This window comes from Chelonus insularis, unplaced genomic scaffold (genome assembly GCF_013357705.1).
Source record: "Chelonus insularis isolate UGA/USDA-ARS -01 unplaced genomic scaffold, ASM1335770v1 contig_77_pilon, whole genome shotgun sequence".
NCBI classification, from domain to species: Eukaryota; Metazoa; Arthropoda; class Insecta; order Hymenoptera; family Braconidae; genus Chelonus; species Chelonus insularis.
Window position 1 is genome coordinate 112,054 of NW_023276746.1, and position 141,459 is coordinate 253,512.

Consider the following 141,459-nt stretch of genomic DNA (forward strand, 5'->3'; position numbering starts at 1 on the left):
TGTATTAACTATTAGAATTTTTTTATAAAATATTCATTTTAATAACCCAAGATTAATATCTAAAATCTCTATCATTTCCCTTTTTACAACATATTAATTTTACTTCATATTATTATTATCTATTTATAATTCACTATTAAATTGTTTTTTGATTTTTCTTTAATGTATAAACAACAATATTTTTTTATAAAAAATATTTCAAATACCAATAGAAAAATTTATCCTTACATTTGTATTTGGCGCACTTTTCTCCCGCGTGAATTTCCACCATTGCCGTCAATAGTGACGCCGCCATTGTATCATATTTTGCACAGTGTGTTGTCGTCGTAAATAAGTGTGGTGAGTGTGATGATTATATGCTAAACGAAAACAAGTGATAAATAAGAGCGAAGGATAAATAAATAATAATCGTAAAAATAGATAAAGTTATTAGTAATGGAGTGAAAAATAGTAAGTGAATAACAGCTGACATATTCGCGGGAACAAAGTGGGTCAAAATGGCGTGAGAACCAACCAATCCCTTTTTGTGTTGAAAGTTTTAAGGTTAACTTGTTTACATGATAATGAAGTGGTTTCATTATTAAGTTTAATATTTTATTGATAAATAATTGTCATTAAAATACAGTGAATTATTTATTAAGTAAGAAAGTGTAAAAATTATGAGATTGCAATGCCTCCAGGCGGTAACAGTCGATACCGTGGTCCAAAACTTCCGCGAATGTCCGAACGCCAACAACTCGCACTTTTACTTCGATTGTATCCACAATCGCTAAGTCCAACGAGTAAGTCATTACATGAGTAGTAGAAACGATTAAAAATTGATAAACTTTCATTATTAAAATCTAATTAACGCTTATCATGCTCCATTTATCATAATTAATTGTAAGATCAATTTACTGCGCAGGAAAAAACATTCCACGCGCATGCGATCTAGACGCCATTTTAAGCGGGAAATATGAATTTTTGAAATTCTTGAAAACAATTGGATTACAACTTGTTAATTTGTTAATTACACTGGAAATACACATATTTATAAAGTAAAAATCATTAATTGAATGAAAAATAGCATGTTAAGTAAATAAAAATGAAAAAAATGTTTTTAACTGATAAAAATGTGAAAAATTAAATATAAATAATAGTGAATGAGTCCAATGAAAGTTTATGAATGTTTATAGTCAATTCTTTTCCAACGATCATTTAATTATAATTAAGTAAATTTAAGTTTGTGTTGAACTTGAAATATTGATATAAATTTTCTTTAGATGATACATCAAATACTCAACCATCAACGTCACAATCACAAAGAGGATCAAAAGGACGATTGAATAACAAAAATGGCGACATAAACCGTAAGGATGATATTAAAACGCGATCAACACTTGGAAATGGATTAGAATCTCGAGATTCTGGTAATTCGTTTATTATTTTTCACTAATAAGAAACCATTTAAATAATTCATTTCTCGCCGAATTATTCGTTTAATAATCTTAGAATAAATAAAAGTAAATATAAGCATGTCTAAACACTGGATTAAGTAGCATTGTGTCCAAATATATAAAACAAAAAACAAAAAAATACAATGAAAAGTAATACCAAATGCCAAATAAAAAATACCATAAAAGTTATACCAATTACCAAATAAACAATACCAAATTTACGAACAATAAGTTTCGAAGAAAAATATTGTGAAAATATTTTTTGCGTCATAACTACTTTTTCGTCATACCCGCACGGAAAGTTCACTTTTCCATTGGAGAGGGGTTGAACTTTCCACGCAGGTATGACGAAAAATCATATTCAGCCCTAGAGAAGACAATTAGACTAGCTTAAACCACGTGTTTACTACCCTCGCCTTTGGCTCGAGTTGTAATTTTACACGTGGTTTGAGCTAGACTACTTTCGCTTCCTAGGTGTGAAATGTACTATTCTTTCCTAGGTGTGAAATGTACTAATTTTGAACGATGATGAAAACAAAAAAAAATCCAAAAATCACTTTAACAATTGTCAAAGCAATGCACTACTTTATTTTATTGATCAATAATTTACTCTAAAATATAGTTCAGCTCCAGCATGTTAAAAAAACCCCATTTGAATATCCGTTATTTAATTATAAAGTGAAAATGAAACAATAAAACAAAGAATAAATAAACATCCAGTGTACTAAACATGATAAAAAAGAAATTTTTAAGACTAATTACTCCAAAAAAAATTACTCCAAAAAAGTCTCTACAGTACAGTGTAATAGATGAGAGGAACAAAAAAAGTATTCCTTTGATACAATTTAATAATCCAAAAAACAAAGAAAAAGACACTAAAATTATAAATAAAATTTTAAAATCAAAAAAATTGTTCGTGATTGGTTATCCAACTCAAGGCGGGATAAATGTCGTAATAAACTGTAGATGGCATGACAATCGTCGAGTTGTAGCGACTCCTGGTGTCATTTCTACACCTCTGTTGGTGAAGCCGTGTCTGAGAAATCCTAAATTCCGAGAGGAAAATTGGGGATCTGCAAAGTTGGATAACCTGGTCGACAAACTGTGCGTCAGCGTCACTTTGCTGTGTAAAACGATAGTGATTGTATTTGTGTGCAATATAAAACGTTTAATCAGCAATTATAAATATAAACACCATAATTATATTTAAATAAATCAGTCGAATAATAATATCAAATAATTAATGACATTTTAAAACCAAATGTCACTTATTGGTTCTCCTCAAGTGGTTCAGAGAGATTATTTACACAGAATAATTATTATCATTTAAAAACAATTACTACCGTGTAAGTAAATAAATGAATTGTTATCTAAATTAATAGTTGATTGAAATTAATCTTGAGAAGAAAGATGGTGGATGGCTACAATAAATCATCAGTTTAAAGTGATTATGATGGAAAGAAATGTTGTAAATTACAATAGAGTTATTTTATTTATTTATTATTATCAAAATAAATTACTCTCGTGCATTTTTGTAATAATTTTTAACATTTTTAGGATCAAATTCCGAGCAAATAACTAATTCTGATAGCTCATACTCTGAAGGCAACTCGAGTACGGTGTTGTCTACTGAGCAAGATCAATCAGGGAAAAATCAACAGCATAACCAGAAAGACAACCAAAATCAACAACAACGGTCGACCGGAAGTGCGGCGGCCTTAACACCGACCGCTGCTGAGGATAGTGGAGCTCTCTGTGAAATGCGGAGAACACCACCGCAAAACAAAGGTAATTATTATGAATATTTGTTATATCTTGAAATATTAATTATTTCATTTTTACTCATCAACAGACATTTTCTTAAGCTTTCTAATCAGTTTTTCTTTTCTACTAAACCTCGGCCAACACATTTAAACAACAATCAATGACGTTCATAGTATTTTTATTATTTCTCAGAAAGAAGAACACTTGATCAATTATCGCATTTTTATTATCAAATAAATGCTAAAAGTTTAGTTGTTAATCTTATTCAGAATTTATGATCTTAATGAGAAGTTTTTTATATTTGATACTGACTGAAGTATAATAACAATCTTGAATTTTAGATTATTATTAACTTTCCAGTGAGAAATTACAGTAATAGGTCTAATTCTTCTAATTTTGACATATCTTCACGTTTTAAGCTCTCTAGAATCGAATGATATGGTTTTTAAGAGGATGTCCGTGTGTGCATATGTCTGTACGTATTTTCGTTATCAATTTTCGTCTCGCGTATCTCGAGAACAAATGATGATGATGATGATGATGGGACCAGTTTTATTCAATGTGTAATTAGGTAACTTAGACCTGATTAAATTCTGAACAAAACTAGTCAAGCCATTTTTGATGAAAAATATACATAAAAAAAAGAGAATAACTATCTAATTTCCTTTCATGTTCTAAGTTTAATATATTTTGTTACTTTCTACTGAAAAGTTAGTCAAATAGAACTCTTGGAACACACCCAGATCATTTTTTTTTCTAAACATACAATGATGATTATTAGTAACCCAAAAAGGTTCTGCTATTTTGATGTCAATGAGCAACTTTAAATGGATATCATCGTGATAAAGATGGTTAAATAAAAATTCTATTGATTAGAGTACTTCAAAAATGACTCAATAATATTAAATCATTTTAAAACATTCACCTTTTAAAGATTTTAAAACATAGTGTTCCTCATGAAGTTCAAACTCATTATTTCTTTTTTTATTTAAACTTTAAATAAATGTTCATAAACTCTTCAGTAAACCCACACTGTATATGTTAACATACTTATATGCAGTAATATAACATGAAAATGACATAAATTTTCATGTTTCTTATTTACCGACTGCAAATCCAAGTGTTTAACAACTAGACATTTAAAGTGTTTACAGTGTTAAGCATCATAAACGACGAATGGCATTTTTGTAGACGACTTTTAAACGCTTCTTGCCGTTTACCAAAGTGCTGTAATTTGTTTATGACGTTCAACATTGTGAAAAGTGATGATTAGTTATAATTTAACTGAGAAAAATATGATTTAATACAAACAAAAAGTGGTCCATAATCCTGATTGTCTCTTCTACTGTTTTAAACAAATAAACAATGTGATTGACTGATTGCTAGTACCAATCCAATTACTTAATCAATTTATCAAGTATTTTAAAAATGACTCAATAATATTGAATCATTCCAAGAATCTGAGAAATATCATTCTAGTAATTTCAATGTTTTTAATTATCATTCAGTTCCAGTGCGTCATATTATTGTCTGCAGAAAATCCAATTTTTCGAAAATATTTTAAACATTTTATTCTTGTAATTCTCATGAATGATTATTGAGCATCAGTCATAGCAATTCTAATTACTCCAAAAAACTTCAATCAAATTCTCATCAACTCTACAGTATTTTTAGTTGCATTTATTATTTTTCAATGCAGATTCATTTATTTATTTATTTATTTATTCATTTAATACAAAAAAAAACTCAACAACAAGCCATTGACAAGGTTGCATAATCCAATATTTAAAAAAAAAAAGAAAAGGCCTATGTGCAGAACTTATACATACAAGAGTGTCAAAAATAACCAATTAAGATACATCATTTTTCTTACTTACAACTGTCCTTTTTAACAACGCTTTGTTGATAGCTTTCTTACGATTAAATTCATATCCAATAATCGAAACTTTTCATCATGATTTTACATCATATTTACTTCAGACATACTCTTAAAAATTTATATAAGGTAAAAATACCAAATACCGACCATCTAAGGTTTTTGAAATTCAATTTGATTATATTAAGGAAATGAGAGTAGAAAATTAAAATTAACCGATACTTTTAATTTCAAAAAATGTCAATGAATCGTTATGCATTATTGTTGATAACTTTTATTGATGAGAAATATTAAAAAATATATTTTTAAGTAAGTCCTTCTATGGAGAAAAGTGCAACATTGATGCAGGAAACTGTAAATCTATTTAAATATTCTTACAATTCAATAATTGCATCACAACTATCCAAAATTATTTATAAATTTAACAAGATGTTTTTATTCATAACTACATTTACAAAAATTTAATTGACAATTTACAAAAATGTTATTTAATTATTTTGTAATATTATTCCTGTCTATTGGAGTATTTCTATTCTCAATGAAATATTATCCTTAAAATGAAACTTTTTCCCAAACTAATTTTGTTAAGTAAGTTTCAAATTATTTAGCATCACATTATCATTGTTTACAACATTATCTCAAAAATTAAATTTTTTATGAACTATTTCACTAATTAAACATTAAAATCCTCTTTAAATATATTTTAAAATTTATTTTAGAGGTTTCTCTTCAGCTTTATTGATGTTTAAACTGAGTATTTTAAATGGCCAAATTATTTGATTTTACGTAAAAAATGAGTCTACATGATAATTTGATAATTTTTAATCAAGAATAGTATTATTGAGTAATTTAATATCACAAAAATCTACTGTAATATTTACTTTAAAAGATTAAATAACAAATTTCTATTAAACATATTTTTTTCTATCAATATATAAAATTCTCTAGAAAGCTATCCTACAGAGTAATAACACAACCTCGTTATCATATCGTAGATAAAATTAAATTCATAAGCAATCAAGACTTAATTCCAATCTACTTTCTTTATTCTTCATTTATTATTCAACATCCTACAGTTTAAAGTAATTTTATTTCTAAATTCTCTTATTAAAAGACAATTAAATTATCTAATAATACTATTCATTATATATTTTATTAATCAAAAGAAGTCTAATGTCAGACATTGTTGATTATCAAGAGTTAAAAAGGCTCCAAAAATAACATCTTTTTAGAGCAAAAAAAAAAAAAAATAAAAGTATGTGATAAAATGCAAAAACGTCATCCCTAAGCTAAAAAAAATCCAAATTTCTTGGAAATAATTTTCTAAATTAATCCAACAGTCTTTCATATAATCTAAAATTAACCCAGAAGTCGTCTCTAAATTTATCATAATACTATTATTAGTCTCATCATCTGCAACTTAATTAAGCAATGCTGTCGATGGCGTTTTATGAGCGTAAAACAACGAAGTTAAACTTATAAAATAAAATACAAGTTGAGAAAACAGACATGAGTGACAAAGAGAAACACTTGGTAAAGAAGGCGAGACAAAGATAAACACTTTAATAGGGGACAGAAACAGGACGAAAGTTGTGAGAGTGGGAGAAGTTGAGGAAGAAGCAATACAGAATTGTTTCACATCGTATCAGTCAACTCTAAGTGATCATATAAGCAACAAATTATTACTATTTTCACTCTTTAAAAATTTCTGCTCTTTTTTTTTAATTCGATTTTGAAAAATTTTTTTTTTGTTTAAAATAATCTTGATTTTTTTGTTTGTTAGTTTTTTTTCTGTTTTGATTATCTTTTATCCTTTTTTTTCTGAGTTATTACATCCCCCTTCTCCTCTTCAGTACAGTCTAAGAGTGCTAAGACACGCACCTGTGTAAGTATTCACTCGTTCTTGAGCCAGTTCGTCTCTTAAACACAGCCAATAACGTTTGATTGAGAAACCCACCTCCATTTCATTGTTTTACTGTAATTATTTTCTCTTTTAGTTTCATTTTTTAAATAAAAAAAAAATTTTTTTTTAAATATTTATTCAATGTAATTATATTTTATAAATAATATTTAGTAATTATTAACTAATTAAATATCAATTTATTTGATGTTTCATTTTTTAAATAATGAAATTTTATTTTGACACTTATCTATGTCTTACAAAGATGTTTAATTTTGAAGAAAAATAAAATATGTTCAAAATATTATCTATGTTTACACAAACTTATACAATTTGATTCAATTATTCCACATTTTTATCAATTTAATCAAACATTGTATTCTTTTTTTTCTATGATACCAATTTACTGAGCACTTAACTTTCCATGTATAACTTAAATTAATTAATTATTATTCAATGTAATAATATTTAAATTTTACAATTTATTATTTTAATATATTTGTATACTATTTTTATTGTTGAAATAATTTTTTATTTAAAACATTTTATTTTCATTAATGAGAATGTAAATTTTTTTCTCCTTCGATTATTCTACTTTTCATGAATGCAAGTAACATATCTACTTACAGTTCCTTCTCTTCGTGGCCTTCTCAATCTACCGGGTGACCTTTTATAATATACAACAAACCAAAGTACTTGTTTTTAAATTTTATTCATATTATTTTCATGATTTTCTGACAAATTAAATCTTTTTCCTTTTAATTTATTTCGTTTATTTTCATTACTTTGTTAAATAAAAGTCATTTGTATCTAGTTAATAACTTTTGCATGAAAATTAAAAAATAAATGACCAGCTTTTCTTACAATTTGCTGTCAAAATCCATTATCTGCCATTGCAATTAATTTTAATTGTAATTTTTCCTTTAAATTTATTATTTAATTAAATTATTATAATTTTAAATTGACTTTTTAATTTGAGAAATAATTTTAATTTGTACAAACAAAATGATTTGATAAGACCATAAATTAACAATTTGAATGGCAAAATTTAAGACGAATTTCTAGATAAATGACATTAGAAATGTCATTAAATACAAGTACTAAAAATAGTCTTGATCACATGAATATAATTTATCAAGCAACGTCATCAATCTTGCGTTCTAATAGGCAATAAACCTATAACCTGATTAATAATTCATAGCTGATAACATTGTGATATTTCAATCGAAAATTAACTTAGTTTTAAGATATTTTATGATTCTTAGATAACAGAAAATTTATGACACTTAAATCTTTTAGCTAAATAAAATCATTGTCAAATTGAAATTAAATTGAAATTAATATTTACAGTGGACAGATCGGCAACCGGACAATCCGGAAGCTCGCCACGAGTGACACTTCGTTTGAACCAAGTTCGAGGAGCAAGGGATGAAAAAAAAAGTGCAAACGCTCGTCAGGGTGTAAGTGGATCAACACAAGGACAGATGGATACTACGAAATCATCGTCTTCCACGACATCATCATCACCTGCAACTTCAACAGCAAGTTCAGGGGGTTCAACGACACCCGGTAATACATCAGCACCTGATAGTACTGATGTCTATGAATTTAAAACCTCCAAAGAAGCAACACCAGTTCGGGGATCATCACCAAATCCTAGTGGAGATAAAGACAAAGATGTTGGTAAAACTGGACAAGCACAAGGTTCTAATAATTCTCCTGGCAATTCAAATCCATCTTCTAGTAACACTAGTGATTCTGGTGCTAATACTAATGCTTCTATTGCTACTGGTGCTACTGAAAATCAAACTACCGGGTCTCCAGCTCCAAAAAGAACTCATGAAAATGATACTAATGATGAACAGGATGATGAAAATAGAAGGAAAAAAAGGAAAGAAGTGGAACCAAAAGATGGAACTAAAAATTCTAACTCTGGACGAGCTAGTACTGGACGGGCTTCTGGAGGCACCGAAAAGGTAATTCGAGTAAGAGAAAGTTGGAAAATTTTTTTTGTTAAATTTTTTTTTCTTCTTTAGTAAATAATTAGTTTGATCCTTTGTTACATAAATTACAATTGTTGAACGTCTTTATGGTTTTTGTTTGATTGTTTTGTTGTTGTTGAATATTTAAATCAGAGTTTTAGTCATGTTGATGGAATAATAATTACGTTTCTGTCTTTAATGTATTTTAAAGGAATTAGTTAACAGAAATAATATGTTATTTTAATAATTTATTGGATATTTAGTAACAAAATTAAGTGCAAAAGTTGATAATATTTTTTTTGGTCAAAGTTTTATGATTTTAATTCATAGATTTTATTGTTCTCATCATACAGCAAAAAATAAAAATTGCATGATAAACAAGAATCTACAAGTAAAATCCAAGTAGTTTTGGCATTTGTCCACTGCATGATCTCAATTATTGTTTCTAGTCGTCAGACAAGGTCGGCTCAAGCGTAACTGCATCATTTGTTGAACAGTGTGCTAAATCAGGAAAGCAGAATGCCAATGTGACAACTGGGAAAAGCAGTCAGACCTCAAGTACAACTAATGCAGACCGGAAAAGTCCAAGTACACCAACAGCAAGCAGTCCAAAGCCATCAAATAATACTACTGGTAATAATTCTAAGACAGCTACACCAGCGCCAACTGAATCAGATGGTGAAGATGAACGTCCAAAATCATCAGAATCAGGATCAGGTCCCAAAGTTCCGCCATTGAAGATAGTTATTCCACAAAGTACAGCTTCAGAGCAGGAACAAGGTACGAGGAATGGCAAAAATCCATCAGCAAGAGGCCATCAATTACCTTATGTTGTTCCTAGTTCTAATAGTAATGATGCTAGTGATAAAGATAGTGGACAAACTGCCAATGGTGGAACTACAAGTCCAACAGAGGCTGGAAGTAGTAGCAAGACTGAAGACAAAAAAGAGTTCAGTACTACTAATACTGAAGAAAGGTCTACTCATCATCAAAGGGTTTTGAGAAGTTCTCACAGGTAATTCAAATTTTTATATTATTCAAAAAACTTTCGTGAAATATTCAGACTATTAATAATTAAATACTTACATGCTAACTCCAAATATGTGATTAAATTATTATTAATTAATACCAAGTCTTAATTGTTATTAAATAACTAATTTATGGATTAATTTCATATATTGATAAAAAGTTTTTCTGTTAAATAATTTATTTAGTATTTTTTATTGAGCTTTTAACAATTAATTGATTTATTTTAGGAGTGGGAATGGTGGTAATGGTTCAGCAGCATCAAAAGATTCATCATCAAATCAATCAAATAATGGTAACTTCTCCAATTCATCTCCATTGCCATCAACATCAACAGATCGTTCAAATAATCCATCACCACAACAACGTCATAATTCACCAACACCTGAAACAACTAGTACAGAGTCAAGCAAACCAACAACAACAGAATCAACGACCACAAATTCATCATCAAAGTCATCGAGTGGTAATGAAAAGTCTGAGAAAAATAACGAAAAAGCAGAAAAAAATTCAAAGGATTCTGATAATTCGGAAAATTCATCAACAACATCTACTCCTAGTACAAATGTCACTACAACTGCTCCAACTGTTGAATTACATCCGAGAAAGAGGAAAATTAAATCAAATAAAGAATCCCAAGCAGCTGCTGCTACTGCTACCACTAATGACATTAATGAATCCAATAATGCAGGACCAGAAGTTCATCCTCATGATCAACCGATAACTAATTGTTGTCAGTTATTTTTGAACATTAGAAAGCAAATAGAAAGAAGAAGAAAAGGATTATTTCCTGTACAACCAAAACCACCTCAAGGTTTTAAAGATTACTTGATGAATCGATGTACATATGTTTTAGCAAGTAACACTAGCAATGAACCCACAGTCAATTTTCCTGTTACTCTTCCTAGTTCAATGAAGGATCTTTACATTGAACAGGAAAAAGAAAGATATAAATTAAGGATGCAACATGTTGTTGAAAAGGAAAAACTTGTTCTTTCGGTTGAACAAGAAATTCTCAGGGTTCATGGCAGAGCTGCTAGGGCATTGGCTAATCAATCTTTACCATTTTCTGTTTGTACCATTCTCAAGGATGAAGAAGTGTATAATGTTATTACTCCGGAACAGGAAGAAAAAGATAGAAACGCAAGGTCCAGATATAATGGACGGTTATTTTTAAGCTGGTTGCAGGATGTTGATGACAAATGGGAAAAAATAAAGGTAAATAATAAATATTTTGATAAACAAATAGGGATTTTTTTTTAAATTTAGAATAACATCTGATAGTGGCATTGCAAATTTAATCCTAACTGTCTATTCTTCAAAAGTATTTTTTTTTAGACTTATAATAACTCAGCTCAAAACAATGATTTATATATTAATTATGGAATCAATTGATTTAAATGTGCACTATTTTGTGTAAAATCATATGATGAATTTTAATTAAATATTAAAAAAGCTTAATTATTAAAATTAGGAATGAAGTTCGTTTTTAAAATATCGCAGAATTTAATTATTCGGATAATTATTTCATTACCAGTATTAGATACGTTTATTAAAGTGATAATAAGAATTGTAGAACATGTGATTTTTACTTATTGTATTCAACAATTTTTTCTGTACCACTTAAAGTTTAAAGCTTAAAATTTAGTTTAAAGTTTAATGCTTAAAGTTTAATTTAAAGTTTGGAGCTCAAAGTTTAGGTTTAAGCTTTATCGCGTAGAAACCTTCACTTATTAAATAAGCTATTTTCTATATCGAAAATATTATAAGATTTCTAATTTTTTTAAATGACTGATCATAAATCATTTTCAGGAATCAATGCTATTGAGGCATCACAATGAAGCAGAATCTTTACATGCTGTTCAAAAAATGAATTGGGAATGGAAGTTGAAAGAAGAAGGATTATGTGAATTTAAAGCTACTCCACAGATTGAAGACATTCATGTGCCTATAGTTCATGTCTCAGATGATTTCGATCTTCTTCCAGCCTAAAATTATTAAACAATTATTTTTTTTTTACCTTAAAAAAAGTAATTTTTTTTTATTCAGTTGACATAAGTCAATTATTCATTACAAATTTTGCAAATACTATACATCTAGAGTATAGTAATAATGTAATTTTAATACTTAAAAATAATAATTAATTATTTTGCCATTTTTGCATTAAGTTAAGAATCAAATTATCGATAATCATTGATAAAATAATTTATTTTAATTCATAAATACATTTATTTAATTTTTTTCTTAATTTCCATGACTGTAATTTATTTATTGTGATTTATTTTTTTTTTAAATCATTTTTGTCGTAATATTTTATCATCATTTACTTCAATTTTTTATAATATTTCAACGGATATTAATGATAGAGTAAAAACAAATGAATTTACAAAAAAAAAAATTTAGTAATTTATTTTGTTAATAAAAATAATAATTAGTATCAATTATGTAATGACAAAATAATTGTTAATCTCCAATTGTAAATATTTTTCAAGATTTATAGATCAAATAAGAATTTACAATAGTTAATAAAAACTGTAATAATGTGATTTATTAGCCGTTAAGTTGATGAAGAATAAATGATAATGAAAAAAAAAACAAATTATTTATTAAATTATAATTTAATCGAACTATCATCTAACATATTGGAACATACTGCATAAAAATCTAATCTACAACAACGTTTTATTTAATATCCACAATGAAAAATAAACATTGTTGATATAAATAAAATATTTTAACAAATTATTAGAATGTCCAGTCAATATTGACTTCATTTTCGAATAAAATTGTTATTCTTCCGCTTAAAGGTATTTTAAATAGTTCATCTTTTCATTTATTTATTATTAGTTTTTTTGTTATGAAAAAAACGGCTCGACTGAATTTGTTCAAATTTCTTTCAGATTTTCTTTATAATAATATCTTTCGAATAAATTTTAGTTGAAGTTGATATCTCAATCCGTTCTTGAGATCTCGAAAACGAAAAAAATGCTGACATCCGTACAGACATACGTACGTACACACACAAATAATTTTAAAACTTGGTCAGTATGCTTGCAAATATCTTGAAACGTGGAGATATGTTGAAAATTCAAATTTCACCAATCGACTCGATTACAATAACTTTCTAATGGGAAGTTAATAATATAATAATTACCATCATCATTAACAAATGTTTCTATCCATTAGTCCTTCAACAATCCAGACTTTTAATGCTTGTAATTATTTATTGTATTCGTAATAATCATTATTGATAAACCAATAGGAATTTGCATGATTGATAATTTTTCAAATTAAGGTAAACACACGAATAGACGACAGTTGAGTTGAAAAGATAAACAAAAAATCATGATAAATATTTGCTAAAAAGATTTATTTTTCTTTTCAATCAACCAGATCTTGCTTTTAAAAATAAACAATATTTTACTACATCATATTTTTTATAGTTTTATTAAATTAAAAATTTTTCCATTTTTTTGGATCATAGCTATCCATTACTTTAACCACCCTATTTTTCTTTGGTCGTAAAATGCATTGCTAAAAGCTTATTTAAAGAAGTATTTATCTAATTAACATGAAAACCAGCTATTCTAAGATTTTTATTATCAACTCTAGTCAATTATATTAATAAAATAATAATGACAATAACACAATATAGCTATTAATTATTTTATTGACTTATTTACATATCCTTCTTGACCTCATTGTTAGAAGGTGCATTGATAGACTGATGGATTGGTTTTTCATTCAACATAAAATCCATCGGTTTATCATAACCAAGTATACGACTGTAGTGATTTAAATCTTTGAAATCATTGTAATCAAAAAATATTGGCTTCTTTTTGACGAAACAAGTCGTCATCAACTGCATATTACCTGGTTTTGTTATATCATCTGGTGTAAATTCAATCTATAAAATGAGTTTATAAATAAATTATTTACATTTCAATGGCAAAATGAGCATAAAAAAGAGAATCTTACCTGTCTTATGGTAGCAAATAAGGTATATGTTGTTGCAACGTACACATCTCGTCGTTTGTCATAATATAAATCAAGTGCATATCGATTAGTTATTAGATGTAGAAATAAAGGTGTAATGAAAGCAAAGCCTCCAAAAATGATTATTCCTGTCATCAAAGCTGGAATACTTCCAGTTTCTATAATTTTTGGAAAAATCCATGGTTGAATGGCAAGACTTATTGCAGATGTACTTATTGAAAATATCTTGACATATTTAATACTTTTGGACAATTTGCCATGATAAATAAGTTCAGCATTCAGTGTCACATCTTCTTTTTTGCTGTAAGATCGAGACTGAATGGATGATAAAGCCTGTAAATGAAATTAAATAATTATTCTATATAATTCAAGGAATTTTAACATTATTATTGTTTAGTAATATTGTATTGAATACTGATATTTATTACTTATAAATAATTGTTACTAACCTTTAAATTCCTTTCACAAGAAAATATCTTGGAATAGCATTTTATGTCAGAAAATACTCGATGACAACATCTCTGAGCAATTGTTTGGGTTCTTATCAAGAGGTACATACTAATGAAATAACTGATTATATCGTAAATTTGTTAAATAATTTAATTAAAAAAAGAAAACATCCACATGAGTGGTCACTAGATGATCATAACCTACTGAGAGGTTAACAATAAGATCTAAAGTATGATTTAAATTAAAGTAAGCTTTTTAAAAATAAATTTAACACGAAATTATGATTAATATTGATTTATTAATTAAAAGAAGAATTGTTTGTTTATTTTCACTGTTTTTGGAGTTTCGTGGTAGCTTGTGATAAACAATCGGCTTTCATTAACAAACTGATGTTAGCGCCATATTATGATCGATCTTAGAACGATTTAATCTGCCGGCAAAGCTTGAATGAGATTAATTAACATCATTTACATAGTAAAGAGTTTTATTTACTCTGTATATTACTACTTATTTTAAATAAAGTACCATTTTAGGTAATTTTATACTTTCGCAGTCCCCTCGTTTTTTGGCTCTAGAAAATCGAAAAATCATCCGATTTCAATGATTTTTTTTTTAAATCTTTGTTTTTACGGCGGATTTATAAAAAAAAATATGGAAAATATCTCACCTAGAAATTTCATATAGTTTTATGACTTCAAATGTGATCATAAACGCACTTCTTTGGGTGACGGCTGTTATTATCCCTTTTTATAATATCTGCGGTCAAAATATCCTAAGAAAATATCCTCCGTTAAAAATATCTTTTTATATAATATTCCCTAATAATACATTTTTATTTAAAAAAAAAACTATTTCTGAGAATCTTCAGAAATTTTAAATATGCTAGAATAATAAAATTTTTTTTATAGAATTGATAATAAAATAAATTGTGATACAAAATTAATATATTTTACTCCTGTAGTAAATAAATAAGTGGTGAATTAGAACTGTGAAAGTAATGGTGGTTGTGAGAAGGGGTTAAAGCTTAAAACCGAATGTTTTCATCTAATAAGAATGTATTTCGAAAGGGAATATTATATAAGAGGATATTGTTAATGAGAGATATTTTTTTTGAGGATATTTTGACCGCGGATATTACAGAAAAGGATGTAAACAGAGGTAATCCTTCTTTAAATATAATCGTTCATAACTTTTTTGCAAACCATTAAATGAAGTTCATACATTTTTTTTGTTAATCTACCTGAAACCTCTTGAAAAAAAAAATCATTAAAAAATGTCTATTCATTATTTTTTTATCTCACTTAAAGATTTGATATAGTTTTATGAATTCAACTGTTATCATAAACGCTGTACAAAATCGAAAAATCATCCGATTTCCAGGAATTTTTTTTTAAAATCTTTGTTTTTACGGCGAATTTATATAAAAAAACTATATGTGTCTACACACAAAAAATGAAATTTTTTTTTATTATTGCAATTTTTAAAACAAATAAAACTACACATTTCAGTATCTTTATTTATTTTCAATTTTTCACATGAAATTAGAGAGAATTGTGATCGAGGAGGGAGGGGGAGGGTTAATTATTTTTATTGTTATTATTTTTTATCATAAAATAAAACAACAAATGTTGCATAAAAAATCATTTTTTTATTATTATTTTAATATCACATCTATTTTCATTTTTTTTTATTAAAATTAAACTTATATATAACAATAATAGTAATTTATAATACAATTAAAACTGTTATGGAAGATATTTACAATTTAATATTAATAATTGATGTTTATTTTTACACTAATTTATCAATATTTCTACTAAATCCTACAAACAAAATGAGGTTTCATGGTTGAGTATTAAAAATAGAGAGCCAATAGCTAAAATATTTTGTTACAAAAATTAAATAAAACAAAATTCAAATTTTTAATTGCACACTTGTAATAAACAATTAATTTATCCTACTTTGTTTTCAACCTTTAATTACATCATTAGTTTGATAAAATGGAACTCGTTAACAATTTATAAAAATAATTAACTATAAAATACATTTTAAAAAACAATGTATTTAAACGAGTCAAGTTTTCATCACATCTTCTATGTAATCTAGAACCTGCCTATTTCTTAGAATATCCATATGGTCAACGCTGCCATAAGTTTTATAATAAATCTTTTGTTTTTGTTTAGTCTGCCAATGGAGACATCCTTCGAGGCTCCTTAAATTGACTGTTCCATCGCCATCTCCAAGGATGAACTGTGGGTCACTGTTCATTGCCACTCCGGGTTTGTAATATAATCTAAAAAAAATAATTAAATTAATTAACAACGTTGTATTCCCAATGACTGGTTGATATTTTATTTAAATCTATTCGTTTATTGTCAAATAAGTAAGTACACAATGTTACAGAGCATTTGTTGTATGAGCGATTTAGAAGATCTGAGTATAGTTCAGTAAGGGTGCAATATCTTAGCATAGTACTGATGAATTTTGAAAATAATAATAAATAAAAGACTTGAATTGACAACGAACTATGTAATAAATAGGAGAAAAAGAACAACGATCGAATTTTTCGATATTATGCTAAAAAAGCGTTTTAAGATCGATTAGGAAGAATTCTATAATACCAACAAATTGGCATGGTAACTCGAGCAGGCAAAAATTGTTTATAACAAAAAAACACAATGACGTGTACATTTTTTTTATGTCTGCGAATGGTTTTTTCGGAATTCTTGGGTAATTTTACTTTAAAAAACCCAGGTTCAAAAAGGGAGATTAGATTTGCTAATTAAATTGCACCCTTACTGAACTATAGTTCAGATGATAGATTCTAAATAAATCAAAGGATATTGAAGAAAGGATCTTTATTTAACCTTTAGGCTGTAGGAGTGGTCGATATATGGACCAGCAGTCAGGTCAGGTCAGGTAAAAGAAGTGTTTTATGTGAGTGAAAGTTGGAGAAATTGGAATGAGTCCAAGACGCATATTTTAGAAATCAGGGTTGATATAAAAAAGGGTCTTCTGTGAAGGACTTGTACTGAAATTTCCCTGTAGCTTAAGGGGCTAACAAGAAGGTCCAAGGGAGAGGTTAAAATCTAGCTTGTAGGGTTGAAGTTAGTGTTTTCATGTAAGCGAAAGTTGGAGAAATTGGGATGAGTCCAAGGTTCGTATTTCAGAAATCAGGGTTGATTTGAAAAAAGGGTCTTCTGTGAAGGATTTGGAATGCATGTAAAAACTGGGGTTTCTCTGTAGAGAAATCTTGACTTTCTAAAATTGTAAAACTAATGTTTCTTTAAGAATATAAGTAGATAGGTAAGGTACATAACAACAGAGATTGAAGGCCTTGTTTATACCTTATAATTTAGTAACCATAATGTTAACCCGAGATTAAATTTAAAGTTCAGTTTCAACTTCAAAATCTTCAATTCCTTTGATGTTCCAATTGCCACCTATAGTTTAATTCCATTTTGGAAACCATCAACTTTATTGAAGATTTTGATGTCTTAAACTGATCTAAGAATCTTATTTTGGTCATCAATGTCATCATAAATTTTTATAACATTGCTTGTATAGAATTAATACATTTTGGAGGTTCAAAATAAATTTTGTAAGATCTGTTTTTAATCTCAACTTTGGTAAAGCGGATGAAACAACAAAATTAAAGTCGAAAATGGGCTTAGATTATATGTATGATGACACTGTAAATTTTGGTGTTTTATTTTAAAACATTATAAGTGTTTTAATATGACTTCACCCATTTGATTAACATTGTCTCGATTTTAAAGCACTCAAAAACGTTTTATTTACCCGGTTATTACAATATTTCTTTTGTACTTCAGAAGAATTATTATTGATCATATTTAATTATTCATTAATCTTTGATTAATTAATTATAAAATATTAAAGAAAAACTAATCATCAGTTAGTGCTTCGATTATTTTTTATCATGTATAATCTCGTTTTTCTAGCAATATATCGTTTATTACAAAATTTTCTACGTTTTTTTTTACAGATGGCAGTTTTAAGACATCATAAATAATGTTATATGATAAAAAATATTTTTTTTAATATTCATCAAATTTTTGTAAAAATTTTGCAAGCAGCCCAAAAAAAAAATGTGTAAAGTTTATATGCTTCCTATATTCTTTATATACAAACATTTTTAGTACTGTAACTCAAGCTTTTATGTTAATTGTCTATTACACAGTCGTTGAAATTGTAATTATTACGAGCATATTCAACGGGATTGTCAACAAGTTTTTGCACATGAGGTGCAAATTTGTAGTGGTCTTATTTGTTTGCTGTTAATTTTTGATGAATTCAACGATATCTGCTGATATCTAAACTTTCGATAATGAATAGTTAAAAAATTTGGTAAAGTTACGACTTTATGATGAAACGACATTAAAAAAGATTGGATTATATTATTATTGTATGAGTAAATGTCTATAGAAGAATGTCCGTTTTTATAAATTAGCGAAAATTTACCTATTAAACCGAGAAACGGACATTCTTCACTGGATTAACCCGAAGGAAAACACTAAAACTCTTTTCAAAAGAGCGAACACTATTCATTATCGAGAGTTTAGATAGCAACAGATATCGTTGAATTCATCGAAAATTAACAGTAAACAAATGACACCACTACAAATTTGTACCTCACATGCAAAAACTTGTTGACTAATCGTCAGACAAAGATAAACTTGATGCTCCAGCTTTCTTAATATTAGATGGACTATTCTGTAATGACATTCGCTTTTTCAAATTGCTTGTGTGATATTCTGTAACTCGGATAGAATTTGATCGTATAGGATGTCGTTCAGTTTTTGGAAAACAATTTCTAATTTGAGTTTTGTGAATGTTTTGAGTTGATCTAAATCAATGCTTATAAGCGTTGATCCTATAGGGGATGCGATTTTTTTCATCCTACACCGACTCTTTATTACACTTTTCTTAATAATTAAAAATGAAAAAAAAGTGGCTACCGGTCATTCCAGAGTTACAGAAATTTGCACTCACTTACTGAGCCGTCGAACAAAATTCTTCGATTCGTCGTCAACAATTGTGCTACAAATTTGCAGTAAATTTAAGTGAATTGTAAATTTTGGTGAAAAGTTACTAGCAAGATGTCAGATGTTAAAATCTCATTGGAATATCACATCACTATTAAAAAACAAATAATTAAAATCGTCTTAAGCCATTGTTCGAGATTCTGGTAATGGAAATTGATTCGTGTACATTGGTTTCTATAGGAATCACCATTAAACAATACAACATTAAACCACTGAGCAGACTCAAAACAAAACATTGTGTAATGAAGAACGAACATTTAAAACATTATTTCATAAGTTCGGCTTTATAGGTCGGTAGTTTTCAGTACAACGTAGCGTAACATTGTAGCCGATACTATAAGAATAATATAAAATTCTGAAAGAGTAAGACAGACTGTCCTAACATTTATTTATAACAGTGTAACTACTCGCTTAGTAGTTAGACTTCTTTAATCTTCTATAAACGTCTGTGTTTGCTAGTTGAAATCATTATATTGCATTTAACAGTCTACTGTAGTTTCAAAATAACTCAATGAAAAATTTGCATAAAACAGAAATTAATAAGCACAAAATTTAAAAAAAAAATAATTCAATTCGATTGCAGTATATAAAAACAGTGTGGTGAAGTATATGAGATTCTACATTCTAAATATCCAGCATACAATAAGAAAGGTCAGGTTAGTATCTAAAACTTTATAATTATCATTGTAGCAAAGATTTTTTTCATCATACCGACATAAACAGCTCACTCTTTCATTTAACAAAGGTCGAACTTTCCGCACCGATATGTTGAAAGATTATATCTACCCCTAGAAAAGACAATCAGACTATCTTATTCTACGTGTTTACCACCTCCATCTTCGGCTCAGGAGGTGACTTTATCTGTGATTTAAACTAGTCTAATTTTCTTGCTTAGCATAAGTAAAAAATGTACTATTTTAATCAAAAAAAGATATTAAAATATTCAATATGACATTATCTTTTTTAGTTGCCGAGCATCCTAATTTCAGATATGGCAACCATTAACCATATTGATAATTGCTGAAGCATGTCTATGCACTTAGCTTGCAAAAATCAAAATCTAGAACTTGTTAAAATTTTGCTGAAAAACGGCGAAAATCCGAATGCTGTCGACGATGAAATGTTCACTCCTCTTCATCGAGCTTGCACATCGAAAAGTGACGTAACCGTAACAATAATAGAACTACTACTGCAACACAACGCAAATATTGAAGCGGCTGAGAATGAATGTTGTTGGACTCCACTTTTTACAGCTTGTCGCGAAGGTAATGATGTAGCGGTTAAATGTCTTTTGGAAAATCATGCTTACCCCAATACTATGGATTTGCTGGTTTATACACCTCTTTAATCGACAGCCTTTGTTAACCGGAATGGCCGTTGTATAAGTTTTGTACAATTATTGTTACAATATCATGCCAATATTGAAGCTAGAGGTTCGATTAGCCGAACTCCGTTTTTGATGGCTTGTTATAATTGTAATTACATAGCAGCTAAATACTTATTAGATAATCATGCTGATCCTTTTGCTGTTGATAATAATCGTTCTACATCTCTTCACTTAGTTTCTACGGCAATTACCTTTGACGTTCAACGGAAAATATGACTGTTTTGCTTATAGAACTATTACTACAACACCATGCGAATATTAAAGCTGTGGACAATATGAATAAAACTCCACTCATGATAGCGTGCACGAGTGCCAATCACGATGCAGTAAAATGTCTTTTAGATCATCATGCCAATGTCGAAGCTGTCAATGAACTAGGAACAACTCCACTTATGTTGGCTTGTTGGGAATCCAATTATGACACAATAAAATGTCTATTGGATCATCATGCTAATATCGAAGCTGTAGATGAACTAGGAACAACTCTACTTATTGCAGCTTGTAGAAATAGAAATAATGATGCAATAAAATGTTTATTGGATCATCATGCCAATATCGAAGCTGTAGATCGAGAGGGTAAGACTCCACTCATGATAGCTTGCAATAATGACAATCACGTTGCAATAAAATATCTTTCGAAACATCGTGCAAATATTGAAACTGTGGATTCAACAGTTTGGACTCCATTTATGGTAGCTTGTAATAATGATAATCATAATGCGATTCAACCACTTCTAGACGTTGAAGAATATCGAAAATTCAAAATTTTGCATTACTACGCTTCTAACTGTTCAAGAACACCTTTGCACTTAGCTTGCAAAAATCAAAATCTAGAACTTGTTAAAATTTTGCTGAAAAACGGCGAAAATCCGAATGCTGTCGACGATGAAATGTTCACTCCTCTTCATCGAGCTTGCACATCAAAAAGTGACGTAACCGTAACAATAATAGAACTACTACTGCAACACAACGCAAATATTGAAGCGGCTGAGAATGAATGTTGTTGGACTCCACTTTTTACAGCTTGTCGCGAAGGTAATGATGTAGCGGTTAAATGTCTTTTGGAAAATCATGCTAACCCCAATACTATGGATTTGCTGGGTTATACACCTCTTCACTGGATTTTTTTCTGTAGTAGTGATGAGATAGCTTGAAGTATAGCACAATTCTTGCTACAAAATCATGCAAATATTGAAGCTAGAAGTTATAACGGTCGAACTCCGTTTTTGATGGCTTGTTATAATTGTAATTACGTAACAGCTGAATAGCATGGATTGCAAATTAAAAAAAGAAAGTCAGTCTTGTATAAGAGAATATAGGATTTGTTAAAATAAGGGATAAACTAATAAAACAATAAAACTTTATTTCTGTTATTAGCAGAAGATAAATAGGTCAGGAGTCCTAAGGTATAACTTATGACCTACATATTTTCATGAAAAAAATTGAATACAACGAAAATTATGTTATTGCGGAACCGTAATTTAAATAAGCATCTATAGAGAAATATATATAATAAAATAAATGTCAAAGGCAATAATTGTGACACAGTAAAGATTTTGGGACATATTGTTAAAAATTAAAACGAGGAATATATATGTATAAAAGAAAACAAATCCAAAGGTAGATACTCAAATATTTTACAATACATCATATACAAAAACAATAAGAAATAAACATAAAGATGCAGTTATACGGCAGTATAGGAGAAAGTAAAAGCAATTTAAGGACATATTTTATATCACTTGGAGAATAATTGATATTTCTAAAACCTTCGTGCTTCTCTTAAACCTATGTAACTATATAAATAAATAAAAAAATAAATGGCCTACGCACCTAAAAAAAATAGATTTTTACTGGAGAAATCACTTTTTTAAACTACACATACATGCTGATATGTATATGCTGATCGATAGAAAATTGAATTCTCTACTGATTGAGCTATATTTATCTTTAATTTTTTTGGAATGGAAAAAATTATTTATTTTTTGCGAATTTCTCGGAATTTTTAATTGTAAGTGAACCTGTCCGTTAATTTTTTATATTACACTTACTTTTTACTTTTAATGAATGTTATTTTCAAATCGTTACATTAGCTGCTATTCTAGCAGTTGAATAGTCAGTTAATCAATTGGGCAGTTAGTCGGTAAAATATATATCAATGAAAAATGTTAATAATTGTGAAACAGCTTAAGGCATTTGTTTGAGATTCTAGTAATTGAAATTAATTTGTGTACATTGGCTTTTATAGGAATCACCATCAAAGTTACTCCAAAGTCACGTTTCCTTCAAAATTACTTAGACCCTAACGAAACATGTGTTTTTTCGAGGACAAAACGTTCCTTGCAATCTTTCTTCAACATCTGCAAACCACTCATAATATTATTCTAAGTATACTCAGTTAGAATAAGTCCCTGTCAATAATGATTCCCAGCTAGTCGAACAGAGAGAAGAACACTCCAGGTGTTCGCCAGGCAGACTTCTTCGCGCAAGTTTACCTATTAAGTACATTTACCAATTAAGTGGTAATACAGATTTTATAAAATATCACGTGATCTCCATAAGAGCCTGTGTAAAAAAATTAATTTCAAATTAATAGTTCTCAAAAACTAGCGGCACAATTGTGCTGAAATTTTTATAAAATTTTTTATTTTAAAAAATGAATCGAATATCGAAATTTCAAAAAATTCGACCGTGAAAAAATTAACACTCGTACATCCTTAAGCTTCTCTAAAAGTCTGTGTTTGCAAGTTGAAACCATTGTTCTATATTGCATTAAACAGTCTACTGTAGTTTTAAACTAACGCAATGAAAAACAGAAATTAATAAGCATAAAATTTTTGTATAAAATAATTCAATTTAATTGCAGTATAATAAAAACAGTGTGGTGAAGCATACGAAATTCTACATTACGACTGTCCAGTATCAGCTCAGGAGGCGGCTTTATACGTGATTTAAGGCGCCTCGAGCGGAAATATATAGATATATAAAAGTATATGGACCTTCGCGCACTAGTTTTAGGCAAATAAATAGATAAAATAGGAAAATATCACAGATATTTGACAGAATATGACAGATTGTTTTTTATATTTCTAACTCTTACTCGTTTACATATAGCCGACCAAAATCTGTCAAAAAGCTTTAGATTTTTAATTTCGGATATTTTACTGATTCTTCAACTAATCGTCTTCATCTCGTTTCATTCCATAAATTGTTGTTATCTAATGTTAATCTTTTCCTATAGATATTTCTTTATTATATCTATTTGCCTAAAACTAGTGCGCAAAGGTCCATATACTTTTATATATTTTCGCTCGAGGCGCCTTGATTACTTTACGTAGCGTTCCAACTAATAGTTCCAATTTTTATAATATTAAATGATTATATGATTTAAATAATGACAATATAAAATATTTAAATGAAAAGTAAACGTTGTAAAGTTCAGTTCATATTGTTTACGGTTAAAATGAATGTTTTAGTGACATTTTTTTTGTACATTTTCGCCCTAAACCAAGTAATATTTATCTTGATTTTAAAATACTTTTTCTATTTTTGAATTTAACTTTATGATTTCTTATATTTTATTAAATGAATCGAATATAATAGTCTATATTTAAGGGACTCATTATGTTGTGGTAGATTAAAAAAATATAGTTATTAAGAACATATTTATTCTTATAAATCCCGAGTGAAAATGATTAATTTTTACGTAGGCCCAAAGGAGACCTGATTCAAGCCCAAATCATTTTTCGGGCTCACAGAAAATATTTTTGGGCTTGAATTGGGCGTGTTTCAGGCCTAGAAAATAATTTTTAGGCTTAAATTGGGCTCTTTCGAAATTAAGGCCTGCCTTGGGCTCTTTTTAAGCACTGAAAATTTCTCTAAAACAAGATTAGGCTTCAATCGGGCCTGTATTAGGCTTATTTGTCATTTTGGGCTTCTTTTGGGCCTATTTATTTTCACTCGGGGAAGAATAAGAATTTTATTCATCTTTGAGAATTTAACTCATTTTTTTTCATTGAAGAAACTATTGTTTTCAATTTTATAATGATTTTTTTTTATACAAGGGAAATGCTTACAATCTTACGGTGCACATAGTTTTCAAGGTAATTCCTATCTTCCTGTATCAGTCAATCTATTAAAAAATGAAAATGATGGTGAGGACACCGGTTTCAGTACTGAGAATGAACAATACGAAATTATTTTTAATCGGGACATTGATGAAGATAATGATATGCCGGTATATATACGTATCCCTGATGGATTCATGTCAACTGTTAAATGAGAGTTATAATTACTTAGGGTTTACTTTGAGTTATTTTAGCGTTACTTTATCTTAAAATGACTTTAAATCAACTGTAAATCAACCGTTAGAATGTACGATTTGATTATTGGTCAACTTAACGTCATATCAACTTCTAATGAACGCATTAAGTTAAGAGTTGTTTTTTTTGCAACTGTTGCTTCATATTTTTTAAAGAAAAGAAAGGCTGCATTCGGGTTAACAGTTGATTGAACGTTGCATGTTAGTTAAATAACCGTCTTTTTATCGCACATTGTGACTGTTATTTTAAAGTTAACAATTAGTTACCTCAAATCCACCGAGATAGATTTAAAATATTTTTAGTATAATTATTTGTATAATTCTTCGTATTTTTTTGATTGTTATGTTATAAGATAATTGTAGCATAAATAAATATTTATTATTTTTTATGCAAAAATTTTTGAATAAATTATAAGATCAATTTTTAGTCAGTTAATCGAAATTCCAAGTATGTTGATTTCGAATGAGATACTTTTTTTAAATTTGATATTGTACGGAATATCGTAGTAAGTTTTTTATTTATTCATTATAGTGGAAGATAGTAGAAACTGATCTCCTGAAATAATCATGAAGTTAAGACTTACGAAGTCTCATTTTATATGCGGAATTTAAATGAAAACAAAATTTATTAGGGTCAACGTACCAGTGAATAAACATGATCAGTATATCTATATGTTGGCAATATTTAAATATACTAAACACGTCGTTTATTTACTGATACGTTGACTCTCCTATTACATAATCCAGTCGATACAGGAAATTTATTTTATTTATGAGAAATTTTTTCCTAATACTGATAATGTTTGATTTTCCAACAGAAAAAGATTTCTTATAGTACACAGAAAAGGTGTGTTTTCCAGTGGACGTGTGTGTGTGTGTGGAATTATTTTTTGTCTTGATTAACTCGAAAACAAAGAATAATATCCACATGGGACCAATTGCATTCAATGCATAATTACGCAACTTAGAACTGATTAGATTTTGGATGGACGACCTCTTAACAGTAAACCTACGTCTCTAAAAGATACTAAATTATGTCAAGCAAACCATAACACAATAGAAAGAACTGCAGCAGCGATAACAGCACGAGTTCTGGGTATTGAAAATGATCCACCATGTCCAATAAAGAAAGTAAGATCGTTATTGATAACTGATATATATATATATATATATATATATATCTTTATCGCCTCCGCATTTTGGAGTAAAATTATTTTATTTTTTTCAGAAAAATGAATCTACTTTTTTCGAAAAAAGTAGGTATCATAAACTTTAAATTGTGTGCTGTCCGTTTAAAAAAAAAAAAAAATTACCCTGCAAGTACAGTGTACCAAGTTACAAAAATTTGGTTAGGTGAGGTTAAACATGGAAAAATCTAATTGCCTCCGTTTCGGAGGCAACTACGTCGCCAAATAAGTTCAGAGCGTCATTTCAATAGGTTGATACGGAGGCAACAGAGGCATATAGGCGTATTTATCAGTATATATATGCGTACATGAATTGAAAACATTATCCTTAAAAAATTACTTAAAACATGACGGTAAAATTCACCTCTGCATTCTTATTTCAATTTCTACACATGTGAAGTCTTTTAACTTCTATTTAAATCGAACTATATATCTACATATGCAATCCGGTCCAATTAATTGAAAAAGTTTTATTATTTTATTATTTAGTACTGTTTAAATACTATTAGAAATTGATATCTATACTATTATATAAATTTCCGGTGTCTGCTGTCTGTCCGCACTAATCTCCGAAACGGTTCATCCGATTGCGACCAAATTTTGCACGCATGCAGAGGGTGATGTCAGAAAGGTTATAGACTAGTTTAATTATAAAAAACTGTCATTTCATTAAAAATATATGTCACACCGATAACGAAGAATAATTGATCAAATGATATGAGACTCCAAATTTGTTACTGACAAATTATTTATCTAGACTCTGCACTGTATATCTCGGTTTTCCAAAATGCATTATTTTAATGCGGATAAGTGTGTTAAATATGATGTCACCCATTTGATTAACATTGTAGTCAATTTTTACACACTTAGATCTGCGTTAAAAGTGGTTTAAGCTAGTCTACTTTTCCTCCCTAGGTGTGAAATGTACTATTTCTACATATTAATAATCATTATTATTAAAGTAGTACTACCGGTTTTAGAACTCACGTTTAGAATTTAATAAAACTTGGCATATTAGTACATTATAACATCATAATTGATCAGTTACATTTTTAAAGGCCTGCAGAAAACTGGAAAAAAAAATTTTACAATCAAAATTCTTAAGTATTCTTGTAGTACAGTCATGACACCACTATCATAGAAATCTGAACATCCAGTTTTATGAAACAAAATAAAGCCTGTCATTTCCCATAAGTATCAATGGTGAAGGCAAAAATTTTTAAGGATTCATTTTTTTTTCAGTTCTCTGTAGGCCTTCAAAAATTTAACTAATCAATAATAATGTCATTATATTCTAGTATGCCAAGTTTCATTAAATTCTAAACGTGAGTTTTAAAACCGGTAGTACTATCTTTAATAAACTAAGTGAAAAATTTTTTCTTACTGTTACAAATTTAATAATGACTTATTAATTTTCAATATAAATATCAAATTATAATTACTTACTTGTCTATAGTGCTGACATTGACTCCATGCAAACAATGAATCTCAACACCAGGCGCTGTAAAATCATTTTGAAACTTTTCATTATTCTTCCGGAATTCCCATCCATTTGGCACATTAACATCTCTAGATAGAAATAAAACTAATTTTTATTAAGAAATGTTTAAGATTGAAAAATGAATAATAATCAACTTACATAAAAAATTGATGTAAATCCAATAAAGTATAATTTTTATGCGGTGTTTCGACTAGAATTTCACTCTCTTTCCAGAAAAGACTTGATGGAGTCAACCACCCTAGACTAGGACTTGTGATCTGTTGATCTTTTAAAATACTTTCTCTTAATGCATAAGTACCTAAATTGTCACCAACTGCAAATACTTTTAGTGCTTTAACTGATCCACCCCATACAGCTGCCAAAGTTATTAAACGTTTGATGTACTGATTTTTCCATGATTGACTTTGTCTTTGAAGGAACAATAGACTCATGGGACCACCCATACTATGGGCTATCAAGGTTATTGGTTGTTTGTTGTTCATGATGTAGGTTTCTTCAACGAGATTTTTCAGTTTAACAAAAAATTCTCCATTTTCATCTACAAAAATTCAATATTTAACAATTAGCATCTTAATAATTAATATTTTTTGAGGTAATTATCATTCATATCCTTGATTTAGAAATAAAAAACAAAATTATCATTAATATGATCGTGAAATCCTCGTGATATAATTTTTGCTTTTCTAATAATCGGGCTTAACTCTGACAATAATTTTGTAAAAGTCTGAATTTATTGATGATTAATTTTAGGCCGTAAGAGGGACGGCGGAGGTTGTACAGAAATTTGTGCCTAACCTGTGCATTACAGGATCTACGCGCAAGATCTAGCGTAGAGAGTAAGAGAGTAGAGACTAGAGACCTGCATTTAGTCTCTAGCACTTAATCTATAAATGGATTTCTGAATTTATTGATGATTTTTTATGATTTATGAATTTATATAATTTCAAGTACCATTGACAATATTTTCAAGCAAGTACAGTGTCAAAACAATAATCCACTTACAAGAGTAAATAATTGAAATTTATGGGATCATATTTTATGTGTTTGTTTCAGAAAAATATCAAATGAAGCTGGAATATTAGATTAGTTTTTTACTAACTAATGTCAATTGATTAGCTATAAGTAAAACAGTGAGTTTTTTAGCAAAACTTATAGTCCAGTCAAACTTGACTGAAGAAGAAATATTCCTTAGGCATGCGAAATTTGACTAGGGATAGTATTAAGGGGGTTGCGAACCCAATGTCAGGGTGAAAAGGGGGTAAGATTGCTCCAAAAGCCACTTTTTTAACGTGTTAGCATCTATAATAGTTTACATTAAAAACGTTAAAAAAAAATAATAATAATTTATACAAATCCACTTAAATTGTGCTGGAAATTACTACATACTACGTATAGTACACACTATTTACTGATACTAGTTCTCATTTATTATTCTAGAAAATTATAACACAATAATCACATAGTGTTTTAAAAATCTGTACAAGTGTACTGCCATTTTTTAACGTTTTAGCATCTATAATAGTTTATGCTAAAAAAGGGGTATTCCCCCTTTTCACCTTGACGTTGGGTTCGCAACCCCCTTAAAACTATCCCTAGTCCAATTTCGCATGCTTAGGAATATTTCAGTCAAGTTTGATCAAGGTTGAAAAATTGCCATTTCAGGTCTACTAAAAAAGAATAGTTATTAAAAATTGCTTGTTATAAAGAGTTTCGGTTTGTATAAAAATTTCCAATGATAATCATTGCTATTAATACACTGCAAAAAATAATTAAAAGTATTAAAAGTCGAGATTGATGATAAGTAAACTAATAAAAATGTGATCATGTGAGTATGTTTGTAATCCTGTCTTTTAGTAATCAATTTTTCATCTGATTTATGTTGGGTTAAAACAATTCTATCATCAGAGTAAACTTCCGGTTAAATGCGTGATTAATTTTTGAATTACCTGGAGCTTTTCTGAAATCATAAGGTGCCCCTCTAAGGGAAAAATTCCTAACATATCCCAAATCATTAACCAACATATTTCCAATGTCTTTGAAGTAAGATCCTGGTGATGCTTTACTGGGATCTAAATACTCCACAGGGAATGAATCACCCCAACCTGGTATTCTTATTTCAACACCTGGTGTATTACTTGTAGTTCGTGTTTTATTGTCGTACACTAATTTCATGTTATCAATCTGAAAATTAAAATATTATTATTATTTGTTCCACTCATTTAAATAGATATTTCTTTAGTTATATTGTGATATTTATTTTAATTTAATGAATAGAAATGAATTTATTAAAGATAGTATGGATGACTAGAAGACATTTGCATAAGCTTTACATAATCCCAACCAGGAGAGTAACAAAATTTGTCTGAATAATGAAACAAATGTCTTCTAAGGAACAAAGAATTGTTTTTAATTAGAGTAAGTTTTCGTAAATAATTTTTAATTAGTTTCTTTCATATTTTCTTGAAGCGAGTGACTATTTTTCAATACCAACAAGCTAAAATCGTAACAATTATTTATTTATTTTGAAAGATTAAATTTTATGTATAAAAATTTTGTTAGCTTTTATTTTGTTTAACAACAAATTAAGATGATGAAATTGTGCTTAAAAAATAAACAAGTTCTGCTCGATTGATTCATAGTTACCCTCAGGTTACCCCCAAAAAAGTGACAAAAGCATTGTGAGGTTATTTTTTCTCAAAACTTCTAGGAATTGTACAATAAATAACATTCAGACAAAAGGTTGTGAAAGAAAAGATACAGAATGAAAGGTAAAGTTTGACATTTTGATAAATTTTCTTCCATTTTTTAAAGCAGATGTCAATGTGGATGTATTTTTAGACTTAAAAACAATAAAACTTACGAAACAGTCAATGATGATAGGCACCAACAGCTCCAGATTCAACCAAATATTGAAAAAATCCGATGTTTTTTCACAAAGGTAATGTGGAACAGTAGTTTTATTAAGTTTAGCTTCAACTTGGCTTCCACCATCTCCTGGAACTGTTTAAAATTCATCAGCTTATGATCTGAATAAGGTTATATAAAATATCCATCAATCAACAACAACATAATTGAGTAATGAAGCTAGCAATTATCATCATAAAAAGACTTATAATTACACAGAAACATAAAACACAAAGCTAACAATAAAAAAGTATAAAAAAAATGACTTACTAAAAATCACTGGTGATCGATTCCAATTTTTATCTCTCCAAGACTTCGACCTCGTTCTTCCAATAACACAAAAAATTATAATAATCAAAATCAGTCTGACTTTCATTGCTTCAAAAGTAACTTTTATAGATAACAAATCACAACTTAATTAAATAACTGCTCTTTTATTCACACTTATGATTCAATTTCAGCACATAATATAAAAATAATCATACATAAATACTACGTTTCAATAAATAACTTATCTATAAATAATCTTCTTTTCAAATCGTCAATAATTACGCAAATTAAATCAATTGTTTTTATAAATATTATTTAAAATAACTATCAGACAATTGTGTCGTCTCACTAGTTTGTTACTGATGTTTTTATTTAGTTAGAATAATATGAGGGATATGAAACGTTGTGAGTAACAAATCTAGCGATCGTCACGCCACTGTTGGTGACGTTATAATCTAACAACAACAATAAATGATAAATAGAAAAAATGTGTTCATTTATTGAATAATTGTATGAAATAAAAGAATCATTGATGTCCATGAACACCAGAGCAGTTGTAAGACATAATTTTAAATATTAATTTCATAATTGTTAATTAAAAATTAATGAATAAAAAAATAAAAAAGATAATTGTAAATGAAGAACCTCAACTAAACAATTACCATCGTACAAATATTATTTATTTACATAAGTTGCATTATTTATTTAAAGAATAATTCAATATCAAAATACCTTTACTGTGGCTGTGGAGGATAATATGGAGGACGTGGTGGTGGAGGAGGAGTTGGTGGTGGTGGTGCAGGAGTACCTGAAGGGAAATAAGCATTTGTGGGATATCCATATGGTGGAAAGGGTGGACCAGGTGCAGGATGAGGTGGAGTAGGTCTGATAGGTGGAGGTGTTGGTCCCAAACGCATTGGTGGTACCATATGATTCATGGCGTTTACTGGTGGAGGAGGAACAGATATATTAGCTGGTGGAAATACGGGAGGATAAGGAGCAGCGGTTGGAAAATTAGTAGAATATGGAGGATAATGAGGTGGAGGTATTTCTAAAGGCTTCGCACCTTCCACTGGTGGATCCACAGGTGGACAACCATTTGACGGACCTGGTGTTACGTCGAGTTTAGGTATTTTTGATGGTTTTGATGCTAAAAAGATGAACGGCATATTTAATTTGTGAGGTTCCCCATCAGTATTGATGGAAGAAAATATTCCTGTCCTACCATTTGGAGTAGTAGGAGTTGATTCCGATGGTGGAGCTGGTGGAAGTGGAGGTGGTGGCGGTGGAGCAACACTATCTCGATTAGGGGTATTGGTAGCCATTATTGGAGGTGAATCTGGAGGCTTTGAGTTGTCTGATTGTGATGAATATAAATCCAACACTTGATGACAAATGTCTAGATGAAGAGAAGTTTAATATTATTGACTTGGAATAATACTTGATAATTTTTTAACCCTTTAAGAATTCCTACTGTTACTTAACGTATATTGCATCAATTTTAATGAACTAAATTACCCTAGCACAGAGCTGGATAAACTTAGGCTGTGTACAATAACTAGAAAAAGTGTCAAAATGTCTTATTGGGGTACAAAGTATATCTTGGGAACACATTGTGCTCAGCATAAAGCTACCCAGCACTGTTCTAGTGCAATGATGGGCAACCTTTGACTTTCCAAGAGCAACTGATCAGTATGGTTATCATTTATTTGATGAGCAAAACAAGCTAAGATTGTTCACTTCTCATTTATCCTAGAATTATAAAAAAAGCTGTTAAGCAAACGTTGATGATACCTTCTAGGAGATCCATCGTTAAGTCTTCCACAAACATATCCCACCACCTCAAGTGCTTAGGTTGTCTTCCAATCCAGTCTACAACCTCGAATTTACTCAGTTTACTTGCTAAATACATTAGAGCTATTGCTATTATTTCTGGCTCCCATTGTAATGATAGTGTTGTACATAAACTAATACAGAAATATTAAATTTATAGATACTTTTCTAATTATAAATGTAAATAGGACGTTGTATTATCAAATTACCTGTCATTGACAAATGTCCAAGCCATTTGAACCATTTTTTGTAACTTCCCTTTATCTCCCTTCAAACATTTGGCATATTTTATCAAATAACTATAAGGATGTTCTACTTGGAGATCAAATTTAATTGTTTGAAGTAAAATCCTTTCTAAAGTCATCACTTCTTCCTGAAAATAATCAATCATAAATCAATAAAATTCTTGAAAAATTGTTGATAACAAATGAATTTTTGATAAGAAACCTTTGGATCTTCTCCGAAAGTCATAAACTTTTGTTTAGTCAATAATGTTTTGGCAGTATTAATTATATCCCTGCATTTTTTAGGAGTTTCTTCAACTTTACCAGCTAAACATAAACAGCAACAAGCTGTAACCTAAAAATATATTGATTTTTTGAATTAAATTACTCAAAGAAAAAAAAGGTTATTGAAAAAACGAGCACTAGTGGGGTTATGTACAGTTATTTACTTACATATCTAGGAAATTGTTTAAATGAATGAAACATATAAAATCTATGAAAATACACAACTCCAGTTGCCATTGTATTATATCCCAAGTCCATTTTAGATCCTGTGTCAATAATAAATCTAGCACCTTCTTTTCGATAGCGACATTCAGTCTCATAATCAATTCCATCTTGAATAGACGGAGTATTTTTTAATTCTTCTTTCTCAAAGTACCAGCACGGCATTTTTTTATGATTAATATGAAATAGCAATGATTTATTTTACTTAAAAATTTATTCATAAATGCGCCAAACAGTCACAATATTTATTTAAATTAATTAATAATTAACACTAGCTCACTGATAAAACTTAACCATACTGCAAAGTCGTGCTTTCTTTTATCATGACGTGTGGTAAACATGACATCCATCCACAAATAAATGTCGCTTCAGACTAATTCTACAGCCATACAAGTTCTCACTCAAAATAATTGATAATCAACTTATATTATAATCTTCATACTCATTGAACATTTTATTTTTACCTATTCTTTAAGAATAAATGAAATTTTAATTGTTTACTTTAATTAATTTTATTCAACTTCAAATATTCGATTCTTCATCAATATTTAAAATATTGGAGATGGTAAATTATCTTGCGTCGATAAGGCAGAAAGTAACTTCAACTAGTGTTGATTTTTTTGATAGGTAGCAGTAACAGAACTGCCACAACTACTTGTCAATCATTTCGGAGTATCTTGATAATATCAACTTGTAGTCATTAGTAGACTATAGTGTTTTTTTTAATTTATTGAGACTAAGAAATGAAAAAATATATTTATAACTGATAATAGAAGTTTCCAAATTCTATTGTTGTTAAATTATGTGTAACGTGGATAGTAATTAGTGATAGATAACCTATTTTTATACCAGTACATATTATTATCTTTATAAAAAATAATTTAACACTTTTTTGCATCATTTTCTGCTCATCATTATAACTATTAAATACATTATCAAGGCAATAATAATTGTAGATAAACTGAATCATATCTTATAAACTAACAACGCAAATAATTGTGATAATCATCACCGGACGACATCATCGAGTCTTCTTATCATTAAAAAATATCTAAAATATTTTGGACAATGGCATTATTTAAACAAGTGAAAGAATGAAAGAACAATAACTATTGCAATGATAAAACAATAATGAATGTTATAATTATGTAAAATTAACGATAACAATAGATAAATTGTTCAAGTGTTTTAAAGGACTACATGTTAATCCATTATGTTATTGCAATGTCTATATCTTTAACAATGGTAATAATTGAAATTATACAAATTAAATTGAATTTTTATTATAGAAATGACTCATAATACTTGTTTACAGGACTGGACACTAAAAATAATCTATAACGAGATGAAATAAACAGTTCATATAACCTAAATTTAATAATAATATCAAGAAATATCTTTAATTAGTGTAATATAGAATAAAAACTTAATGAGTAACAAAATGGCCAATATTTGTAGAAAATGGAGAATATGGATACTGCCAGTGTTGACAGGGTTGTACACATTATTAATATGTATACTTGTGCCGATATTGCTAAGAAATTCAATGAAAAATGGCTTTAACAAAGAAGACCAAGGAGCATTGATTGGTGGTGCTTTTGTGCTATTGTCATTACCAATAGCTTTTTATGAAATAATACAACATATGATTCATTATACACAACCGAGATTACAAAAATATATCATTAGAATATTGTGGATGGTACCAATTTATGCTGTTAATGCTTGGCTTGGATTAATTTATCCAGAACAAAGTATTTACGTTGATAGTTTACGTGAGTGTTATGAGGCTTACGTTATTTATAATTTTATGATGTACCTGTTGGCCTACCTCAATACTATTGAACATCAACTTGAAAACCGTCATGAATTACCCGTACAGCAGCAGGTTAAACACATGTTTCCTTTGTGTTGTTTGCCCACTTGGCGAATGGGACGTGAATTTGTTCATAAGTGTAAACATGGAATTCTCCAGTATACTGTTGTTAGACCTTTATCAACACTTATTTCATTGTAAGTTGATTAATTAACTATAATTGAAAGTAAATTAGAAGTAAAAAATAATTCATTAAGTCATTTATGTTGCAGCATTTGTGCGTTGAATGATGTTTATGGTGAAGGCGAGTTTCGTGGAAATGTTGCATTTCCTTATATGATTGCGTTAAATAATCTGTCGCAATTCATAGCCATGTACTGCTTAGTATTGTTCTACCGAGCCAATTCTGAAGCCTTAAAGCCAATGAAACCAATTGGAAAGTTTCTATGTATCAAGGCTGTTGTGTTCTTTTCGTTTTTGTAAGTATTTTTGCTTGCCAATCTTGTACTTATAAATGTATCTTACTGAAAAAACATTTATTACAAACTAAATTTTAATGTATGCATTGGGTTGGTAAGAAAACCAGTGAAACACTTGAAACTATTTCTAATTTTTATATTTATTAGTCTACAAACTTTAATTTAAACTACAATTACCATGTTTGTCAATGACTTCTGTCCACCTTGAAGACAAAGGTATCATATTAACTTAATACTAGACTTTCTAAATTGTTTCGCTATTTTTTAAATTATTATTGGAAGTTACAGAAAAATGATGTTTATGTTTTAAAGAAAATAGAGAGTGCGTAACAACAGATAAGAATACTTATATTTTATAGAAAAGAATAGCTTCTCCTTTTGGAGCAACCCAGAAAGGTTTACAAAGTTGAACTGGACGATACATCAAAGCGGCTAACTGACTGTCTTGACCACTTAAAACCTCATATACACACACACAGTATTTTGTTTATCAATCTTCCATTCACACTGTTACATTTCAAATTTGTACGTCATTGGAGTATGAAAACTTGAATTTCAACCCTATTTTTTTGTCAATCTAATTAATGAATTAATTAACTTATTTTCCATACAATAAATTAATCTTTATTTTATTTCAGCCAAGGAGTTATAATAACGATACTTGCATATTTTGGCATCATATCTAGTATTTTTGATGCCAATAACACCGATGATGTCCGGCATATAGCTTCGAAACTTCAAGATTTCTTGATCTGCATTGAAATGTTCTTAGCAGCGATAGCTCATCACTACAGTTTTAGTTACAAATCATACGTAAATCTATCTCAAACTCAAGCTTGGTGGGATGCATTTAGGTTCGAGCATCAAACAATACTCCAAAAATAACATTATCATTTTATAACTGGAATATAAAATTGAAATGTTAACATTTTTTTTTCAGAGCGATGTGGGACGTATCAGATGTTCATAATGACATTAAAGAACATTTAGGTGTTGTTGGATCGTCATTGAGTCGTAGGATACGTGGACGAAATAATTATGATCATAGTCATTACGAGCATGATACTTGGGCAAGTGCGACAGAAAGAACATCACTTTTGCCAGATCAAATTCAATATACGGCAACCATTATTAAAGGTTCATCGTCATTACCAACGTCAAGTCAAGCTACTTGTCTTTCCTCTTCCACATCATCGTCAGGATATAATAATAATAGTGATTCTGGTACTCGAGGTGATCATTTATATCAACGTCAGCCATCAACAGAGTCTACGATCAACGAAAATACCATAGATACTTATTACAGTACAGAGAGTAAAAGTAATTACGTCAATACGTAATGAAGTCATATTTTTTATATCATTAAATGCTAAGGAAATTTTAATTTTTATTTCAATGAATATACCAAATATTTTTTGTGTACATAAGTACTAAATTTTAATGAAATATCCAAGAATAATTGAGAAGTAATAAAATATTTAGGAAAAAACAGTCGAAGAATTAAGGCTTTATATTGATCATGAATAGGAGTGAAATATTAATATTTGTGATATTTATTGTAAGAATTTTCATAGTTTTATATCATTCAGTATACGAAAAAAAAACAAACAAATGTAATTATTCAGGATTGTAGTAATTAATCATGTGTGTTGTTATATATTATAATATTATTAAATAAATTAAACTAATATAAAATGATAAATTTGTCATTTGATAATAATTATATTTTAATTTATTATCTTTTGAGACCGTAGGGTTGAGAATTCGAGTTTTATGATTGGAAAGAACTCTATTTTTTTAATAATTAAGATAATACTTGTTTATTAATTAATTAATAAACAATATTTAATAAATAAATTTATTTCGAATTCAAATCTTCAACAAATTTTACTGCATACTAGGGTTTTTTAATGATTAATTTTCGAAAAATTTGAATTAATATGAAGTTTTTAGTTAACAATCTAATTATTTACTTCTAAATTAATTCGAAAAAATGTTAAGGTAGTTTACTTGTTACGGGCCGTATCAAAAAAAAAAGACCCAGGACCCTTCGAAATAAATTAATTTTTTTTATGAAGTATACACACTAGCTTTCTGCATCTTCGTTAATTTGTCTTCTATCATTCCAAAAAACAAAAAAAGATTCAAAAAAGAAGGTTAATGCGTATTTTTTATGAGAGTTTAAACTAAAATTATTAATAATAACTTATTCTTTTAGGAATGTTACGATAAAACTTAATTTTGTGTTGACAGAATATTTGTTATAAATGCATTTACATTACATAATTTTTTTACGAAAATTGAAAGAACCGTTTTTAAATGAAAATAAAAAACCTAATCTTGTAGATTGACTACGTCATTGGTTTAAATGGAGAGAAGAGTGAACTTTGATTTCAAATAACTCGAGTTCTAAAAGGTGAATTGATTTTTTTATTAAAATAAACGTTTTATTTTCTAATAATCGTTAATTCTAATGTAGTAAAAGAAAATCCTAAGAAAACATTAATTTCGAGTGAACTACCTTAAATGTAAAAATTTTGAATTGAAATTTTAGCGGGTAAAGTAGAACTCGTGTCCGTAAGATGGTAGGCTAAGGCAAATCCGAGAATTTTGTCAATTAAGGAACTAGTAAGAGACATCCGGTTTATAATGGCGTCCATCACTAAGCACTGTTGTCATATTTAGTTGTACAGTGTTTCAATATTTCTATTTGTTTACAATCATCATTAAATAAGCATTATTAAATTATAATTAATAAAATTTAATAATAATAAAATTGGCAATAAAGATTAAAATAATTATGAAATGGATAAAAAAACAAGTGTTAAAATAACTTGAAGATTTTATTCAGTGTTAAAGAAAGAGTAGCTTGGCAACAATATACAAGTACATACAAACAATGACCTTGGCAGTGCGCTGTCATTGACAATACCGCTACCCCACAGTTGTTTTTAATTTGGCGGTGATTTTAAATTTAATATAAAATTTCAGTTAGTGCAATTATGAAATTAATTAATATCATTTAAATGATCAAATAATCACTTATGTATATATGTGTACATTATTAGATATTCACATATATTATAAATATATGTCATAATTAAGATAACCAATTAATTAAAAATAATCCAAAGTGTCGTGAATTTTATTATTTTTGATTTAAAAACATTAGAAAAATTAACAATGATGGAAATAACGACTGATGAAGATGCTCAAGCAGCAGTACTCCTTGAAAGCATTAATGATGATGATCATCATCAATATATCACTATCCAACGGACTGATAATAGTGATTCTTTGAGTAAAGTACCTCTTTTGACATTAAGTGGGGAATTAATATCAGAAGGAATGGTTGTAGACATGATAAATGCTGCTAATGTGGCTTCTGAGTTCAATTCTGCTAATCAATATTATGAAACTGATGATCTACTGCCTCATGAATTGACAGAGGTGAGTTTACAATCCAACTTAAAAAATAAACAAACACTTGAAGAACAAATTAGAAAAAAAAATCTTTAAATTTTGAGTTGAATAAAGATGATAAACAAGTCCTTAATACTCGAGATTAATTCCTAGTTTATAAAATGCTTTGATGCTTTTTTTACACAAACTTGTGGACTATTCGGGAAAAAAAGAACAAAAGTTGTCTGTTGTTGGGCCTAGAGTAAAACACATGATAATGTTTTAAGGTTGGACAATAAACAGGCAATGTGTTGGCCATGTGTTGAGCAGGACAAGTATGCTTTGACTGTATGTGAAGAATTCGATGAAAAAAGTCTAATGAAATACCTCCCAGTTAGGCCAGAAGAACCTGAATGGTCCATCCTGGTGTTGGAGATTTTAATTCTATGATTGATTGAAAAAATTTATATTATTTTTTTTTACAAAGACTATAGCAATATTACTTCAATAAACAAATTCATTTATTTCAAATTTAAATCCTTAACAATTGACAATAAGTACTTAGGTTTTGTTTTGTCAGATAGATAGGAAAGGAAGCCAAGAAGTCTCTTGTTTTAAGTTGACATTAACAAAGAATAATCAAACTCAAGATTTGATTGATTGAAAATGAATCATGAATGAAAATGACAATTTTTATTTTTACTCTCAAATGCATGCATGATAAGATAAGGCTTGAAATGATGATTGCTAGACTTGAGAAAATCTTTCTTTATTGAAGTCAGTTAAGACTAGTTGTCATTTTAGTCCTGACTCTAATTTTAACTTCAAAGTTCCAAAAACCGTTTCCTAAATTTGTTTTACTTATTTTCTCCAGGACGACCGCAAACTAGCAGCTGCTTTGGTAGCAGTCCAATTTCAACAACAGCAAAAGCATCATCACCATCACCATCACCATCATCATCACCACCACCATCAACAGTTGGGGCATAATAACACAGGCCAACAACAACCTCACAATGGAGATCCAACTCTATCAGATGTCAGTCAATTGACATCATTATCTCCAGTTAATACTTACTCTATTCAAGCAATTCCTGAATCAGAACCATCACCGCAGCCAGTAGGGACAACACCTCAGCCTCCATCGTCACCACCTAGACACTCATATTCTTCGAATTTACAGCCGTCGTATGTTAAGAGAATTAGTCATAACGTTAAGCAGGAGTTTATTGATGTAAAAAGTGAATATAATATCGATGTCTCTGCTGATGATGATAGTGGTGAAGATATTATTAGTACACCAACATCAACAATAACAACGGCAACGACAATATCAACGTCAACTCCTACTGCTCAAGGACCTAAACGATCATTACCACATAAGAAACGCATTGCTAGGAAATTAAAACAACAGAATAATAACAATAATAATAAGAAAAATATTATTAAAAAAGATGTTGGAAAAAATAATCAGGATGTTATCATGTTGGATAATGGTAATGAGATTCTTCATCGACAGGTGTTTAAATGTGAATTATGTTGTGATGAATTTGATGGACAGTTGAAGTTTTTTGAACATCTAAAGGTGAGATTTAGATGATATTTTAGAATTGGAAAATGTAGTAAAAAAATATTTTTAACTTTTTTAGAATCACTATGAGCCAGTTAAACAGGAAACGAGAACAGCACAGACAACTTGTGATACAAACATCACTATTTCAATGTCACAAACAGTTCAGAATCTGGATAATGTTATCGAAGAGTTTAGTGAGCCTGAAGATTTAATGGAAGGAATTCGTGGTGTTGGTAATGAACTAAACTTTTTTTATTATTTGTTTTTTTCAGATAGTATAGATGTTTAATAGAATGCTATTAATTTTCATTTAACAGTTGAAGAAACTGGAGCACATATTGATGATGATACAGAAACGAATACTTTAACAACAAGTGTTCATAATGACACCAATTTATGGTCTATATCAACAGCTCCAACAACATCAACAACAACTACCACAACTATAGGATCATCAATAACAACAACTTCGACAACGAATAGTTCTGCTAATAATCTTTCGAATAATTTTATTAAAACTACTATTGTGTCACCAGGAGAAGCAAAAGGTAGTTTAATCAATTCCATCAGTCAAAATTCTAATGGAACATTATCATCATTGAGAGTTATCAATGAGCAAAGTTTACCACCAAATAAGTTTGATGTTGATTGTAGTAATAATGGAAAGAAAAAGAAAACTCCTAAGGTTCGGAAAACACCAAGTAAGTTTCGGATATTTTATTTTAAAAATGAGCTTTTAATTTATAAGTTTTAATTAATGTTTCATTAATTGGACTTGATGAATTATTTCTAGATGATGAAATAACTTGTCCACAATGTGATAGATCATTTCATCATAAAAATAGCCTTGTTTATCACATGAGATCTCATAGTGGTGAACGACCACATCAGTGTGAAATTTGTGGAAAGAGTTTCTTTGCTGCAAGTGCATTAAAGGTGAGTTTAACAATTGATAGACTTTAAAGTAACGTCCAAATCATAGAAAAATTTTAGCCATTGTTTTAGAATTTAAAAAAAAATTAACAAATGTTCTCATTTCATTAAAAAGCTTTAATTAAAGTTTGATATTTCAATTGTTTATGTAACTTAGAGGAGAAGAATAATCTTAAAAATACCTTAGGCCCTTAAAAATAAAATTAATATTCATTAAATATATACACTAATGCTCTGTATATTGATTAAGTAACTTTTTATCGCTTTGAATGACACGAAAAAAAATTAAAAAATATACTTTGTGTCTCTTTTATTACAGAGTTTCGAGTAAAATTATGATTATTAATTTATTTTAAATACATTACAATTTTAGAATACATTTAGAAAAAATTTAGAAGAAATATTTCTAAATTTATAAAAGATAAATTGTTTGGTAATTATTTAGTTTAGGTTGCATACGCCCAATTTTCTTAAAATTTTAGTATGTTATACAGTTTTTTATGCTGAAAAAGAATATATATATATGTTGCGCGCGGAAAACATTACTTCACACAGTTTTTAAGGTTTAAAAATTGGGAAATGTACACTATCTTGAATAGTTAGTATTTTGTAAATACTTGATGTTGGAAAGGATTGAAGGTGGAGTGGGGGGAGGGCTGTTAAAAATTTTAGACCAGCTTTTTAACACCCCCCTCCCCTCCTGCTATGTTTAAATATAAACAATTTTATATTTAAAATATAATAAAATAAGTGAAATAATTTAATGTAATTTATTTTAGGTCCATAAACGTCTTCATAGTGGTGACAAGCCATACAAATGCGAAGACTGTGGTCGACATTTTCGACAATGGGGTGATCTCAAGTACCATTCAATGAGTATTCATTCCGAACAACGACAATTTCAATGTGAATATTGTGGTAAAGATTTTGCTCGTAAATATTCATTAATAGTTCACCGACGTATACATACTGGAGAGAAAAATTATCGTTGTGAGTATTGTAATAAAACATTTCGGGCAAGTAGTTATCTTCAAAATCATCGTCGTATCCATACCGGTGAAAAGCCGCACCCGTGTACAGTATGTGGAAAACCATTCCGAGTTCGTAGTGACATGAAGCGACATATGCACACTCATACAAGAGCTGGAGGAGGTGGTGTCAATGGAGGTGCAGCTAATAATCGTGGAAATGGTGCTAATACAGGCAACAATGGTGGAACAAATCGAGGACCAATTGATGATCGCATAACCAACTGTAAGATGATGATAAACAATGATGATAATGGTAGTAATAGTCAGGACAAGCGACAGGTTCATTCAAGATCTTTGATTCAAGATTTAGTTCAGGAGCTCAAATTAGAATCACCAAATAGTGTCGTAGAAATCGTACCACCTGATGATGATCCTGAAGCTATTTTACCTCATGAAGGTGTTTGTTCTCAGAGAATAGAATATAGCAATGTCATCACCATCACTAATTCTAATAATCAAGATGTTGTTGTTGCTACTGGTGTAGATCGTGATCCGTTGGAGTCTGTTGACAGGACATCTGATTCTTTGTAAGTATGTAATAAAAATATCAGAGAAACAAAGAAAAAGTAGAATTATTCCCCTACTAATTTTAATATTTTTTTATGATTGCAAAAGAATGTTTTAAAGCTCATAAGGTATTTACCAACCCGGATGTAAAACCACTTTTGGCATGAAAAGCATTTCTACATGCACAAAAATTAAGACTGAAAGCATGAAAAGAGTAAAAATGTTTATAAATAAATATGTAAGGTATAGCCATGAATTTTTAATCACAAATTTATGATGCTCAGATCAAAATCAGTGTTATAGTCCAGTCAATATGCTTTTCAAAATGAAAGTCCGTTGAACATTAACCGATTTTGTTCATTAGGTTGTTTTTAGTAATGGCAGACATCAGTATGAATTTGTGACCACATGGCAAAATGTGCTTTTTTGTTTATAAAAAAATAGCTTTTTTGGTATTAAATATCTTGAAAAAAACGCATTAGAGATCGAGACATAATGCGTATAATTTTTGAGATCTTCACGCGAAAAACAATGAGACCAGTCTCAACTCTCTACGACTAACGGTTCTTGAAATATTTAATTGTTTATGTCAAAAGTACCACTGTTTTTTAAACAATTGATCGTAACTCATCAACAAATGAACTTTTTGAAGTTTTTTTTTTTTTATCGGAAGCTATATTTATGCCAAATATGTAAACCAACTTGGCATTGATTTATTGTCATTACCTTTCAAGATAAAAAAAAAATATGCAAATTTGATAGAGTTTGCCATAATGCAAGTGCGTTTTTTTCAAGATATTTAATCCCAAAAAAGCTATTTTTTGCGAAGTTTAAGAGGCCGGAGCCGGAATCTGGTGCGGGGGACCACGGGTGGAGGAATCCTACACCCTGGGCCAGGACGCTTCCGTGTTCCAGGCAGAGGTGTACGCAATCCTGTTATGCGCTATGCATATCACCAGAAGAGATTGCACTGGGCAGCATATCTATATCTGCAGTGACAGCTATGCTGCCTTAACGGCTCTTTCGCAAGTGGCTACCTGTTCAAAACTCGTGGACCACTGCAGAAGGGTACTAAAACAAGCGGCATGCCGCAACAAACTGAAGCTGCTAAAGGTACCAAGTCACTGCGGTATACGCGGCAACACCGAAGCTGACAGGCTGGCCCGTATTGGCGCCAGCGGCGGAGGTGACAGGGGCCCAGTGGAGATAAACGCTCCCGGGGAACTTGTGAAGGCGCTGGGGGACAAGTGGCTGCACAAAAGATTCACCAGCTACTGGGCGGAGACCTCGGGGATGAGGCACACCAGAGCGTTCATCAGGAAACCCACAACTCAAGTGAGTAGGGACCTGATCGAACTGGATAAAAGAAGGCTAAGAGTGGCCGTGGGCACCGTCACAGGGCACTGGCTAACTCGACGCCATATGAAGATGCTGGGACGCGGAGAGGAATCCGCGTGCCGGTGGTGTGGTAAGGAAGAAGAGACGCCTCTCCACATGATAAGGGAATGCTCGGGGCTAAGGGAACCCAGGCAGCGCCTGTTAGGGAACCTTGGGACCGACGCACCCATTCTCGAGACGGTCGGGACGGACAGGCTTCTGCAATTTTGCTACGAGGCCGGGCTGTACCAACCCACCTAAGACCGCCTTTACCATAAGTTTGGACCCAGTACAATGGCCCCGTGGCTAAGTGCAGGGGCGGCGGGGCAGACTAAAGGGGAAAAAAAAAAGAAAAGCTATTTTTTTATAAACAAAAAAGCACATTTTGCTATGTGGTCACAAATTCATACTGATGTCTGCCATCACTAAAAACAACCTAATGAACAAAATCGGTTAATGTTCAGCGGACTTTCAAATTGGGCTATTTTTTAAAGCATATTGACTGGATTATTAAGAAAAATACTGTTTAAAATCATCTTCATTAATTAAAATTATAATAAGAATAATTTCCTACTTTTTCTATTGTTATATTATTTTTAAATAAAGACATTGGTTTTTTCATATTCTTCAAAAACTAATGGAAATTTTTCTGAATTACAGGCAGTATTTTTTTATGTAAATTACGCAAATTGGTATCACAATACAAGAGACACTCATGTACGATAAGATAAAGAAGAGTAACAAGATTGAGTGTGCCAAGAGAGACTAAAAATATTATTTCATCATTTTTGGTATATAAATACATTTATATACATATATTTGGGTGACAACGAAATACATAGTCACAGAGGCAATCATTTTTTAAACGAATAATAAATGCATAATTCATTATAAATTGAATAATTATTATTATTCGTTTTATTTAAATTAAAATTAAAAATTTCACCTGCCGTGAGTTACATAGTTATAAAATTATTTTATGTAAAAAAAAAATAACTATTCATTCACAAAGTTGGCAGGCACAATAATTCATTTAGTTTTTTTTTTATCATTTACATTATATGTGTAAATATTTATTGCAATTAAGTAATACTCGCATTATCAGAAGACATTGATGAAGAAATTGTAAGTGCTACTAATGATAAATTTGCATTTTTTTATAAAAAAAAAACAACAAAAATAATTAATAGAGAAAGATATACAAAAAATCACAAATAATTGCATTATTTTAATCATTTAATCTAAAAATTCATAAATTTATTAATTTTTTTAGCTTTCTGTTGCATCATCTTGTGATGTTGGCTTTGTAGGTGATGATGGTGGTGAACGATCCGGAGAATTAGAATCATTTTTCATAAATAATTCAAGTAAAACTGAAAACTCACCCGACTCCATTGCATTATTTAAATCTTCCTTTGCCATTTCACTGGTCAATCTTAAACAAAATATTTATATATTCTTTTATCAAAGCTAAGCAGCATTTTCGTTTTTCTTTTAGGAAATTATATAAAATTTAAATAAATATTAATATTTGTGATTATTTTCTAGAAAAAAATATTAACTCTGACATAAACTCAAGATGACTTGAATTCATTCAAACATACTAATATTTGTAATCACAGAGAAAATGTTTATCATCATCTTTACCTCTGATGAGAGCCTTTAGCACGTTTCCAATCGACATACAACTCAGTAATAATTGTCTGGATCTCTTGAAGGGCCTTAGGATTTTTATCATACTTTCTCTTAAGATCTTCTTCATCTTTCAACAACTTCTGGAAATGAGTTCCCAAGGTTTCTTCTGGATTATCAATCATGTCCCAATCATGTAAAGCATTTATTATCTGGACGTTTTCTTGCAACTCGTGAGCATTTTTTAATTGAGGAAATATTTTTTCTAGCATTTTTTTCATTGCTCCATCATCAACAGCTAGAAAATTATCAGAGAATTATTCATAGAAGAAATGCTTTCAACTTGAAATGATCAGAATATTCGGTACATTTACAGAAATGGAGCTCCAGCTTATTTACCCATGGAAGGTTCGCTAACATACAATGATAATAGAGTAAAGGGAGTGATGTTAAGATGAGTGCAAGTACGAAAAATAGAGAAATGTTTACGGATTTAAGATAACTTAAGTGGCAGAGAACCTACGAGGCAGCTGGAAAGTTTGGTTCAATCTCCAATCCCAGCAGTGAATTTTTTCGTCTGTGTAAGTCGCAAAGTCGTCTGATAGTTGTTATCGTTGGAGCCTTAATTTTAAATATTTATCTTTTCAAGAAAATTATAATCAGACTTAATAGAGCCTAAATAATTCTTAAATTGCTTTAAATTTACTTTAATACAGATATAATGTTATTTGACTTATTTTCTTATTGGTTTTGTGACAATCGTTTCAGCTATATTAGGTCACATCAATCTTTCAGACCCTATGGTTTTCTTCTAATATCCAGGTATTTTTAATAAAAGTCAAATAGTTTTGTGTGAAAAAAATGCTCAATTAAATACTTGATAACTTGAAAATAGTCTGATAATTTACAAGTCATCAAATCTATTCCATGTTTTATTCAAATGTCATTCAAGTACTTACTGCAGAACACATCAAGCTTGATTTTCCGTTTGGTAGCTTCCTTAGTCATCAAGTCTCGCAAGATCAGTATTGTTGATACATTTTCACTTGAGAAAACAGCAGTTCCTTTTCTAATGAAAATCAACAACAGACTAGTTATTTAAAACTATCAAAGTCTATAAGGGAGACTGGGACCGGTTGTGACACTGGTAGGTTGTTACAGCAGCAACGTTTGCTATTACATCGTTGCCCTCTGTAACAACCTACCCTTGTCACAGCTGGCCCCAGTCTCCTTGAATAAAAAGCACTATCTCACTTATATTGACATCTAAGGGTTGATCCAATACGCGTTGATACATAATTTAACTTAACTTCGTTGTCATTTAAAGTGGGTCTCTCTGATAGCTCTGGTAGAGCAAGCGATAACCAAGCGTGGATCTAAAAATCAAACGAATAAAGTTTTAAAAATGTATGTGCTACAATTAAGGTTGAAATATTGTAAGAAGAAATAAAGAAGCGGAATAAATTTATTTTAAATAATTAATGCGAGTCTCACTCTTAAAAGAAGCAAATGGAGATTTAGAATTAGATTGAATAATTAACAACAGCTAATTAAAATTTGACTGAAGACAATTTAAGATTCAATTTTAAATTTGATAATGAAGAGTTGGATGTTTTGAAATAATGTAATGCTATGAATAATACCTCAGCAACAGTAAAGTTCCCTACGAGTTTCAGTTCATTGTAGGGACCAGAGGAAGAGAAATATTTCTTCATATCCTCTTCATCGTCTTCATGTACTCTAATATGAAGTGATAGTGCTAAGATAGGAATTTTAACTACTCTGCAACATTTGGGTTGAATCTAAAACCAACAATAGTTCATTAATTGATTTATTCTTAAATTTTTTTATAAAAAATCTAACATTTATTGAACCTTGTGCTTAAGTTTTAGTTAGAAAATTCATCATTAACATACCTGACATGTGACATATATTTGAAGCAGACCAGAGTGTCCCTCAATAGTTTTGATCTTTGTCTCGAGTTGATTGGTATTGACTTGACATCTGTACGTAGCTAGTACATAATTCCCATCTTTAGCAGGATTGACCTCTGAGAAACTTAAAACGGCATTGTTATTGTCATCTATCAACTCGACTGGAGTGTTCGATTGAATCAATATAAAATCAATTGGAGAGTCCAATTCAATTGATAGCAAGTAAGTCGCAGTGTCTCGATTTAGTGTCATTCTGTTGAAGAAATAAAAAAAACATTTAGACTAATGATGGTGAATTTCTTTGATAAATGTTATGTGTTGTCAAATAAGAATCAATAATAGAAGACAGAAATGATATATATGTTTTAATTATTTCTTTCAACTGTTATAATTAGAATGTCGGCTGCATGGAACTTTAAAGTTTCGATGCCAATAAAGTTTATTATTATTATAATTAGAATGCAATTCGCAAGAATGGTAGTAATGTCAAGTGTTTACAATTATTCTCTTTTCTCTATCATCTCTGATAAAACAATCTAATAGAATCCGTCAGAATACTATTGAAATCCATAAACATTTTATGAGAATTAATAAGTTCTATCGGAAAGTAGCGCGGTTCTCATAAAAAAATTATAAGAACGGACCAGAACTTACAGGTGGAACAAAAATTTGAAACTATGATACAAGAATGATAGAGAATGGATAGGACAATCCTATACATCCTACCGAGAACGAATAGGAAAATAATATTTTTTAATTTATCGTCAATTTCAATGAAAATCATTAAGAAGCATCGTATGAGATACTATAAGAACAAATAGGAAAATAATATATTTCAATTTTACGATTCAGTCTTACCAGAATGAACGAGAAGCGGTGTATAAGTCTCTATAAGAATATATGGGACAATGTGATCTTTCAATATTGCAACTTTGATGCTAAGATGTTATAATTATTAATTAATTATAGTAAAAGTGAGCAACCTTTGAATTTTTCGAAATAACTTAGCACTAGTCCACATGTTTTTATCTACTCGCGGAGAAAAATGATCAAAGGTTGCCAATCCTTTGTTATTGGACCATAACCTGTGATTGACGCATAATATTGACGGTGATAGAAAAGGATCTGCACTCATAAGGAAACCTCCATATTCACTTTGTTCTTGATACTTCTGTTCTAGTTCACGGATCTCAGCCTCTAGTCGACGTATCGTCTCTGGTTCATTGGAAGCAACACCAGCTTCTAGAGCTCCTGGAGGTTTGGTGGTTAATCCGAATATTTTTCCAGAATACGTCGTGACTAGAACTTCTTTGTACTCTGGAGTACCAATGACACCACCGCCAACTGAAGTAATGCTTTCTCCAGCAACCTATTGAAAAGTTTACTCATTAACTAACCATAAAATCTTGGAGATTTATTTAATTTAATATCGGGAATGGATCCATACATATTTAAATCTCAGTAAAGGGGTCAGGATTTCATCAAGCCCAGAGAAATTAAAGACTTCAACAGATCCGTCAAGTCTCCCAACAATAATATCAACTCCTGAACCATCTAGATCATAGGTATCAAGACAAGTGATTTCTGATCCATAAGTGTTCAACAACCAGATGTTTCGGACGGTTTTGCTGCCGGGAAGAAGTAAAAGGCCAACTTTTCCATCTTGAGTACCAAGCAATACTCGATCGTACAACTCACGGTCATGTTCTTTGAAAGAAGAAAACACTGTCGGTATACTAGAGAGCCTCAAAACTGTTGGACTTTTTCTACTGGTCAAGATGCGAATCTAAAAATTCAAATACATTTTATTTTTTAAACAAGAGAAATCCAAATAATTGGTTAATTTTAATACATACTGCACGATCTCCACAGGCTAAAATTGCAGTTACTGAACCCGCACTGTCCCCACTAGGCAAAAGAATGACGTCATTTAAGGTTTCTCCAACGAGCAGAGAGTCTGCGTCTTTGCAGTTCTGGTAACGATGGTAAACATCACGAGCACACACTGCTAAGTCTCCTCCTAAAACGAACCTTATAGTCCAATCGTTATAGAAAATAGTAAAATTAAAATAAATATATTTAATTTCTTTTATTAGAGAGATTGAAGCCAAAGAAGACAACACAAAGATCTTAAACTCAAAATTTAGTAGAATCTATAAGACGACTCAGACACCAGTGGTGGTTGGTTAAAGGAGACATGGTCTCGATTAAGATTATTTTTCCAGTAAAATATTGGCGATTTCGGCTTCATTCACGAGATATTCATTAAAATATGTGGATTCAGCGGAATAATTGATTTTTAAATCAAAAGAAAAATATGACGAGGCTGGTTTTTTTGGCTTGGAATTAATCGATTAAATTCAGCGCATTTTTTTCTACAAAATGAGCCCAGTCTTGACTTGTGCCACGAAATTTTTTATTAACCCTGTTTTCTGCTGTACATTGACTGGACTGATGTAATTGTTGCACGATAGGGGGCAAGAATGGATAGAGATCATCGTTGTGTAGGCTATGTGGGAATAATTATGAGAGTTTGGAGCACATTTTTGTGTGTAGAGAAGCAAGAAAACTAGTCAGCTCACGTGTGAATGTAGAAATTGATAAGTGGATTGATGGATCAAACGAACCAGATGTGTACTGGCTCCAAGCGCAGGAACTCAATGGTCCACCTAATAAATACATTTGCACACTAGTTAGGAATTTTGAAAGAGCAACCAAAGATTTTTAATTATGTTGCAAAATAGTTTCAAGTCAGTGTGATGATTGAATGAATAAGTAATTATAAGTGTATGGGATAGTTGGCAATGGTATAATGTGTAAGTTACACAGTGTATTATTTGTTTCTGGATGTGTACACAGATATGGTAAAATAAAATTTGCAATGGTTTGACAAGGACTAATTATTTACGAATAACTTTGAAAATAAATTAGATGATAGATCTAACTATTGATCGTATTGTTTTTTAACAAAACAAAAGATGAATTATTTCCCTACATAGTAATCGTTGATAAATATTTAAGTTGAGTTTTAGTTTCCTATTTTAAACTCATTTTTAAATCTGATCTGATAAGAAAAATTAATCTAATCAAACTTGATGAGTTCTAGGGAACTTTTTTTGTAGTGAATTGCAGAAAAATTGTGCAGATTTAATCAGATTTGAGCAATTGTAAATTTCCTAGCTTCCAAACTTTTGTTCTGAAAAAGCTGGACTTCACTACATTTTAATCAAATTTAAGAAAGATGATTTTCCTTAAGAGTAGTCACATCAAATATTCTAAGCATCTTTAGGAAAATAATTCTTACATGGCAGAAATAGTGTCCATAAGGTTGGTATCGAATTCCAAAAAAGGTTTCCCTTTTTTAGTGTATCCTTTTACAGAATTGTTATATGCCACGAATATTCTGTCCTTTGGTACATCATTGGAGTTACTGGTACCACCACCCAGAACTATTTTTTCTATTTTATAACTTGGAAGTGATTTAAACACCAACTGGAGTTCATTTTTCTTCATGCCTGAACAGAAAAGAGATCAGTTTTAAATTGAAATTACTATAATTTGTCTCAATTGACTTTTTTTACAAGAAGATATTAAGTTATAAAACTTACTAAAAATATAAATAATTCCATCATTGTCACCAACAGCGAATTTCTGGGTCGCTTTTGGGTCACTCGATGGTAATATTTTCATCGTTCCTCGAGAAGTTACACCAACAGTTGTGTAATCAACACGATTAAGAACCAAGGTCATGTTAAAGATACCAATAAAAATTTTATTTGGTAGAGAATAAGTATTTTTATTTTAATATCAACAAATGTTAAATACTGTACAGTGTTTTGATGATAGACTAGAGCAATCGATTTAACCATGGTAACAATAAGATGCAACACTGAACGGTTGGTAGATGGGAATTTTTAACAGTAAGTAAGTTTATTATTTCAGAAGATAAAAATATCTCTTTATGAGTTTTACTTCTTGCAATGAATATCAGCATCAAATAGACATGTGGAGCTTAATGACCAAGTTTGTAAGCAAGATGAAATTTTTTTTTAACAAATTTTAGACCTATAAAAAATTGTATTCATCATGAAATTATCTTTATTCTCAAATGATCAAAGAAACTAGTATTAGAAAAGAATTATTAACTTTGTAAAATCAATATTTAAAATGACATTTTTTTTAATCAAATAAATTTTTGTTTATTCTAAAGAATTAAAACAATTAGAATGCATTCTAATTGTTTTAACATGCTGTTATATTACCATATGTCAGTAACAGATGAGATTAGATTTTATTCCAGAATTGTACAATACTCTTTTTACAAGACTATCTATACGGAGATAATTTTTCACTGCTCGGAAGTAAAAACAATGAGAAATACACGATTCGACGTTTAGAAGTAAAAATGTGTGTATCCAGAAGTGAATTTCACTTATACTAAGTCAAAATTTACTTTTATGTACACACATTTTACTTCTAAATGTCGAATCATGTACTTTTCATACTGTAAATCCCAGTTTTCCAAGATGCATTATTTTAATGCGGATAAGTGTGTTAAATATGATGTCACCCATTTGATTGACATTGTAGTCACTTTTTACACACTTAGATGTGCGTTAAAAGTGACTACAATGTTAATCAAATGGGTGACGTTATATTTAACACACTTTTCCGCATTAAAATAATACATTTTAGAAAACGGAGATTTACAGTGCATTGTTTTTACTTCTGAGCAGTGAAAAAATTCTTTTCGTATATGTACACTCCTTGCCCACCGAAACATCCATTTTCTTACAAAAATATATACTCTTCCGTCCAACCTATTCCAACATACAGCTTAATTTTACTCTTATCATCAATATTGCATTACAATCCTTTGGTTGCTTTCTCAAAACATTTCGTATATTAATCTGATTGGCGGGCCCTTCAACGTTTCTGCTAGAAGCCAATATACGTCTGGCTCATTTTTACCTTATACTTCAGTAATAATTTTTCGAAAAAACATTAGGGTAGCTTCTTCCTCCTCCACTTCTCATTATTTGTAGACTTGATGCCTGTGGTATGAAAAAGACACGCAAAAAATGTTGATGAATGCTATAAATATTTAATTCATTTAAATTATTTATTTTTAATTGAAATATTTTTTTTTTTAATGAGATTTTACATACCGAAGCCAGACGATGTTAAATAACAACTCGTGAATAAAAAATACGATCCAATTGGAAGAGGCAGACCGGATAAAGCATCAGCTAATACCAAGTGTATTGTCCTTCCGTATATGTAAATAGATACTTGACGGGACAGGATGTGTGTACAGTGTGCGTGACAAAACTATTAAATACCTAATTATTCTCTTTATATCTCCAACCAATGTTATTTTATTACACATCGATTTTTTACGACCCAATGACTGACGTTAATATCAGAGTATAACATTTGCTCAGAACTTTGGTAAAAATTAAATATAATTGTTTATAATGTTTTGCGTGTTTACAGATATTCATTAAAGTCTTTTGATGCGTATAAATAAAGTAAAAGAAATGAAAGATGTAGGGGTTAAGTGTAGGAGCCACGCTATCTAAGGCACATCTGTTTCACTCATAAACATTTAGCCTCACCAACATCACAAGTAACTGAGAATCCCAGGCAAAAGAGTAAGTTGAGAAATCTTGATGAATATTGTGGATAATTTCGCCTACCAACTAATTTCTGCGGATCATGACGTCATCGCTGATGTGAACTGCCCTGAACCAACTTAACGATAATGAATCGTTCGTTATTAGCACAATTTATCACACATGGTCTAATAAAAATATCTTCTTTTTTTTCATTTCATTTTTAACTCCTTCATATCTAATAAAAGATTATTTAGTTTTAATAATACTGATATTTATTGGTTTTAATGAAAGAAAAAAAAATAATTCTGAGTTATAAATTAATTTCAATTGTTAAGAAAAAAGGTCATTTACCAGTAAACTTGATAGTATTTCTATCTTCATAATTGTATTAAGTTTCAGTAAGGCTAAATATAGAAATATATCTTTCTATACAAAACATAAAAGATGGTATGTACAGTGTGACTATGATGTGGGCAGTTTAGTTTATTTTGTCCAAGTTTAAATTTCTAATTCTTCTTGGCATGAGTTAAAACAGAATTTCTGCTACTGATTTAAAAATAAAATATCAATTCCTAGAGATAATTTTCAATAAATTATGACAAAAAAAATTAATGAATTATAGTTTGAAATAAATAATAGTAACAAAGAAAAAAAATACCTGGAAAAAATGTACTCCATTGTTTCTCAGTTATGAGTCATTTCTTCATTATTTTACTGCTCCAAATGCCACTTGTTATCTATTGCTGTCTTCATTATTATAACATCTGGTTTTCTTTTATCATGATAAATAACAATTATTTACTTGTAAGGCTATTTTCAGGAATTATTATGTTCACTGTATCCTGCATAGTGATAATCAATCAAATATCGGTATGCTCGACATCATGAATTATGACTACAAACCAAACGTCGTTAGTAGTCCAATCAATGTGCATTTTAAATATGAAATTTCGTGGTACAAGTTAAGACTAGGCTCAATTTGTAGAAAAAAATGCGCTGAATTTAATGGACTGATTCCCAGCCAAAAAAAACCAGCTGCGTCATATTTTGTTTTAAATTTAAAAATCAATTATTCCGCTGATCCACATATTTTGATTAATCTCCCGTGTATTGTAATATTGAACAAATAGGATAATGGGAAAGGATCAATTTAATATTATTATAACAAAAAGCATATATTTGAAAGATAATTTCATTGGACCTTCTAGTAGACACAAATCCGGTAGACGACTAACTTAAAAACTAAGGAGCCAATAGAAAGAAGTGCATAACACAAAGAATTTCCTATGTCTTATCTAAGCAAAAACATTTGGCAAACCTCGCCAACACCATAAATGTTTAACAAACCAAATATGTATATAAACTCCTATATCCTATTTATCTTCATAAACACTTAAATTTATTATAGACTAATGTCTATCTTATAATAAATAAAATATAAATTAATTTATTTTGTATATACCAACATCGTGAATGAAGCTATAGTTCAATCAGTGAACAGATTCAAAATGACTTATTTTCCAGTGATGTTATAACTTACTTGATATACAATTGAATTTTTTACTTATTTATTTTAATTATTGCTCCAATTAATTAATTATCTATTGTCATCCTTATTTTGAAAAACAACGTCTAAACTATTCCAAATTACCATGGTTCACCTCTAAAACTGTTTTCTAAAATCATAATAGTAGTGTTTTAAGGGTTAAAATGCCTAAAATAACTTATCATTGATTGTCGTGTTTCTTTCAGCTCTAAAATCACAGTAAATATCCAATACTCTTTTCTCAAGAATAACCAACATAGTTCTGATCACGAATTAGAACATATTTACATCTAAATTAACACTAAAATTCCAGTTGCAAAATCATCAGTGGGAGGTTGGGTGGAACATCTCCAGGCAAATGTTTGATAGCTGTTGAATATAGCTATATGTATCACACAAATGTATATACACACTGAGAGAGTAAGAGAGATGGTGTGGATGGACGTACATAAATGTATGAAACATATAACACATGTATATATAATAAATATCAATGTATGTGGTGTCTGAGATGCTTTCAACTGGTGATGCGTAATGGCATTGGTGGTGGTGGTGAAGAGGGTACGATAGAGAATAATCGCCAGAGTGGAAAAAAGACGAAAGCACGCAGACTGTGGGGTGTAAAATTGGGAGAGAGAAAGAGAGAGAGACAGCAAGAAAGTAGTGTGAGAAACAGCCGCTCAACTCTGGGTAACATCGTACTCAGTTAGTAGGCTCGGTCAGCAGCGGCAGGTTCATCTCTTTTAATAAGCTCATGCTCTTTCTCTTATTTATGTTGAAGTAAATTTGGATTTAAGAAACCGGCGAGTGCAGTGTGAACATCCCAGAAGGAATAAATACATTTAATTATTAGTGAGTATATTATTTAATTGTGAATGTTAATACACAAGAGTGTTTGATGTTTACACATTTATGTTAAAGTGTGAAAAAAGAAAAATTAAATAAGTCTAGTGATAATTATAATGCTTTGAGTGAGAGTGTGTTACGTAGGATTTAATTGGTATGACCGGATAGCAGGGTCAAACTCTTAAATACACTTTTAGATGCTGTACTAGACGCCATACTGTTATACAGTGCCGTGTGTTGTGTGGCATGGAGCCATCACTAACTGAATTCTGTTAGTAGCTTATTGCTGCTTTTAAATAATTCGAGGACATTGCACTTTATCCCTTTTTTGCATCCTTTTTTTATTTTATTATTTACATCAAAATAACAGCCATTTTGTTTCATGACATTTCAAATGCTCTGCTTAATAATCTTGGAGTGCTTGTGGTTAGCCTTTATCTTTGGATTCTTTAAATGAATATTCATTATTAAATGATAATTGTTATGTATGACAGTAGTATATATGGTTAATATACAAATCAATGTTATGTAATATGATAAGTCCTGCTATTTATCACACAACCTACGCTGGACACTTAAATGTTATTGTACTTTGCTGGATAATGCTAATTTATTTCTGCTTGACTTGATGTTGTAAGTAACCAAGTGCCCTGTTTAATAATGACTTTATAATTATTAAGTTTTTTTTTCTTGTCTTTAGAGATTTCTTTTTCAATTTCAATTATCAGTTTTTATTGACTATCTCAATGTATTTGTCAACAGAGATGAATAATAATTTTAATTTAAAATACCGGTTGAAAAATTTAGGTAAGTTATGATATAGTTTTTATTTAATTATATTTTTAAATTGAATTTAAACAATCGTTAAATAGTATTTAGGTTGAATAATTTAATTACCATGGAATAAGATGAAATGATGAATAAATAGGATTATAAATGCTAGTGAGAGCATTTAAATTATCAAATGTATAGCACACACATTTAGGTGTTATCTGTAATAGTACTGCAAAATGATAATATCTGGTGACTACAACCATAATAAATAATTAATGGACTGATATAAATGCTAATTTCAATTGATGTTTGATATTCTTTAAAGGAAATGTAACTTTTTGTGTCAGAAAAAACAATGATGATTTTATTGGAAAAATTATCTTAAGGTAAAGTTATTTTTCAGAAAAATTTAAACAAAATATTCAAAGATAATGAAGATTTTATTAATTCCTTTTATTTCATTCCAAGAAATATCTTATCTAGTGATTTTACCAGTGACTTCAGGGTGGAACCCATGGCAAATTGTGGATTTTATTCATCGAAATATAACTCAACACAATCACAAAACAAATATTTATCAAGATATTTTATAATTCTCATCTCGTTGACTTTTATTTTATGTAACTTAGATAAAAATAATATCTCTAAATTCACCACATTGAGGAATAGAAAGCATCCGTAGGCAGCAGAGTGTCTCGTCATCGTTATATTTATATCATCACATTGAAATACCATATGGTTTTTGCGCCAGATATATACTCTATAGCATTGTACCAACCATTCTATGCTATCCACTTGTGATGCGATAATGAAACATCATTATTTCAATAACGCAATTGGGTTATATTGATATATTTATAAATATTTACTTACCAATTTGTGCTCAGAACTTTTGTTAAGTTGCTTAGAACAAAAGTGTTCTATTTATCAAAAAGATTTTTGCCTTTGTCATATTTTAAAAATTAGTGATCTTTTCAACTAAATAAATATTAGCATCCTGTAATAATTATTATTTCAAAAGGCTGATAGACAAATTACTCAATATTTTTTTTAATAAAAAAAAAAAATAATAACAATTATTACCCAGCTGAAATAGGTGTGTCAATGAGTATAATTATAGGTTACTTAAAAGAATGATTGCATGATTTATCAATCTGAATGATCTTTGATTGTCTTTTGTTTGGCAATGAGTAAGAGTAACTATAATTAAACTTGTAAGAAATGCTATATATGTTATATGTGTAGATTCTATATCTGTATAATATTTATTTATCATGTGATTGACTCGTTTAAATATTCCATTCATCATTCATGCCGTTCGCTCATGCATAATAATCGTAACAATCGTCATTTTCAGCTCTGATAGGCTTGTCGACTCTATCATCAATAAAGAAAATACAAAAAAAAAGATCTCTTTTTTTTATATTGATGATAGAATACAGTTTTAATTTTAATGATTTTTTTTTGTGTTTTAGATAAAACAGCATGAAACAGAGATAGACTGTGGAAGCTACAAGCTGATCCAAAAATGGATAACAAGTCAAGACAGCAGTTCAAGTTGACGACTTTCTTACTGCTGTTACTACCTTTGGTGGTCTTGGGAAGTTTACAACATGAGGACGATGACTTGGTGTTTGATGACATGGATGAGGAGGATACTACAGCACAACAGCCTTTAATTCATCCCAGTCCTATTAGTCATAAAGCTTTGGAGTTAAATAAAACACCGGTCGATAATGTGGGCAATTATGAGAAACAGGATCATCATTTGAATAAAGTTGAACGATTGTGGAGTCTTCCTGATGTTACTACCACTACCGGGCATGTTTTTAAACTTAAGATTCCTAAACAAGCTTTTGGTGGAAGTATTACACACTATGAAGTAAGTTTTCACTGTGAAAATGGATTGTTTATGAAAGAATTTTTTATTTAAAATAATTATTCCGTAAAAGATTTTGATGATTTTTTTTTTTGGCTGAATTTTTATTGTATAGCAAAAAATGAATGTTTTTTCTTATAATCTAAAAAAATCGTGATATATTTTATCGATAAATACTCTAAAACGGAATTTACAATTTCTCTTAAAATAAATTCAGATGATTGATGAATGCATAGAGAATAATTTAACCGTTAACTTAAAAAAATCTTGGAATTTTATTTTTCCGAAAATTATAGGCTAGCCATGATCATATGAGTGGTAAATATGTATTCGTATGCAATAAATATTAATGCGTTAAGATTCGCTCATGCAACAAATTGTTTTCAATTTAAAAAGCAAATGAATAATAATTAAACACAAAAATATTTATAAACTTTTTGTTTCTCATTATAACTAAAAGTTGAGAATTAAAATAATTTTTTATTGCCATCACATATTCATTACAATATTCATTAATTCTACTTACCCAAGACTAGAAAACTACCCTAAAATCAATATCTAAATACTCACAAATAATATCTGAATAAAAAAAAAAAATAGAGCCCAATTTAAATCATAGTCTCAAGCTTGAAAAAAATTCAAATAGTTGTTTCGATTGTCATATGTCGACTTCCTACTACAAAATATTAATTACAGTTCAGTTGATGTTTTAATTTTTAGTTTAATATAGGACAGGATACTTATTTTTTAACACATTGATTTAATAATAATAAGCAAATGAATTATTTGACAATCTTTATCATTTAAAATTGAGGATAACCATAAATGGTTTGTGTCATAGGTACGTGGAAGAAACAATAAACCATTACCACGATGGCTGTCGTTTGATGAAGCAACCTTTACACTAATGGGAGTTCCAGCTAAAGAGGACATAGGCCCACATTATGTAAGCGTCAAAGCCTACGGGATGGCTAACAATGATGCTGCTGATGACGTGTTCACCATCCAAGTGATAGAGAAATATCAAACTGACAAACACAAAGATGAAAAGGTATACAATAAATGTTCATATTTAACTTAACAATAATAATAAATAATTAAAATTTATGTTCTTCTATTTTATTAGATTTCGTGTGATCTAACTAAACAAACACTCATGACCTTGGTCCTAGATGTGAGATTTGATGATCTCAAACCTGATAAAAAAGTCAAAGCATTAGAGAAACTTGCTAATCATCTAGGATTTCATGTGGTTGGTATTTACATTCTTGATTATGCAATTGATAGAGGTAGAATATTCATTGAAAACTTTGTTTAGAGTGCATTGTCAATGAGTGGTAGTAGTCTGAATGACAAAGAAGACAATAAAATTGACAATTTTACGATAATATCTACTGGGCCTGGATCCAATGTTAAACATCGACGTCGGAAGGATAAGCATTCAACTTTTATACAATGGCAGGTGTGTATTTTTATCAATTATATAATCTTTTTTAAAAAAAAGTTTATTCAAAAACAACTAGACGTATTTTTAACAATTTCAACTTTAACTTTTAAGGCGCCTTGAGCGGAAAAATATATGGACTTTTGCGCACTAGTTTTAGGCAAATAAGTAGATAAAATAATAAAATATCGATAGGAAAATATTCGTGCAACAACAATCTATGAAATGAAACGAGATGAGGACGATTGGTTAAAGAATAAGCAAAATATCCGAAATTAAAAGTCAAAAGCGATTTGACAGATTGTTTTTCATATTTCTAACTCTCACTCGTTTACATGTGGCCGACCAAAATCTGTCAAATCGCTTTTGACTTTTAATTTCGGATATTTTGCTTATTCTTCAACCAATCGTCCTCATCTCGTTTCAGTTCATCGATTGTTGTTGCACGAATATTTTCCTATCGATATTTTATTATTTTATCTACTTATTTGCCTAAAACTAGTGCGCAAAAGTCCATATATTTTTATATATCTATATTTTTCCGCTCGAGGCCCCTTAACTGTATTTTATAGAATGTATTCATTTGGGGGAGTCAAGTTAAGTAATTTTTAAATAAAAATAACGAGTAATGCATTAATCAGAAATCTAAATCTCTAAATCATCAAATTTTAATTAATCAATACACTTTGATAATAGACTTAGGGGATGTAATAGGTTGAAAATTAACCAATTTTGTTCAACGATCTCTTAAACTGTGTGCAAAGAGATGCTTAAAAGTGTTTTATAATTAAAAAATCAATATCTTAAGAACTATTTATCATATAGAACTTCAAACAAGGCTCATTTTATGTTTCAAGTAATTCTTTTCAGCGTGAAAGACCAGAAAATAATAGAGATATTTTAGTGGATTATATTTTGTGATGCTGATAAAGAGTCGGAAATCAAACATTGAGTAGAATGTGTAAAGAATAGAAATTATACATTGATTAATAATGACAATCAATTTATTGAGATAATTATAATAAAAATAACAATGAATTAATAATGATAATGTGAGCCAATGTTTGATAATGCACACCATTAAGTCGTCTAAAAGTTAATTACTGAATAAAGCAGTCTGTAGACATTTTAATGGTTATAGGAATCTTCAAGAGTCATCTTAAAATTAATCTTAATAACAAAAGTCTATGCATAATTAAATTTTATTTAAGTTGTCTACAAATTATAAGCCATCATCTAGTCTTAGTTCACATTGTACAAAAGTGTTATTAGCTAAATACTTTAGAACAATAGCCAATGATTCATTTCTCTTAACATTTAATAAATAATCATCAATTATTTTAGGTCGGCTGCGAAGGTCACTTATGGAAGCATCAGGCAGATTTATTAAAGATCATAAAGAAACAAACAAAAGATAAGACGTTGACCAAAACACTTCACTCACCAGTTGCTTATTGGCAAGTAACAACAGCTACAAATTTAAAATCAGTAGAAGTTGGAAAAGTGTCCAAAATAAAGCATATCAAGAAGAAAGTGAAAACTGAGTCACCGCGGGATGATGATTTGGTACGAAGTCGTAGAGAAATTGGTTCTGGAGACTACGGTACAAACAATGATAATGATAATGACGATTATGATGAGAATTATGAGGAATACGATGATGCGTATGATGATAATGAACGAGGAGTCATTGAAGGTGAAGATGATGGTGATGATAATAATGAATCATTCACAGAAATACCACCTAGTAAATTCTTACCGTCAGTGGATCACTTTAGACCAAAAATAGGCGATGAAGAACCAGAACCACCAGTAGAACATCCCCATAGACATCATCATGGTCAAGGAAGTTCCGATTGGAAAGTACGTATATTTATTTTTAGATAGATTAGGGTGAGATATTATTTTTTTAATATTGAAAGACTTTTCCTTAAGGATGTATCACACTTTTATAGAGTTCATCTTTAAAGCTTGAATTTGAGATATATAATAAAGTAAATAATATTTTATTGATTTTTATACCGTTTCTGATATATTCTATGAAACAATTGAACTTAATAGTCTCATTAAACTACGTGTTATTTGTACCGGAAGTATGTGAAATTGGAAGCAAATGACAAAATTTGCTATGTTTCATCCATTTGTATGGAAAAAAATATACTTCTAGAAAATTTGAACGTTTTTCTATTTACTTATGCAAAAAATAGGTGATAATGGGTTTATTTTTCTAAAATTAGATAAAAACTTTGGCAAAATGGAATAATGGATGGTCCGACATGTTGAATGCGATGCTAACAGTAGTCATATGAAAACTTTTATTCATAATAAATGATTATAAATCAATACAATTTGAATTATTACTAATTAATCGTTAGTTAAATTTAAAAAAATGTAGGTACACATAATTTGAAAAAAAAACCTATCTAAAACTTTTTTAGAAATACTGCTCGATTTGACTAGATATACATCCTTAAATTGATTTTTATTTGAAACTTTTTTTATATATTCAATATTACTTAAGAGACACTCCAACAGAACTAAATTTTACATTACTATATATTACCAATAACTATGTAATTATTTTAGCCTGTGGAGCATATAAATGAGGATGAAATCATTCCTGGTATTGAGAATAGACATGAAACAAACATAGTTACAACATCGGAGATGTCTACAACAGCACAAGAGGTAAGATTTTTTGATTTCATTTTACATCTACAGATCAAAAGCTTACCTCAGCCAGCAACTATTTCATTTATATATGTAATTAGCTTATATACCTTGTCATCGCTAGCTATTAGAGATGCTTGAGGGTTTTTAATGTTAAGAAATCAGTTAAAAATGGTAGATTGTAGGATTTGAGGTCAATATAGCTTAAAAAACAATGAAAATAATATTCAAAAACTCAATTAAAATAGAAAATTATCAAAAAAATATTTAATTTAAACAAAAGAAATTGCTCTTTCTTGTCAAAAATAATTTAAATTTTTACACTCATAATATATAATTTGTTATTAACAATTATCTCGGCATACATCGCATATACTAACAATTTCGCAGACAACTTTGCAAACAACACCTACAACAACTGAAACACCATTACCATCACCAAGTATATCGTCAACTTCAACTACTCAACCGGTATATTCTACATTGAATACAACAACGATTGAATTCGAAACATCATCTATGGGTGTTGTGTCACCAGAAACGCCAACGATAACTTTAAAAACGAGCATAACAACAGAAACTACTACTAATGAAGCAAGTATAACTCAATCATCATCACCATCACCAGGAATCAGCTCTAAAAGTGAGCTTGACTCTGATAATGTTGAAGAATCAAATAGAATCGACGATTTCAATACGCCAATCACCCCGATTGTTATAACAACAACAACAATACCATTGGATATTGATACTATTAGTCCTATTACATTTTTACCTACAACGTTGTTTAACCCTCCCACGAGCACAGCAACGACAAGTGACATTGTGGAGACGAGCACGATATTCACAACTGTTAATAATACTACTGATCAGGTAATGCTTTGCTTACAGCTTAATATTCCATTTAATTGATTATTTATTAGTATTTTGTATATATCAATCAGGCATTGTAAAATATTACATTTTGAGCTCTCATTCCATTTGCTTCTGTAATTAATGCCATATTTAGTGTTTAGAATTTATAAACAGGCGGGAAGTAAAAAATCATTTCAGATCAAAGAAATAAAAAGAATTTTTTTTTAAATGGTTTTAATCTGAGTAAAAATGTATGAATTTTGTGTAATAAAGTGGATGAAAGAAATTCCTATGTGGGAGTGCACCTCCACTTCAGCCAATTAAACACATATAGACTACTCCACAACTAGCTCAGGACGATTTTCGGAGAAAAATATATTCTGTCAAGACTAGGACTCGAACCTGGACCTTCCAGTTACGCGCTGGCTGCTCTACCAGTTAAGCTATCTTGCCAGTCAATGTAATTCGCTTTAAATCGTGTCTGTATTCGTCATATGTGGCTCCTCCCTTGATCTGGGCCGTCCCTCATACGGCCTAAATAAATTTAATCACTATTTTAGTGTATCCCAGCACAAAAAATTCATTTTTGAAGGTGTCTCCTGAACGGAACTCTACCAAAAATTTGGATATCTATTGATAGATTGTTTGAAATATCAACTTATCTCCAGTATCGTAGTTTTGTGGTAATTTTTTTAGATTATCATAAAAATATGGAGAAAGTGAAAAAAATTTGTGCGTTGTTTTTATAGATTAAGACAACGATATTCAATACAGCTAGCGCTGTGTAGGCGCTAAAGGGGCAGTGTAGCGGGCTCGAATTGATCGCTAATATTTTAAAAATAATTTATAGAAACGTTTAAAATACTTAATATCAAAATTAACTTTAAAATGAGTCTTGCTCGGAAAAGGGGTAATAGTTAAAAAAGAACTAGTATAGTTCTAATTGGAACTTGTTACAAGTTTGTACGTTTTTACTCAGTAATTTTTGATGAAACCCAAGCACTTTTGTACATATTTTCCGTCAGACATCAAAAAAGTTTTGAAACAATAGCACATTTTAAGATTATATTATTCACATAACATAACTAGAGCATGTGCATTGTCTAGTTGAACATGTACATGTTCCTTTGATAATTAAATAGAAAATTAATTGAATTTTTATACTGCAGGTGACACAAAGCTCTTCAATGCTTACAACAGATCAGATGAGTAAAACGACAACAATAATACCTCATTTTGATAGTAAATCATCCACAGCATCTGAGTCTGAACCAGTTTTGAATTTCACTTCTATCACAACGTCTCCTGCAAGCTCAGTGACACCACCGGTAATGACAACAATAGCTACTGAAACAATACCAAGTTCTACACTGAGTACTGTTGTTAGTGAAAGTAGTACTGGTACTACTTCTGTTGTTATTACCAGTACTGTTAGCACTACTACAACCACAGAAACACCAGAATTTCCAACAGAAAAAATTGAATATGAACCAGCACATAATTATCCACCTCAACAAGAGCAAAGATTACCAAAAGTTCCAATTACTGCCGGAAAACCACTCAGTTATATTATTCCACCTAACACATTCATCGATCATGAAGATGGAGACACCAGGAATCTTAGACTTGCTTTATATTTCGAAGGTAGTCTGTTGAAGGAAACTCATTGGCTTCAGTTTAATAATCAGACTCAAGAGGTTTATGGGCTGTAAGTAATCACATTTAATCATTTAATGAATATTGATTGTTCAATAATAAAAAAAAGTTTTCTGAAAATAAATTTACAACTTGTAAATGAAGCAAGAAAATACTGTTATTTGTATTAATAAAAGTTATATTTTTTTACAGTCCTCTTGAAAAAGATGTTTCTGTATGGGGCTATGAACTAGTAGCTTCAGATCGTCAAGGTCTTCGTGCTTCTGATCGTTTAGATGTTTATGTACAACAGCATCGATCAAGTCGATCAGTAAATCATGAGTTCAATTTATATTTGAAAATTGAAAACAAGCGAATGACTTTCCCTGTTGATGTTGATTGGGAATTGAAGGTAATTTATCATTTGATTTATTATTTAAAGTAAAAAATATTGTTAAAACCTTATGCACTTAAGGTAGTTTGGCATTCACAGATTGGTAGTCAAAACAGTAAGGATTTTTTTATTTTTTCAAAATCTATCAAACAACTTTGTACATAGTTTGCGTATATTATTTGTAATAATAATTTATAAGTTGAGTGCAATAGTTATTAATGAAAAATAAGCGATAAACTTTAATTTATTTAAATTGTTTTGATTAGCATTGCTGCCATTTTTCCTAGCAAATATGGTGGAGAAACGAAGACAGATACCGAGTTACAATGTTTAAACATAAATTTCAAAAAAAACTGTGTGGTGAATCATGTTGAAATTTAACTTAAATGCATTTCAAATACTATTCTTTATGTTAAGATGTTTTTTACTGTGGGTCAACTGTGCCAATTTTTTATAAATCATTAATTTCCGGTAAAATTAAACAAGGACAGTCACAAGAGCTCATATATTTTTGCATAACTTTAAGTAATTATATCTCCTAAACAAAATGGTAGAAAATCTCTTTTTTTTCTCTCAAGTCATGGAGGTATGGTCTTTCAGAAAAAATTTAAAAAAAGGGTAATTAACTGCGAGTTTTGTTAATGCCAAATAACCTTAATACGGCTGAATGTTATGCTGAATGCTATAAGCTCTTCAAAACATAGACTTGGTATTCTGTTATGTTGCTAATAAATTCTCCCTACTCTTTCATCCTGATTGGACTTAAAAATAAAAATGATTGGCTTAGAATTTTAATTTTAAAAACATGATTCCCTTGAAAATCTACTGAGATATTCACTATATTTCTAAAATTTTTTCAGATCATCAAAAGTTTAGCAGAGCTATATGATGACCGTGATACAAATCAGATAACAGTGAGATCAATAAATCTATTAGGCAACGATCAAGCGGTTTTTACTTGGACTAACGATAGTATTCCAAGAACTAGTAAGTGTCCAAAAGATGAAATAAACAAGCTGTACCATATTTTAGTAGCTAATAAGGAGGGTGATCCCAGTGCCATGTTGGAAAATATTTTACCTCCAGAGATACATGTAAAGAAAGTTACACTAACTGGTTTACGTCTATGTGATAATTTAAATAATCATCATCATGGACCTGTAGTAGTAGTACCATCGCCATCATCAATACCGTTACCAGAGAGAGGTGGAGAAAGTACACAAGAGCCTAAAGTTAATAACTCTCCGATGCCTAGAAATCAAGTTGATCACATCAGTGCCGTTGTTGGCCAATTACTTATATTCCGGGTACCCAAGGATACATTTTATGATCCTGAAGATGGCTCAACTACGTATTTAAAATTATCTTTGTTAACTAGTGATAGGAATCCAATACCGCCGAGTGATTGGCTTCAATTTGATACTAAGAATCAAGAGTTCTATGGAGTTCCAATGAAGGTAGGTCGTAAAGAGTATCAGTTAATTGCTACTGATAAAGATGGAGCCAGTGCCAATGACAATCTTGTGGTTGTGGTAGAACCAGCATCGACAGTTAAACCAAGTGCTGAGTTTACCATTAAGCTTGGTGTCAATTATAAATTGTTCTCACAATCAGCGATGCTGAAGAAAAACTTTATTTTAAAATTACGTGAATTATTTGGTGATAAAGATACTAATGCCATTTCTATTACCAGCATTGTGCCAGCTCCTGGTAGTAATAATACAATTGTTACCTGGAGAAATACAACTCTTCCGACGGCTTATTGTCCCAATGACGAAATTACCCGTCTGAGTGAAGTTCTTTTTGTCAAACCTGACAATAAAGAGCTCACTAACAGAATTGAAAGAATTATGGGTACCGAGTTCCCAGTGGATCAATTGACCTTAACCCCAATGGAAATTTGTCTTGGAGAATTTACACGCGTACATTCGCATGACAGTGGAAGAGGAATGTTACCACCAATATTATCAGGAGCTGATCGTGATGATGATGATCTAAGAACTTTAGGAACGTCTCAAGATGATTATCTGATAACCTTTGTGCTTCCTGCTATTATCATTTCAGCTATGTTAGTCTTAGCTGGAATAATAGCTTGTGTGTTATACAAAAGAAAACGCAGCGGAAAAATGAGCGTCAGTGGTGAACGTGATGATGAGCGGCAAACATTCAAGAGCAAAGGAATACCAGTTATTTTCCAAGATGAACTGGAAGAGAAACCTGATCCTGGTAATAAATCACCCGTAATTTTGAAAGAAGAGAAACCACCCCTACCACCACCTGAATATCACCAAGAGAAAGTTGATGATGGATCTGATCAGCCTATGCTTCCAAAAGAATCGAATTCTGAAGAACCATATCAACCACCACCTCCGTTTGCTAGAACATCTGATAATACTCGTCAAAATCGTCCTAAACCAACACCTACGTACAGAAAGCCACCACCGTATGTACCACCCTAACAAAATATGTCATACATGATGCAGCGTAATTTTAAAATATCATAGTTGTTCATCGAAAATTACTACTACTGCTACTACTACTATTATTATTGAAGGAATCAATAAGTTTAAGATTCTACAGATAAAGATTGGTAATCATGTTTCAGTAAAAATTGAAAAATCAAGGCTCTAATATCAATACTGTTGCGATCGTGTTGCAACTACAATCAAACTTAGTCTTCAAGTTTGCATTAAGCGGCCATGTTTTGGCATTAAAGTCGATATTAATATACCAGACTTTATCTTTAGGAACTTTATTAATAAATGAGACTAATTAAATATCGAGTTTAAAAATAGGTTTCAGTGATAAATAACCAAAAGATTCATTGGAGTAAATGACTGAAAGTCGGAATTGTATATTAATGATTTTTTCATTAGGAACTACAGGTTAATACCTTTTTTAATTTTTCTATTTAATTTTTTTTACAGAAATGTGGATTTTATAATGTGATTTTATAATATCCTAAGAAAAATATTAAATTGTTTATTTTTTTTTTAATTTGTATGGATGGTAATCAGTGCATTCAGCGAAAGTTAATGATCCCAAGCAATACATCTATTATTTTTACCAACTGTTTTCTTTCTTAATGCCATGATAACGTTAAATACTTAATAATAGTGAACAATAAATAATTTTACAGAAATATTTGTAGTGATAATCAAAAATAAAATGTATATTTTAACACAATTTATTTTTAATGTATAGATTAGGTAGTTGCTGACTGCACTAGATGTTTGCGAATAATTTTAAAGACTTTTTAAGACTCAAATAATTGAATTTACATTTATAAACTGAAAAATGTTAAGTCGTATGAAAAAAAAGTGATTGATTTTAATTTTCAACGAATCTCACAATGATAATGTATAAATTGTAATACTAAATTGAATTTAAGTAACACTGGTGACATACATAATTATACGCAGCAGTGCCATTTATTAAGCAATAAGTGTAATATTTATGCCTAAAATAACTAGCTGATTGAATAATTATATAATTAAAAATAGTGCAGATGATAAAACAGAAAAAAATAATAATAATTATTACATGGTCGTAGAATCACACGATAATTAAATTTATTTTGAAATGAAATTAAAGATTTGTTGACTAACTAGAATACTCATTTTGCATCATCACTGCCAGAGACTATCACAGACTATCAAAAGAATACTAAGCATGAAATTTATACGTACTTTTTTATGATTATAATTATTTTACGATTAAATTAGAGAGAAAAAAAAATTAATTTGTCAGCACTTTAGTGATTAAATGCACAAATTAATTGTACTTAATACTCGGAATTTGTACTAATAATTTTGACTGTGAATATAAAAATTGATGTTTAATCAATATAAACATGCTTCCATAAAATAACGAAGAATGGATTAACTAAAAGTGATTATGAGATACTACAAAAGAGCGTAGATATGAATTAATGGAGGAATAAAGTAGATTGATTAATTAATAATAAAATGTAATAAAGATAACGTTTGTCAATTGATTTACGCAGAGTAATTTGATACTTGTTTGATAATTATATTCAATATATAGCTGAATATAGTGACTAATACACAACATATTAATATAATAATTAAAATATTATAAGGAACATGTATGATGAATGTCCAATAAACCGAAGGAGTAATATAATGAGTAATGGAAGAAAATTTGATAAATAAACGGCTTTAAATTTTGATTGAATGTCTTTATGTGTTTATCAGTCATCACATGGTTTTACAGTTATAATTATTTAATGGGAAATTATTTATTATTCTAACTTATAAATAAATGCAGTAACTCTCTCTCTCTCTCTCTCTTCTGTTGCTCAGTTGAGACTATTGTCGAACTGAGAAAAGAGTTCCTCAGTTGCTTCAATGCTTTCGGGCTCCCCACCACTGATTTTCTACCCCTTCTACCATGTTTTTTACTACTGCGCAAGCGTACAAGAACACATGAAGAGCATCTGAGGAACACTCTTCTCAGTCCGACTATAATTCGATCTGTATCGTTACATACCTATTTAAGGCTGGGCTTTACTTCGGTTTCCCCCAAAAAAATCCCAAGGAATCGGGAAATAACTTATTTATCAGCCAATTTGCAATTATATCCACTGATTTTAATATCAAAATGAAGCCTATTTCATGTAGGATGCCGCTGGTAAACATTTTATTTTATTAATTTATATTTCAATAAAATTCAATTAGAAAGAAAATTGTCATTGAATTATTACAAGATTTTTTATGTTTCATGGCCGTCAAGAGAAAATATTTAATTATTATTTTTTTACAAATTTTTCACCGCAAAAAGTTATTTGCTAACCTCCTTGCCACCTTCTATATTATAAATAAAATCATTTTTGATAACAAAACGCAGTAATTAGGATGGATTTCGTTACATCATTTTCAGGTGCTTTTTGCTACAGTTAATAGGGCAGAAATTTGAAGTATAGTCGAACTGGACAAAGAGGTACCAAAGAATATAGACCTTTGGAGGTACTATGGAACTTAGACGTAACCCCGACTGCCCCACCTCTAGCGCATGCGCATAAGCACTCAATGTATTACTACGCGCGTTATTAATTTTATTTTGATTTATAGTGCAATAAAAATTCTTTATATATTGTAAATAAGTTAAAATTATATTCATAGATTATTCAACTTTTATTTTGAATAACAATCAGTGGTCTACGTCGATCAAGAGAGCAAACACCTGATCCACGTCCATTACCATCATCAGGAATTCCAGCAGAATTACGTGGCAATTGATTGCGTTGTGTTGGATAACACCTCGGTTGAACTTTTTTCCTAAAACCATTGAAACTCTGATGATCGAAGAGTGATGATTCTCTGTATGAGGATGACTCCAAAAGATCTTTGGAGCTTTAACGGAAAGATCTAGCTCTACTTAATTCACTTGGTCAATTCCAGGTATTGGAGTTCATTGGAGAATGTAAGTATTCAGAGAATTCATGAGATTTTTCTGCTTCTGATGATGATCCTGATGAGTCATAGACTTCTGGCAGAGTCCAACGACAGCTCCATTGTTTCGCAGTTGATGTAGTATCAGAAGAATCTGACTGAGAGTCTGTCGGATTATTTATTTAATTTTTGCTTATTAATGTTTATCATAGTCGCAAAGAATAGGATGTATTTTGTATTAGTTCTCAGTTGCATATCATACATATATCTCCGTATGTGATGAACATTGTAAATTCATCTATAAAATGATTATTATTGAAGAAATAAATGAAAACGTATTATAAACAATGAAAAATATCAATATTAGCCATAAAGAATCTTACACCTCATCAGGAACAGAATCTTTAAACAGTGTTTTTCGCACAGAGCGTTTCAGGTGTAATGCAAGGTCATCAACAGCTTCATTATCAGGTTCATCATTATCTTCACCTTCCGTTTCATAATCTTCATATGCAGCATCTTGCAATATGTGATTTTTCATTGCTTTAACCCTTCCTGGGACTTGACTGACATCTCGCTCATAATCTTCGAAAATTTTCTTCTCGCAGCAGTTTTTCCATATCTCCGGTGTTATCTGTGCTAATGCTTCTGACCACATATCCAGCGCAGCATCCGAGGTGTACTTATTGGTGAGACCAATATGTTTATCGAAGTATGTCTTCGTAATACCCCATACCATCTCAATTGGGTTATAAAAGTAATGGTACGGTGGTAAGCGAAGTATCATGTGGGAGGTATTTTTTTCGCCCGATTGTCGAGCACGTATTTCTTTGGCAACCGACGAATCTTGCATAGCTCATACAATTTTTCATTTGTTGCTCTTGGACTAAACAAAATATTGTGGTCAGTGAACCACGATTGCAGCTGGGCTTTAGTCCAAGCTGTTGTAGGCTGCTTTTCAATCTGAAAAATGCCATTTAAATGAAGTGACATTGATATATATGTTTATGTAGCTTATATTACAACAATAAATAAAGCACACATTGATAAAAAAATTCAAATGCAATTAAAAAAGAGGAAAATTTAAGTTTATTGAATGCATGATTTTATCGCAAAACATCAACACGCAATATTTAATATTTCAAATCTAAATGGGCTTGCATAAACAATGTATGAAAGCAATAAAATAAAAGTGTACTGTAACGAAAAGCATTCGTGCAGTAAAAAATATCTTTATACCTATGTTTAAGTGATGTTTAATTCCGAAAACTTTAGAATCAGCGATCTCGTTATTGGAAAAATTACTAAAATAATTAACAAATCAATTGGTTGGTGTAATCTATGTATATACTCGAATCAGTATAAAAGAAGTTTACCTGTACTGAGTGATAGGATGCGTTGTCCATGATGATTACAGAATTATTGGGTAAATTCAGAATAAGTTTATTCTTAAACCAATTTTCGATTGTTAATGCATCAATATCACCATAATAGTGGTCGCCAGCTTTGGGTTTCTTCTTCGTATTCAGGATTAGTGATGCTTCTGGTACAAATCCTTCCTTGCCTCCTGCATGACAAATGGCAAACCGTTCTCCATAGTTGGAATGTTTAATTGAGCAACAACGAATGTCGTTGTTTTGCCAATCTCTACATTTTCCAATACCCTTTCGATGCACTCATGTTTCGTCCTGCCAAACGACGTATCGTGTATTGTTGTAAGTTTGAAGAAACCGGATCCTTTTTAATGTGATGTGAGGCTGTCCAATCAAATACCGATCACTTCGGCGTATTTTGTAATAAAATCCAAGGTCACTCATGACCTTTCTACACGTTTCCCGTTGGCCGGCACACTGGATATCTCTTTTCCTGTATAAAAGAAGATCATTAGATTTCTTTATAATTTCAAAACCAGAATTATTATTATCAATGAAGTCAAGCTTATTTCAATGACGAATGAAGCATCGGCATTAATGAGAACAAATTGAAATAAGTAAATTTTCAAAAGAAAAAATGACTTCCTGGAAAAAAATAAAATAGATCTACATTGATCTACTTAGATCTATTTTTCGGCACAATTAGATCCACTTTGTTCTGTGTACATCTGTTTCGTTCACTTCAGATCTTCTGTAATCTCTGTAGATTCTAAGAATTTTTTTTATTGCCGAGATCAATGGTGATCTCCATAGACATACATATATAGTGATACCACTAGATTTACATAAATTTACGAAGATCAAATTTTCTTCAGTTTTTTAGATATGAGTTTTAGAAATTAGATCAAATAAGATCTAAAAAATGGCAAAAATGTGGATTTGTGTAGATCTATTTTATTTTTCTCCAGGTTCTAAAAAAATGGAAAGTTTCGAAGCAAGGAAAAAATTAAAATGCTTTAGTCATTCAAAGAAACCATAAACGGCAAGAAAATGAAAAGAATTTTATCATCCACCTTAATTCTTCTAGAAGAGATTGAAGAGTAATAGAGCGACCTGAACAAAGTAAACAAGATCAAAAAATAATAGCAAAATGTAAAAAATCCAATCATCCAATAGAAAAAAAAATTCTACATCAAATCGCATACGTTCTTTATAGAGATCATATACTGTAGTACGGATCGCTTTTTTGGTTTCTGCATAGATATATCTTTTTAATTTTTCTCATGGTCTTTTTTTTCCTGCAGTATCAAAGTCAGCTCCACTAAGGCCCTATTCCACGATTTCCCGAACCTTTCTAGGACAGATGTTCAGAACATTGGCTACTCGCTCTCTGGAATGTAAAATTTTATTATTATATTTTTATGTCCTGTTAAAATGTTAAATCATGGGTTAAATGACGACCTATTCAGGATCTAGGCTAGACTAAATTAAGACTTCCTAGGCGAATAGAAGACAGTTGAGTGATAAAAACACTAGTTATAAGGCAATCAATTTTGTAAGAGGAAGTATTGTAAAACAAAAAAATGCAATTGGCATGTAATTGAAGGAAATGAGTTCATTATTATTATTAATAAATAATAATTTAACATTCACTCTAAAAATTTATTGAGACACTACTTCAGTCCGTTGCTTTACAGAAACCTACCTTAAGTCTTAAGACAAGTTAAGAAATTCACAGATTTGTATAAAACAAAGGGCTGACTGAATGTTTCAGTTGGGTAATGTTTAACAAGAATAAGAAATAATTGAACTCACTGCACTCGACTCACAGATATTATTGGTCCACCATTCTCTTTTTCATCCAAAAAATATTGATGAAGCAAAAACACATCTCTCTAAACGGCTATCAATCACTCCTTCTAGTGAATCAAAGAGTGACAACGATAACTTTGTAACAGTAAGATCCAACAAGCGACGGAAGAACAAGAATGGATTCTCTCAATCTTTGCCATCATCACCTTAACTTTTTGCGTCTGTCTTATCATTCAAGCCACCCAAGGAATTGCCGGCATTTGGAGTAAGCGTGAAAGCAAGAAGCACCACAATTTTCTCTAATCCTTTTAACAACCCGGAAAAATAGCATCCTATTAGTCTCGGTAAACAAGTTTTTAAAACTCTCAATTTTTTTAACATAGCAAAAGATATCCTATTATCCAACTACCTAGCGAAAACCCTAAATTTAACCTTTAATAAACGCAGCTCGGCCAATTATCTTGTCAACCACTTATCTTTTATTGAATAAAGTCTCGAACCCTTTATCTTCAACTACAGGGTCTATAGGGAGGGAGTAATCAGTAACGTTTCCACTGAAGTCTTCGATGATGAGATGACACCTGGTCTTTCCTTTTCACTCCTGATAAAAAAATCAAGCGATGCGCGAGACAATAAATTGAACTTTTTCCTTCCTTGGCGAACTGTACACCTTATCTTGAAAGTTCGATACTTTATCGCGATCGTCAAGTGTTTTAATAAATTCCTCATTTTTGGCTACTCTACCACCCACTGCCCTGGTAAATTCAGATTCACAAAACACTACACCAATCTTGTCTACATTGGCCCCACACCCTTAGTTTACCAATTCCCTTACCTTATTCCCTCTACTAACGTCTCTATAGACTTGGAAATTGGGAGCAAATTGCGGGATACCAGCCCTAGCTTTATTTCGACCCGATTCAACTACCTTGTACGCACGTCCTATCCCAGCTATAACCACTTTTATACCAACACTCACTTGAGTATTCTGTTGACTCTTGCCAGCCCAACTCTAAAGCAGTAATCTCTTCTCCTCTTCATGATTCAAAATTTTACAAACCCCTCACCGACTCGAGAACGCTTACCACCGTTGATCGGTTAGAACCCGGGCTCATATCAATTCCTAGATTTTTGAACAGCTCCTTTCCCTTAGCTGGGAAGACTCATTCTGTTTCTTCTTGTATCTTAAACAATACCTAGAAATTCCACTGACGTCCTCGCCTTCAGAACAAATTTTTCTAAATTCACTTCCTAACCCAAATCCTGAAAAAACGTCACCGCATATTCTACCTGTTCCTCCATGACTGTTGCATTCCGGTAAGCAAAAACCCTTCCCTTGTAAGTGAAAGAGAGGCACCCTTCATGTCTTTCTTTTATCGGGACGTAATAAAAGGGTCGAGAAAGATCCAATATTTTCATAAAATCGTTTTGCTGCTAAAACGTCGGCACCTTGCTTTGATTCACCAACCGAGAGGTTTTGGAATTTAAGTAGCCATTAAGTCGATAAAGATTAAAGATCTGCTGCACCTTTCAGTTCTAATTTAGAATTAAAAACAACTAGTTTCAGCAATAGTTTCAGGCCCTTGACAACTTTATTAAATAACTCTGTCTGTGCTGCGGAAACCCTGATTTTATTAGCCAAAGCTGGCAAACTGATGATGAACGCACTGCAGAAGCCTGATTCCAACATTGTCAGTTCAATATCCACTGGACCCCTCACTAGCTGTTTCTTTGTCAGTTAAGACTCCTTCCACTCCGTCCAACCTTCAGGCCAATTTTTCTAGGCTAGCAGCTTTAGCTTTTCCAGTACTTCATTCTGCTTCTTACCCTCTACTAATTGAGCCTCCATGTTTTCATCAATATTTTTACCCTTTAGGAAATGACCTATCAACACGGAGGCAGATTAAAGTCCGTCACACCCTATTTCAAATTGCTACTGTCTGCGTTTATTACATAAAAGTTTTCCTAGAATCATTATTTACGCCTTATTGCATTGATTCTTGTGCCTGAGAGTCCTTGGATTCGCACATTAACATTTTCTAATCTTTAACTTTCCATTAGGAAGTTTAACTTTCCATTATGTCAGTTTTTTCCGTTTTCGATATCTCAAGAACGGATTGAGATATCAACTTCAACTAAAATTTATTCAAAAGATATTATTATAGAGAAGATCTTAAAGGAATTTGAACGAATTCGGTTGAGCGGTTTTTTTTTATAACGAAAAAACTAAAAATAAATAAATAAGAAGATTAACTATCTAAAATACCTTTAAGCGAAAGAATAACAATTTTATTCGAAAATAAAGTCAGTATTAACTAGACATTATTGTTCACAACTAAATATAACTTTTATCAAACATGCATTGTTTATAAAAATATGAATTTGTTATAAAACAATTAAAAATTTTATTTTTCGATTAACTAATGCATATATCACACTGATTTGAATGTTTTCACCGAAATGATATTATTAATGATGGGTTATGACTCTTAACAAGTTTATATTATATAAACTATGATTTTATAAGTATAGATTTATTTCAACTAACGTTTCACTCATTTCATAATTATTTACAATGGTAGGCACATCCGATGTCACAAGAGTCTATTTAATAATCATAATCGGGAAATGGTATTAACTTTTTTTCTAATAGAATGCGAACTATATGATTTCTCATTATCGATACATCATATCGTTCATGTGATTCTGGTAATTCATTATAACATAGCAATGTAGCAAAATATATTGCAAATGCTCCACAATCTATACCATTATCTTGCTGCTGGACTTTATGGCACATGTAATTTATCTCAAATTTATATAAGCCATTCAAATATTGAATTTGTTGTACGTCTAAACAATTTCTATTTAAACTATCATATATGTGGACATTTTCATTACCATCATATTTTGTGCATATCCAATGAACTATTTGATTTAAACCAAGTTCACCACCATATAAAATTTGAATATTTGTGTACGATCTAGGTATTGGTTGTATATTATCGGAGAATGCACCAATATAACCTACATCTTGTGCTAAGTTGAACTTTCCTTGCAATTCTAACTCTTTATTCATGATTTATTGGTTTATATTATATAATTACTACCAGTTTAGTTATTCTGGTGGATAAAAATAACTTGGCGCCCTAGGTAAAGTAGTATTAGTCTCCCAGGGATGGATCCAATCAGGATTCCCACCTGAAGAAAGGTGCGTTATGGAGTATACCCTTTAGGGGCAGAAAATAACGTTACAATGTATTTCGTTTATAATTAACTCCAACGTTAGGGACTTGAGCTTGATTATCCGCAGGAAGGTTTTTTACAATTCAAAAAATATTTTTAGCACGCATAGATAGATAGATTATATTAAAATCCGGGTCTAAGAGTGAATAGAAGTTTTTTTCTTAATTGCGGCCGTTACCTTGATTGACAACCAGATAAGGGTGAGGAGGATTCGAAAGTGTTGAGACTGGCGACAGCGTCAGAGGGTGTGCCGCTGCTGTTTCCTCGACACGAATTATAGATTGATCATGATACACATCATCATCATCGGTCGAATCAACTATTGGGACGATGACGTCTGCTGTTTGTTCTACAATTTTAAAAATGTTTTTGTGAGATGTATTAATATCAGGATCTAAAAGTAAATTTTTTTTTTATATCGTTGAATTGAGAAAAGAGTGGCGTTTTTTATTTACATTGATTTTGCATGAATGAGTTCATATTCAGTTTCAAAAAAGGTTTTAGTATTTGATTTATTAAAAAGATAAGTAAGTATTACAAAAAGAGCCTGCAACATGGAAAAAAAAGAAAATATATTACATTGCAGGAAAAAAGTGATAAAAAGATTTAACTTAATACACAAAAAGAAATAATACCTTTTCCTAATTTTCAATAATTGCTGTTAGATATTTAACAGCCTTTATAATACTTTTCATAAATTAAAAATAATAATTTTCTTCCTAACACTGCCGACTCAGACTCTGACTTGGACTGTACTTGTAATAAATCAGATGTCGCTTTTTTCAGTTCGACTATATGGTTGGACCAGAGAAAGAGTCGTCTTCGGATTTTTTCGGGTGAAGTACCCCCACCATGACTAAAATAATTAGCGCATGCGCCGAGCTGGATCTTGTATTACTACGCCGCGCGGTAAATATAAAAAAGCACATGTTTGATTTATCAAATAGCTTTTTTATTATTAATGTATATTTATAATAAGAATATAGGGTTAATCAGATAACTTGAATAAAAACCACAAATTATTAAGAGAAATTTTACCGATGATTATTTTAATTGTTAAAATCTAAATATATTTATAATATTGTAGTGAGATAATTATAATCATCATAATCGCAACGGTCAAAATAATAATCAATACAATATTAATAATAATATTTTCTCTTCTTCTACAATCAATATTTAATACAACTAATTACAATAAATGATAATAAATTTTTAATATCTAGACTGTTTATTTTTTTCTTTATTTTGTTAATTTCATGTCGGTAACAGCGATACATTCAAGCACTCCAAAAACTCTCAATTTTTTTCGATTAAATTCCTTAATTAATTTAAAATGCCAATTAGCCTTCATGTCAACATCCCAAATGTAAATATTTATCAATTATTACCATTTTCTGCATTGATATAAAAACGTATTTTCTCAAATTCCTATTACTTATTTAATTGAATATAAATTTTGTAATATAACAAATCATTGACTATTATTAATGTATAACATCATTCAATAACTCAATACATCTATTTGAATAAAATCAAACAAAAATGGATAAAAAATCACAAAAAATATTAACAAAATTTTTCCATAATATGTCTAAAGGTTTACATACTTGTAATTTTTCAAAGATTCAGAAGTTAAAAAAACACTTAAACTATCTTCAACTCATGATGCAGAATCATCATCTTTTCCAACTTTCACAAAACAATACAAATGAACCAGAGGAGAATTCTTACTAATTGAATCAACCTCTTCTTCATTCATTCCATTTTGAAATACATCAAGAAATTCATTTGCTATTGTAGGAAAATTCATAGCGATATGGTCGTTTCCAGATTTACTTTCTTGTCGTCTTAGTAATAAATGAGTTGTTACGTCCTTTTAAAAAAATCTCTACCATCTTTGTTGAAAGAATGAATGTTTTTAACTTTGTTAGCTTTAACATTGAATTCAAGCCATTTCAACGATTCTGGATTCAAATCATTCGCTAAAACTTCAAGTCCTTTTTTGGCAGCAGGAACAGCAAAAGGACCAACTCCAGAACAAACATCACATAGAACATCTCTTTTATTTTTTGGCAAAATTAAATGTAAACTGACATTCATTTTCTTTGGCTGTCGTATACGGGCATCACACATTTTTAACTCATTAACACGTGTCAGTTAGCAAAATACACTGAAATTGAAGATGTAGCAGCTGAACGACTATCTTTATAAGAGAATTGTTGAAAGTGCTCTTGTTCTTCAGCTATTGAATTTAATCTACTTGCACTACCTAAACATCCTTGATCAGATGGCGTTAATTCTACACTTTTTCCAGTAAATTCACTGTCAAAATACCGTGTGCCTGTGTAAGATGTCACTTGAGACTTGAATGATGGTGATATCTTTTTTGAAACCAAGTCGGCTCAGTCAATTGAAGAGAAAAATGCATGTTTCATTATGTCTTTACTGTCATTTGGACCTCCACCTAATCGTTTATAATATCTTTCTTCAATAAGCCTGAAAAAGTAACATGACATTTAATCAGATGAAAATTGATCAAACGTTGGAGTTGTAGTGTTTTGGATTGTATTAAAAATTGATCTCAATGTCAGTAAATAAGCGAACTTGATTCCAAAAATTGAAAGAACATTTTTATCAAATGAAGGTGTTTGAATTACGTAAATCATTGAAAATGTAATGAAGAACTTATAAATACGAAGCTAATTAAATATATCACTTCTCTAATAAATTAATAGTTGTATAAATAGATAGTCAATTATGTCTGTAAATTGAATTTGTTGAGAATTAATTAATTCTCAATTCGAATTTGCCAGCTGACAGGAACTTCGGCGGCCATTTTTGGACTGGGTCGATAACCAATCGACCTAATAATCAATAATTCTTTATCTAGTCACTCATTTGACTACTTGTGAGTGTCCACTTTGACTAATGAAGTTCCTGTCACCATTCTTTCACTGTTCTTGTTCACGTGTACACGCCATTCTCATTTATTCTCAACAAATTTTACAATTTTGAGTCAATCATCGGTACTAGTGCTATAGTAAATCATCAGAAAAATTCAGGCTTTACTCTAAATCTATAATCAAGTAATATTTCAAGACTTTTCATTGTAATTCAAAACATTTCATCAAGATTCATTTTGCATTGCATTGATAGGCTAACGCCACGTGCACAATCACATTCTTGCTCAACTTGAGAAGCGTGCTGAGCTCGTGTGGGAGGTCAATAATACTGAACACACCAAGTTGAGTATTTTTTAGACATTCAATTCACATTCAGTAATTAAAATTAGACATTCAGTGATTTTGAGCGACATTCAGTCTTCCTAGTTAACAACTCAAGTTTGTCAGTATACTTAGTGTACCTGTTAGTGCTGAAAATAAAGATATTTTATTTTTGTTATAAAACCTGACTTCCGTTTGCTCTGTTCCGGCACATTCATCCCTATCCTCAAACGGTTAGGTTAATTCACAAGTTGAGACTTTCTCTACAGTAATACTCAACTGGTCATTTAACCACTCAGGAGGATAGAGAGTCTTCAAATCTCGTGCATACACCGACATCTTGACCTTCGTGTGTATGAGTGTATCGTTTGGCCCCAAACAGTCTTGAAACAATAAAATACAATTAGATTACATGAAATAACAGTATTAAAGCATGACAAATATAATTAAAGAGCTACTTCAGCTTCTTAGTAGTGTCCTAACGGTTGATTTATAGTTATTTTAAGGTAACGTTACCCTTAAATTTACCCTTAAATTTTACCCTCAAATTTTACCATTTAATAGAAAAAACATATAATAACCATAAAATATAGTAAAATAGAACTTACCGTTTCTTCGTCAAAGTCATTAAAAAGAGATCCTTCACAAGAAAGGATGCTTGATACAGCTGATGACTGTTTCTCGAGTTTGGGTGTTTCTTGTGATGCTATTTCCATCTCACGAAGCTCTGGTACTACATCCATTTCATGAACATCTTGAGACTTCGTTTCTTTATCCGGTACATCATCCCATTCATCTTCATCATTATCATCCGTGTCAACAGATTCCTCTTCTTTAATTTTCTTATTTCTGCTATTTACTTCTTCTATAAACTGAACAAATAATAAAAGTCAGTATTAAATTAACATTTTATATCCATTTGTAGATCCATTATTTAATTTTTTTATCTTTGGATTATCCAATTGTTAAGAGCAATCCTTTAAAATTTCCGTTTCCACTTTTTTACAGCATTTACTCCACATTTCTGCATCAACAACAGTCAAGGCCTCTTTCCAGATTTTAGACAAATTACCCTCGGAGAAATCATTATCACGACCAATATGTTTATCCAGGTATCTTTTAGTTATTCCCCAAACCAACTCGATGGAATTGTAGTAGCAATGATAGGGAGGCAAACGAAGAATTTTGTGCTGAGTATGTTCCACGAGTTGATCAATTTGTACCGGACTTTTTCGTCAATTAGTCGTAGGTTGAGGATTAATCTGAAATAATAATGATTACACTGAATTTAATAAACCTGTTGATTGTAAAATGTAAACAAAATAAAGAAATCATTAAAACTATTTATATAAAATGATAAGTACACGAAATAACAAAAGTAAGCGAGGTTTGCAACGATAATACATACCATTTTATTGTGATACGATGCGCTATCCATAATTATCAAGGATGGTTTCTTCAAGTTGGGCAATAGTTGCTCAGAGAACAATTTCTTGAACATGGCAGCATCCATGTCTTCATGATAGTCATCACCATTTTTCGGCTTCTTTTTTGTATTTAAAAATAATGAAGCACCTTCAATGAAGCCATTTTCTCCTCCTGCATGGCAGATTAAATATCGGAAACCTGTTCCAGCACTCTTTATTGAACAGTGAAGAATCTCTGTGAGGAATTCTAATCGTTTAAATACAATGTATGGTTGTTCAATAACATAACGCTTGCCATCTCTCTTCTCATACGAAAATCCTATCTCATGCAAGATTCTTCGTAACGTTTCCTTGCCACCATTAAATGCAATCTTCTTATCTCTATTAGAAAAAGCAGAAGGAAAAAGAAAAAAAAAGAATAAACATGTCTAGCAATAGCATGTAAGCAATATAGTAGTCACAGCATGAAAAATGTAAAAAAAGAATGAGAAAATCATGCTAAAACAGGGTGCAAATTTACCTAATTAAACGTATTAATTCCTCCACTGTTACATTCCTTCGTTGCTGGTAAATTTGGTAAATGAGATTACAAATATCATTCTTAACTTCTCCTGGTGCATCACGAATTGGTGCTGGATGAGGTCGAATTTTTCCTGGTGTAGAAAAGGGTTGACCAGATTCACCAATGGTTACGTATTTCGTCACACTATCTAGAGAAATATTCAGATATGTGGCAACTCTTTGTCTGTAATTTAAAAAAAATACGATCAGTGATAACTAAATGGCATGCTAATACTGAATAATTTAACTTAGATTTCTATGAAAAGAAAAAAAATGATACATTATTACCTGACATTGCTTAATGGAACTAGAATTTCTCCAATTTCACGTTCTTTCTCCAAGGCTTCATATAGATTGCAAATTGCAGCTTGAAATTGGGAATTGAAGGATTCCTCTTTTATCCGTCATGTAAATGGACCACCTTTTCAGCTTCCTCGGTTTCTTCGTTGTTACATGTCCACGTCCCCGGCTCATGTTGGGAAAAAAAAAAATTTGAATACTATCAATATATAAAGTAGAACTACAAACACGATACAGATTAATAATGATTAACAACGAAACACAGAACAACAAATACAAATGAACGAATAAAAACACCAACACTAAAAATACACAAACACGAATGTTAATAAAACTGTTCAAGTTTTAATGAAAACAACAATTTTGCACAACAATATGAAAGCGATATAAAATTATTAATGCACAATAAATCTGCAATGTAATTTTTTAGCTAATTTGGAGCCAAATGAGCAGTTACTGATAGATGTATCAATGCGCAGTTCGATATACAATAATTGAAGAAAAACCGCCAAATTTGATTTTTTATTAGCTTACGTCGATAATAATAAATGCTTACTTACCTATAAAAGTAATGTGCGCATGCGCGCCAGTCTTAAGGAACTATTTTTCTTTGGCGGAGTCGACTTTTCCGGAAACACCCGAAGACGACTCGTTCTCTGGTCCAACTATACAGCTGTACACGGAAAGAATTTTTTCACTACTTGGAAGTAAAAAAAATGAGAAGTACACGTTTCAACGTTTAAAAGTAACAATTTGTCTATACAGAAGTGAATTTTGAGTTACTGTAAGTAACTTATACACTACATTCTAGAAAAAAGTATTCAAAAATTTAAGCAATAACATTTCTTGCTACATCATCTGTATTGTTTCCATGCAAGTACAACTTTTACTTGTAGATACCTACACTGATAGAAGAATATATTTGGTGGGACTGAATGAATCCATTAATATTATTTTTCAGAATTTGTTTAATACAAATACAGATTTATTTGTAGCTAATAAATCTTCTTTGCAAAGGGCTGTCTGATGTCATTATATTTATAAAACCATTAAAAATTCACACTATATTAGATGGTTATAAAGTAATTGTTTTTCAAGTTATTGTTTAAAAGAAAATATTAATTTTAATCATTACGAAACTGTTATTTTTTACTTAAAAATTTTCAATAAATAAAAGTTATTTCATAATATAACCTAACATTTGATTATGCTTTGCCGTCATTCTATCTTACCATCGAGTTCAATCATAGTATTTAGATGAGAAATAAATATTTGTTAGCAGCTAAGAAATCATTCATTGAGCCAAATAAATTTACTCTAATTAATAATTTCTGAACTGTTAACAAATGTTCATTCGATTTCTCTTTTAATGAACATATTTATTAGCTGCTAATAAATTATGTTAGACACAAAGAAATACTTCTATCAGTGTACATTTCTACGTAGGAGAAAAAGGGTTTTAATTTATCTAAAGTGAAAATTTTTTTAAAATTTAATAAACATTTTTTATCAACGCTTACGACATTTTTATTTAGAATAAGGAACTTTTTAGCTCAAACCAGAAGTTTTTCCGGCTTTTATATACCAAAAGCTTGACTTGCAAGAACTAGAAGTTTTTATTTTATCTAGTTCATCATTGGACTCACAATAAAGGAATATAGAAATCAATTGAAATGATAAAATTTGTAGTGGTGATTATAAATAATTCTCAACAAGAAAACAATTTTTTTTCACGTTAGTACAATTACTACTTATCAGTATCTTTATTTTAACTCTGGGTTATAATAGTTTTGGATTAACCTAAGTAAAAGTTTTTCTTAAGTTTAATAAATATTTTTTTTTTCACATTAGTACAATCACTACTTGTGAATTTCGAATGTATGAAACTTTAAATTATATAATAGCTATGCAGATGATTTTGTATCTTCATATTTATAATGTTAATTTTTTGTTATTTTAAAGTGTTTAGATAATTATGGTTCTTATTAGTAAGAGAATAATTATTATTAACAAATCACGTAAACTGAATAAAAAGCGGAATTTCAAAAAACTGAGGTAGCCATTTTATAGAGTGGAAAAAATTCTATCTGCTCCTGAATCGGCTATAAAATGTTCCCTCAAGCTAAAGAAATATAAGGGTACAAAGTTCACGAAAACATTTAAAAAAAAACAACGCTTTAAATACTGTGAAAAATCGAAAATTTTTTTTTCTAATTTTAATTAGAAAATGTTAAGAAAACGATTCTGAACATTCCAGAATTTTTCCAGATTTTTGGTGATATTGGAAATATTTTTTTTTTCAAATGTTAATTAAAAAGACATATTCTGCCGGAGCGCCCAAAATGCTCGATTTTCAGCGCGCCTTCGCAGCGCTGTACATTTTTATCTGTCCACGATAGACAGGTGCTTTCACGGACTTTTTTGTAGAGGATTTGATTATCAGGATCATTTGTCAGAGGTTCGAGTAGTCTTGAGTTCAGTAAAGCTTCTATTTAAGTAAGTAGAGTTGTGAGTTCTTCGAATGTCATTAAGTGGTCTTTTATCACTCTATTGAGAGGATATTTGATCGATTTAATCACCGATTCCCATTTGCTGCTTATGTGAGGAGTTACAGGTGGGTTAAATGACCATTGAGTGCCGTTGTCAGTAATGAATGTAGTGATGATCTTATGCTCTTGAGTGTACTGAGTAAGAAGTCGTTTTATCTCAGCATCTGCACTGATGAAGTTCTTGCCAGAGTCGGAGTAGAGTGTTTGAACGATTCCACGCCTTGAAATGAATTTCCTGTATGCTGCTAAGAATGCTTCAGTGGTGCAGTCGCCAACTAGCTCCAAATGCACTGCAGAAGAGGCCATGCGAACGAAGACGCAGATTCAAGCTTTATGTGTCTTGGCTCCTCTGCCTTTCCATGACTTAATGGTGAGTGGTCCAGCATAATTCACTCCAGTGTTTGAAAATGCTCTGAAAGGAATGACACGTGCTCGAGGAAGTTGGCCCATGATCTGCTGTGCTTTGACTTCACATGATACATTTGACTGATACATTTATTGGAAATCCTTCACTTATTATCCAATTTTTTTGTCGAAGTGTTGAGAGTGTGAGTTGTCCACCACCATGAAGTATCCTATGATGAGCATCATCAATGATTATAGTGGTAAATGGTTAGTTTTTTGGTAAAATTGCAGGGTGTTTTTCCTCAGGATTGAGTTTTGATTGTTGAAGTCTGCCCCGTATTCTCAGAATTCCATCATCGAATATCGGAGCAGTCAGGCGAGTAAGAATGTTGTTTGGTGGAAGCTTTCTATTGTCAGTCAGTGTCTTGAGTTCATGGGTAAAGTAAGACTTTAACCAACAATTTCTCGCTGTTGTTAAGTCTGAAGAAGTAATGATTTTCGACGTGTCGGGTATTCTTCTAAGAATTGATGTGGCTTTCATAATCGTAGCAGTTACTCTGATGAGTTTGGTGAGTGTTGAATACCTGTCGATTGACTCCCACTGAGTTGGAATCTTAAGTATCGTTGCAACGAGAGAGCGACTAGGTTTAGCTTCAATATTGAAGGTCTGCTCATTGAGTAGATGATTTTCTGGCCAGTTTTCTTCAGACTTCGTTAACCAGGAGGGTCCCGACCACCATAAGTTGTTGTCGAGTAATTGAGTGGTGGTAATGCCTCGTGAGGCACAGTCAGCTGGATTATGTTTGCCCGGAATATGGCGCCAATGTGCATTAGGCACAAGATCATGAATCTGTAATACACGATTCAGAACATATTCTTTCCATCTGTCCGGCCGAGTGTTGGTTCACATGAGTTCTACTGATGAGTCCGTCCACAAATATGTTAAGTCTATATTCACATGTAGAGTAGCTTGAACGTAGTGAGTGAGTTTGGCTAGCATGAGGGCAGCAGTCAATTTTAGCCTCAGGATTGTTAGTTTCTTGAGTGGTGCGACTTTTGACTTCGCTTTGACTTTTCCTACCTTCAAAGAAGTCAAAGCCTTCTTCAAATAATATTTATATTATTGTAAAAACTCAATAGTCAGCTTCGAAGTCGAGCTTGAAACAAACGAAGGTGAATCAGTGTTTAAATTGTGGTTCCTGTCTTAATTCAATTGACTATTAGATTCCTCATCTCAAATTGTACATTCTGTGGATTTACTTGCTGTTAATTCAAGGTATTATAATTTTATTCAAAAATTTTCATTTTGTTTTATTGAAACTGCTTTTTAATGTACGACTTCAAAAAGTCACTTCACAATTGAATCAGTGATTCAATCAACTTTTACAATCAAATATCCCTGCACTCCTTATCTGTATATTGGCTGCAAAGCTAGGGCAAAAATAGAGAATGCTATGTTTGTGTCTTTTATTGAAATTAATTCAATAAATTAATTGTACGTAAAGACATAACACTTATTTGTAAAATAGAGACCAATTGCCATCAATAGACCAGAGAAAAATAGTGCACATGTTCTTTTGCATTCTAAAATGAATATATATAAGGTGTCCAGAGGTCCCATTACCAACGGAAACCCAGTTATTCCTAAGATTATAAGGGATCGATTTCCCAAAGGGAAATTAATTATTTTCTATTGTTAAAATACGAGAACGAAGCATGACCCTCCGAGACAAGTGGCGACATTTATATCGTCAAAATAAACTACGAAGGTACTCATCACTCCATCTGTGGGAGGCAACACTCCTAGCCCTGTTACAGGACAAGCAGAGAACCACCAATACCAGCCGTCGGTACAGAGGACTTCTGGATGATCCTCAAAGGTCACGAACAGACATGACTATCAGCTTCAGTCAGAAAGGCGCTGCAAGAGCAGAGTGGACGGAGCTTCTAAATGGAAGGGGGTCCCGCCAAAACGAGCCTCGAGCACGCCGATGAAACAGCAGGAGTAGTTGGGCTTTCGCCGTTGCAACGAACACATGGAACGATACGCTGCTCCTAGAGCATAATTAATTAACATCACGCAAAGGTACAAAGTCAGTCCGAGAGTCGGAAAACAAGGCTGGATTCGTGGCATCTACGAGCACATCGCTGTCTCGGTGCTAGGGAAGTGACTATACGAGACTCTGCAACCTTCAGGGAGGCGCCGGGTAGCCAAAGGGTTCTCCAGGACTTCCGAAAACGAGTAACACCAGGCCTGTAGTCCCGACCAGGGTGAAATTACAGCATCTCCAAGAGAAAAGGACACTCACCGGTGAGCTCACACCTAATTCAACCTCATTATTCAAGGGCATTAGGGCGAGTCCGTGAGAAGACGCGGAAACACTGATTATAACGCCTGTCCGATTCTTAATTATACAAATTAGTAATTGTAGAATAATTAATTTGGAGGAATAACAATTGTAAATTTTGCTGTCCTGTACCCGGGTCATCAACTCATTTTGTCTCAAATATAACTTTCTGTAAATTAGTTAATAAGGTACTATAAAGCTCGCTTCAGGACGCGGGGGGATAACCCCACGAATTATTGTTTGGGAATTATTCTTTTATAATGAAAAGTTGTTCTATCTCAATACTCGGGTGGAGAAATTATCCCGGTTAATCCCTTGCGTACCCTTATTCGCATGCTTTACAGGAGTGGAGACATCCCAGGGGAGGTGACACTGCTATCACAAGAGCATTTGTCCCGAATATTATCTTTGTATTAAGTTCTCGTCGTTATTCGGCACGTCGGTGTCCAGGAAGATCTCATCAAAGTCCTTAATCGAATCCTCTCGTATCATCCATTTTGTCGCAGCAGATTTACGTCGAGCGGCGAATATATAATTCCTAATAAGGTAAGTGAGAATTCGCAATATCTTCTTGAAGTCTCTTACAGACAGTTATTTTACTCAAGGTCACACGAGAATAAGCCAACCGATACACCATTACAAGTACCTGGTAAACCAGATTCCCATCTTTTCAACCTTTTTCTCCCGAGATAATTACATTGGACACCCCGTTTCCGTCCTAAAAAGTCTGAATATAGAGCTTATTCGAAGCATACCTACAGTTACCGAGTTTTCCCTTGGATTCCCTAACGGAAACATTCCCGCGCTTTTTCCATAGCCCGAGCTCAAATCTCCACACTCAAAGGCTCAACCGCCAATGTATCTCACTATAGTTTTTGAATAATTAATGGAAAATAATTAGCAAACCAGTAGCCACCATTTGCACGCAACTGCGAAGAAGGCGTGGCCAAATGAGAGAAGGTAAAACAGAGTAGAAAACAGAGAGCTAGAATACCAACATAGGGAAAAAAGTAAGAAAAAAATACCCGTAAGAGGGCGAAACCGGAGAAAGTAATTTCATACTTTCAAACTCCAGTAGCGTAGGAATGAATAACAAAAATGCAGTAAGAAGGCAAAGTAATTATAAGATGTGTTTTAGTTACTATTACAGATAAAAAAAAAAATGATTACATGTAAATGGTTAATTAACGAAAAAATAAATATTCAACAATAATTAGATCTATAATTGTTGTACACTTGAATACATAAAGCAGCTACGGTCAGACTTTGTATTTAACTCTTTGAGTTACAGTGGTACTGCCAGAGCACCACCCATTTAAACCGCTGTCAAAAATGTTCTACTGCATATTTTGGTCTGAATTTTTGTACTCGGGAGTTTTTGGGGTCGCTAAATATGAATCTGAGGTTATATTGACGGAATTCAAAATGGCGGATCCAAAATTGTTGGCATAATATATGGAACTAAACTCATATTTTAGACTAACCAGACAAAGATTATTTCACTGCATATTTTGGTCTGAATACTTGTACATGAGGGTTTAGGTTTGTAGATCACAAAACCAAAGTTATTTGTGCAAAATTAAAAATGGCGGAAAAATGTGTGAAATTGAACTAATCATATCGACAAACCAATTAAACTTTATTCTACTAAATAATTCAGTCTAAATATTTGTATTCGAGGGTTTTCGGGGCCGTTGATTACAAAACTACTGTTAGCTTATATATATGAACTGATATAACATGATGATGATCCTGCTTCATATTGTAATCAGCTGACGTCATACCTAAATATATAGATAAAAAAAAAATATGTATTACTGGCAAGCGGACATATTGGACTGCTATCTTGGACATAAAAAGTACCGGGGGATACTATGGTTTCCGTGTCGGCGCCATTTGAACAAGGTAATGGCGCAAAACATCACAAACACAATTAGAAATTGACATCTTTAACTTTTCGATAAGATTATAAATAAAAATCAGATAAAACCATGAAAGAATCGAAAAAAAACATAATATTCATTAAATCAAGTAGCATACTATGATAAGTGGATTTCAGGCAGGACTAACTTTCAATTAGCACAAAATTATGTAGCAATGTCTCATGTAGATTGTAGCATACCCCAATCCGTGATAATTATGAAAAAATTGGAAAAAAAAAATTTTTACTTTTCGTGCATCTTTTTAGACAATTTTGGCTATAAAAAGCTTAATATTATAGACTTTGTACACTTGAAGTGCACCACGGGAAGGTATTGTCTGGTCGCACTTCATACACAACAGAAGAGGATCCCTCGGCTCGTCACTTTCAAAGTATTTTACAACTCTAAACCCCTCCTGTTGTGTTGAGACTGATAAGTCTCGAAAGACATCTTCACCATTATATTTCGGATCAGAATTTCTTTCTATCGCTCTGTCGATATCGTTCTCTTCATCATCCAAATCATCTTCTAATCTTATTTTTTTCGGTAGTGGTAAAAATTTTTCTTCTTGAAATGATGTGGATCAATTTCTTTAATTGTTATTTCCTTCTCCAAGTTTCCTTCCACTACTAACAGATATACTTTTTCAATGTCAAGAAGGAATTGCATGATTTGGGAACCCAGGTCACCCTTATGCTTATCCAAATATGTCCTTCTATAAAAATAGAGGGCCATATATTGGTGTGAAAGTTTTGGGGTTCTACGACATTTAATTGATTTTTTAAATAATTTATTTGGGATCTCCAAATCATTGATGGTATTTGCTGGATTCGATTTATCATTGTATTTACCAATGCTATAATTTGTTCGCAAATGAACAGTACTATGAGCAAACATTTGTTCAACTCCTTCATACTATCTTGCGCTGTCTGCACATATTCGGGATGTTGATGAATCTACATACTTTCATATGTACGGCCACAACTCCTTCTTGCTTCACCCATTTACTTTGAAGAATAACCCAACTTTGTCTTCGTTGCAATATAAACCAAGAACGGTGGTTGTCATTTGCTCGGTAACACCGCCCCGATTATATTATCTTTTAGTCAAAAACGTTTCATCAATTTGGACCGTTTTACCTTCGCCACCAAGTACCAAATTACTGTGTGATGCGATTACTTTAGGTATTCTCGGCAATAGCTGAAATAATCAATTACTGTATTCCAACTAAGCTCGGGGCAATCTCGATAATTACGCCAAGCTTTAAGATAATTGTACACATCAGTGACTTGCATCTGAATCGCGACACAAATGACGATTGCAAGTACATCGCGTACTTTGATGCGACACGTATTCCCTTCAAAAAATGTGGCAGACGCTGGGTTTATAATTTTTCAACACGATTTATCTTTATTCTTCTTTGATCCTTTTGAAGAACATCTCCATACCCATTTGAGTTTTTTGTCTCAAAAATCCTCAATGAACATTGGGAGATTACAACATGTCGGTGGTGTCGACTGACGCGACGGGAGTGAATCAATTTCTTCGAGAAAAGAAATTGCTAATGCATTTTTTGTAACAAGTTCTCCAAAAGAATGAAAGAATGAAAAATTTTCTAATTTCCTATGTAATTTTGGATGCATACCTGAAATTTTGAAAACTTAAGGTTTCCTATAATATACGTGTTTCGAAATTTGAAACTTCGAACTTCGATATCTCGAAAACGAAGCGAGATATCGAAAAATTTTATTCATTTTCGACTTATTTTTAGTCGATCTATCTAATGACACTCTTAAATGGCGGCGCCACAGAAACCGTAGTCGTGCCAAGTACCGAAACACTACAATAGACTCGTGATCCGCGACCTTGAAAGCCCCTATAAACCAAGTTTTTTTGAATTTTACGAATTTGATTTGATATTAATTGCACAAAATTTAAGCCGCCATCTTGAATTTTTCAAATCTAAGCTCATATTTGTAATCAGCATCCCAAAAAATCTCTGTATACCAATTTTAGTAAAATTCGATTGAAGTTCACAAATTTCGTCCGCCATCTTGGATTTGAAAATTACAGTAGAATCCCTCTAATATTGACAATTCGGGCCAGGATCATTCGCTTATGTTAACATTCCCCTTTATCCCCACTTTTCATACCTTACCTTTCTCCTATGCGCATTAGCATGCGCAGAACACAAAATTGATTGAAGGATCCATGTGCACGGATATAACCTCAATATATTGATTGAAGTGACGTGAAAAATGAGTGAACCGAAGGTATGTAATAAAACTTTATAATTAATTGATATTGATTGAAAGTATATTTTTTGATAATTTTGAACTGCAGAAATAAGAAAATATGAGTGAATAATTTACTCGACAATTATTTCATACTGTGTACAGGTTAAAAGAACGAGTTTGGCAATTGAGGACCGTTGCAATATATTGAAAGATCTCGAGAATGGAAAATCTCCGGGTGACTTAACCAAGAAGTTTAATGTCACACGACAAGCAATTTCTGTAATTAAAGAACGAAAAGCAAGTGTAAATAAGACAAAAGATGTTCTTTAAAGCTGTGATGGGAACATGAAAAAAAGAAGAGACTCTTTTAGACAAGAAACTATTGGAATGGTTCAAGCAGAGGAGAAGTATGGGCTTGGCTATTTCAGGACCTATAATTACAAAACAAGCTTTATTATACAGTAAACGTTTAGAAGGGAAGAAAATTTTACTGCCAATGATGGTTGGCTGGACAGATTTAAAAAGTGACATGGATTAAAACAAAAAACATTCACGGAGGAAAATTATCGGCGAATGTTGATGGCAGTGAGCAGTTCAAGTCAAAATTAGAAAACATAATTGAAGTTACTGGTACGAAGCTAGATTATATTTACAACTGTGATAGAACTGCACTTTATTGGAAAGCAGAACCGACCAAAACTTTAGTTTGTCGCAATGAAAAAGCAGGAAGAATGCTTGGATGACTTCAGACTTGATGTTACAATGGTACAAATCAATTTTTTTGCCGGAAGTAAAACAAAAACATGACCTCGAAAATAACAAAAGTATTAAAATTATGTTGATAATGGATAACGCTGCATGTCATCCACCTGACAACATATTAGATGAAATGTGCGAGAGCTCTACTGTTATATATTTACCTTCAAATGCGACATCATTAATACAACCTCTTGATCAAGGGATCATAGAGAAGTTCAAAAGATGTTACAAAAATTATTTTTCAGAAAAATTACTACTTGAAGATCAGGTACAAAATAGTCTAGATTTTCTCAAGTCGTTCAATATTTTAGATTGTTTCAATTTTTGTAAACTAGCTTGGGATCAAGTGACTGCAGCTGATATTAGAAATTGTTGGAAAAATTTGATTCCTTTAGAAGATAATTTGAATTCAGACATTGAATTGATAGATCCTCAGAATTTACATTATACCACTCAAGAGCATTAACACTTTTCTTGAGTGGTATAAAAAAAATGGTGAAAGTCCTGAATTGTATGTAATATGTTTTAGGGCAGCTCATTAAGAATTGCAGAAATTTTTTATGCATAACAAATAATACCAAAGTTAATCTAATCAATGAGTTTGTACGAGTTATTGTTTGATAGTCATTGTTGCAAATTATAAAAAAGTTAGTAAATTTATGATTTCTTTTTTTTTTTATTAAAATTGGAAGGTGTCCTAAAATGTCCCGCCTTCCCCTACACTTAGCCACGGAGCTATTGTACAGGGTCTGTTTGCACAGTAAAGGCGGTCGTCTCATGTCTTAGGCCTGCAGGTTCCCTAAGTTCCCAAGTTGCCTTGGTTCCCTTCTGAGCCCCGTTACAGTTCCTGTCGATTTCCAATATGTATGTGTATATGGTGGTACGAAAGAACGTTAATTTCTGCTTTTGGAGATTCCGCTAAGCCCCATGGGTCCCCTGGTTTCCTCAGCCTTAGGTAGGCAAGATCTATAGGCCTGGTGTCAACCTAAGAGGTCGTCCCAGTTCCACAAGAAATCGTCCTACCCTCGGAGATTCTACCGGTTACCTCAAGGGTCCTGGTTTCAGACTCAGCATCAGCAAGGCTGTACTACAATGGAGTGTCGCCTAGTTCCCCAACGGCATCGTAGCGGCAATAGCATTTTTGTGCTATTCAGTCATCAGCACGATAGCTTACGCCTTTGACTGCCCTTCTGAGAGGCCTCCCGCTCATCGTGGTCAGAGAAAAGACTATATTATAAGTGGGGGTCTTTGTCTCGGCCGGGAACCGAACCCGCTACCCATAGTGCGCCAGGCTGGCACGTTACCACTTAGGCCACGATGTCGGTAAATTAATAGTTGCTATTGTCAATAGAGTTGACAGTAAAGCTATTTATATCATTATTATGAAAATACTGAGTATTATTGAGACTTTAAAGAAGAAAATGATTAATGATAGGATATTTTGTCAGTTACTACTTTTTTATAGTCACGAAAGTATTTGTTCTTTTATTATGATAATTAATCTATGTTAATAGTTTTCTTAAAGATGGTGTTCTGACTTGGAGGGGTCCAAGTCAGTTAGTTGGGAAATATTCAAAAATTGTTAATGCCGGACTTGTCCACCGGCGCGTCAGTCAACTCACTGGACCAATCATCGGGAAGTATTTCCCTCATGGCCCAGAAGGCAACTCTACGGCCCTAGTGACGCCAACAAGCACGCGGTCGAGCACTTGTGGCGTCAGTTAGCTCCAGGCAAATCACGCGGTCATCTCTGTATAATTTTTCGCAGTCAAATCGCGGTTTTGTGCAGTCAGCTTACCTTTGGTAGTACCAAATATGGTCAAGTAGACTCAGACAACTCTCACGAACATAAGGGAATCATCATAATCAATCTCATCAGTGCCAGTGGTCCAGTAAAGTCAGTTGTAGTGTCTTTGGGCGCGGAGCTGAACTGGCGTCGACGCCATAGTGCCTCACGGACAGCCACACATACATCACACACTCGAACAACTCACGTGTATTGTGTGCCTGTTGCTATCCACTGAGTGAGAATTTTGTGGTGACAAATCACCTCTCAGACAATTCATACAGTGTACAAAACATAAAATTAGTGATTATTGTCCTCTATTGTTCTAAGTTAAGTGTTATTGTTAAATAAAATCTATAAAAACCATACAATTTGGTGTTTGTGAACTATTTTCAGGAACCTTCTCGCATCCAACCTTTTTTCTGTGCTTTTCTCTTATCATTACAGTACATTAGTTTTTAGTTTTCTCATCCGGTCGACTCAAAGTCAGAACAGATGGTTAAATGAAGAATATGGTATTCTTGGATACTCAAATATTGATATTTAAAAAAAATCGTTTATTGAAAAGTTGATTTCATGTGTGATGTAATTATAATTATAATTAAAAGAATTATTGGTTCTATTGTGATGAAAAGTTTTCTATATCGATACTGAAACTATTACATAATTCAATCTATATATCGTTTTAAATAACCAATGTTTATATTTATGAAAAGTAAGTGGTCGAAACTTGTTGATTAAACAAGTGATCTAATTTCAAATTGAAACTTTTTATTATTCTTTTTGCAAGACTAATTGTGTGTTGTTGGAGTGTGAAATTGTAGTAATTTATGCATAGATTCATTGATATTTTGTTTTCAAATGTAAATATTGATTCTCACTAATTTCAATATTAATATACTTATTAATTTTTCATCACAATTTATACAGTTATTTGTGACATTTACTTAATCAAGCTTCTTCTCTATTTAAGTAAACAAATTCAATGGCATACTGAATACGCATAGATGTTTCTATTTTTATTTATTTTACCATGTAATTAGTAAATGATTATTTCTATAAATCAATATATTCATATGAAGAATATAAGCTTCCATGGTAGTTACTCATATGCATCATTCAGTGGCAATAATTGTATTAAAAGTACGTGCCGCAAAAGTAGAATTCCATTAAATGGTAAAGAATCATAGTGGGGGAAAATGAAATTAACAGTAACGGGATTATTCTGTCAACATTAGCGAGAGAGCAACATTAGAGGGATTCTACTGTATAAAAATATAACCTCAGATTTGTGGTCAGTGACTTCAAAAATCACCGACTACAAAATTTCAGGTTAAAATATGCAGTAGAAAAAAGCATGACTGAAAGGATTAAAAACTCTAACTTCGAATTCAGCACTCTCCCCTTTAGTCTGCCCCGCCTCCCCTGCACTTAGCCACGGGGCCATTGTACTGGGTCCAAGCTTGTGGTAAAGGCGGTCTTAGGTGGGTTGGTACAGCCCGGCCTCGTAGCAAAACTGCAGAAGCCTGTCCGTCCCGACCGTCTCGAGAATGGGTGCGTCGGTCCCAAGGTTCCCTAACAGGCACTGCCTGGGTTCCCTTAGCCCCGAGCATTCCCTTATCATGTGGAGAGGCGTCTCTTCTTCCTCACCACACCACCGGCACGCGGATTCCTCTCCGCGTCCCAGCATCTTCATATGGCGTCGAGTTAGCCAGTGCCCTGTGACGGTGCCCACGGCCACTCTTAGCCTTCTTTTATCCAGTTCGATCAGGTCCCTACTCACTTGAGTTGTGGGTTTCCTGATGAACGCTCTGGTGTGCCTCATCCCCGAGGTCTCCGCCCAGTAGCTGGTGAATCTTTTGTGCAGCCACTTGTCCCCCAGCGCCTTCACAAGTTCCCCGGGAGCGTTTATCTCCACTGGGCCCTTGTCACCTCCGCCGCTGGCGCCAATACGGGCCAGCCTGTCAGCTTCGGTGTTGCCGCGTATACCGCAGTGACTTGGTACCTTCAGCAGCTTCAGTTTGTTGCGGCATGCCGCTTGTTTTAGTACCCTTCTGCAGTGGTCCACGAGTTTTGAACAGGTAGCCACTTGCGAAAGAGCCGTTAAGGCAGCATAGCTGTCACTGCAGATATAGATATGCTGCCCAGTGCAATCTCTTCTGGTGATATGCATAGCGCATAACAGGATTGCGTACACCTCTGCCTGGAACACGGAAGCGTCCTGGCCCAGGGTGTAGGATTCCTCTACCCGTGGTCCCCCGCACCAGATTCCGGCTCCGGCCTCTCCCCCCTTAAACTTCGCCCGATCCACGTACCAGACAGGCCCCTTGGAGGTAAGCGATTCCTCGCCTTCCTCCAGCCAGGTCCGTCTGTCCATGAAGATGACTTCGTATCCGGGTGAGAATTCTAGCTTCCTGGAGCAGCGATCGACCTTTTCGCCACTGAGTCCCGTAGGGTCCTCCGGGCCCAGGATCGCCGCATGCCCAGCTCGAAAGCTCGTCCACTGTCTATGGCTCCTCAAGCGGATGGCCGCCCTCTTCACTAGCACCTCCACCATCAGTTCCGGCGGAGGGATGCTCAGTAGGCAGCCCATAGCTAGGGTTGGGGTCGTCCTCAGGGCTCCCGTTATACCTAGCAGTGCCGCTCTATAGACTTTATTTAGTTGCTTCCTGCAGGCGTTCCTCCTGACGGAGGTCCACCATACTATGGAGGCGTAGGTTAGTTGGTGAATGACAACAGCTGTGTACAGCCATTTTATTGTTTTTGGCTTCAGTCCCCATGTAGCGCTGAACATTCTTTTGCAGGTCCAGAAGGTAGCCGTGGCCTTCTTGACCTGTTTGTCCACATGTGCCCTCCAGTGGAGCTTCCTATCTAAGGTTACTATAAGGTAGCACACTGTTTCCGAACATTTCAGCTGTTTGCCAAAGATGGAGGAAGGCCTGAACTCAGTCCTCTTTCCTCTTGTGAACAGAACCAGTTCAGTTTTGCTCGGGTTAACCTTGAGCCCTCGAACCTGGCACCATCTCTCAACGACGTTGAGGGCCGTCTGCATTCTGAGGGACAGACTACCCAAATCGTCGCCTGTGACCGTGATGGCCACGTCATCAGCGTAGCCTTGAACGCTGAAGCCCGCCTTTTTCAGGTTCGTAAGAAGTTCGTCCACCACCAGGGTCCACAGCAGGGGAGATAGGACACCTCCCTGCGGGCAGCCCCTGGCCACTGCAGCTCGAACCTCTGTACCTCCTAAATAGGCGATGGCCGTTCTACTGGCGAGCAAGTTCATGATCCAACGTGCAAGCGTGACGTCTGCTCCGAAGTTCTGAACTGCCTCACCCATAGTTTTGAAGGGTGTGTTATCAAACGCCCCTTCGATGTCTGAAAAGACCCCAATTGCCGACCTGCCTGTCTCCAGGGCTCTCTCCAGGCCTCCTACGAGGTCATGGAGGGCAGTCTCTACAGACTTGCCACTTTGGTAGGCGTGTTGTGCTGAGCACAAGGGCCTGGTGCACAATCCGCTCTCTTTAAGGTAACAGTCCACAAGCGGCTCCAGCGTTTTAAGGACGAAGGAGATTAGACTTATGAGCCTGTAGGCCTTTGCTTGGTCATAGCGGTCCTTCCCCATTTTGGGTATGAATACCACCCTGACCGTCCGCCAAGCCTTAGGTATGTAACCCATGGCAAGGCAAGATCGGTAAATATGTACCAGTCTGCGCCATAGTCGCTCCCCGCCCATTTGCAGCAGAACCGGATAGATTCCGTCCGTGCCTGGACTCTTGTAGCGATCAAAGGTACCGACTGCCCATTTTACCCGATCGTAGGTCACCACCCGCCAGGCGGTTTCCCAGTCGGCCCTTACGAGCCCGCCTGGTCTATCAGCCTCGCTTGTGGTTTCTTGCACCGGGGTCGATCCCGGAAAATGCGTTTTAATGAGGGGCTCCAGTATGCCTTGATGGTCGTCGACCATCTCTCCCTCCGGAGATTCTAGGCCTCGGAGCGCCACGTTCCTGCCGGGGGTAATCAGCTTGCGGATTCTGGCTACCTCAGGTAGGGCCTCCAGTCTCTCGCAAAAGCTTCTCCCGGCTTGCCTCTTTACTGACTTGATCATAGACCTGAATCTTCTCCATGAGGTTTTAAATTTAGTCCACATCTGATCCGTCTTGAGCTTTTTTGCCCTGTTGAAGAGTCTCCTGGTTTCCCTGCGAGCCTTTTCAAGCTCCCTGTTCCACCATGAGACTCTCCTGCACTCCTGCATCACCCTGGCAGGGCATGAGCAACTATAGGCCCCTGCAATAGCGTCTTGTAGGTCCAGCACTGCCTCATCGAGGCCGGCCGGAGACCCTACACGCCCTTCCGTTCCGGGTTCCCCCATGAGTCTTTCTAGTTCTTGCTTGAACAGGCCCCAGTCAGCGCTTCTTGGGTCCCTACGGAGTTGCGTTTCCACGTTGCCCACTTCCCCTGTCAGAGTGAGATTAATGCGCCGGTGGTCCGACAGAGTTTCCTCTTCGTCCACCTCCCACTTCCTGACGAAATCATAGATTTTCGCCGTGGCGACAGTTATGTCGATGACCTCCTGCCTGACCGAGGTAACAAACGTAGGTTTGTGCCCTCTGTTCAGAACTTCTAGGCCGTGCCGAGTGAGGTATTCCAGCAGGCTAGCCCCTCTCTCGTTAGTGTCGCTGCTGCCCCAAAAGGTGTGATGAGCGTTAGCATCACATCCTAATATGAGCTCGCAGTTCGTCCTTCGGCAGTACTCCACGAGTCGTTTGACCTCCTCAGTGGGTGGTGGTTCATCAGAGTCATAAGGAAGGTATGCCGAGCCGATAACGACTTTGATCGGCTCCCCTCCCAGCTCTATTTTCACCTGTACTGCCGCCAGATCCCTTGTGCAGTATTGGCTGAGCCCCACAGGGTTTAGTTCTCGTCTCACGAAAACGCATGCCCTAGGGTCCCTATCACCTTTACCGCTTATAAAGGATCCGCCTTTGGCGTCTCCCTTCAAGACCTCTCCCTCCCTACAATAAGGTTCTTGGATCAGGGAAACATCTGTGTGCTTCACCGCTAGGTCTCGACAATGTAGTGCCGCGGCCGTGTAGCAGTGATGCAAGTTAATCTGCGAAATCTTTAACAGCCCCGATATCACAGGGATTTCGGCGCCGTTTGATTTCGCGTGTTGGGAATAGGATTGGGATGCGGGAGCGTAGGAGGAAGATTAATCCTGCGTAGAAAGGCCAGCCATGTCGCCGTCCCTTTTTGCGCCCTCTCCCGTAGAAGGTTTACCCGTAGGTTCTGCTCCAGGCGTTACCATGTCGGTCAGCCTGATCTGAGACAGGACCCTCCCCACCCTTGCCAACTCCTGGTTCTTCGTGGGTCTCCCCCGTGCCCCAGGAGTTGGCGTAGCCCGTCCACTGGTCCGAGGTTTGCCTTCTTCACAGTTCGCTTCCTCAAGCCCCTGTGATGGCTCCCTCGGAGGTGAGGGGTTGGTGGGCCCTCCTGGTGCTCCCTTCTCCTTCGAGGTAAAGGCTGCGTGCGTTTCCGCACGCCTCCTCTTTCCTCTCGGAGGGGGTACCGCCTTGGAGGTCCCTGCCACCGGTAATTTCCTCTTTCCGGGTTCGGCCTGCCTCCCCTCCACAGCCTTTGGCGCCTCGAAAAATCGAGCTCTGCCTAGGCCGCAGTAAGGACTCATTCCTAACCCTTTCAAGAGCTTTAATGACTCGTCGTCCACACCAATGACTAAGCTAGTCAGTGTTGGCGTTGCCTTCGTGCTCCAAACCCGCCAGAGGTTGGTGTGCAGTCCGGCATTTTGGCCTTCGAGTCTTTTCAAGATCACCACCGGATCCACCGGTGGCCCGGGAAACGTCGCGGTGACACTGGAGAGTCTTGGAACTTTCTCCCTCTCGAGAACCTCGAGGTTTACTCCTTCCAAGACCTTTATGGAGGGGACTGTCTCCTTGAGCCATGTGGCTGCCCGTTCATCAGGACAGTTGATCCACAGAAGCCCTCTGTTGAGTTTGTGGCCCTCAAATCCCAGAACAGTGCCACTTTTGATGGCATCGTCCAGGGCCCGAAGAAGTCCTGCCAGCACTAGTTCCCCTTGCTGCTTGCTGAGGGTCGCAGAAGGATAGAGGTCCGGCGCGATGGCCACCCTCTTGCCTCCCGCAGCCGCTTCAGCAAAGCTGCTAGGCCCAGGTGCTACGCGAGCCTTCTTCGCTCGACATTTTGCGTCGAGGGGGGGGGGTGCAATCCTCCGACCTCTGCCTTTTGGTGTTACCCACGGCTTCGATGGAAGACCCCGACTTGGTGGAGCTAGTGGCCCCGGTCTCGACCTTAGGGTCAGTCCTGGTACCACAGGAAGTTGCCTTGCCTCCAGAGATTCCGCCGGTTACCACAGGGGCCCCCCGGTTTCCTCTGACTTGGCTCAGCCTTCGCTCCGGCTGTGCTAGCCCCGGATTTCTCCAGTTCCAGCAGCTTAGCCTTCCTCAACCTCTTCCTCGCTGCCCCGCAAAGCTTTTTCTTATTGGGGCGTGATGGTGGATCAGGTTTATCGAATTTCTTCCCCTGATCCTCCTTGACGGTAGCAGGTCGTTCCTTACAAGGCAGCTCGGTTTGCACCTCGCCGTCCTCGCTGGTTCGTCCCGCCTCGGCTTTTCCAAGTCCTATTTCTTCGTCAGAAGAGATAGGACCCCCACTACTCCGAATGTTGTCTAGGTCATCCATTCGAGTCCCACGAGTGATGAGGAAATAAAGGTCCACCTGTGCAAAGCCTCTTGCACAGGTAAGGCTAGCTACAATGGGGGGTCGCCTGGTACCCCAAGGGCATCGTTTGCGACACAGTGTCCCAGTGCCATTCAGTCTTCAGCACGATGGCTTACACCTTGACTTGGGGAGTTGGTCCACGGTGCCTCTTAAAGTGTGTACACACCCAAGCTGCACTTGCCAGCGGCTTCCCTCGTGTTTGCACTCGGTACGCCTCGCAGCCTCCAAGGCCTCCACTCGGTACTACCCGGACAATGCTCCTATCCGCCACCTGGAGACGCACCCGGTAGGTGCTCAACCTATGTTCCACTCACTCGTTTATAGAGATCGTGGAACCTCGGGGAATTCAGCACTTAGTCATAAAATATTTGTTATCAGTTATTTATAAATAATGATTTATAATAAATTTATTGATGATTGTTTATTAATACAGAGGAAGATTCAGAATTTTATGACAATTAGAAAAAAAGTTATTTATTATAACAGCTCAAGCTGCTGCTGTTAAATCTTACATGTTGAGACTCTGCCTTTCAATTCAGCGCTCAGGATGAAACTATTTGATAACAATTATTTAATGATGATTAAATTAGTTAAAAAGTATTTATTTATACAAAAAAGATTTAGAATTTTTTTCAGCGCTCAGGCTGAAACTATGTGATATCAATTATTCAATAATAATAATATGGTATATTAAGACTCTGGCTATTAATTTATCACTCAGGCATAAAGTATTTGGTATGAAATCTCTTATCAGGATAATTTCTTTATTTACAGTTTATTCATTTAATACAGAAAATAAGTGATACGTTTCTAAGCATTACAGTAAGATTTGTACATTTTAATTCGTCAATCTGCTGTGGTTGGACTTCGCATGTGATGAGTCTACTCAGTCTTACCTCAGTTCTCAGTCATGAATTACTTAATATTAAATTTCGAATAGTGATGAATAAATTATCTAATGTTGATGTATTAATTTAGAAAAAGTATGATAATTATATTATTCATACATATTGAATTATTCTTATTGCAGATATTCAATGCAATCTCTGTTGTTGCCCCTGGGGTCTCCAAGCTGGATCATCTGGGTCATCCTCTTCAGAGCTTAATGAGACGTCATCGTCAACCTGTCCATTATTACGTATTCTGTAACAGACATCAATAATGTGAGTCAATTTTATTCACAAAAATTGTTAATTCTTTCTTTACACCCATTTTTTCTAGTTACTTACCATTGATGTTGCTCAAAGTGTCCACCATTGTACTGAACGCATAATCTGCATCTCTCAAAAAAAATTTCCGTGGTTCTCTGCAGCATTTCTGGAGTGACTGAACCCATCGCTGCATTAATCCGCTCCATGAGTTCCTCTCGACTTTCTACTGCTGTAAAATATACTTTGTCTTTAATGCACCCCTACAGAAAAAAGTTGAGAACATTCAGATCTGGCGATATTGGTGGCCACTCCACGGTTTCCCATTTACTGATCACTCGATTCGGGAATAGTTCTTTTAGTTTCTGGCGTGAAGCATTGCTCGTGTGAGCGAGTGCTTCATCTTGTTTAAACCACATGATGTGCTGTGTCGCGGCATTGACTCTAACTATTCTTAATATGCTTAGCAAATCTTGCTCCCAGAATTCCAAATAATTCCCGGCGTTCACGTTCTTTGTAAACTCGTGAGGACCAACCTGCAGCCAAAAATCAAATTCTTATTATGTACATTTTTCTATTTGTGTAATACAAATTGAGTATTTGTAATATAATTCTTTACCATTTTGTCACCGATGATACCTGCCCAAACATTGATTTTAAACTCGTCAGTGAAGAGAATTTTGGATGCAAACCCCGGGTTGTCATTCTCTTGGTGGAGTACCCACTGGCAAAATTGTAACTGTTTTCTAGGATTGTCGTTATGGAATTTCTGCATCGGCAATTTTTTATATGGGTAAAAACCTTTTTGTGGCAGAACAGTATGGACAAATGTTTTGCAGAGATTCAGTTCTACTGAAATTCCTCTGACACTGGCCTTTGCATTCTCCTAGATATATTCCCGGATGACTTCTCACACATCTTCACGATCACACTGTGAGTTATCAATTCCTTCACGTCTCACTTCGACATTTCCGTTCATTGCTAAACGATTAACAGCTAGCAAAATTAACCGCGAACATGGTGACCCACTATTCGGGTATAATTCACTGTGAAGTTTTGCGGCTGCTCTTGAATTGTGATTACTATTTACATAACACCGAACCATGTTGATGTAATCATCATTTGTATAGCGTGACATTTTGATTCGTCAAACTTTTACGAGGAAACTAAAACTTCTTTGATGAACGTCTTGACACGGCAACTCATCAAATACTGTGAGTGACGTCAACGTTTGTACTGAACAATAAGTTACCTATTCTCCAAATTTGCAGGTAACGAAAGGACCGTTGAAAGGGGGCCGTAAAGTGATAGCTTCCGAAATCTCCTCGAAATAATTCCGAAAATTCTCAAAGTTACTCTAAAACTGAATTTTTTTCCTTTCCATGACTTAGAAGGGCATGAATTCAATCGAAAAGATGATAATAATAATATGACTTTTACATTTTTTTTGTTTATTGCTATTTTTAAGAGAGAAAGTGGCAGCTCTGTAGCTTACACGCGTCTCATGTTGTCTAATGAATTATTAAAAAAAAAAAACTTTTTAAGCAATGACAATGCCCCGAGTTGTTAACAATAATATTATTAACAAATAATAGAAATTACAATTGCTACAATTCAGTAATTTTTTTGTTTATTGCTATTTTTGAGAGAGAATGTGTACGGATCTCGTGTTGCCTAATAAATTGGAATAAAAGCATTGTAATTTAAAGACTCTAAGTTTTGACTGAGTCATAAACTATTTGTTATCAAATCTCCAATCATGATGAATTAATTATTCGGAGTTTATTAATTAATATAAAAAAAGAATAATAATTTTATGATGATTAGCATTACAGTTGTATATTTAAATTCCTCGAGCTGCTGATGTGAGACTTCTTTCGTGAAGAGTTATTGAATAATAAATTAAACTATAAATACACTTATTTTATGCTAAACTACAATCTCAATCTAGTAATTGTCCATATAATGCACGTTGGTATAAATTCCCCGTCATCTCTTTCTCTCCTATTATAATAATTTTCATCTCATCCATGCATATTAAACATAGGCATACGTGACCGCACGGTATTATTGCTGCTACTGAAAGTCGCATTTGGCAAATGCTGCACGATGCTGGTGTCCTTGCGTGTACCTCATCTCCTTCTGCTTCTGACTTCACTTCATCTCCACCTAGCAAATGGATCGTCTCTGTTTCGAAACACAAATAATGATTTTATTCTACTTTTTTCTTAGTGTTATTGTCTTATAATTTTTTTAACGTCTAATTTTTCCTACCCGAAATATCGGAGGCCGTTGTTGTATTGTATCGGCTTGGGAGTAGATTTTTTAAACATACTAGTGCGTAATCTAACCAATTTCGCCATTCTGAAGCTTTCCGATTCTTATCCGTAGTCATGGATCTTGGCGTTCGTAACCGTTTAGAAGGAGGTTTTATTGATTCTAAACAATGATCAACTATTTGTAAACTACTGGAATCACCAACATAATATTATTGTCTTAGTGTCAAATTTACATAGATAGACATCAAACAAATGTAGAATTCTAATCCGCTAACAATTTAAATGAACGATAAGTTCTTGAATGATAAAAAATCTCAATAGCATGGAAACAAATACACTAATATGCTATCATTTTGTGTTCATCTATACATTGAAAAGAATTACAACTATAACTAAAATTGTAAAATGTTACATCTCTGCCAATATTGGACAAATTTCACCTCGGAATTATAATTTTACCGCTTATTCAATTTTTCGTGTTCCTGACGATTACTTATTCCTGTAGACAGGAAATAGAAGCAAGAATTATAAAGTTATCAGATACCGCATTATGTCTACATTAATATAATTCTACCGAGAAATCTTGAATCCAATATTCATAGACGTTTTTTAATTATTTATAACAATTACAGGCTGTTATAATAGGAATGTTGTTGGAGGAATCGGTAAAAAGTTAATAACTGAGAAAAAATTTTTTTTCGTATTATTTAACTTCTTTTCAACCAATATTTATCTCTTTCATTACTTTCTAAATAGTTTTGGGGCAGTTTCGTGACTTTCATCATTCAAGAACCAAATGCCACTATACGTTATCAAATGCGCCTGAAATATTGAAAAGCAATGCAACCACGTTACGCTCACCCCAGAGCTAGCATTAATTCATTTAATTAATTCATGTTTATTCATTTTAAATTAAAGGCTTGGGCACAGAGGATGGAGATATACTTTGCGGTGAAGCGCCGGAACTTGCCGCGGATTATTTTAACTGTTTTTTGATGTTTATCATTCCAAATCGTTAAAAAAAATCCTAAAGCTAATACAGCTATATAGAAATAAGATTTTGTTCTGACTTTGAGTCGGCTGAGTGAGAAGTCGGGACTTTGTGGACTGTATTCTTTTTTAGGATGTTTGGATGCTAGAACAGTCGGGACTTTTGAACGGTGTAAATGAGGTGGCTGACACTATTTAACAGTAAAAATTAACGATTTATTGACCACAAAAATCACAGTAACAGAAAAATAACAATAAAAGAGTCTTTGAATTGTCTGTACAGTCTTGAGTTCACGGAAATTTCACATAGAGTTCACTGATGAGCTAACTGATGAGTAGAGGATCACAGGAAAGTTGTAAGTTTTCCTGTACTGGTCTCTGCACCAGGAGTAGCCTGATTTTTTGAGTAGTCTGAGTTTCATTGTGTTGGCGTCAGCCACACAGACACAAGCGAGTTGTTCGTGTATGGATCTTGTGTGTGTGTCTGTCCATGAGGCCGTGAGGCGTCGAAGCCGACATCATTCGCGCCTTTTGTAAGAAGGTGCTGATGCGGACCAACATGAGCTTCCTGAGGATGTCTTCTAAGAGGTAGACTGCCTGATGAGTTCATAATCATCACTATAGCTGATTAACTGGTGAGTTAGTCCATGTCTGAGGAGTTGTCTGGGTTTTCACTAGAGAGTTCGACTGCGTGAGCTCTCTGCTAGTACACACGTACCGAGTTGACTGTGACGAGTTGTCTATGGGTTGGCATCGTCCGATGATGCCCAAGAGTCATCCGAGTACGAGCTACGTACGAATACTCGCAGTAACCGGCGAATACCGACCGTTTTTCTCGAAAAGTCTGTGTTCTCGAAGCTTCTAGGCCCTTAGAGAAGGGATGTATACGCCTAAGAACTCATTAGAGTCGTCTAATTGGCGAAAATGAGTTGGCAGGAGAGACCTTGAGTCATCTAATTATTCGGTGGGGAGAAAAATGTTAGGCCGTCGATAGAGTACCTTAGACCAAGTCAGAACAGATTTTCTACACCGTTTTAATTTTTTATTACTCTTCCGTCATTTATTGAAAAAATAATTATGAAAAATATGAAAATTATTTGTAAAGTTAATTTTAGCAGGCTAAAATTGCAATTTTAACAAAAAAAATATATTGCCGTTACATTTATCAGTCATAAGCTACTTGCTTGGATACGACGAGTAAGGATTGAGCTAGCTGAAGCTCATATTAAAAAAGAATATATCACAATGTATGCTGGTGAAATGCATTGTTTAGTTTTAAATTAAAGTTTAATGATTGGCCATCTAATACCATACGGGAATCCATATCAGCAATTATGTTTAATTATGGGGAGAATTGTAGTATTTATCCATAGTAAACGCATTTACCAAAAAGATCATTCAGTATTAAAAACAGAATTAGAGAAATATTAAACGGAACGAAAAAGGCTTTCCCCTAACAATGAAGTAACTAGTGTTAAACATCATCTATTGATTCATTATGCAGCCATCATAAAACAAATAGGTCCATTAGAGAATACATCGTCCGTAAGATTTGAGAGCGAACACCGTGAAGAAAAGAAGTGGCAAGGGCTGCACTTTTTCGTGTCAATATATGTTTAACTGTGTTATGTCCGAATTAATTATTAATAAATAAATAATAATAATAAAATGTAATTCGTTATGGGAGCAGCTTAAAGAGTTTTGGAGACTTAGACAAATACGGGGTTTTTGTAGATATTAGAACTAGTCTTAATATCGACGGATAAGATTGTGGGATCGTTTTCCTAACGAACTTGGTTTTGTCTGCTAGATCTTTGTTCAGCTCGAGGTTCTTTACCTGAGTTAACGAAAGAGAAAGAATATGTGTTAAATATGCATTTCGAATGTTGTAATATAAATTTCGATGCCAAACAAAATAGAGAGAGACATCAATTTAGAGGCTCGAAATGGTAAATGGAAGAGAAGGATAGATGTTGAATGGAAGAGAACTAATTAATAACGTTAATTTCACTTTTATTCAAATGTAAAACACTGTTTCACAACACAATTTTGTGTTTATATTTTACCGAACTCAATCGGATTTGTAAAATAAGATTTGTATTATTTGTTGAGGGTGAAAACTCCAGAACGTAATTGATTGAATAATAACTATGACTATTATCGGTTTCAAGTCGATACATACTGAGTTTCTACGTGAACTCAATCGCGAGTTTATTTCGAAGAAATTTCAAAAGATCCTGATAGGCTTGTTAACGAACTCTTCTTCAGGATAACTGAAAAAATGTTCGAGAATTATCACTTATAACGCGACAGGTTAACGTCCGCGGGATATCAACTGACGTTTTACCGTTTGCTTGAGTTGATTAAGCCTCGAATATTGTTTCGAAGCGGCTCTTATACTGTTCAACGTTAGGCGTTGGCTTCGCCGCTTTTAAGGGTGAATTGAGGACAAAAATCAAAAACTACCAAGTTTCAACATCAATGTCGCATCAAGATTTTAGGACATTGGAAATGAGGAAACTGTGGAGTTAGGAAATTGTTCTTATGTGGAACACAGCGTTGAACTGTGATCAAACGTAATATGAATATTATTAAAGAAGATAGTATTTTGAAAGAGCCATCGGATAATGGTCCACAATTTTATATATATTATAAAGCATATTATATTGAAAAATAAATTTGATGTATTTTTATACGGTAATTAACACATCGCCGAGTATAACATTTATTACGATGCCTATAAAATTATTACTGATTCGCCCATAGATTTTAAAATATTTACTTCAAAAGATATAGAAAATGATTGTGTAAATATTTCTCAATTTATCAATGCCATTAATCAGGGAAAATATATAATAAGAAATTGGTTTTAAAAAAACAATACTTATTCTTTTCTATTAATTTATAGATCTTCTAAACCTTTACCCCGATTTTTACTGAGAAGCTTGGTAAAATTTATTGAGAAACGCAGCAGAAAATTATCCGGTAACCCAGTAAAATTTCTAAAGCTGGAAAAATTCTTTTCCCGACGAATTTTGACTGGATTGCCCAGTAAATTTTGTTGAGCGGGAGCATATGTAAAAAAAGTTCTCAGTGCACTAGCCAATGTATTACTAATTTTTACGACATAACCATATTTCTCTTGTTCTTCATAACTCTCTGAAGACTCTTCAATTTTTTTTGTAACTATTAATAGTTTTCCCAAAAAATAAGATTTTTGTCTCTTCCATTTTTTTTTTGTAAGTGACTTAAACGTTGACACAATAAATCTCGTTTAAAAAAAGGAAGGGTGATTATGAATAGTAAAGCCAAGTTAATATCTAAAAGGTTGAAACATCTTCAGTCAAAAGGTTTAGAGTAAAATAATTTAACTGTATACAAAAAATATAGACTTACAACCGTAGCAAAAATTAGTATAATATAATGAGTATAAAGATTTGCAGCGCGACATATGATTGTAGTGGTGATAAGTTGTCGATCGCCTATCATGTTTTATATCACTTCATTTGTAACGAGGCGAGTGAGTCGATTGTCACTCAGCCCTTCAGCGGGTCGATACGTTATCCGTATGTCCAGACCGGACACGTCTACAAAAACTGTCGCGCCCCAGCCAGACCGGACTTTTGCCGAATCTGCTTCTACGACGGCGCTGCCACCGGGAACTGCCCGTATAAACACTATCACGATAAGGAAAGGGCTGCATGCTGCAAGCGGTGTGGTGGGCTCGATCAGCTACTAAACCCACTATGTAAAGTATGCTGGGATCGGATACCAGAACATGCTCCGCCTCACATTAACCTAGGCAAGAGCAAGAAATTTACGGGGAACGCCCCTACACCAGAAGCGCCAGGACCATCCAACCAGAACCAGATTGTGCTTTCTTCAGGGAGGGTCATTAACCTTCCGACACCAAGGCGTTCGTAGTCTCGAGGACCAGCAGACTAATACGTCCCTTCGTCGGCAGCAGTATTTTTTTTTCTCTCTTCTCTCTCTCTGCCTTTCTATTTTCTTATTTTTTTTTATTATTATTATTATTCTATTAATTATTGTCATTATGGTAGCGACACTTTAATTTATCATCATCAGTCCATTACTTATTTAGGTTGAAGTCGAATGACGACATGTATTATTAGCACGACTTTACTTTGGTTAGGAACTACCATGTACGGGAAAAAAAATATTTCCTTTTTTTGTTTTGTTCCTTTTAGTTGTTCTCTATCTGTATCCTCAATTTTCCACGTTCTTTTCTTCCTCTCTATCTGGTAATAAGACATGAGTACCTGTGGAGTACCTGATTGATGAATAAAGTTTAGTTTTTTTTTTTATTTGGAACGACTTGTTTAATAGAACCAGACCTTCAAGTAATTGCTAGTCACCTGGCCGAGATTTTGGCGAACACCAGTAAGCTCAGAGAATTAGGGCATTAGGCCATTGTCAGGTGATAAATTCAAATGATTGAGTGCGATGCATGAGCGAACTATCCTTTTGCTAACCCTTCCTTACCTTGGCTCGAGACGGAACTCGACGTTGGACAGAACCCCCAAATTTCTACGTAGACTGAACCAGACCACCACAATGAACCAAACCAGATTTCTAATTGGACAGGGCTGACTTCCACTCTAGAAGGGGGCAACTGTAACGAGGCGAGTGAGTCGATTGTCACTCAGCCCTTCAGCGGGTCGATACGTTATCGACCTGTCGATGAATTGTTGACCTAATTTACCAATTAGGTCAAGTTAGTTTATTTTTGACGGCGCTATAATCACCGCGTGGCCAGTTGGCTAAATTATTTCCGGAAGAACGCCATTGTGGTAATAGACTCAAACGAGAACACACGTGTTTGTTGCTGTTGTCTCTTCGGAAAAGAAATTCCACAATCACCTTTCCTCCGACGTTGCGGAGTGTGGACCATTCACGAATTATTCACGGGAAGTCTCTCGACGTTGCGAGAGCATAAGCTGAGTGCTAAACCCGCTACGAACCGGTAAAACCCTCGACGTTGCGAGGTGAACGGTACATTATTGTTGGTTGGCGTGTCAAGTGGTAGATCCAGAAAGTTCGCTATTGTTCCTGCACATTTTTGGATGTCTCGACGAGTGTACAAACCCCGGTGGACCAGGGGGCTGGGTTATCTGGAAGAAGAGGAGCTTCAGTAAGCCTGAACATCTTCATACTTTCTTCTGTCTCTGTCCTTCTGCTATTTTCCCTAGTGTATGTGAGTGCGAGAGAGAGAGAGTGAGTATAGCCTGGTACCAGTGCATGCGTTGCGGACCTTCCGTCCTTTTTCCTCTTGGAGGAATTTACTTTGTTTTGGAAATCAAAGGCGTCGAGAACGTTCTCGCGAATAATAGTCTAATCTCCATTAATTGTAGAGCTATTATTATTATTGTTATTGTCGGCATTAAGATTTATTTTGAATATCAAAGTTTCTTCGAGATTAACATAAATTGTTATCGAATAATTATTTTCGAGCTGATTAAACTGTTCTTTTCCGAGATCTTATAAATCAATGCGTTTCTTTATTCGATTAATAAAATCTCACTGGTTTTACGTTTAATAAAATTAAAGTTTTGGAATAATTATCAAACTGCTTGCAAATAAAATTAATTATTGAATAACTTTTGTGGAAAGTTTATTTGTGTTCGTGCGAGACCTTTTTTTCGCGGTTTTCAGGTGTATCAGAGCTAGCCAGCTTTTCCAGGTTTCTCGTTTTGAGGCCAAAAAACGAGTGGCGTCCACAGGTAGGATTAATCATTGGTAAATTTTTGTTGGGTAAATTGGCACCTACACGGTCAGGGATTGAGGCAACTTGCCCTGATCGCGGTAGCGTTGCACATTATACGCCATTTGTTGGATAGTTATGTCTTGTTTTTACATCAAGACACATGTTCATTTTAGTAGTGTCTCAAGCGCCAAGTATGAATAGCGGTGACGGTGGCACTACCGTGTCTCTATTTCGCTCGGATTAGCATTTTTTAGGTTATGCTTCGTTAAATTTCTAATTCTTCTGCGATAGTGACATAAACTTTATTGAGAAATTTTTTTGAACCCCATTAATTATCTATGGCAAAAGATTGCAATTGCTATTGTGTCCTGAAAATCATTCATTTGCGGACATAAAAATTTGCCACGCCTCTTGGACCACGAATTAAGTAAAAAGAATTTTTTTTTATGTTTGACTTTTTTTATGAAGTTGGTACTACTATGAAGTTATATGTAACGATACTTAATTCAATAGTTCAGATAATTGATGGCTACGCCAAGTTTATTGTGTTCAGATAAATTTATACAATTTTATTTCATTAAATCTAATTAGTCTTTAAATTTAGATACTTGGCTCCAATGATTTAACGTATTTGTATTGTTGTTCACATAAAGAAGTTTTATGAAAATTTCACTTTATGAACAAAGATTATTATATCGTCTTTGTCATTCATACTTGGCGCGTATTTTTGTAAAGTCCATTAGTGCTGTTTTTGGTATGATTATTAGTATTAAAATTATTTACATGAGAGAAATGGAGAATATTATTGTTCTAAAAAAAGAAGACTTCTTTAACTTGTATAAGGAATTAGAAAGTGAGATAGAAGCATTTAGTCGTCAATAATAATAATTTTTGTGAACAAACGGTCTACGAAAATTAAACCTTCTTACGATGTTTTAGTGTATTCTAATATCGAATATCGATGTACGTTTGTAGATGATAGAACTACGAAATCAAGAGGTGAACGGAATATCAAGCAATAAATAATTCTAAACATTCTATAATACATGCTATATAATCGATTTCTAAAAAATTTCTCTGGCAGAAAATTACATATATAATTCATTTTATTAAATTGCAATAACATTACTTTAATAAAATGAAGCAAATTTTATTCTGGATGTTTGCACTTATATTATTGCTCTGCATTTATTACGTTCCATTTAAAGAACAATAAATTGCAAATTTATGACTGGAATTTGACTCATAAAAATCGTCCACTTTAAGGTTTAAAAAAACTCTTTTTCAATGAAAATTGTCTGCGTTACATACATAAATCGTATGATAGTTAGTCTAAATATGCTTATAATATATTCTTAGGAATACTACTTAGCACATCCTAAAAGTCGAAAATTACCGTCAACAGTTGAGGAAGAAGTAAAAATGATGCTACAAATGAAAGGTTAAATAGTAACTTCAATAAAAAATTATGTTAAAAAAAAATGTAAGATATTCCTCACCCAGAAAGACCTTCAAAATAAAAAAGCATCATTAAAAGATGTGAATGATAATTCTCTCGAAAAGTTACTCCAATTATTAAAAGAACATAGTAAGTCATCCTGCGAAATAAAAAAATTTAATCAATTCATTAAAGATTCAAATAAATTCTTTTATTTTCAGATTGCTTAACAGCTCTTCATAAAGATGACAGAAAAAAGTTCAAAAGAGTTGGTTGTAGTCTGGGCCAGTTGTAAATGACAAGACAAGACCAAGATCCAGTTCTTTTCTAAACACGTGTAAACAATATTATGTTCATCTTGATTTTTATTCAAATTATGACCCTTTCAGCAACCTCTTTTATAGTTTTTAACAGGAAAATCTTTTAACCTCCATATTTTAGATGCTCAACCTTTTCTTATTATTCATTGCAGTACATATGTTTAGACTTGAATACTTAAGTCTAAATCACTCAACACAGAACTATTAAAAATCTTTTATTCCAAATTTTATTTGTTCTTAAATCAATATGTCAGAAAAACGATCAAATTTTACTTACTATAAAAAAATTAAAAAAAAAACTACGCATTTTAACTCCCGAAGAAAATTTAAGTGCTAATAGTGATTGTAATATGAATGAAGATCCAATATTGGAGAATAGTTTTATTAATGACTCTGAACTTCTGCACCTTTAATGTAAAACTATTTCTGAAAAACCTATAGAGATATAATCAAATGATAATTTTTAAGACGTCAGTTTATCACCTGGTAGTTAATAATCTATTAACTGATTTACTATTAAATAAACGTCTTCTTTCAGACTTTATAGGAGTGAAGTTTAAAAATTTGAACAAACCATTAAAAATTTTAAGTGTAACCAGTACACATTTGTTTAGTAGTGGAGACCGTGAGGGTGGAAGACGCCTTTGTTAAAACATTACTCTTGACTCTTCTTTAGAATCATCATAATTTTTAGATTAAAAAGTGCACTATTGTTTTATTCAGCTGTATTATTTATGATGAGACTTATCCAAAGTTTGGGTACAAATGTAGAATTGACAGAAATAAATATATTTTTCAAATGTTTAAGTTAAATTTCGATAGTAAAAATAAATATGCGTTATATAATATTTTAATAACGATATGTTTGCAATTATTATTTGGTTTGTCTTATTATTAATAAATTTACATGAAGTCTAGGTAAAAATTGGTTTGTAAGACCTGGCTTAAGCCTGGTGTGCCAGTCTTGGCCGGAAAACATTAGTCCAAACCTAATTCAAACTTGGGCCATTAGGAAATGGCAAGCCTAGCCCAAACTCCGAGAGCTGTGACGCGGGCTCGGCCCAGATTTGGCCCCTTGGTTTATTCTTACCCGGAATGGACCGCAATCAATAGTTAAAGTTGAAAAAGTATGATTTATTGAGAAAGTATGATTATCTAAGCAGTTAGGCAAGTATTCCGACTTTACTCTAAACCTAATACATTATAGAATAAAAAAAATTGATTTTTAATGATTTAAGAACTTCTTGTATTATTTTATAGAACATGGTTTATAAAAATAGCATTCTATAAATAATTATTGTCGTCTTTGTCATTCATATTTGGCGTACAGTTTCATTAAGCCTGAAGCACTGCCCCGAGTAGAATTTATTTTTGGGAAAGAGTTCGCATCCAATTCAAATTTCCTAAATTCAAGTTAGGCGCCAAATGGGATACCACATTAGGCCCACATTGGGAATGTAACGCTTGTCCCTATTAGGACCAAGTGAGGAAAGCCTAATTAAGGCAAGTTAAATATAAAAACTAAGTTTTGTTTGATTATCTTATTTTTTATGATTTTATATTGTTAAATACTAATTATTAAACGTATTATAATTAAATTTCCGCGAAAATACAGATGCTGAAATTTGTTCCTTGGGGGATTCGAACCTTCGATCGCTAGCTTGCTCGCATCTGAGACCAGTGCCTTTACCCGCTCGGCTATTCATTTAATTAAAAAATTATTACTATTATATTAATATGAACGAATCCACATGTATAATCTTTTAAAAGATTTATGTAAATCATTATTTATTTTAAATCTCCATAATAAATAATGTTAATGGTTTAAATATTTTCATGCGTTTAAATTATTTATTTTTTCTGAAACTACAATATATTTCCAGTCAACATAATTCAGTTAAGGTTTAATAAAAACAATTTACTATTGTTTAAAGAAAAAACAATATCTGAAAATATATTTATTATTACAATACTTTGTTATGTGAATCTAAAGAAAATACTTAATTTAATAAAAAATTTTTATATTGTTACAAATTCATTTTAAATTCATCCTCACAAAGTTTTTATTTGTTCTTTAAACATTTTAATGAGGATAATGTAATATGTGCCTAATTTAGATGTAATTTTTGTTAACCTAATGCGGACCTGATAAACATTTCCTAATAAATGACGAACTAAGACATCGTTTCAGTTAAGTTTATAAGGTTGTAATTGGGAAGTTATTGGGTAGTGCGAAATTGGGCAAATTTTACTTCATCCTAAAAACAAATTGATCAGGCATAGGTTGGGAATGCCTAATTTACGCTAACCCATTCAATTCCCAATAAGGGCCCAATAGGTATTTAGGCATGTCTAAAATAAATTCTACTCGGGCTGTATTTGCTTAGGTTTAATGTTTCTTGCAAAACTAGAATAATTTTTAGTCAAACCATCAATAGATCGTTTATTCGTTCATATTTCAAGGATTTCTTCGATAAAAAATATTTCAGAAGACTTACTTAGGCATATGAACAGACTTCTTATTATTGTCAAATAATAGAGCAGTTGAATTACCAGTCGTTCATAATTATCTTATTTATCAACTTGACTTGTATATATCATTATTTTCATTATTTTTTCTAACTCATGGAATAGAACTATATCACCTGTATGGTCAAATACAATTGGTTCCACGTCGATATTATTTTATATTTTTAAGATAATCAAAAGGAAAAAAAATCCGAACGCACGTACGAACATACACACAACCACACACACAAACATACGTCTACTTAGAGATTATTGTATTTAACTCCGGGGACCTTGAACAAGACGGACTAATTACAATAACTTTCTACTGAGAAGTTAATAATTAAATTGTATTAATAATCTGCACGAAAAATTTTCGTTACAAAATTTGACAATTTTAATTCTTATAACCTCCATTAAAAGATAAACATATAAAATACTATATATGATTTTCAATAAATACTCATCTTAATAATTTATTATTTAATGATTGAGAATATCTATTGCGTTTCCCAATAGTTTATTTTCACTTTAAATGTTTTTCTGCATGTGTATTGTTTTTCTGGTCACTTGATATATAACTAAGAAAAATTAGTAATTATAGTGGTCATGTCAGAAACAATGTCGTCACTGACATAACTACTATAATTGCGTATAGTAATGAATTGATTTTAATAGTCGATATTCCGAAGAATTCATTTTTAAAAAATATTGTTGAACTTTTTCTGTTACTCATTATATGAGTCTACACGTGAATTTTTTCTTTCTCCGCGCTTAATGTATTTAATTATATTTCGAACACATATGTTCACAGTGTACTTTTAACCATTAGACAATACAGTACAACGTGTTTCATTTTTTGTACAATTGAATCTGGCATTATTCCACAACATTTTAAACAAGTTGTGTAAGCAGTCAAAACTGATATAAATTCAGTCTCCGATTCAAGTCAAACATATACAAGTCATTATTTATATTCGAACGAACTACAAGTATATTCGCTTTCAGTGATCGTCTTTTCTTTTGTTTCGTTAGACTATTTCTCGGTTTCAAACACTTAAATAAACTAGAATCTCAAAAGATAGATAATATCAACTCTTGTTTTTATGGGCTACGTAATGCAATTCATTTTCCAATAGTTCAGTCCATTTTAATTAGCATCAGAGTACTGCAATATACACAGTTTCATATCACGTCATTATGGCGCGGGCTCTACTATCAATGATGTTATTGGCATTGACGCGGGATTTCGACCATAATTTTGATTTAAGAATGAATTATAGCATCGATAGAGAAAATATCAATGTCAATTATACGAAAATTATCAATTTCTGGGAGGAACATAAAAACGAATTTCTTTTACATGGTGAACACGAAGAAGTCGTGTTAGTAATGGGCAATACGGGTGCAGGAAAAACCACTTTAATCTCCGCTCTAGTCGGTCGCAAATTGAAGGCGATTAAACAGGACGGTTATTTCGTGATTGTTGATGAAGACGGTAAAATTGGGAATGGTACATCCTCACAAACTCTGATCCCTGAATTAATGACTGACATCAAAAGAAATATGACATACGTTGATTGTGCGGGATTTCGAGATAATCGAGATGTTGAACATGAAATTTCTTCAGTATATTTCCAGAACATTCTCATGAATCAAGTGAAAAGAATAAAACTCATTTTGGTAATTAATTACGATTCGTTAAAGATGAATGGCAATAAAAACGATTTCGATGATTTAATGGACCACATTGGTGAGTTTATTAATGATATTCCAAAGTTCCATAATAGCATAGCTATGGTCGCGACTAAAGTAGAAAATCTGTATGAAATGTCTGAGAATGGGACGTTCATTTTAGCAAATGATAATCAGTCGGTTCTAAAAGGAATAGCCAATTATTTACAAAAAAAAAAAGAAACTTATCTTGACAAAGCAGAAAGTTCTGAGAAGTATAAAATGTTTGCGGGTTTAATTGACGTGTTGTTAGAGAGTAAAACCGATTCATACACAAGAATTGCTCTTTTTAGACAGCCAACACGTACAGGATTACTCGAAAATATTCCAGAGAGTAGAAATGAAATTGATAATATTGGTAACATGATAGTGAACAATCTCCACTATGTTAAATCGCAAAAAAGTGATTTTGGTTTTGCCTTGTCTAAATCATTGAAAATTGCTGTGGATCAAATTGTTGACGATATATTTAGAGATGCTTTAACGAATCGCTTGCAAACAATGGGCGATGAAACTCTTACATACTATTTTCAGATGGAAGGAGAATACGACGATATCGGAATATTACAACAACAAGTTTCACGCGCATACGATACTTTTTCACAAGTAAACGTTGATGAACCACTGGCGTTTTTTCAAGAATATTTGAATGCCGCTAATTCTCTAAATATACCTCTGTCATTGACCAACTTAGACATTATTACTGAAGATATTGAAAAATTGTATTTTTTTACAACTATATCGAATAACAATGAAGATACACACATGTTATTGTTGAAAAATAGAATGCAAAATATTTTAGATTCAATAGAAAATTTAAAGAATTTTTACGGTTTTTTGAATAATTTACATGAAAATTTAGCTACCTACAGATCACAAAATTTAAGAGATGATCGACGTATTGCAAATATTATAACATCATGTACGAGTTCAACGAATTCAGTAGTGCAAAGTATACCAGATTTGGAAAATATTGCAAAAGAAATTGGAAGTGATAAATCTTATCAGGAAATAAAAACTTTGAGACTTAACCGATTCCAATCGAAGCATTTGAAAGATGTATTTAGTGCTTTTTCCGCTAAAATTGATCATTTATGTGTATCATCATCAAAGGAGATGACTGTTAAGGGATACAACATCAAAATAAGTGATGTAATAAAAATAAATTGTTGGGCTGAGGCGAAAATTGTACAGATCTTCGCGTTAAACAAGGTATTTATAGACTGCACCGTGAACAAAACGGGTGCTGAGGTGCAACTGTCTATCATTGCACCCACTTGGGAAGTTATCAGTGGACAAAAGATAATTCTGAATGGAAAAGCCGGAGAACCTCATAAGAAAGAAGCAGCAAAATCGTCCTCCTTTAACTCCGAAAATGGAGCGAACGGCTTACCGGGTCTTCCAGGTGGTTCCGCTGGACACTTTTTTGGTGTTGGTAAATACTTCATAAATTCAGCATACTTGGAAATATATGCAAACGGTGGAACAGGAGGACCAGGGCAACACGGCGGAAATGGTAAAAAATCTAACGATTCAATAAATTTTTTAAACAACCTCCAATTTTTTTTTCCTTTTCAGGTGCAGATGGAATTCCTGGCGTAGCTCTATCAGATTTGTTTTTCGAGATAAAGCAGAAACCTGAAGACGTAGAAAAATACTTGAAAAATAATAATTTTAAGTACACAATGAATTTGACCGACCGTAGACTAAGTTCTACAAGAATAATAGATTTGTTCGCTTTAGATGTTCTAGGAAAACCTGCTATAAAACCCAGTAATGGAGGTTCGTAAAATTTTGAATAACTTCTCCGTCACCATAAAATCGAACATATAAGGCAAAGAACGTCGTGATCAGTACATTGCTTCGTCGCTCATTTTCTGGTGACAGCTCATTCAGTTAGGCATTAATTTTAAATACGAAATATCTCGACATATGTCTATGTTCTAGGGAATGGTGGTACTAGTGGCCAAGGAGGATATCCAGGTAAAATTGTCATAAATAGCTTAGGAGAATTAGTTAATATGAGAGTGTCAAATCGTTCAGGTACACAAAAAATGATAGTAAAATGTTTTATATTGGAGAAAAGCCCATCGTTATAGTAATTTTCTGCTGTATAATTTTAGGTGATACTGGACGACAAGGACAGGGTGGACACGGTGGAAAAAAAACTTCCGAAGGTCGGCGAGTAAAATGTAATTATTACTATAAAGTTTATATTCCTCCTGTTGCGTGGGATGCAGGATATAACACGTAAGAATTGTTTCCGATGTTATTTTAATAAGTATCTGCTCTTCTGATAAAATCCTAATTTTCTCTGTATTTCTTATTGCTATGCAGCATCGAATGGGCTGATGGTGCCGAAGTTCCATCTGGAAAAAGTGGAATTGCTGGAATCAATAATGATGGTCAGAAATTTCCAACAATCCCATCTCCTTCAAGTCTCTGGTCTGTTAGTAATGCTTTCAAAGAATTCGTGAGAATGAACTTATTTGGAAATATCATGGAATCAAAAATAAGATCTTTTATGTATGAATTCGAAAATAATAATGAAATCAAAGCACAGTATTCTACTCTCGCTTTCGTCAAAGAATTTGAGGGATTAGAAAGTCAATTTCTAGAATTGAGAAACAAGGTCGATTTAGTGCCATTTTATGATTCTATACTTACACGTATTGAAGAATATGCTAAATCCGAAATAAATTTAGAAAATAAGAAAGTCCTAAATTACATATATACTGCAGCTTTAACTGAAGTGTTTACACTGAAAAAAAAAAGAAGAGGTCAGACTGTGGTTGATTTGTACAGGTATTTAACCACAATTGAAACAAATGTAAAGGAAATTCATGAAGCTCAGCAATTACAAATTGTTCGACAGTATCGAGATGAATACAAAGCAATTCTTGATAATAAGATTCGAGAAGCAGAAGGTTTCATACAAAACCAAATCGAACCTGAAATCGATAAACTATGGGATGAATCAGACAGTCAAGTGAAGGCAATAATCGACGAAATAAACGATAATATGAACTCGACCAAAGATGCAATAGAATTGCTCGTGAAAGATAAATCAAAAATTGATAACATTATGCAAATGCGTGCTATATTCCGTCCACTGAAACTTGCTGGTACTGCTCTAAGTTTTTTCGGACCTATTGGAGCTGGAGTAGGTACTGTAGTCACGGGTGCAGCATCAATAGCCGAAGGATTGGTAGTTGACAAAATTCCCGGTCAACGACCGGAAGTTCCTTCCATAGATCCAAATTTGAAAGTCATGAATCGAGTAACAAAAATCTTGGATGAGGAAAATGAACAGTCAGCTGTTCAGCTGACTTTAGCGGTAGAAAAATTAGAAGAATACGTGGAAGATTTATCGATACCAGAAATAGATAAAATGGAAAAACGTCGAATGATATCCGAGCTTAAGACACAACTCCAGGATATCATGTTCAGAAAAGCAGAATTTATATCAGATGTAATTCATAAAAAAGAAGATATCGAAAAAATTCACCAACAATTAGCTGATTTCACAAAATCAGAAATAGAGAATTTACAGAAACAAAGTAGAAACGACAGCGAACATAAAGAGGCAGAGAAGAAAGCCCGTGAGAAATCTCTTAAACAGCTAAAAAATGTGCAAACAATCCTAAACTGCGTAAAAGTTGTAGTTGATTTTGCATCACGAATCAAAAACGATGAAGCACAAAAAAGTCTTCTTGACAATCAGATGTCTAAATATTACAAGCAACTAGAGGATTTGCAAGAGATGGAAAAGCAAGTGTACGACATCATCCTACCTGATTTTCGTAATATTGAGGAAACAATAAATGAAATAAGAAATGCAGCAAGCGGATCATCTCATGCCAAATTAGATATTACTAAATGGACTGTTCGAACAACTCTGAGGGACATTAAATTGTTACTGCAAAAATTCACCCAAAAAATGTCTTTTGAACTCCAAAGTAATTTAATGCGTTACATTGAAAAGATAGACGAAGGTTTTTCTATCCTTATCGATATTTATGACCGCATTGATTCCTACGCGGACAGTGTTGCACAAGCTGAATATATAGCAAATATTGTATCTGCTTCAATGACTAATATCTATATAACTGATTCCCAACTGAGCAATGCGGTGATTGACCTGAGGTTGGTAATACAATCGAACATACTTCTAGAAAAATACGACATAGCATTGAATGCATTTAAGCAACATTTCTTTCCATTTGCCGCTCGAGTGTTGCAAAAGTTCCAATTGCCGACTGATATGAAGCTGAATGACACTGAATCGGTAAGATCTAATATCATCAACAGAATTAGAGATATGAAAAATCACATTGATGAAAGTGAAGCAACGATAGGCGAATACAGCAAATATATTCACGAAAAAAAGGTTTTTAACAGCAACACTACTGGCTCTTCACCATTCTATGTGTGGAAACATAACACGATTAAAGATGAAGTCCTACGATTACTTAATGGATCGAAGATTCTACTAAAAGCCGATATATCTAAAGGACTAAATTATAATTCAATTAAATATAATGATATAGGAATAAATTTGAAAATAAAGAACAATACTTTGCAAAATAATCTAAATTCCGTGCTTCAAAACTTTGCGCTGACCATGTCTATGATCGGTAATTATTACTATCGGTGCGGAGAACGCTACTATTTTATTTCGTTTGATGACGATATTACCATCTCTTATACTCTTACTCAGGACGAAAACAAAAATTGGCTTGATCCTAACAAGGTATATACTACCATTCTTAATAGCCATACCTTTCTCAGCCCTTATGTAATGTGGAGTATCAAACTAGAAAAGATTGATGAATCTGTATCATTTGATCATCTCAATGCGTATGCTAACGAGATAATTGACATAGAGTTGTTTGGTCGGGGTTATTACATCGAGTACAATGCTGATTTCAATTTCGAAGTTTGCAATGAATATTTGGATACATTTTACGATGTAGAAGTTATTGCGAGAGAATTTCCAATTTTTCGTTAATATTTAAAGTACGAGAAAAATGATTGTCAAGGTTGTTAAAATATTGTCTTTGCTATAAATAAATAATATGTGCATGTTAAACATAAATTTTTTCGCTTCCTATAACCACTTTTGAGTGTAATCGAGATAATTAACCAAAAAAATGTACAAATAATTAAAAATTGTATAATAACCTTATGACTGTTTCATAGATAATACTACTTTATTCTTGTGTTCATTAGTTTTTATTAAAGAAACAAAACTATTTCTAATTGAATTAATTTCATCTGTGTCATCATCAAGTACTGACAATTTTTAACTTGGAATTAGAAGAGACTGTAAAGTGTTGTTTTTTAAATAATTCGATAGTCGGTGATGATCTTTTGCCATACTTTATGGAAATAAGAAATTCATTTATTCGTCGATGTTCGTTATTTGCTTTGCCAATAGAAAAAATCGCTTATTTATTATAAACGATCAATCTGACACGATTGAATAATGTAATGCTGGATTGACGAAGAACAGTTTTGTAGTACTTATAGTACTTTTCGCAAGGGACATTCATTTCCTCTGACTACCCTGTTAAAGTAATATCTAAAATTATTGAGAGAAATGATTAAGTAAAAGGGCTCAACCACCTAGTGATTGATAATAACTTGATTAATTCATTATTTCGTAGTATGAGTGGCTCGATTAGAGACACGTAATATTTTTTAATGAACAAATAAAAAAAATTGCTAATAAATTTTAAGTGTTAATAATAATTTTAAAAAATACAAATTCCAATGTGAGATACAATTTGTGCTCATTTGCGACAAATTCAATTATTATAAATAATTGATATAAACAAAAAGAATCCTATAATCTTTCCAACCACCCCCTTTACATGTGTGCAAAGTTTCGTTGCAATCGAATTAGTCGTTCCAAAAATTAGCGCGGACGGTCAAACAGACACTTGAAATTTATATATTAGCAAAGATTAGTATAGATACATACATATACGTACGTCATCTGGACATTTATGTGACACCATGTTTTCGATGGCTTATAAGACGTGTCCTGATCCTCTCACAAGGTCCTTCAAAGGATATAGAGATACTCTTTATAGTTTGCAGGATATTTGTGTTTTTCTACCGTTGGTACATTTGTGTGACTAATATATATAAGTCACACAAATAAATAATTCGTGCCTGTTTTATATATAATTACAAAACATCGGAAATAATGGCCTCATATCGTCTTGAGTATGATTACATCAAGAAAATATTTATGAAAAAAATAATTCTTTATCATCATACTGATGATAGATGTGCTGTGCCTAATTTTCGTTAAAGTTGTCATAGAAATGCCTAATAAAATTAAAACTTTTAGTAAGACGAATCTTTTGCATTTCTTTTTTCCTTTAAAATATTATACCAAAATAAATTTTTACTAAAAAAAATTATTTGTCTTACAATATCTATAGACTAGAGGCAAGAGAGTCAGACTACAACAAAAAATTATGATTTAATCCCACAATCACAACTTAACTTTTTGTTACTTCTTCATAATTATGACACACACTACTTTTTTATAGATACATAGATCGCAAAAAAGGTATTTTTCTCTATAAGACGTAACCCAATTTTTATTAATAACGTTTATCAGTGAAAATTTTTTTATGGTGTTACAAAAATGTGCAATTCATCGCAATTTTTGTATTTCATTTGCTTTATGAAAAAAACAACGGCAACAAATATACTATGCTTTGATATTATTGCAAATGGTTTTTTTATAAAAAAAAAATATCTCATAATTTATTTGGAATACATAAAACACGACGTAAACTGTGTTATAAATGTTGGTCAAAGATGTAACAATTCGATTATAGTTTATTTGAAGCAACGTAAGGAACTTCTGTACATTTCAAAGATTTCTTATGCTTTTATATTACTTTTTACTGTTCTGAATTACTTTATAACGCAAGAAGCAGGAATTTAACATTTGTGCTTTGATAATTCTGCGGTTACATAGATAACGTAAAAATTTTTTTTTTCAAGGTTTAATAGTTGGAATGATTTGTCGAGGTGTCACATAAATGTACAATTCTTGAAAACTTTTCAATATTAACTACTTTATGGAATGTACCGTAACAACACAAATATTGCGATATCATATGATTGCAAACGTAATTTTCTATGAAGCATATATCTTCTAATTTATTTATGGTGGATGCAGCAGAAATGATGTTTACGTATGTTATTGATAAGCATACATGAGAAATAACATTGTATATCATAGGACTAGAAGACTAGTGGTATGTAAGTCAGACTACGAAGCAGAAGACCGTATGTTCGAATCCTACCGTAGTGATTTCTACTTATTTTTGTTTATCTTGATGAATTGAGACGAGAAATCATTCGATCTTGATAGCCAGATCACTCAAAAAGAAGCTGTTTTTTTCTCAGAGCCGTGAAACAGTTTTTCTCTAATAAAGTGCAACAGTTGGAATGATTTCTTGTGGTGTCACATAAATGTACAATTCTTCAAAACTTTCCAATATCATGTACTTTATGAAATACACAATGACAACACAAATACAGTGATATTATATCACGTAAATAGGTCTTTTTTATCGAAAAAATATCTCATAATTCATTTTTGCATGTTACAAAAAAATAGTACATAAACTGTGTTATGAATGTCGTTAAAAAACGTAACAAATCGATCATAGTTTATTTCATGCAACATAGAAGATTGTTGTAGATTCTGGGAATTCCTTATGCTTCATGTCATATTTTACCGTCTTAAATCAGTTTGTTGAGCTAGAATTTCTCAATAGTGCATTCTTGATTTCGCGGTTACAGATAAAACATAAAACATTTTTTTGTTTAGAAAAATTCAACAGTTTGTCTGATTTTTTGTAGTCTCAAATAAATGTACAAATTTTAAAAACTTTCTAATACTATGTACTTCAAAAAATAAATAATGGCAACACAAATACTGTACTATCATACGATTGCAAATGTTTTTTTTTCTATTGAAAAGATATTGTCTAATATGTGAAGAAGAAATGATGCATATGTAAATTATTGATGAATTATGAGTGTATGTTAGAAATAATACAGTCAAACTCCTGTAATTCGAACTCCTCTAATCTGTCCTTCCCCTAAGTAGGCGGAGTTTTATATTCTCCCTCCTAATTATTTCCCCTTCGGCGCATCGCGAAATATGCGCAAAAAGAAAGAGACATTTACTCTATTTAGGTTATGGAATAAAATATAGATTGAATCGTAGCCTTAGATTAAGTTAAGATAAGTTAATAGTAACAATTAATTATTATCGAGTTAATTAGAAAGTTTAAAGTTAATATTTATTATTATTTATCAAAGTTTACTTTTGCCAAAAAAATGTCTTGTGATAGTAGCCTAAAAAGAAAACATAATGAAGTGATTTCGACTGAAAGTAAAATAAGAGTATCATATGAAAAGGATTTTTATATATTTCTACATAGAGAACGTTCCTAAAAAAAAGTAAAAAATTTAACTAATTGCAATTTTGTACTAGGTTCAGCTATTAATAAAAAAAATATAAGAAATTAGAAGTTAATTTTTTGTTTTATTATCTTCTTTTCGGTCATGCATTAATATTTTTCAGGTTATGTTCATTACAATCGAGAGAGATAGAGTTTTCTTTCTCTCTCTATTGTAAGTTAGTGGGGGAACTCCTGTAATCTGACTTCCAGGAAAAAATGGCACATTCACCGACAGATTACAGGAGTTTGACTGTATTTTATTCTCAAGTATCTTTGGATAACTGATACGTTGTTCAGACTATGAAGTGGCAGCTTATTTATTCAAATCTCACTATGATGTCTTGTTTTGATTTTTCGGATTGTTTGGATAGACAACGAATGTTTACCGAGTCGATTATCTTCTCTGTCATCGTAACATAGCTATTTCAATCAATATCAAATCATTTATAGGGATTTTTGTAAAGTTTCCTAAAAGCCTAATTTGTAAAAACTTTTAAACATTATATATATAACGATTTTTAATAAAGACTTTAGTATATTATTATAATAATTTAGTATTTAGAACAATTTAAGTTTATACAACTTTCAAAACATAAATTTAAAATCATCTTAGTAAATTCAAATATTATATAAAGTTCATTTATTCACGTCTTATTTCATTACATTATTCAGAATAAATTGTTAAATCGTTATCCAAGACTAAAATTAAGTCGAAATATTACATAAATTCGAGTATATGAGAAGATAAATCGACATTCATTTAAAAATGAAACTGATTTTGGAGTAGATTAGAAGTGCCTCATGTATAAATATTTACTATTTATTTTTATAAGACATGAAGTATTTGACATTAAATTTAAGCAAATGATGTCTAAATATAAAATGATTAATACTTAAATAAAATTGTAATTTTCTATTTGTTTATTAGTAAAATTTATAATGTAATGAATGGATTTTCTTTTTATTTCAAGTTTTCTATGAGAATTCAAATAATTTCGAGAATATAGTATGATAGGTTTGATATTCTTATTTAGCTGATGTGGTATAAATTAAACAGCATAAAATAATAAATAAAATTCAATGCAATCAAGCTAGTAATGATACTTTACTAACCCCATGGATAAACTTGAAAGTTATTATTCATAATATCTCATAGTAATAGGTATTATTCACTGCAAAGAAAAAGTTTGCATAAAATATGTCTTGGAGAAGATCTATGTGCATGATATAATTTATTGAATGTTTAATATTTTTCTACAAGTTACAAAAATGGAAAACTATCATAAGTATCACAGTAACTTTATCTTATAAATATATATATATATATATAATTATAAGTGCAAAGTTTATCAATCTCTTTACAAATCCAAATATTTTATATTTAGAACAATTTAAGTTAGATAGGAGATAGTCGAGAAATCTAGTTTAACTCCCGAAAATTTTGCTAAAAATCTTTGTGATAATTATCAACGACATGAAATAAATCAAGAGCCTAAGGAGCCTCTTGTGGTAGCCCGGAATTACATTGGCAAAAAATTCCGAGTGCCAAAAAAGATTATTAAAGCAATTTAATAATGGTAGCAACACAATTAGTTAGTGAACCTCTTGTTAGAAAGAGTGTAAGAAAAAGGTATGCATGAAACTAGTGAAATTGTTTAAGACTTACAATAAGGGAATTAAAGAGATTGATGAAAATTATTCTAATTAATTAATGATTTTTTAACAAGACCAAGTTTTCATACTGGCCATGGCAGAGAAGGATAAGTTAAGTACTATAATGTCAAGTGATGTAATTAAAAGACATATTAGTAACAATTATATTGAAGAGATAAAACAATTACATATTAGGGATAAATTAAATAAAAAATGTACAAGATTGGAATGATTTAAGAGTTGGAAATGTAGAAATAGCACTAATAAAAATAGTTTATAGTTTAAATATTTACAACGTTAATACATTTAAAAAAAATTGTTAGATGTTTACAGTATTCTAAGTTCAAAACTCGAATGAAAATAATTTACATGAAAATTCAAATGAGCACAAAGTACAATATAACAATTTATACTCTCTAAATGAGTTTGAAGTTGTGTCGGCCAAATTTTTAAAAAAATCTATTCAATTCAATAAACAAGTTGTTTAAAACAATACATGATTAACTGATAAGATGTAATTAAATTCAAAATCGAAGAATAAGCAAAATAATAACAGAAGTTAATAATGAATCTTCGATACTAAACTTTGGAACGGATTGACTACAACTGATGATGGTTTGATTAGCATCCACAGACGCAGACCTGATTAGCGATGACGTGATGTTGGTCTCCTTCCCCCCTCTTTTCTGAAAGCCAATGAAAATTAAGAATCAACTTGTTCGATATTGCAGATTGGTTAATAAAAAGAAAGGCGGCTGAATCAACATAACCTTACAAACACTTTCCAGCAGTCTAATTGCAATAACAATTATCTTGAAAAGTAAATAAAATAAAAAGCTGTTGTTTACAAATAAGGATGTATAATCTTTTAAAAGTACATAATAAATTTTTAAAAATAAAACGTTTCGAACAATCTAGCAGTTATATTGAACTTTGAGAAGCAATCGAAAAGGGAGACATGAAAAAGGTTCCAATACAAGTTTTCATGGAAATCTGTTGAGTGTGGTACATTTATATTGGTGTGGTTGGCCACATTGAGAGGCTGACTGTGCGTGAGCGTACGTTTTGCAAGTCAGTTAGTTGACTCTGTGTGCCCAGACAAAAAGGAATATTAAATAAATGTAATTGTTCCTTATTTAAATAAAACTGATAAATATAAAATAAGACTATTTAATCTTTCATGGTAGCAGTCCGTGGTTTACAGAAAGTATTGTGAAATCAAGAGTCAAGAAAGTAAGTGTAAAAAGCATAAATAATTCATAAAAAGAAAGAGCAACCGGTGAATTCTAAGATGTCGTCCATGAAAATTGATGATATTGCAATACCGATTTTTGACGGGTCAGACTATTCAAACTGGAAGAAGAGAATATTAAAGTTTTTGGAGTTCAAAAAGTGTAAGGAAGTAGCTACAAGATTAAGAGCAAACAGTGACAACGAGGCTCAATGGAAAGAAGCTGATATTAAAGCAACGAATTATATCTATAGTGGGATTTCGAATAAGCAGTTGGAATATATTGGGGATCTAGAATCATCATACGAAATAATGAAGAAGTTTGATGCAATGTATTTAAAAGAGTCAACAGCTCTACAGATAGTGCGTAGAAGTAATTTGGAAAGCATCAAGTTGAAGAATTTCACGGAAGCAACGGAATTTTTTGATAAGTTCGAAAAGGCGGTAAATGAACTCAAGATTTGAATTTTGAAAGGATGCGAAGTCAGTTATTTATTTGGAGAATTTTCTCCAAGAAGTGAGACCATTCAACTGAAAGAATTTCATTTAATTGAAATTTTATTAAGAATTTAGATGCTGTAATAATCTCTAAATTTGTTTAGCTTTATGACCTCCTAGTTTCTTGGCATTTCCAGCTCTTTTTTGGTTTTGAATGGTACTTTTCAGGCTCTTTTCAATAGAAAAGAAGGAGGAAAAAAAAAAATAATAAAGTTAATTTAAGAATTAAAATTTTGACTGACGGACTTTTAGTTTTTAAGATTTTGAATTGTATAGAATTATTAGTTAATTTAGATTATTTTGGCCTGCTTTGGAGGTTTTTATCCGCCGCAGGATTTTTCTCTCCAGAATAATTTGTTTTATTTATTTTTAAGCAGGCAGAGTTGGGAAGCGGCAATATTGGTATTTAGGCTGAATAATTACTTGATTCATCTTTATAATTTTGAATGATTATTAATTTGATTTTCTTAATTTCGAATTAGAAATTTAATTTTAGATTTTGCATGTTTATTTATTTCAGCCTAATCCAATATTTTTACCCACTTATTAGAAATTGCCAGGAGGCAAGTTTTTAGTAGATCGGGAGAAGTGTAAAATATATGTGTGTCCATCTATAGATGGATTGACTAACGACAGTTTGTTAGTTAACGACGATTGCTTGACGATTAGATTGTTTATAGCAACGAGGGGAGAGTTTGTTTATCTCCAGTTTCGGACTGAGACTAGCTAACATTAGACGTCTTGTCTTTGATTCTGTATTTGAATCTGTCATTTTTAATAAACTAACTTTTAATAATAGTTGTTCTCATTCTATTATTTTACAATATTAACAGAAAAACGACATTCTTCAGAAACTTGATTATTAAATTCATCAAAAAGTACTGTTTTAAACGCGGAAAATTTATTGTTTATTAATTTTATACTTTTGCGAGGACATGATAACCATCGTGAAAGGATGATCCCTTTACTACCTTCGGAACTTCGGTACGACATTGGTCTATCACTTCACCTCAACTGTAAAAATTAAATATTTTTAATCACAAACACCCACTTTTACTCTTAAATGTTGTTTTCACGTTTTACTTATGCAGTTAAAGCATAAAAACACAATTGCACTTGTATTTTCACAAAAGAAATGAGCAAAAATTACACAATGTGTACAAGTTGAGAATCAAATCTCATATGATTGAAAACCTCTCTGGTTGGCTAGATAAGCATCTCTTATGCGCCTCCTGGTGGTGAAATCTAATGAAACGTCACTATGCGCAGCCTGGTAGCGAGCTGGATGCCTCTAGTCGCATTTCAAAATATGAATAGTCAAATTTATATTTAATCTTTTTGATTATTATTAATAAGAAATTTTTAAATTAATATTTGTTTTAATAAAATCGAATTTATAAGATAAAGTACTACTATTGAATTTACTTTCAAAAAACGAAAGATGGAAAGATATTCTTAGAGTTAAAATGACTTTATTATAAAATACATTTATGATAAACATAAAAATAAATTACCAATAAAATAGCTTACCTACTTATCATTTAAGTTTACCCTAGTTCCCTCCTAATAGTTTAGGTGTCTCTAGTGTATAACATATATAGATATACACTCAGTAGTAAACCAAACGCTAGTTCTCGAAATCGCCGATAGTCGAAAGTAAATTGGTGGGGACAAACGAATATAAATGAGGCCTGTGAGGCATTGAGAACATTCATTCCCCGGGTGGAATAAGAGTAAGACTCTTAAACCATCAGTTCTAGGAGAAGTAAGTGTTATACACTACTATCCTAATTACCCCTAAGACTCGTGTTAGACACGGTCATCCCGAGAACGTTAGACGTTCTCCCCCGCCGCGAAGTCGTCGTCTTGCAAGTCGGATACTTGCTCGAGATCCGTCCCGTCTAATTAGCCCTTCTGGCTACCGAATAAATATATCTTTCTTTCTCTAATACACAAGAGAACTAGCCGTTTGCTTAATTAATTATTTAATTAGCATTCAATTTATAATTATTCATTATAATCCGTATTATTCAAATATTGTTATCAATTTTAAAGATCTTGTACACTTGTTCAATTATTTAATTGTTTAATTAATTCTTAAAAAGCTTATTGTAAATATTCAAAGTTTATTATTCATTCAATAAATTGTTTGTTAATTTAAATAAACACGCTTGAATAATTAATGTAATTATTCATAAGTTTAGAAGTTTCTCTAGTTAACCGACCGTTCCAGAGAATCCCGGAAACCGACGAGCGAGTAGCAAATTAGAATTTTGAGTTTTTGAAATAAAACCCTTACAATTTTTGGCAATTGATAACAATATTTGAATAATACGGATTATAATGAATAATTATAAATTGAATGCTAATTAAATAATTAATTAAGCAAACGGCTAGTTCTCTTGTGTATGAGAGAAAGAAAGATATATTTATTCGGTAGCCAGAAGGGCTAATTAGACGGGACGGATCTCGAGCAAGTATCCGACTTGCAAGACGACGACTTCGCGGCGGGGGAGAACGTCTAACGTTCTCGGGATGACCGTGTCTAACACGAGTCTTAGGGGTAATTAGGATAGTAGTGTATAACACTTACTTCTCCTAGAACTGATGGTTTAAGAGTCTTACTCTTATTCCACCCGGGGAATGAATGTTCTCAATGCCTCACAGGCCTCATTTATATTCGTTTGTCCCCACCAATTTACTTTCGACTATCGGCGATTTCGAGAACTAGCGTTTGGTTTACTACTGAGTGTATATCTATATATGTTATACACTAGAGACACCTAAACTATTAGGAGGGAACTAGGGTAAACTTAAATGATAAGTAGGTAAGCTATTTTATTGGTAATTTATTTTTATGTTTATCATACATTGTATTAAGGCTGGGCTGAAGTCAGAAAGGCGACTGATTCCCCCTATCCAAATACATGGGATCGGGAAATTTCTAATTTCTTCGCCAATTTACAATTATTTCTATAAAATTAGGTACCAAATTACAGAGGAATTAATGCCGGACTGACGTAAACAACAATTTTTTGTATATAGTGAATATTTTTATTAAAAAAATTAGAAAGAATAATGAAAAAATTATGAATTGACTTGCCGCGCTTAAATTTCAAGATGGCGGCCACATCATTCAGATGAAAAATCACTAATTATTTCATTTTTATACGTTTTTCGCCCAAAATTCGTGTTTGCGTCAGTCCTTGCCATCTGTCTGAATGTTAAAAAAATCAATTCATAGTGTAAAATTGAATAATTTAGAAATAATTAGAAATCTTGTATTCCAGATGATATTCTCCGGAAAATTAGTTTGAAAAAATTCTGATAGGTGACAGCATTATGCTCGCAGATGACCTCAGTCATCCATATTGAAAAAATGCTCAATCCGTATCCAGAACTGATGGTGCCCTGCATTTTGGCGAGTAAATTCTGTATGTGTGTGTACGGGTAATATATGTATGTGATGTAAACATAGTGTATCACTTTACAATGCCCTACACTTTGATGACTATTGCAGTTAGGATAAATAAAAATGATGATACTCATTTAACATTAATTAATATAATACCTGCAAATAACTTCAAATACATATACTCATCCATTATTATCATTTTTATTAGGTATAAATGTTAATAAGGAAGCTCAATTCCAAGTCGGCGTATCCAAGCATGTAGTGTAAAAACAAATATACATTAACTCAATATCGAGATCATGCTGGCCATGTGGTTAGGGCGTCAGAGTTCTATTTTGCCGGGCAGGGTTCGATCCCAGTCATAACCAATTTTTTTTTTCTACTTTATTCGTTAGATTAGCATGTAATTATAATATTGACATGCTATAATTAATCTTTTATAACAATTTGATTTTTTTTTCTGTTTATTCATTGAATTTATTGACGCTAAGTCGAAAAATATTTGAACAGAGCCATAAACTTTCTTTTTGTATGAATACATTGATAATAGCCTGTGTTTAACAACTTATACATCTTTACATGTATTAACAATGTTATGTTATTAACAAGTTAATCATATTATTATCAACATTGAAAAGTAGTTTAAACAATCCGTGGCGAGTTCTGGCACTTCGCTGGCAAGCTCTACCCCCACTCTCTATGCCCAAGCCTGCAGCTTATAATTTTTGAGCATATATAAATGTTTTGTAATCATAATAGCTCGGTGGTTAGCGCATCGATCTTTCATTTTGATGGGCAGGGTTCGATTCCAGTCATGGTAGTTTTTTTTTTTCTTTTTCATTTGTTAGATTTGCATGTAATTATAATATTAACATGCTAAAATGAATTCTTACCAACGATTTGATTTTTTTTTCTCAATTATTTATGTAATTTATCGACGCCGAGTCGGAAAACATGAACAGGGTTATAAACACTTTTTTTACTATAGCTATATGAACGTAGCTTTTTTTTAAGCAATTTAGAAATATTTAGAAGTAGTTGAAATAATCCACGGGGATTTCCGGCACTTCGCCGGCAAACTCTATCTCCACCCTTCGTACTCAAGCCTGCATTATACAATTTATAAACATAAACATGATGTCAGAGATAATATGTTAGCTCTGTGAGTAGAACACCAAGCTTTCATTTTACCGATTAGGGTTCGATCCCAGTTATAGCCAATTTTTTTTTTCATCAAAATTTTATATAAATACAATAATTGGTTGTTTGTATAAGTTCAAAATCAATTCCTAGTGTCTTTTAAAGACAACATTTTCTAAAAAAGAGAATTCATAGTAACTCGTTCCTCACCCTCAGCTTATTTTCAGAAAAACAAGTTTTTTTTCGTAATTAATTGGAAGAATAATGTAATAAAATATATGAATTGATTTATAAGTATATAAAGTCACTTGAACAAGAAACAGAAAAAAAAATTGCCTATGACTGGGATCGAACCCTGCCCAGCAAAATAAAAGGTCGGGGCTCTAACCACTGAGCTATTATAGTTCCAATTATATAAACGATGCTTGAAAATTATAAGCTACAGGCTTGGGCACAGAAAGTGGGGGTCGAGCTTGCCGGCGAAGTATCGGAACTCGCCGCGGATTGTTTAAACAATTTTTTATTATTAATAAGTTGTTAAAAAAGGCTATTATCAATGTATTTGTACAAAAAAAGGTTAATGGCCCTGTTCAAATATTTTCTCATTTGTCATTGATTAATTGAAAAAAAAATTTTACATAAAAATTGAAATTTAAAACTCATTTTTGGCATGATAAAATTGCAATTACATGCAATTTAAATAAAAAAAAAATTTTGCCGCAATTGGAATCGAACACCGTTCGGTAAAATAACTGGCGAACCTTCTGACTATAGAGCTAGCATATTTTCATTTGCTTTGTTTACGTTTAGATATCGTAAGCTTCAGGCTTAGTAACAGAGGGTGGGGAATGTGCTTGCTCGTCAACTGTTCGAACTCGCAGTCTGCTCTGAAAAATAAGACGGAGATAGATAGATATATTTTGTGCTCTGTCTTGCTCGGAACAGATTATTCTGAAATTTGTAAATTTCTTGGTACCCTAAGGCTCCCTTTTTGTAGTGCATCCCTGAAAATTATCATTTTTCGAACGATTTCTCTGTTACCTACTCAATTTCAATTGATATCGAGCTTCGGCTTTTCGCCGCACAACGTGAGGGCGTAAAGTCAACTCCGGGAAACTTTCTGACTTCAGCCCAGCCTTAAATTTAGTTGAAGATTAGCTGATTTAACAAAAAGTAATGTTAATTAATGATATACTAATTTATAATCAATTTCTCTATTATTAAAATTTTCATAAATCATTAAGAATAAGTATTTTAAAATAAATTGTATTTTCTAAGTTTAATATTGAATTTCATGATTTCTACATATTTTCTATTATTAATTGTAATTAATATTTACATACAAATTGAATGAATATTGTTAAATAATATATTTTCGATTGAAATTGAGAATTATACTCTAATCAAATTTACTCAAATCAAATATGTCTACAATTAATTCTTGATCTTAAAATTGTAGTAATTAGTATACTATTTATAAACACATTCTCAAAACGTATTACATTATATTAATTGAAATTTATTACATATGTGATCATATAATATGTGTTGCTGTAGTATCATTAATTTACTTCTCTGTTAATTTCATATCTAATCACTTTTCTGAAGTAATTGTTCTAAAATATTTGCAAATTTATTGTAAATACCTATGTAATTTAATTAAGTTGAATGTGTAATATCTGTATCAACTGAAAAATAACAATTTTAATTAAATTCTCTTATGAGACATCAGTGCATAATTAACAGTTATCAGTTATTAAAAAAATGAAGTAAAAAAAATAAAATGGGCATTTTTTAGAAAAAAAACTATTGTATAATTACAATTACAGTCAGAGTAAGTAATTCAGGGTAATAATGTACCTGAACCCTTTTAAATAAGGATTAAAACTAGGGAATTTTTGCAATTTCAAGAAGGTAATAAATCACCTAAACTTTGGAAGAAGACTTTATCTCTTCTACAGGACCTCTATGTTTCAAAGGATTTCCCCGAATGAATTTTCATTTAAAAGTGTTTAAGTACATTTTTACCCTAAATTTCTAATTTCATATAATCCTTAATTTTATTGCACTTCCAAAGCTGTGAGTACTCCAAATTCTAAGATCTACTTCTTGATGGGACGTTACAGCCCTGATGAGCTAAAGTTTAATTTTCTAGGCTGGAAAATATAAGAAAAAGCTGAAAAAAACTAAATAATTTCTGAATAACTAAGCCTGGTGACTGTTAATGATGATCATTAGTCGAATAAATTACATAGTCTCTACGAGGAGGTCGCTTTGATTTTGAATTTGGTAAAATGTCTCGGATATTATGACTATATGAATTAATTAAGGATTTTCTCATTCAAATCCATATCTAAACGTATTCATGTCCATTATAAATGTAATTTTCAAATTTTTTTTCACTATAAAATTAAGCCTAAATAAAATTCCTATAATATTTTATTGTTAAAACCATTGACAGAATGTAATATATTTGTGTAGCTAGAAAAATACATACTTTTAGTATCACAATAAATTCCATTTTTTGATACAGAAGCCATAATACTAGAATCTGCAAAGAAATCAAAGTAATATACCCAGATGAATGACGTGCAAGGTAGAAGGCTTTAGTGATTTGTTTTATCCTTCAGACTTGGTAAAGCTTTCATTCCACATCTTATCATCTGGAGTGAACCCTAGACATTTTTATATTATCATTAGCTTTATCTAACAATCATTACACGAAACTTTTTTGATTAATTACTGGAAATATACATATCTAGTGCAAAACCGAAACGACCATAAGGTGATAGTTTTACACGATGTGTGGATCTTAAATGAGTATCAATGGAATCTAGTATTTCTCCTATCAAGATCCAAATAATCCATCTACAGGAACTTGCACATTAGTGTAATCACGTTCAATATTGATGAGTAATGATTTCTGGTTTTTTTCAGGAAAGATCATTTGTACATCATGAATGAAGGATGCGAAGATTAAACTTTAGCTCTTAAGGGCTGGAAACTCCCATTAGAAAGTAGATCTTAGAATTTGGGGTACTCACAGCTTTGGAAGTGCAATAAAATTAATAATTACATGAAGTTAGAAAATTTAAGGTAAAAATGGACTTTCTCCTTATTATATTTTAGTATTCTTTATTTCTGCTTCCACATGATAAATTAATTTTAAGAATGTAATAAGAACAAAATTAAATGAAATTACTTTTTCTTTTATTACCAACTAAATATCGCATAAATCAGAATACTTCTTATAAATAATATATTTTTAATAGTATAATTTATCCAGTCGCAAAACTTAATATATTTATTTCTAAAATTTACATCTATTTAAGAAGATGTAAATTACAAAATCAACATAGTAATTTTAATGATTTTATTTATATAGCTGTAAAAAATTGACAATTTTTTATACAACTTTCAAAACATAAATTTAAAATCATCTTAGTAAATTCAAATATTATATAAAGTTCATTTATTCATGTTTTATTTTATTACATGGCCTCAGCTTTATACTATCCCTACTGCAAACATTAATCACCTCGACTGTATTCGCGCTAGGCTCGCCCAAGGTACATAAATAACTAATATACCGTACATTGAATAATTTTTTTTTATGATATTTGTTTATCCCCCCTTCCCACTGTTTGTAAAGATGCACAAGTAAGTACATATACGTTATTATTAATAATTTTAATAATTATTTGTTCTTGTTGTTTGCGTATTTTTCCGTGTACGGACAACTTATTAAGTTTTTTTATTTTTGTTACAGAAAACTGTATAAAAAGTATCCCCAAGTATGAAACGCATTTAAAACAAGTATTTAATTCAGTAAATTCTCAAATTGATTTAAAAAAAAGTATAAATTATTCACCGAATAATTTTAAATCAGATCGATCTAATAAAAAAGAAGTACGAGCTCATAATCATACTACTTTTGAAATAAAAGAATATCGTAATCATTTGGAAGTAAATTTTAATCGATCAATTACATGTAAATCCACAAATCATAAAATAAGTATTTACCACAAACGAATCGATTATAGTATTAAAGATTTAAAAACTAACTCATATACTGGTGATAATCCAGAATACATAAAAACTTATATACATCACAGTACTCATAAACATTAATATGTGTGTATAAAAATGAATTCTTTAGAAAATTTAGTTATAGATAATGTAGTTGTTAAGATAAATAATTTAGTTAATGATAGAATTATTTTAATGCAAGGATATTTAAACGAATTAGATAGTCGTATTCTTTATCATGATAATATTTCATATATTATTGATAATGAAAATGTGAATATATCAGAATATAATTAAAGAATAATTGTAAAATTATTATCAGATATTTATAATACTACTGAAAGAGTTATTAAAATAATAAATGATTGTCAACAATTGCATTTTATTTATAAAAATCAGTGCTCTGTAGTGGTCTGGGTGCGACCCGAGAGGTCCACACGACCAACTTCCCAGTGGAAAAAATAAAAAAACACCACGAATAGAACCCGTTTTCATTCTTTATAACAAATGGAATTGTTATAAACGAGATGAGTGTGTTTTTATTCATTTGATATGGTTAGTTACTTCATTTCAGTAAAAGAAAAAATTGTGCGTTAGAAGAATTCAAATATACCTCATAGATTCTCTCTTTCATTATTTACAACAACTTTAATTGTTATAAACGAAAAAAGTATGTTTTCATTTATGTCATACGGTTAGTAATATTTTTTTAGTAAAAGAAAGAATTATGCGTTAAAAGTACTAATATATATAAAACGGATCCCTATTTTTATTATTTATAACAATTTAAAACTTATTATTTAAATATTACCATGATCAATAATGATTTGTTAGTAACAATGTTCAATTGTTATGGACACAATTCCATATTATTTACAATTATTATTGACTGTTATAGCGTCTTTAATGCTGTTTTCTCAATCCTGACCCGAGTTTAAAATTCTTCATTGCTGATTTTGTTTTTCAAAATTTTTTTTTTCGATGAAATATTGTCATCACATTTTCATATAAGTATTCTAATCATTTAATATTCATATTTTTTAAAAGATTTTGAAATTTTGTCTAAAAAATGGTATAATTTATAAATTGCAAAATTCAGGTCGTTTTCCATTTTTTCAGTTTTTTGATTCTGCATAAAAAATGGCTGGACCGATTTTACTGAAAATCTAATCAGTTCTAAGTTACATAATTACGCGTCGAATGCAATTGATCCCACATCGATATGATTGTTTGTTCTCGAGATAATCGACCAGGAAAATTCCGAACGAACGTACGCACATACGTACATACACACACACAGACGTCCACTGGGAAACGATCGTATTCGACTCTGGGGACCTTAAAACGTCGAGATATGTCGAAATTCGGGATTCGCAAAATCGGACCCATTACTATAACTTCCCACTGGGAAGTTGTAATAAGGAAGTTTAAAAGATTTGTAATAAAAAAATATAGAATAAAGTTTTTATGTTTAGACAAAATGATTACAATTTTCTATTGATAGAATACGAGTAAATCAATAGTCGACCAGAAAATTAACGCCTACGTAGATGTTAAATGTAGCTATCTACTACTGCTAAAAATTGAATAATAAATATTTCAATTCTTCAAAATTTTTGGAAAAATGTACTCTATAATTGGAATTCTAAAATTTGAATGATTTCTCGAATTCGGCATTCAAGTTTCTACTGTTTATATTTATAAGTACACATAGCATCATATCTGGTTCTGTTGTTTACATTTGAATGAAGAATATTGCGGTACCATCGAGAAAACAATTAGTTGATAATCTATCGAAATTATATTATCAATAATACAAAAATGAGAGGTTACACCTACGTATATTTTTGATAATATCATTTTCATAAATTATCGACTAATCGTTCTGACGAAAATATATTGACATTACACTGCAAATACTGGGTGTGTTAAAATAACACACCTTGAAAGTGTTCAATGTTAAATCAAGAGATACGGTAGTGTCTCGTGCACCAAGCATAAATCGCCGCCATCTAGCCCTTACGTCACGACGAGGCACTACCGTGTCTCTATACAAATTATAAGATGATTTTTGCAGGTTATAATTTTTAAATTTAAAATTTTTTTCTTATTATAACATAAACATGGGCTGAAATTAAGAATTTTCTCGGAAAGCGATCGTTGACTTTCGATTAAGCATACTATGAAGTATTATAATTGCTTCATTCATAATATACGAAACTGAAAAAATTTCGTTGCGCAAAAATTGAGTAAAATGAGAGTTTATTCATGGAGCAATCATACGTTTTTTTTTATCAAGTTGGTGATCCGAGTTTTTGATTGCTATAAAGTTCTCTCACTAACAGATTATAGAGTTGGTAACAAGTTAATTTTGCTCGAGCGCAAATATACAAATAATTAAAATATTTTCTGAACAGATTTATTTTTTTTTAATATTCCTTTTCAGTTGATATGTACAAAAAATGGTGAAATCTCATCAAAAACAGCCCCCTCCTTCTGGGCTGTACAAAAATGTGCGCCAAACATAAACAACGACAATGATGAAATTACAAAAAGTCTTAAAATCATTAAACGCCAATTAGTTAAATCTACGAATGAACAATATTTAAAATGAATTATTTTCTTCGGTTTTTTTTTTGGAAAAAAAATTTAGTACGTTTAATGACACAATAAACATAACAACCAAAAACTTGGCGTGACTGTTAAGATTTTATAGAAGCATGAAATTGTGAAAATATTGAAAATATTTAAGCCAATTAATAAATAACAAAATTAGCACCTTATGGACTTGTAAAAAATGGAAAATAAATTTG

The 141,459-nt window shown here is 32.1% G+C and overlaps 8 protein-coding genes across 19 annotated transcripts; 4 read left to right on the forward strand and 4 right to left on the reverse strand.

Moving 5' to 3' along the window:
- The first annotated feature begins 282 nt into the window (after positions 1-282).
- LOC118071336 (ankyrin repeat domain-containing protein 12) lies at positions 283-12,151 on the forward strand. Of its 5 annotated transcripts, none has more exons than XM_035090438.1 (7): positions 283-782; positions 1,263-1,409; positions 2,994-3,224; positions 8,327-8,952; positions 9,408-9,973; positions 10,215-11,202; positions 11,797-12,151. In XM_035090438.1, exons 1-7 carry the CDS (start codon positions 671-673, stop codon positions 11,974-11,976), a joined length of 2,850 nt encoding a protein of 949 aa, XP_034946329.1. In that variant the 5' UTR covers positions 283-670; the 3' UTR covers positions 11,977-12,151. The 5 variants fall into 5 exon arrangements, with proteins under 5 accessions (XP_034946329.1, XP_034946330.1, XP_034946331.1 ...); XM_035090439.1 differs by having other exon boundaries at positions 9,456-9,973; XM_035090440.1 differs by lacking the exons at positions 283-782; positions 1,263-1,409 and adding an exon at positions 1,920-2,782 and having other exon boundaries at positions 11,797-12,150.
- A 1,266-nt stretch (positions 12,152-13,417) lies between these two features.
- Positions 13,418-14,854, reverse strand: LOC118071330 (transmembrane protein 70 homolog, mitochondrial). Its single transcript, XM_035090428.1, has 3 exons — positions 14,430-14,854; positions 13,963-14,313; positions 13,418-13,891 (listed from the first exon to the last, which is right to left on the reverse strand). Exons 1-3 carry the CDS (start codon positions 14,535-14,537, stop codon positions 13,664-13,666), a joined length of 687 nt encoding a protein of 228 aa, XP_034946319.1. The 5' UTR covers positions 14,538-14,854; the 3' UTR covers positions 13,418-13,663.
- A 1,399-nt stretch (positions 14,855-16,253) lies between these two features.
- LOC118071371 (phospholipase A2 group XV-like) lies at positions 16,254-31,604 on the reverse strand. Its single transcript, XM_035090497.1, has 6 exons — positions 31,067-31,604; positions 30,753-30,892; positions 29,839-30,073; positions 28,031-28,430; positions 27,838-27,960; positions 16,254-16,723 (listed from the first exon to the last, which is right to left on the reverse strand). Exons 1-6 carry the CDS (start codon positions 31,170-31,172, stop codon positions 16,504-16,506), a joined length of 1,224 nt encoding a protein of 407 aa, XP_034946388.1. The 5' UTR covers positions 31,173-31,604; the 3' UTR covers positions 16,254-16,503.
- LOC118071370 (cyclin-K-like) lies at positions 30,836-33,963 on the reverse strand. Of its 3 annotated transcripts, XR_004690876.1 has the most exons (7): positions 33,577-33,963; positions 33,347-33,478; positions 33,109-33,272; positions 32,861-33,033; positions 31,799-32,465; positions 31,067-31,122; positions 30,836-30,892 (listed from the first exon to the last, which is right to left on the reverse strand). XR_004690876.1 is itself a non-coding variant. In XM_035090496.1 (6 exons), the coding sequence occupies exons 1-6, from the start codon at positions 33,793-33,795 to the stop codon at positions 31,801-31,803; spliced, it is 1,278 nt and encodes a 425-aa protein (XP_034946387.1). In that variant the 5' UTR covers positions 33,796-33,963; the 3' UTR covers positions 31,725-31,800. The 3 variants fall into 3 exon arrangements, 2 of the variants coding, with proteins under 2 accessions (XP_034946387.1, XP_034946386.1); XM_035090496.1 differs by lacking the exons at positions 30,836-30,892; positions 31,067-31,122 and having other exon boundaries at positions 31,725-32,216; positions 32,292-32,465; XM_035090495.1 differs by lacking the exons at positions 30,836-30,892; positions 31,067-31,122 and having other exon boundaries at positions 31,725-32,465.
- A 316-nt stretch (positions 33,964-34,279) lies between these two features.
- LOC118071368 (transmembrane protein 184C) lies at positions 34,280-37,564 on the forward strand. The gene is made up of 5 exons (XM_035090494.1): positions 34,280-34,875; positions 34,946-35,643; positions 35,719-35,925; positions 36,564-36,779; positions 36,866-37,564. The coding sequence occupies exons 2-5, from the start codon at positions 35,060-35,062 to the stop codon at positions 37,263-37,265; spliced, it is 1,407 nt and encodes a 468-aa protein (XP_034946385.1). The 5' UTR covers positions 34,280-34,875; positions 34,946-35,059; the 3' UTR covers positions 37,266-37,564.
- A 1,006-nt stretch (positions 37,565-38,570) lies between these two features.
- Positions 38,571-45,786, forward strand: LOC118071367 (zinc finger protein 354A-like). Of its 2 annotated transcripts, XM_035090493.1 has the most exons (8): positions 38,571-39,375; positions 40,202-40,912; positions 40,977-41,133; positions 41,218-41,601; positions 41,694-41,836; positions 42,613-43,087; positions 43,169-43,391; positions 45,409-45,786. In XM_035090493.1, exons 1-8 carry the CDS (start codon positions 39,109-39,111, stop codon positions 45,425-45,427), a joined length of 2,379 nt encoding a protein of 792 aa, XP_034946384.1. In that variant the 5' UTR covers positions 38,571-39,108; the 3' UTR covers positions 45,428-45,786. The 2 variants fall into 2 exon arrangements, with proteins under 2 accessions (XP_034946384.1, XP_034946383.1); XM_035090492.1 differs by having other exon boundaries at positions 42,613-43,391.
- On the reverse strand, positions 45,777-52,064 carry LOC118071372 (Bardet-Biedl syndrome 7 protein homolog). The gene is made up of 11 exons (XM_035090499.1): positions 51,923-52,064; positions 51,619-51,829; positions 50,171-50,345; positions 49,762-50,100; positions 49,400-49,683; positions 48,297-48,567; positions 48,024-48,182; positions 47,635-47,756; positions 47,340-47,449; positions 46,396-46,678; positions 45,777-46,183 (listed from the first exon to the last, which is right to left on the reverse strand). The coding sequence occupies exons 1-11, from the start codon at positions 52,062-52,064 to the stop codon at positions 46,018-46,020; spliced, it is 2,262 nt and encodes a 753-aa protein (XP_034946390.1). The 3' UTR covers positions 45,777-46,017.
- Positions 52,065-56,089: 4,025 nt separating this feature from the next.
- On the forward strand, positions 56,090-70,167 carry Dg (Dystroglycan). 5 transcript variants are annotated; one of them, XM_035090515.1, is made up of 14 exons: positions 56,090-56,330; positions 57,025-57,131; positions 57,197-57,347; positions 57,424-57,484; positions 58,574-58,980; positions 59,819-60,028; positions 60,104-60,229; positions 60,296-60,439; positions 61,766-62,284; positions 63,008-63,109; positions 63,482-63,964; positions 65,116-65,654; positions 65,795-65,993; positions 66,836-70,167. In XM_035090515.1, exons 5-14 carry the CDS (start codon positions 58,627-58,629, stop codon positions 68,432-68,434), a joined length of 4,275 nt encoding a protein of 1,424 aa, XP_034946406.1. In that variant the 5' UTR covers positions 56,090-56,330; positions 57,025-57,131; positions 57,197-57,347; positions 57,424-57,484; positions 58,574-58,626; the 3' UTR covers positions 68,435-70,167. The 5 variants fall into 5 exon arrangements, with proteins under 5 accessions (XP_034946406.1, XP_034946403.1, XP_034946402.1 ...); XM_035090512.1 differs by having other exon boundaries at positions 57,197-57,484; XM_035090514.1 differs by lacking the exon at positions 56,090-56,330 and adding an exon at positions 56,362-56,957 and having other exon boundaries at positions 57,197-57,484.
- The last annotated feature ends 71,292 nt before the right edge of the window (positions 70,168-141,459 follow it).

Bases quoted from the DNA above. Each gene is read 5' to 3' on its own strand.
- LOC118071336 (XM_035090438.1), top strand. From the start codon at position 671: ATGCCTCCAGGCGGTAACAGTCGATACCGTGGTCCAAAACTTCCGCGA. The intron at 9,974-10,214 runs GTAATTCAAATT...GATTTATTTTAG, and splicing joins GTTTTGAGAAGTTCTCACAG to GAGTGGGAATGGTGGTAATG. The intron at 11,203-11,796 runs GTAAATAATAAA...AATCATTTTCAG, and splicing joins ACAAATGGGAAAAAATAAAG to GAATCAATGCTATTGAGGCA.
- LOC118071370 (XM_035090495.1), bottom strand. From the start codon at position 33,795: ATGCCGTGCTGGTACTTTGAGAAAGAAGAATTAAAAAATACTCCGTCT. The intron at 33,034-33,108 runs GTAATTTGATAA...TTTCTGTATTAG, and splicing joins TGGACATTTGTCAATGACAG to TTTATGTACAACACTATCAT. The intron at 32,466-32,860 runs GTATCATCAACG...CTCTTCATCTAG, and splicing joins AACGATGGATCTCCTAGAAG to ACATTTGTCATCAAGTGTTG.
- LOC118071372 (XM_035090499.1), bottom strand. From the start codon at position 52,064: ATGACCTTGGTTCTTAATCGTGTTGATTACACAACTGTTGGTGTAACT. The intron at 49,684-49,761 runs GTATGGATCCAT...ACTTTTCAATAG, and splicing joins CTTTACTGAGATTTAAATAT to GTTGCTGGAGAAAGCATTAC. The intron at 48,568-49,399 runs GTTATGGTCCAA...TTTCTTCAACAG, and splicing joins ATATTATGCGTCAATCACAG to AATGACACTAAATCGAGACA.
- LOC118071368 (XM_035090494.1), top strand. From the start codon at position 35,060: ATGAGTAACAAAATGGCCAATATTTGTAGAAAATGGAGAATATGGATA. The intron at 35,644-35,718 runs GTAAGTTGATTA...TTTATGTTGCAG, and splicing joins TTATCAACACTTATTTCATT to CATTTGTGCGTTGAATGATG. The intron at 35,926-36,563 runs GTAAGTATTTTT...ATTTTATTTCAG, and splicing joins GTTGTGTTCTTTTCGTTTTT to CCAAGGAGTTATAATAACGA.
- LOC118071371 (XM_035090497.1), bottom strand. From the start codon at position 31,172: ATGAAAGTCAGACTGATTTTGATTATTATAATTTTTTGTGTTATTGGA. The intron at 30,893-31,066 runs GTAAGTCATTTT...AATTTTAAACAG, and splicing joins TCGATCACCAGTGATTTTTA to TTCCAGGAGATGGTGGAAGC. The intron at 16,724-27,837 runs GTAAGTAATTAT...TATTTTTTTTAG, and splicing joins AATGTCAGCACTATAGACAA to ATTATATTACAAACCCGGAG.
- Dg (XM_035090512.1), top strand. From the start codon at position 58,627: ATGGATAACAAGTCAAGACAGCAGTTCAAGTTGACGACTTTCTTACTG. The intron at 60,029-60,103 runs GTATACAATAAA...CTATTTTATTAG, and splicing joins ACAAACACAAAGATGAAAAG to ATTTCGTGTGATCTAACTAA. The intron at 60,440-61,765 runs GTGTGTATTTTT...CAATTATTTTAG, and splicing joins CAACTTTTATACAATGGCAG to GTCGGCTGCGAAGGTCACTT.
- LOC118071330 (XM_035090428.1), bottom strand. From the start codon at position 14,537: ATGTACCTCTTGATAAGAACCCAAACAATTGCTCAGAGATGTTGTCAT. The intron at 14,314-14,429 runs GTTAGTAACAAT...TTTCATTTACAG, and splicing joins CTTGTGAAAGGAATTTAAAG to GCTTTATCATCCATTCAGTC. The intron at 13,892-13,962 runs GTAAGATTCTCT...CTCATTTTATAG, and splicing joins TATTTGCTACCATAAGACAG to ATTGAATTTACACCAGATGA.
- LOC118071367 (XM_035090492.1), top strand. From the start codon at position 39,109: ATGATGGAAATAACGACTGATGAAGATGCTCAAGCAGCAGTACTCCTT. The intron at 39,376-40,201 runs GTGAGTTTACAA...TATTTTCTCCAG, and splicing joins TGCCTCATGAATTGACAGAG to GACGACCGCAAACTAGCAGC. The intron at 41,602-41,693 runs GTAAGTTTCGGA...AATTATTTCTAG, and splicing joins TAAGGTTCGGAAAACACCAA to ATGATGAAATAACTTGTCCA.